A 140,670-nucleotide genomic window follows, 5' to 3' on the forward strand; every position below is an offset into this window, starting at 1 on the left:
GACGACTGCAACATGTTAAAGCTCTGGGTAAAATAATAAAACATCAGACACCATGTGGTGTAATCTGCAGCTGTATGTTTGCAAACAAGAGGTTTCAGCAAGTGCTGCTTATTAAAAGAAAAACATTTTTGCCTTTGTAATGTGTTAAAATTAATTTCGCATGATGATTGTGCTGTGTGTCTTTAAACCAGAATCAAACATAGAGTATTTATAGCACATTTATTATGATCAATGAAAGATTTTATTGATGTGTGTGGGTGAGTGAATGGCCTGTGAACGCCTCCAGTCCCTTCCCCCAAGGCTAGAGTATTATTCCAGTAATCCAGAGCAGATATTGATCCAGGCCTGGCAGCATCATCCTGGCAGGTAGCCACTCTGGGTCTGACTGACCTTTGACCCCGGGTCACTGCTTCTGGTCTTACTCCACTGGCTTTGAAAAGAGATGAAAACTATCAGTCACTCACTGAATCACTCACTGATGGACGTACATCAGAGGGAATGCATAAATCAATACACAGCAGACACTGTCTGGTTTTTCTCTAAGTGAGAAAAAAAAGGCGTATTTTGGTCGTTCTTAGGACTCTCAGTTGCATCAGAGAAGCCAACATGATCCTGGTCGGCATCAGTGAGGGCAGCATGGTCAGATAACTTCATCATAGTATTTGTGGTCTATAACTCTGCACATGTAGTGTATGATCAAAGAGTGAGGTGCCTGGGAAAACTTTGATGGGAGTTTTTTGAGAAATAAGACAGATCAAGCCTTCATCATCTTAATATATTTGTCGCCTTTTAAGCTATTAACTCAATCTTAACAGGCCTTACACACTATAGTGAGAATATCAAGCTGGACTCAGATGACTCGTATGTGGTTAAAGTCTCAATTGAGTGTTTCAGTTTTAAAAAGGCTAGTATGAGATACATGTTAGTGCACGCATATTTCACAATATCCACAAATAATGTACAGTAACTTACACCATGGCTTTGATGCAGATAAGCACAATGACTCACATGTCTTTTGTTTAGGCTGGGATGGGCAGGGTGGATGAGTAATAACAGATTCGATTTAGGCTAAACCAAGACCGAATGTGCAAGATGGTCCAATTACTTGATAAGGTGATTTGATTCTTTTCAGGTAAGCACACAGTCATTGTGAGAATTTGTTTACACTTTAGTACATATTGAGGTATCATACTTACAGGGTACATACAGGATTTAAGTCCAAGGAAAGTTGAGGAATAAGGGGGAAACAAATTTGTTTGTATCTGTTTTTAATTACCACTTTATACTAATTACAGGATACTTGAACATTGTACTTGATACAAAGTAAGACAAGAAAAATATGTTAAATGTGGTAATAGTGCTGATATTGCAATGAAATTAGGAATGGCTTTGCATATTTATATACATTTTGTCAAGACAAAATTATTGTCTAGACAAGCGCATAAGAAATACCATAAACAACAAGAAATAAGTGCAACAATCAACAAAGTGTCAAAGGTCAAAGGGACTCAAGTGTTGAGGTGTTCATGGAATAGTTATCAGGCATTTCTTGAATGCACCAACAGACCATACGGAGCTAGGTAACTCATTCCTCCATCATAGAACCACAAATGAGAAGAGTCTGGATAGTGGTTTTGTACCAGGGAGTAATAATATTATATATACCATATGTTCATTTTCTGACCAGAGCAGGCTTGAGGGGACATACGGGCTGATGACCTATTCCATCGGTTGCCTTGAAGGGAAGTAACAAAGCAAGCCACAGAGGTGCGATGAATACAAAGTGCTTAATGCTATTAAAATGGTGTACATTATTGTTGCTGGAGAATGAAACATTAGCTTTAAAATGTGTCTATGTTTTTATGTGCCATGCCAGCGGTGACTTTGATCCAGACGGAACTATCTCATTGCCATGAAATGTGGAACACACCTTTATGTTCACAGGATGAATTGGCATAACTTCTAAATATAGGGAGAAGACCAAACAAAGTCATGCACTTATATTTATTGCTAAATTGCACAATTGTGTCTGTTTTATTTATTTGTTTGTGTTCTTTATATCAGGAGGGGTTTTATGTTATGTATGTTTTTATTGTCTTCTTTTGCACTGTGTGGGCTGAGCACCCATAATTTCGTTGTAACCTGTACAATGACAATAAAGTCTATTCTATTCTATTCTATTCTATAAAAGTCCAAACAAAAATAATGAAATTGTATAATATTCTTTATTAAGATAAAGAACATAATGTTTTTGCAGCTAAATATAAACCAGGCCACTGTCAGACATTTTTAATAAAAACTTAAATTATATAAACAATTCAAAATCATACCATTGCACTAATTTGACCAACCGATGTGTTACTTTTGTGCTAACTGAAGTGGTCGATAGCAGCATTGCTAGTACGATAATTATTGTATTGTACAATAATTTCACCCTCTGTACGATGCACAATCAATAATGCCAAAACTCCCATAATGTATGATAATTTGATAGTTTTGTGACATTAGTAGTTAAAATCAGTCGAGGCTATGTCATTTTAATTAATTTCCCAATAGTAAAATATGGATGCTGCATCTGTTTTTATGCATCTCTTCTTCTCTTCTCACGTAATGTGTTTCCAGTCGATCGTGCTTGTTGTGATGATGAACATGACTCACAAGCACAGCTGTAGTTCTCATGTGAAAGTTTGCACAAGAGACTGCATCCGTCCACAGAACATTGAGGACAGGGTAGAGTGAGTAAGCATCACCAACAAACATACATGAATGTTCCCTAGTTTATTGAACAGCTATGTTTTTGTTTGGGACATTTTTAGTGTCCTGAAAGATTACATCCTTCCATGCTACGTCAGCTTTTTTATTTTTTTTAAACAGTGTGGCTACATTTGCAGGTAGTGTCAAAAAGTTGTTCCTCTTGATAAATATGTTTTCTGAAATTACACTTTTATGCCTATTTTTTCTCTTGGTTATGATTTGTGTATGATCTTTAAAAAATCAAAATATGATAATTTTAAGTCTCTGGTATGGCAACACTGGTCAAAAGTAAGAATGTGTCAAAGTCAGATCATACCTAAGTCATTACACATTTGTACAAAATAACACATGTGAGTTGCTGATGACAATGAAAACGTGTTCCTGTCTGTTACGTTATCTTTTAAAATAAGGTTTATCTGAAAAGTGTTACTTTTGTCCCAGTTGTCCCAAAACTCAACCAGTGAGCTTTTTGTCAGATGATGTGTCCATGAGGATACTCCCGCTGTGTGGCTCAGATGTTTACCCTGCTTTTTCACTGCTGTAGGACACCGGTTCACCAGCTCACACACATACCACCCTGGTTCAGTTCCTGCACTGAGGCAGAATTGTTTAACTTCCGCATGAGGGACGACAGCATGGCACCCCTTCATAAACCACAGCTCCTCTTTGATGTGTTGTTTTATTATTGCAGAGGAAAGCCGCATGGGTTAGGCCCTTCTCTGCCTTCACCTCCTTCTCCTCCTTCTCCTCCTTTAACCCAGCTGGCATCTGACTTTCAGCATACGTTGACCAAAAGTTGGGTGAGCTCACCAAGCTGGAACGACACTGATGTGTGCACAGTGTGTATGAGAACGTGACTGTACCTGCTAATCATTTACCAAGCGAGCAGAGGGTCATTTGAAGTAGAGCAAAGCCAAAGGGCAGCACTGTACACCGAGCAACACGTGACTCCGCTCTGCTCTGCATGGGAAACATGGAGGTTGCGAACATGTAATTAACTGTTACTATTTTCATTCTGCATCGCCCTGAAGCAGCACAGGGCTGTGTGTTGTACACCCTGTGCCAGGAAAGTTTGAGGCTGTCAGTATGGCTTTTGAATCTGACTTTTCAACTTAAGCTATTAACTTTGTGTATTCACTTGAAGGGAGACAGAGGGGCTGTCCTGACCAGAGGACTCCTCCCTGAAATGAATGAGCCTTCCCACAGTGGGGAAACTTACATTTTTGCAGAGTAAACAACTATTCTGAATGAAAAATAAGATTACCCAAGATCCTTTTCCTCAATTTTGAAGGGAGATATTAAACAGAAGTGGAGAAAAGTCATACCATGTTCCTAAAACAGATGTTGTTCTCATTTTTAGAGAGAGAAAAGTGGGCAGAGAGAGTTGAGATTATACGTTTTAGGAAGACTTTAGCCAGCTATTGTACATTAAGTGGAAAGCAGGACTGTCTTCCTGAGGGACCCCTCAGTGACTTTGACGTTAAAAGCTCATTTTACTTTCCTTTCATACCCTGCTGAACTGAATATCATCCAAACTGCAAGCTAATGCAAACTCCTGGCTTCACTTCAAAGCAGGACTGGTGTCTGCCTCACTTCCTCTGCCCCCTTTCCTCTGCTGCTTCGCTTCTCCCCATCTTGAGCGGAGAAGCAGTGGAGACGACAAAAGGCAGGAAAACTACACTCACATCTAACCTCAAACATTCAGTAGGTGATGACATGGGAATAAAACAAATACTCTATTTCATCAGATATACTGGGTGCCTTGAACTTCTCTTGAGCTGTACTGCTTCTGGTCTGGACTTTGGTCATGGTTTGCGCTGCTAAAAGTTACTGGCTTATAATTCTAAAACAATAACACATCTGACAGGAGAGGTGATGTTACTGAGGTGGATTGTGTAACATTAAACGGCAATAAACAAAATAATATACATGCAACTTTTTAATATATTATATCATAATATTAAATATATTATATTTTATTATAATATTCTGCATCATTGAGCAGATGGTGAATGTTGAGTTGAGCTTGAATAGTTTATTTTAAATGTTAAAGTACAGTACATGTTTTTGTATGAAATGCATGCAATGTCTTCTCAGTGAAAATTTTCTTCAGTAAGGTTGGTGATTTTTCTTTGCCAGCAAATCTCAGAGCCAACCCAAGAATGAATTCATCCTATTTACAAGTACTGTGTATGCATTCAAAGCTAGATCTTATTTCTCTGTGTAATAGACCGCCATTGTTGTCTATTAAAAACACATCAGTGAGCCACACCACTGCACTGAGTGATGTGATCCATTGCTTTGTAGTAGGGTCACATTAGTTTGTGTAGAAACCAGTCCAAAGACTAAATTGCAGTGATCAGGTTTTCAATATCTGGAGAGATTTACAGAGTTCCATATACAGACTTAATACTACATTGTAAATGTTGTAATATGTAAACAAGACAGTGTTCCCATGCACGTGCACTGGCATCTGCTGCATTAGGAACTTCTCTCCTGAGAGTTACTACCTTATCAACGTGATCTCATGGGATGGTGTATAAATGACATGCCACTTTAAAGGACATTTCATGTCAAGTTTATACATTTGTAATTTAACACTGGTTAGGTTTAGTCACAAAAAAACCATTGGTCAAGGTAAGGGAAAAATCATGGTTTGGGTTAAAATGATCAATAAAATGTCAACTTAAAATTTCCCAATATGACAGTAAAAAGTCTGGGTAGTGGTCTCAAACAGTGCTTTCTTGCTGCTTTTGCAACTTTTTGCCAACTATAGTGATGCCGCCAACCTGCCTCCTCCTGATAAGCCAAAAATCACCTTTTAAACGAAACGTCACATTTTATTGAAGTCATCTGAAATGCATCACTTCCCCTGTCACTCGAATGTAACTATGAACTATGAACTGAATTAATGGCCTAAATGGTGTGAAATGACACACGAAAAGCAAAAAATGTGTAGTCATAACATTCAAAATGAAATAAATTGGCGTGTTATTCACAATTTGGTGATACCAGGCTGATCGTATCGCTGCTTTTACTCTTTGGAGCTGTTTCTAACTGCAAGCTACGATAACGGCTTTCTTTGGGGACCCAGTGAGCAGGTGTGATTCACTGATGTAATTTCAATAGTGTTTGGACAACAACAGAGGTCTACGGGACACAGAGGAATAAGATATATCACACATAATACTCGTAAATCGGATGAACTAATTGTTGGTTTGGCTCGGCACATGAGATTTGTTGAGGAAAAACATAGAAACTTGCAACCCACATCCATTCAGAAAACCATTTATGTTCAGTTGATTAATATAATCAACAACTATTTCTGTAACAGCAAATTTCCTTCACTAAAGGGAAACTTTAGTGTCTCATAGTAACTGAAATCTTAAAGTGATTCTTTTTAATAAACTGCAAATGAGAAACACTTATAATATATGGTATTTTATTTTCAATTAAGAAATTGACAAGCACTCATCAATCAACATATTAAAACATTTGTGCCATCTGTGCAAACTCACATGACAGCTCCTTAAAATAAATACTTTTAAGAGGAAATAACACAGACAGAATATGTGAGGCTCAAACCACACGGACAAACAAATTATCCAAATGTCCAAGAGACGAAAGGGTCTGAAAATTCCCAAAGTCAACCCAGACTCTCCAACGAAAAGTGTTTGTATAAAACAGCTAAGCATTTTTAAAAATACAGAATCTTACAAAAAATCTTCTCACTTCTTTAAATCACTGTAAAATATCAGCTGGTATTATGACAAGAAATCAGGAATTTTTCCATGTATAATAATAAAAAGACAGAATGTGCTTCTGCATTTTTACATTAGTATTCACATACATCATTAGTGTACTGTAGAATCAAAGTTCTCCAACCCTCAGATGGTGCCGTCATGGACACAGGTATGTCGCACTAGGCTAATTTCCTTCACCCGCTCCTCGTCGAGACACCAACATATTTGCAGAGACCATTTCATTAACCGTCTTTTTCAAACACTCTCCGTGCACCATCCATGCCCAGGCTATATAAAACAATACAATTCACAGCCAAGTGTTCTGATGATTCATAACATTGTCTTTATAGGTTAGATTACCAACGGTGTTCACATTTTCTGTATAAAATAAAACTAAAAACTAAAAACAAAACAATTCTTTTTGACAATTTGCCAACTCTAAACTGTCCAAAGAAAGAGACAAAATAGCCATCAATGGGAGAGGATTTCAAGAAAACAGGTTACAGTACAAAAATATGGTCCAGGTGGTAGCACATGAAGCATGCATGTGTTAATGTTTACCTGCCCCCCCCCCCAAACCCCCAAAACCCTCATGCGAAGACATACTGTATAAAAAGGCCACATGGCTTTTCCTTCACTATTAAATGCACATGTTCTCCGACAAGTCTGACTGGCCTCTTTGTCTGTTCTGCTCATCTGAAGACCGATGAAAGGTGCTTTTTCTCTTCCTCCTTATTGATGGACTCCACAATAGACACAAAGCCTCATAGGGTCACTATGAAGTGTGTGTTTGGTACAACTGCGCGCTCTTGAAGCTATTTATGACCGGGACGAACTACCTACAAACACAAATCACAGACAGTTCCTGTGATGAGCGCAGTTCAACTAGAAGAAATGGAGCTGTGACTTCGCTGTTGTCGGGTGAAAATCTTGTCAACTTTAAAAAAAACCCCAAAAAAACAGCTTGACAGTTGCATTTCATTTCTTTCTTTGATGAGTTGTAGATGCCAAAGTCCAGAAGTTTCTTTTTTTTAAATGTAAAACATGAAAATCACCAAGGTTGAAGCTGCAAGTTTCTCACCTGAAAACATGGATGCATTTGTTCGTGTGTACACAAACCTCACAAGTAGTCTCTTAGCAAGGGCTCTGTGTTTGTTAAGGGATCCGTGGGAGTATACTGTACGAGCGTGTAAACAAAAGGCAGTTGGGCTTGAGCTTGAGTCTGCTGAGCTCCTTCTTCTTAAGATCACCCCAGATAAAACGGGACGTCTTTAACCAGCTTCTAACTTTCGTTCTATTCTAAGTGCAGAGGCTTAGTGAAGCCCTTCACCCCTATTTTATATCATTTCCATAATCTTTTACATCTGTACTGCGGAAATAACAACAAAAATATAACTTAAGATAAACTCTCTAGGCACTGTTTGATTTCCAAGGCTTTTTGTTGTAGACTGTGATAAAGATCAGCAAACAGATAAAAAATTAAAAATTAAAAAAAAAACACCAGAGAGTGATGGTTCTGCAGACCAAACACTTTCTCCTCTGTGATATATCAAGGTCCTCCGAGTCAGCTCACACAGCCAAACAGACTCACTTCAAGCTCTGTGGTGGAGAGGCTGTAAGGGCAGAAAGTATCTAAAGGGTAAGTATGTAGAAGTTTTCAAGGTTAAGTGTCAGTTCCAGTTTTTTAACCCATCTTTCTCCTTCATAAAAAGATGAAGATTGGATCTTAAGCCATTATCTTCTGGGGAATCTCTATAGAAGCCTTGACAAAGATGCAGTTGTCTCGGATGTAGTTCCTCTTCTTGATCTCTTCATGCGAGATGAACTTGGGGTAGCCGAAGCCCAGGGTGCTCTCGTCCAGCGAGTTGCGGCTGCTGCTGGGCTTCTGGAAGTTCTTCCAGTTGGGATCGGGGTTGAAGGTCTCAGTGATGTGCTGGGGTTTGGAAAGCGAAGGGTCGCTCTGGTCCATGATGGAGAAAGTCACCTTGTAGGAGAAGGGCCACTCCAGCAGGTTGTCGTATTCTCCGGGCAGCACGCGGATATATACAGAGAGGTGAGAGCCCTCGCCGCTGCCGTTCCCGTTCAGGAAAGCTGAGACTTGAAGCTTGTAACCGTAGCGGTGAGTGTAGAAGGGCGGACTGAAGAACTCGTGGTTGCTTCGGAGTTTGGCCTCCTGGAGTTTGCGGGAGTAGTCGTTGAGTTTCCAGATGAGAACGCCGTCGTGGCTGACGGACAGCTCTTCCATCTCCCTCCGCAGCTCCAGGATCTCCTGCCGCTGACGGCCCACCAGATTACACATCATAGTTAGGTGAGACTTTGTGGTGTCTTCCAGGTGACGACCGATAGCCAGTTTGGGGCACTGCCAGAGAGACAACACAGAGATTAATTATGCAGAAATTGCTGCACAGCGAGGAGATGTGTAATACATACAGATTCCACACACACACAGCTGAATACTGCATCTGTAGATCAACTTCTATTTATAATCCTGCCATACACTGAAGAGGATGAAGATGGGCACTTGGATTATTATATTTAATGGTCATTCCATTTTTTTCTTTCTGTCAGGCCATCTGTAAATATTCCACATCAAGCTTTCCAGATGTCTTGTCATTTCTAACATAGTGCAGAGCGAGTATGATGCTCATCTGACGCTCTTCCCCAAGCATGTCCATATTTTCTCAAATTGACGTCAGGTTCAAAAATAGACCGAAATGTGCTGTCAGAATATAGAAGTGTTGCTCTCATTAAAATAGAGCCTACAGGCACAGTGCTGTATGTTTGAAAAGGGAAAGAAATCATTGCTTTGGACTGGGTGAACATCGATATGAAGGAATATAAAGAAAGAATCACATGTTAACAACACAGTCAAACAGGCCTGAAGCTTTATTAGTATATCAACAATGGGACTAACAAGAAAAATCCTCCAAAGGCAGAAATAATCTTTTCAGGTTAAGTGATGTGGGTCAGTCTTACCCTGTGTTTGCAGCCAGCGTCTTTGAAAGGGCAGAGAACGAGCGCGCTGCCGCAGTTGTCCTTCACATGGTTAGCCAGATCTTCGCGGGCAATGTTGGGTGTGCCGCACTGATTTGGGCACTGGACAGGAAAGCGAGGGCAGTGGTACTGGTGGTTCTGTTGAGGGGTCAGGGACAACATTACTATGTGCAGTGCAGTCTGACACCATGAATGATGGGAACATGTACGGTCACAACTTAATGGTTGCCTAGGGGGAGCAAAAGTCCTTGAAAGTTTCAAAAAATACATATAGTATTAAAAATGAAGGCGGGGGGGGGGGGGATAGACTAGAATACACAGACAACAATTGATCATGCAGCTTGAGGACACAGAGCAAAATCATACCAGAGCAAAATGCCTCTTAATATGATGATGTAACTCTCCAACTCCTGAGTGTGACAATAAAATTGTTGAAGCACTTCAACGTCTGGGAAGCACAAGATGATCAACATATCATAAAACATTGTGCCTAGGACTGATATATTACATTTTTGAGGAGGGGAAAGTGACACTGACTGCTCAGCCTCAGGCCAGATGTGTGTAGAGGCAGGTGTTTTCAAATAAAGATCCAGACAACAAAACAGCAGCTCACATTAACAAGCAGCTGCCACAGGACAGCGACACCATGAATGGCAGCATCCTACAGCTACCATAGGCTCTGTGCCATCCTGCTCTACTGAACATGGAAACCCTCTACAAGTCACATAAAAGATGGATGATAGGTACAAAACGCTGGCAGGAGACTCACTTTTTGAGAGAGAATATTACTTGGCACTAAACTGGCTCAATCATGCCAAAAAAAAGACTAATAAGAGAGAATCTGAGTAGTCATTTTGGTTAAAAAAAATAGAAATTAAGACTCTAAACGCAGTGTTAAACTGACCTGGATGGTGTCAAAGACAAACTCTTTTCCGCAGTACTTGCAGGGCTGTGTCCGTTTGGGACACTCCGCCATGCTGTGTTGGGACAGCAGACGACGCATCATCCTCGCCCCGCACTTGTTCTCACAGTAAACACTCTCCTGAGGACACACACCCTGGTGGTTCTGTGATAGAAACGACACACATGATTACAATTTAGATTCAAATCACACAGGCAAGCCACAATAGAAATACTGTAAGTGTTGTGGTGTACCAAAACACAGTATGAACAGTATGTTGCAGCTTTCTTAACTCAAAAATTGCATTTTAATTAACACGTTGTTTTTTCCTGGAAAGCAATGAGGCTGTACGTTGAGTTTTGACTCATCTATGATGAAATATGATTAATATGTATTTTATGCTGCCTGGTCTCTTATTGGTAGTCTTATTGGTAGTTTTATTGACATAAATTGACTTCAATTAACAAATACATTTATTTATTCTAAAGGATAAATTGATTGAAACCCTTATAATTGAAGTGAGAATGTCTGCAACACTTAATTACTTTTAACCAGGTGTTCAACAAAGCAATACTATGCCTGTATTAGACAGAAATACCAGGAAATGTTTCATAGTTGGACAAACCTCGAAATCTTTAACTGGTCAATTCAGATGACATATAAAGACAGCACAGCACAACAAATGATAAATGTGATGATTTAATATGTTATAGCTTGTTTTCTAGTCATGTCACTCAGCCCTACTCTGCTGTACTGTATGCTTTGTAGGAATAACAACTTGAGAAGTTTGTCTTAGGGAAAAGATTTTGTGGAAAATATGTTTACGAAAAGTATTGCGGTGTTATTAGTACTGACATTCTGAAACTCTAGTATCAGCTGGGGACTGCTATTTAAACATTTTGAAATATACACTGCCCTGAATGCCAATAATTCCAATGTGAAAGCCAAAAGGTGGATTAATGCCCCTGTCGCTGTGTGCACAGGGGTGACCATGTGGGCCAGAGTAAACATGGGAGAGGCAGCCTGGTAGAAATGACAGAGTTGTTCGTGAGGAGACTCTGAGGCACTTTAGCCTCCTCACTGAGGAAAACACATTCAGTATGAAAGACCCAGTCAAAGTTTCTTTCCTTCTGCCAACACACGTGTTATTTCAAAACAGGCCAACACTCTCTGGAGGCAGTGAGACACGTGCATTAGTCTTTCCTGCTGCTTTTCACAAAGACATCTTTCATACAGGCATGGAAATGATGTGGAGTCACTCGAGTTGCTTACGTCTTGCTGAGTTGTACATAAATAAAAACAGGTTTGGTCTATGTTGTTTACCTCGTAGGCTTCACCGGTGAACTCGCTGCCACAAAACTCGCACTTGACCTTGCGCTTGGGGCAATCGTGCTGCAGGTGGTCGGGCAAGTCGCGGCGCGTCAGCTTGACGGAGCAGCGATTGGGGCAGGGTATCACATTGAAGGCGCAGGTGGAGAAGTGGCCCTGAGGGAGACACAACGACAGAGAGGGCATGTGTCATCAGAAGCACTCACACACACAGTTTTGGCGTTTGGCCAGGCCAGAAAACAACAAGAGATGAGGAGGGGAGGCATCAGGTATCAGAAAGAGATACACAAGTCAAAGTGTTTGATGAGGCAATAGAGATAAAATAAAGGGAATGGCAGGAGGGGAAATAGATGATGGGAAAGTGAGAGGGTATAAATATGCTCACCTGCAGCTGCTTCATCTGGCCGGTCCAGCGGCAGCCCTCCTCACTGTGGATGCAACGGATGGGAAGCGCCAAGATCTGCTGCTCCAGCTCTGGGTCCGGGTAGATCTGAAGAAGAAAAGCAGGATGAGGTCAGTACTGCAGCTGATCCAAGTACATCTGCATTTCATATAGCGGTGTGTCATGATGAGTCTACTGAATGTGTATGTGTCACTGGTTTATCTCTGGTTGTCAGCATTCACGGCAAATTCACCATTAACCCATAAAACTATAGACATAGCTTCTCAAATACATTAACTTTAAATAAAGTGAAGATTAAAGGATAAAGTTGCCAAAAATAGCATTTTTTCTGATTGGTGACAATTCCTATGAGAAGGTCAAAGCCAACAATAAATTGATCTGACTACCATGTATTGTCTGTGTATCCAAAGCCTGATATATGTTATTCTGTGCCGTAGAGCTTAATAGTTGTCAAACAACTATTAAAAACGAATCAATAAGCCACACTGTAGCACTGGTTGACATGTTCCTTCATCACTATAAATATGGGTATGTAGTTTATTTTGACTCAATCCCACATACATCATCCTGCTGCAGTAAATACTCAGTAGAGCACCAAATATGTATTAATCCGCTGCTGAAAATAGTTCCCAACACATTCAGTATTTACTGATGTTTGAGTGACATTTGCTAAAAACTACAGTGCCCAGCTTTTTTAGGAAATTTCTAAGCCTAAAAAAAAATCCTATATTTGAGCGCTAAAAATGTACTAGTAGATTGAGTTGGAACTGATGGTCTTGGAGCTGAGAGCCGTAGACAATAAGGAAGGAAAGAAAATTGTTTTTGGTCCTTTTCTGGGATTTGTTCACTATAACAAAAATATAGAATAACTCTAGCCTCATCTTTAAAGTTTTCTCTGCATGTTTTCATTCATAAACTTGCCCGCCATAAGCCCATGTTGTCACCGTTTCTCTCGGTCAGCCGTGTTTTTTGGAAATGTTTAAATATTTTTGCTTCATGGGAAAAAATGAGGATTTTATTTCCTTCAGCCACATACTGGGAATTGTTGAGATAGTATCAGAAAATTGCAGCACAGACAGTGGAGCTGGCCACTGCAGTGAGAATGAGTTAGTTTATGGGTCCATGGGACCTTTGAGAGAGACACAGACAGAGATAGGAAGAGAGAGCATAGGAAAAGATTTATTTTTCCCCAGTCACTGAGCGATGGGGATGAGTCAGTTTTCTGCCCAAACACCCCAAATCCTCCCCTACAGTTCGCTGTCCTGAGGATTTACAGCTCTGCTTGCATCTCCATCCCCCATGCTGTCACAAGAGCAGAACACTGGTCAAACAATAAAAAAGCCACTTCCTCAAAATGTCACAACAGCCCTCTAAACAAATAACAGCTCAGTAACAGCTCAACTACGTTCACGTGCCTCTGTGCCGAAACATGGGAGCCATCACTGTCAAATTAAAAGTTAATTTGAAAAATCATTGACAATAAAACACTTCCACTTATCTGTTTATAGCTGCTGTGTTATGAATGACAGATGCCTCTGCTCTGCCTGAACACATATGTGTATTAAAGTGTAATCTTAATCTGTTTAGATGAATATTTTAAACATGCTTGTAAAGCACAGTTGTATCTACCATTAAAACAGAAGCTTGCCTTAGTGTACTCCACAAATACAGCACAAGTTATTTCGCCGCCATAATCACATTCTTTGAGGATAGGCAAAGAGGCAAAAATCCTCCAAATCAAACTGAAACACTCTCTCATTGTTCCAGTCTGGGTATCTGCAGGGGGATGGCAATAACGACCTTTTAATAACTTAGTCCGAGGCAGATCGGGGGGGTTAAGCTCTTTGGAGCTCCAACTTTGGGGTTTATTCTGTCTGCTTTAGCCATTGTTGGTCACAATCCCACACTACTACTACTACAGCAGCAGCAGCAGGAGTAACAATCCTTTAATGACTGAAACACTCTGGTTGTTCTGTCAGAGTGGGCTTGTGTTTGTGCGCATTTTTTGGACAGTGTGCGGTGAGCATTACAATAACCTGACAGTAGACCACCAGCATGGGGTAATTTGCAGGCGACTGGGAGCCTGCGAGGGCCTTGCTAAATAACAATGTCTGGCAGGTGTGCCATAAGCACATCCTTCCCATGGGGACTCCCTGCCATTACAGGCGCCTTCATCACTCTCAGCACAGAAAACAGACCGGCACTGCTGCCCCGCTGGTCTTGCTGCAGCTCTGGGTTAATGGCTCTATGGCTAATTCAGGCTAAAACTAAGTGAATGGGAGAATTACACAGTGGCCTCTAATCAGTTGATGCCAAAAACTCCTGAGAGACAGGATGATAGTTTGTCCACTGGTCCTTTAAAAGTCTCTCATGGATGGTTCAGAATTAAGCCTTTATCCTTGTGTTGCACTCCCTCACTTTACAATGAAGATATCACGTGTGAGAGAGACATCCTCTGAATCTGAATACAGTAGTCACTATCTTTTTTGCCCTCATGCACAATCTGATTAAAGCTGGAGTGTGGGACTTGTTTCTCCGCCTTTTGGCAGGCAGAGACATTACAAAAACACTGCTGACACCTACTCTGTCACTACTCTTGCGCTGTAAAACAGTGGATAAATTGAGTGTCCCTTAATCCCTGTGAAAAGACTCATTTCCCTATTTTTGAATTTGATCCATGCAGTCCAATAACATTTGGTAAGCCTAAAAGAGCCCCACGATTAAATCCTTTAGTTAATTTCTTTAAGTTAACAGAGAGCTTACTGGAAGTTAGCTGGCTCAGGCAGCTATAGTCTCTACTGCGCATTCTCTGCCCGTAAAGCATGCGCAGTATGCATTCATTCATTCAACACGGGAATGTCAAACCCGACACCAGATTAAAAACTCTGGTATATAGAGAGATTTATCTGGTGGTGATAAGCTTAATCATCATGTGTGAACTCATTTGGCAAGGGCTTAAATGTAACCGACATTCATTTATATGTAAAGGTTTTGCACTATAGCTTCAACAGCCTCTAAAAAACACAAGGAGGAAAAAAAACTGTTCAGTTGAAATTTGGATACAGTTTTCTTTTTGTGGGCTGAGAGAGATTTAGGGGGAAAAACTCTGTGGCAATAATAAATTATCCCGTGCATATCTGATCCACTGAAACCATCTGCTTTCCCACAACGCAACCTCTAACTTTTGGTTAAGACAAGGATTATTGTTTCCCAGAGATTTAAATGTTCAGTTTTCTTTGTTGTAACAGTCACCATCCTGAAATTGTTTTTCTTTTTGAAGTCTGGCAATTTGCATCTCCCATCTCAACTATATTTAGATCTAATGTCACTATCTGAGCTGCCAGTCTCCTTTCTGATTTGCATTTTTTCCTGGTTGGACCGGTTATTTACTTTTTTTACATCACCTGTGTGTACTATATTTGTCATTTCTGCCTAATCTGTAACAGCTTTTAAATCACTTCTCCATACCCATCTTTACTTCTTCTTCATATAATCATATATAAAACCATAACTTTGGATTTGGGAAGCTGGAAGCAGGAAATATTTGACACTGTTGCTTAAAATAACTGCAAGAATATGATGATTATGAAACATGTTGTAAGAAAGGTGCTTTGTAAGTAAATTGTATGGCGTTTATTATATTCTGAATTGAGTGAATGACAGCATCCAGTGTCACAGTGTCAGTCATACCTTGGCATAGTCCAATGGCAGCTGGTCCTCTGGACACTTGAAGACACCCTCACTGCAAGAAGACAACAGAAAACTTTTGTTATTATTGAATTCACTCAGGATACAAGGAGACTGCAGAGAAACAGTGTTTACAAGCATCCCGACAAGGACAATGAGCCATTTTTAAATCACTTTGAGCGGTGTTACTAACACTGACCCTTACTGAGAACAACTCAAGCTAAAAGGCACTTCATTGACAGTCAGTGAGAGCAGTGCAGCATTGCCCTCAGTTTTATTCTGTCTCTTCAAATGCATTCTTAATCTGAGTAGTCCTCTGACTCATCACACTTTGTAACATACAGACAAACACTCACATATACACACACTGCACAACAAAGTCAGATCTTTGTGCCACTGGCTCTAATGACATTGGTTCTTTCATTTTGGCCCCCCCTCAGAGGATACGTCTGCACAGATTTTTATTACAACAGAGGACAAAATTACAAATTGGAGCCTGATATGTTTATCTACTACACAAAAAAGGGATGATTGAGGACTTCTTTTACTTCTTCTCTCACAGTTCAGATTGAGTGTTTAATTTCTGCACTTGTGCACATATGAACAGGATTGTGTTGGAGGGTAAAGAAACATAAACCACGCCTTCATGCCTGAGGCTTTTCGGTGGCTGATCTCTTGAGATGCCAGCGGTGTTGCGATCGAGCCCCCCTGCACTTCTGAATAAGAGACTGTCTTCATTTTCAGGTCTAGCTCAAAGACTAAAGGTTAAGTGTATTTTTAAAAGATTTGTTTGTTCACGTAAAATCTACAGAAGCTACAGAAACATGTTTTGTTCATGAGGCACGAGCCCTGAAGCTTGATCTGACCTCCTGTGCAAAGAAACCTCTCATGACTTCTACCATGCCTAAATTATGTTTAAACTAATTAAGGGACAACAACAGTGTGCAAACAGAAACTGTTTGCCTCTTGGTGCTTTAATTTGGTTGGCTGCAGTGTCACCTGACTGCAGCTCCCAGAGGCACAGGGACATGTGACAGGGCGGGAGTGCATGTGCGCTTCGTCTACCCAGCTGCTATAAAGCCAGGGAGTGTGCTGAAGGGGGGGATGGGAGCAGAGGTTAGGATGGAGAGGGCGGGAGATGAAGAGGGGTGGAGGAGGGAGGTTAATGCATGACGAGACAACAGTAATTCTCCTCCATTAGGGTCACTGTGTCAGCAGGGAGCTGGAGACCAATTAACAAGCCACAACGGGCTGTAAAAGAGGGTCAATCGATTAGAGGGTAGAAAAGCCCAGTCAGCATCTCATGTGCAGTGTGAAATCATTTACAGTGCTCATCACCATCGCCAAGAAATCATGTCATGCTGTGGCGGGAGAAGTCAGAGGATAGAGAGCGCTGACTGTCCCACAACCACACAGCAAGAGAAAATGGGAAGCGACAGGGTCTCAGCTCTGGACATGGGAGATGTAGGCGCAGGCAGGGTACAGCCAGAGGCCCCATCCAGCTTGGGCCCCATATCTGACACACAGAGAGGCAGACAGGCGAAAAGAGCCCAGTCACGGACTGTCAGTATAATTCCTCCCCTGGTCGCAGAGAAGGACCCGCAGCCACACATTCATGTGTTTGGGCCCACTGCTGATAATATATCGCTCGGCTCTGTCGCCTGCTTGTGAGTCAAACTCACTGCCGCTTTGTGACAGCGTATTAGCAGAGAAAGGTAGGGCCGATGTGTAACACAGCTCCAGTTCTACTCCATATATCCTCTCTGACTTACAATTTCTCTGGCTAGTTGAGGGCAACATGACAAAAAATCTGAGTATCACAAAACAAGCTATTTGAATACATCACCTTGGGCTCTGATGGGCATTTTTCACTATTTCGTGACATTTCATGGACTAAATTGATTGACAACTCGTAAAAAATATAGAAAAATTCATCAATAAAGCCATTAGTTTTTAGCTGCACCCCTGTTGCAGTTATTGAAGAATAAATATCACTGACACACAAAGCCCTTGTGAATGGGAACTAACACCTGGCCTCCTTTAAGACAAGGTTCACACAAATGTTTGTCTTCCACAGCTCTGTGACCACAGTTCACGCCCTAGTCAATGAACATCCAGGGTGAGAGACAGATAAACAAGTGTTCCAGCATTGTGTTTGGATGCCACAGGGGAGACGCTTATGACCAAACAGCTTTCAGTATAATACAATCACCTCATTAAAATTTCAGTGCCTACTTCTTGTCTGCTCATGCCGTGAGAGCAGGCGCGGCTCTGCAGCTGTTCTGTTCAGATCAACATGTTTAAATTATACCAAAATTCACTGAAAAAACTCTAACCCTCTGTAGGTGATATGCACCCACAAGTACACCCATCACTGCCTTGCACCCTAAATCCCTCTCTCCCCTAATTGCCCCCTCTCCTCCCTGACCTCAAATCTTCTTTTCAGGTGCAGATTAAATAACCATCCATTCATCCAGCTGATACCACAAGGACAGCCGTCACAACATGCTTCGTCACTGTGCGCATGGCCCCTGACAGGCAGACGGTGAGAGGTACAAATCCCTCAGGTTTGATCTCACCGGCGTAGAAGGGGGGGGGGGGGGGGGGGGGGGGGGTTTCAAACGACAGTGACCGGCCTGCAGGCCACACAGAGAGGACAAGTTAGTGACAGCCCGCCTCCTCACAAACTAGCTCTTCTGACTGCAGAGTAACCTTGAAAGCTTCTCTTTATTGACTAATAGAGGGACTCCTAAACAAACCTCCTTATGTTTGCCAGTGTAGCGGGCAGGGCTGTTGGGACACACTAAACAAACTAAATCAAAAGCATGAGGGCGTTGGAGAGTGCACGTCTGTGACACATTAACACTCTAAACAGACCTCTGTCACACAAGTTATTGTCTCATCTGCTCAGATAGCATCGGGAGCCTCGAATTATCTCCGGCTGGACTTCACTACAAGCTTTTATGTTCATCCTTGTGCTAAACCCTTTTCATCTTTTCAAGTCATAACTAGGATTAACTTTTATATATACAAACAAAACCTTAAATTCCTCTAGTGCCCTCTGCACAGCCTTTCGCTCTCACAGCGGAAACCAGATTCCCTGCGTCTCCTTGTAGGAAGTTGGGAGAAAACAGGAATTTTGTTTTATCTCAGATTCCTATAAGTTCCTATAATCCTGTAAATCCATCTGGTTTTGAATTTGTGTGTACAGGACTGTGTAGTCATGACTTCCTTCTTCCAGTCCCACTTTTCTGAGCTATAATAAAGTTAAGTCTATGTTTTATGAGCAGATTTTTTTCTAATGTCACACAAAACTGTAGCTTTTCTGGGAATATCTAATTTGATCATTTGCCTTCAAAAATATTAAAAAACACCACAAGACAAAAAAACAGCAAAACTGGCCATAGCTTAATTTAAGCAGTCTCTGCCATATTTTCATCAATTTTATCAAATGTATATGAGAAACTAGGCTTCATGATGCTCTTATGCTTGAATTATAATACTACACAGATCTAAATAATTATTCAATGCAAAGAGGATATATGAGATGCTCAAATGTACACATTTAAGAGTCAAAGTTGGCAAGAAAAAAATAATCTTTTCCCCACCATATTGTATAAATTCCTAATATGCATAGTATACTAAATGTAGAAGTCTATGAAGCACAAACTGGCAATTAGTACAGAAGACATTCATGTTGAAATGATACATGACATGTGCAGATGGACATCAATCAAACTGCGACTTTGGACAGCTACTGCCACTTTCTTTTTGGAAAGTTCACAAAGAGAAAGCTAAATGCTTTTCCGAGGATTTAATAGTTTATTTGTTATATTTTCCAAGACGTCTCTCAGGCTGTCTCACCACAATCCACAATTTGTTTTTAATTCTTCCAAATGAAAATAGAAGAGTCGCCTGTGAGTCGCTCCTCTATTTCCTTTGTGTCTTGCGTTGCGGCACAAGTTATTTAGTTGGACTATAGAAATTGCAGACGGTATGTGGCCTGCAGATGCTCTACCTCTCATCCTCACAACTAGCTGGATTAACGTCCTCATGTGAGCAGTCAGCACTGACTAAAGCGGCCCCTAAATGAGGTCGAGTGACAAGGCTGAAGCAGGGTGCTGTTTCCACCTGCGGAACCTGATACACCGTTAAGGCAGAGCTCCTTTCGCCCACGGCTGATTTGGCTTTCAGCCGAGCTCTCTGCAGCCCTCTCATTTGTCTGAAAAGGGAGGAGCAGCGCCTACTTTCACAATGTGATGATGACACGCCAGCCCACAGGTGGATCGACTGCTCCTTCACAGGAACAACCACACACAATGATGCTATGACAGCTCCTTGTGTGGGATTTTAATACCTACAGGATAAGCTTTCCAAACCTGTAGTTTGCTAGAGATTATATTGTGCTTAGGCCATCTGACATTTGTGTTGACAGTCTCATCCAGCACGTCTAAAAAGAAGGTAATGCTAATAAGTACAAACAAGCCAAGACATCTTATTGCACAATGATTCAAGATTTTGTTTGACATGGAGCTTGGCCATCTCTCTTTATGTCTGACGGTAAAACCAAGAATAGCTTGGTGTTTTTAAAATGTAACTTAGTCTAATATATGCCAATGCGTTACCACAGGGTATGTTAGGTGACCATACAGTAGGCAAATATAATTATCCAAAGTGTAAGGACTTAAATAATATAACTATTTTCAGCAATCCAAACTTGAAATTGGTTGTTATTGGTAACATCTGTTGGTTAAAAAATTCTAAATATAAATCTCAATCTTCATCCACCGATTTTGGGTAACTTCAACAACCAGCCCTCTAAAAAGAGATTATATACAAGTCCTGCTTGAGGAGAGACTAAAAGGTTTTGCTTATTTTATAGGACGAGTATTACGTACTGTTCTCCTGTAATTTTATTGAATTTACAGAGGTTGTCTGTGTGCTTAATCGTGTTCCAATCTGCTCTGTCCTAAACTCATAAAGTACAAATTCTGCCATTAATTACTGACCATATTACGCCAAACGTATAAGCCATCCAATGAATATTAGTCCAGTGGATTTACTGTTTCAGTAATTTGCGGCTAGCCATTTTTGGCAAAGGAGCCAATAGAAAGTCTATAAATTTGGGTGAAACACTTCATATGAATGCTTTAAAAAGCAGAAAAGACGAGAATACATTCTTAAATGACATTTTAATTTTAGTCCGGTGTGAATAGGACATATTCTCTCCATTAATCTATTTTTGCAGAGAGGTTTTTGATTGATTTCAGGAAGTTTGTGGAGTTTAGTAGTAACACGCCTGTCAAGAATATGACACCTGCACTGTAAAATCGCATCTGACTTCCTCTGCTGGTCACTAACAGCCACTGGCAGCTGTTACATACAAAGTAACAATGGCTGACAGTCTGCAGGTCATGGTCATCAACAAGACAGAAATAAATTACTTCTGACTCAGTGTCTGACAACCCTAAAAAGACAGGCGGAAAATCAAACCACTTCCAATGGTGATTATACACATTCAAATAAATCAAGCACAGCTAAACTTTTAGGTGTAGTTTAAAATCTATATTTTATGCTTTCTTATCCAGAAGAATACTATTTTTTTGTTTTGTTGCTTTGCCAAAGAGGGAAAAAAATGATGCAAGTGGAAGAAAGGCACTACTACGAGAGAGTGAGTGAGTGAATGTGTGTGTGGGGGTGGATGTCTGGCCTGTTTCCCTGGCTTCATCTCCAGCACCCCATGTAACACATTCACTGGGACCAAATGTGAACCAAGACAGAAAAATCATTAAAAAGGATGGTTTCACTACACACTACACTGAACTACCTACAAAATGAGAACAAAAGAAAGTAGGTCTTTATGCTACTGGGATATTGTTTCTGCTCTTCTGAAACGTTCCTACACAGAGATGATTTCAGGACCACACAAACACTGTAGATCCCAACTGTGAGGACACCTGAGGCCAGCCTTTCCTCATGCCGTCATCACTTATGTAATGATATTCATTTCTCCTTGCAGTTCACCTCACTGTGCTGGCATTTGTGAGCACAAGCCATCTGTGTATGTGAGTTCACATGGTTGTAGAAGTGTTCAAAGGTTAGCAGAATCTCAGTTTGTATTTCTTAAATGTCAGCTCTGCAGTCCCACAGCCAGCAGATAAAGAGTTATATTAGTACTGCCTGTTGTTTAAGGGCTCTGATTGAGCTTTTTTATATGTTAACACAACAAATTGTATTTAGAGCAGGTCTTTTCTATTTTCTATAATGATAAGGCAAATTACAAACCCTGGAAAGCTGTTGATAGAGTTACTAGAGGACCTTGCATCAACATCATTTGCGGTAACCAGGTGTGTAATCCTTGAATTTCCCCAATACTGATAAGGTTACCGTAACAAAGTAAGGATATGTAGCTTTTATTACATGAAAGAGAGTACAGTTATTGCACTTTTATATTTGTATTTCTTGTAAGCAGACCTACATTTCCTGAATGGAAATATTTACTTGCATGATTATAAAAGTGGCTCTGAGAAGCTTGAGAGGCAAAATCAGACAGTTGCTTTGAAATTGTGAGCAATTAGACAATGACTCATCGAATCGCCAGAGGTGCAGCTTAGACACACTGCTATGATAGCTGAGGACAAGCCGGCTGCCGAAACGGAGCGAGAGGAGGAGGAAGGAAGGAAGGATGGATGAAAAGATGTAAGGAGGGTCAGAGGGAGGAGGAGCAGCCATCTGCAAGCTGAACGCAAGCCTGTGAGATACCATAATCCATCCTTAAGTGTGTGAGGAGGGGACACAGCGTCTTACAAGTATTTATAATCCCTCGCACTGTCTCCTTCCATCAGAGTGATCAGGCTTTGACATGGAGTCTGTTTTGGAGAGGGGAGGGTTATAACCAATGAAATGCTAATCCCGCTCTTTTTACCGACAATTTGTTTCTGTTGACTTCATGAATTTACAGCCGTCATAAACTCAGGTTTTTAATGACTTCCTCTGAAGTCGCACCTGTGATACGATGAGTCCAGAGGAACAGTTTGAAATCTTGGGAAATACGGTAACTTGCATTCTTACTAGGAGTTAAATGAGAAGTGTGCATAGTACATATGAACTTACCACCAAAGGTTGGTTAGCTTAGCTTAGCATAAAGACTGAAAACAGGGGAAAATGAGCTAGCCTGGCTCTTTGCAAGGGTATCAAAATCTGCCTACAAAAACCTGTAAACCTCACTAATCAACATGTTATATCTCATTTGTTTCATCTGTACAAAATCCAGGGTTTCCCACAGCACTTTACAGCTTAGGCGGCCGCATAATGCCTGCTGCCTTAACTAACGTCTTCCAAAAAAAAATAAAAAATCAGGCGTAACATTTTATTGTCAAGGCTAGTTGCGTTTACACGTGGCTGTCTTATAGCCTACTTTTGACAAGAGCCCCCTCCCGGTCAGACGGAACCATCGCGCCCCCCCCCCCCCCCCCCCCCCCCCCCCAGGATGTGAGAGTGGTATGAATCTTCTTATCTAACGCTAAGTCTAAGTATACTTCCTAAATGTTAAACTATTCCTTTAACATCCTGTCACTGGTTGCTGGTTTAAGTGATATGGATTGCAGTCTCAGTTATGTATTTCCATACCTACACAGATTGTTTTCTACTGTGCTTGGCAGGCAATCAAATAAATAAAACAGCAAATGTAATAGAATGCTGTAGGATCTTTTATTTTCCTGGTCGATTTCATCCCCCAGATTATACGCTGTATGCAGGAGGTACGGGAAAATCAATCCACTTTCATTAACTGCTGCTGATCTGGGCACAGGGTTGGGGGGGGGGGGGGGAATCTGTCCCATCAATTGTACCAAGAGCTGAGCTCATGCATGCATGAGTGCAGTCACCCTCACCCACGCAGCGAGGCAGAGTACCCACATGCACGAGGGCCTGCATTGCGTACATGAAAGGAAAGGAGGGCTTGAAAGGGGATGCTTTACTTTTGATCTGGTTGAAGGGCGGTTCTGTGGAGGGGCAGGTTGGGTGGAGGACTGTGCCTGGAGATCAATGAAAGTCCTGAGCTTTAACATGTCGCACATGTGAAAAGGACCTACTGCTCAGTGAAAAAGTGCTAAAAGCTGCTGTCAAGGTTGCTGTGGGTGTGAAACGCCCCACTCTCTATTTTACTACCAACTGTCACTCATTTGCAAAGACTCACAAGCTGCTAAGAACAAGAGAGTGATCGACTGTTATCTCACAACTTAGCCCAAATGGAAGTAGTTACGTGCCATTTTTGTTCCTCCAGGCACGTGTGAATTTTAGCTGTTTTAATCACAGATGGCTGATCTATTTTTAGCTTGGCTTCATAGGGCAGATTTCTGCTCAAAAGGGTGCTTTGCAGCGACGGTGGCTGGCCTCGAGGAGCTGCGGTGCTGCCACACTAATCCTGTGGAATTTCTGCACTGGACGGAGGGATGCTGAGATTGCCAAGACATTGCCTGGTCTATTAAATGGAGAGCTGCCTGCCAACTGTATGCATATGGTCTTGGAAAAGCAGTAGTAGACACAGTCGCCTAATTTTTCCTTCAAATGGCATTAATGAATCAGCAATTTGAGTCACCATCATCAAGAAGCACAGCATGAAATTGCAGCACTAATACAGATTAAGTGTTTAAGCAGCAGTACACTTCAGGCTATTGTATGAGCTGTCTATCAAAACAGGAGAAAATGGATGTTATGTATGTTGAATCGCTGTGTGACTTCTACAATAATACAGGAAAGCATAAAGTTATGCAGGTGTTCCTTGCCACTGATTTTCATAACCATATTATTTTTATCTGAACGTGCTGTCATTTAAAAATTAAAGCAGGTTGGCTGCCCCCCCCCCCATCTCCAGTCTTTGTGCTAAGCTAAGCTAGTTGACTGCAGACTGTAACTTCATAGTTATAAAAGTGGTATCAATCTTCTCACCTAACTCACTGAAAGAAAGCAAATAAGTATATTTCTCAAAACTATTCCTTTAGGTTTCTTATTACAAAGTCATAACTGAGCTAATGTTTTTCTTCAGAATATCTGACAGATGGTTGATAAGGAGCTTCACATCCTGTAAATCCAGAGATAAGTATTTATCATATCATCATTGCATAAAGCATTTTCCTTTAAAATGCACTTTCTCTGATTAGTTAGGATATATAGCAGATGAATCAGTCTTTTACACAAATTCACTCAAGATCTGAATGGCAGTGAGTTCCTTTCAAAGATGCTATCTTGTAATATGAAGACAGTTTTTAGTGGAGTGTTTCTGCTCTCCTCCCTCACAGTAATAAAGAAAAAAAAATCAATCCTGACACAAAATCCCACAAGGTGCTTGGTATAAAAAGCCATTAAGATGTAAAAAAAAGAAAAGAAAAGGATTTTCCATCCAGAGGTTTGACGCTTCTTTAACCAATTAAGATGCCATGTATGAGGTCATCATATAGTAGGATAATTCACTATCCATTGCCTGTATCAAGCGGTGTGGATTTCAGAGTGAATTGAGTGTCAATTTCAACAGATGGTCTTAGCTCCCGTGGAAGAATGAAGAGGAATATGCCAGTGGCTTGTTAGCTGGCCTAACGGCACATTATTCCTGCGTAACAACTTTTTGCTCTCCGTGGGCTTTGTTTTACGAGATCCAAAACCGCCAAGATCTGTTTCACCTAGAAGCCAAGAGGGACAGTTTCTCTTTAAAGTGAATTTACTCCATACTTGGCCACCAGAGGCAAGACATCAATCAGAGGCCACTTATGAGGTAAAGTTTCATGATGTCGCTCACTCGGGGGGGTGCAGTACCTATAGACACATGAGCTCATGGCACCAGAAGAGGGAAGGACGTGCTACTGCTTTGGATGCTGGCATTATAAATCACATTTTATAGCAACTCCTAAGCAGAGTACTTCAATGCCAAGGACCATAGCAGACAAAGAAGACTGTTGTTTTTAATGCGCGCAAATCCAAACTCCCTGGGGATAGAGAAGCACAGCTCTCATCACCCTTCAATTAAAACTATTCTCTTATTGTCGTGTGACTGTCACTCCTTTGAAAATATAAAGAGCAAAAGCGAGCTGTAAACAAGCTGGTAGGGAAAACTACACAACATCTGCAGCATCCTGCAGCCACACTGAAACTTAACAATAACATGTCGGGTTTCGTAAGCAAACTGAGCAGATTATTTCACCATTTCTACATCTCTCTCCTTCTCTCTGAGCAGCAGAAGCAGATGGGCAGTGCAGATAATCCCTCCGACCAGTAACATCTTATGGCCAACAAATCCTTTAATTAACATGCACCTGTTAACCCTGAACACCGTAAAAGGGAATGAAACACCAAAATCTGCAAACGTGACATGCAGAATCATGCCTACAATTGACATAAAAATACATTTAATATGTATACATTCTTGCTTTAGGTTCTGGAAGCTTAGACTAAATAATCCAGTTTCATTCCCACAGAAAAGGTTGTGTTTGTGTCTGCTCTGTATGTAACTCTGGAGAAAAGGATCATCCGCCATTGTTCCTTCTTAGCAGGTCAGTGCTGTTATGATGTTGCTGCTCTGAATGGGCACTTTATCAAAGTGTTGGAAACACCATAAAAACAACTCTGCTTTCATTAACCAGCTGTCTTTCCTTTCCTGTCCTTCATAGATAAGTAGTCCACTCAAAACACACACCTCTCCAGCTGATGCTATGTGTGCATGAGATAGCAGGTGTGGGCAAACCATTATCAGCTTTGCTGTGTGAGGGAGTTATTTTAGTCTGATCCCACAAGAACACCTTTGAAAAAATGTGCAATGCCCTCAGTGACACATCCATTAATTAGCAAAAGATGGAGGAGAGCAATTCCAATCCTACAGAATCATTAAGAGTAAAACTGCAAAGTGGTTTCATGTGTTGACACAGTGACTCAACCTCACTTACTGTTATGTTATAAATACTGTTAAGCACAATAGGTGCTCAACTTGAACTTTGCCCCAGAGTGTCTGAGGTCACTGAAGATGGCCCAGATTAGAAGTAGGATAATGATTTGGATTTTCCCATGTCAAAGTCTGTGACCTGCATCGCCATGATTCACTGTTATCACATCTGACAGCAGGGAGCACAGCCACGAGTCTGATGTGTCATGAGTCACTTGTGTTCCTCTCAGGCAGAAAACCTGCAAAACTTCCCTCTCATCCTTGTGTTAACGTTTCTTCCTAGCTGCTGCTTACCTTCAAAAAGTACTGAAATTGACGTCTCACTTTCACCTAAGATCTCTCCTGAATCTGCTTCCGGCTCATTTGCATTTCCATTGAACTGCGATCGGAAAAGCTCCTTTTCCTGATTTGTCTGTAAGCTGATTCAGGTCTGTGAGGTGTGCACATCACTGGCAATGACAATTTTAGGTCCTGTGCTTTTGTGTCCATGGTAACTGGGAGGGAAGGTGAGGGCTTTTTAGGTGTGTGTGTGTGTGAGGGAGACAGCGGGAGCAGTTGGCAGACACAGAGCACACAGACATGCGCTAATTCACAAAAAATAAACAATCAATGCTCTCTGCTTCTATTATCTGCAGCTATAATCAGATCTTAGACATGCTGTGGCCCCTGTTTCTCTTGTTGGTCTGAATCTGTTAAGAGTACATTAAGAAGTCAAAATCAACAAAAGAAGAATCGCCCCCGGACTGTACAAGCCCTCCCATGACTGATTCTGAGCCAGCTCTGAGCTGCGCCTCCTGCAGTTGTCCACTTCTCTGCTTTGTGGATTCAATTTCTTTGTTCAGCAAGGCGAGATGCTGACGTCAAATTGCCTCCTTTGTTTCAAAACGCCTCAGCTGCATTGTTCATCTAGCATGAATTCGCCAACCTGCTCCTGTTGCTGGGAGCAACAATGAGATAAATGACAAGATTTTTCAATCAGTGCATAAAAGAGCAGAGGGAGGGGACAAAAAAGAGAGAAAGGATAGAGCAACAAATAGAGATGTCACCCATCTGCATTGCTGTTGCTGCAGTGTGAGTGAGTTGTTAATTTCTTCAATTACGTTCCGCAACAAGTTAGCTAAATAAACTGAGGGATTGTTTCTTAAGTAATCTGCAGCAATTTTAATATTTGATTGATTGTATACAAACAGAAATACATACATTTACTGGTTTCGGTTTCTCAATTGGGAAATATTTGATGGTTTTCTTTCGTTTTTTTGCTATTATCTAACATTTTATAGACCAAACGATTTATCAATTAATCAACCAATGAAAATGATCTGTGGTTGGAGTCACAGTTACATTTCATTTAAGTGTACCACCACCACAATCACGCTTCCTTGAAGCTGAGGAAGTCTAGAAAACAAGCGCTCCTTCATCCTGAATGAGTCAACTGAATGATGCATTTGGACATGCACCTGACAGAGCGACTTCCTTTCATGGGATCAATAGTTTGCCTGTTCAGAGGGAGGACGAAGGGGCTTCAGACTATTATGCTGTGTTGACATATCTGAAAATGAGCTGTGAGCGAGATCCTGAGACACAACACAAGGGAGTCAGTGTAGTTGACAGAGTCATTGAGCTGTTTGGTTAAAGGACCACCACAGTAAACAGACCAGCTGATGAGAGGAAGATGGAAGAGTTTTGGCAGGAAGGAAGCCCTCATCGCTGAAAAAAGGGCGGAAAGGCCGAGGGCAACTGGGCAATGACCTTAACATTGATGGGGCCCCTGTGGATAAATGACTATAATTCAGAGTGTGTATGCTGGAACTGAAGGGCTTAACTGCTCTGCCGACACCTGTTCTGCTCCACAGAGGAGCCTTTCACTGAAGACAGGTGCCTCGGCAGCTAGCCGCCCACTTCCCCGTGCTCTCTGCCGCGCTCCCAGCTGCTCTCCTTTTTAGACCTCAGACACAGAGGCCCTGTTCACACCTGGCATTAACATGCATCTTGGGTGATGCGATCACAAGTGGACAGCTCTAAGTACCCCAGTTCACACCCGGCATTAGAATGTGTTTCCACCTGCGTCTTGTGATCAGATCTCACAATATGCAAATAAACATGTCCATCATTTCCATTTGCAAGGACCAAATGTGTTGTAGCTTTTAACCAGTGGGAGGCAGCAATACAATTCCTGTGCCTAGTCTGCTGCAAATTAAAGGACCAGTGTGTAAGAATTAGTGGCATCTAGTAGAACAGACTTTGTACAAATACACTATAATATTCACAAGTATGTTTTAATGAGCATATAATCACCTGGAAATAGGAATCGCTGTGTTTTCATTGCCATAGAATGAGCTCTGTATATCTATATAGGGAGAGGGTCCACTTCCACAGAGCCTGACATGTTGTACTGCCATGTTTCTACAGTAGCCCAGAATGGACAAACCAAACACTGGCTCTGAACAGGGCCTTATGTGTTTTTTGTGAGTTTCCTGGCCACCATATTTTCTCCTACACACATGGAACGGAAGGGGTGAGGGGGGAGGGGTATTCAGTTGGTTGCAATCTGCAGCCTCGCCACTAAATCTAACACGCTGTTCCTTTAAAAGAAGAAGTTTTCAAAGACCTTGGCATACAGGCTAAATCAAAACACTTCAGCCCAAATGGAACTCAGACAGCGTGTATTGTGTGTACGACATCCATGACAATACATTTTTTCTGTTGTGGCTTCTTTTAATATGATGCCATTGGCACACAAATTAGCACGTACTTCCGCTTATGCAGAGGACATCAGTGGAGAAGATGGTCCTTCAATGTGGGCCAGGACATATTTGCATACAGACTGCTAAAAAAGGTGGCTGTTTATAGCCCAGACCACCTCCGAATATGGTCTGAGCAATGGGATTTTAATGCGTCCTCAATGCATTTTGGGCGCATTCACACCTGTACTTAGAGATGTCCACTTGGGATAAGATTACCCACGATGCATTTTAATGACAGGTGTGAGCAGGGCCAGATTCCTCACATGCCTGCCTGTCAGTTTAGAGCAGCCACTGCAGCAAAAGACAATAATACAAACAGCACCTCAAAGAAACCTCACACATTAAAGTGACATGGGCAATAATGTGGAAATACTGCAGTGTGTGTTTACTGATAAATTGGTATATGCTGCATATGTGTGCAAAGTTCCCCAGCGGAAACATTATGTGTAAAGTTCACTTCCTATATGAATAGATCATCCATTGAATCAAATTCTACTGTAATGACATAAAGAACTTCCTGCATCATCATTTCACAACTTTTCTATTTTAATTTCCTCATTTGGAAATTGCAAGTGTTTTAAAGCATTGTTTTTAATATAATTTCATTAATCTGTCAATTACATTACTGATAAACCAATTAATTGTTTGATCTGCACAATATCAGAAAATGGTGAAAAATACCTTTGTCACATAGTCAAATGTCTCGTTTTGTCTGACCAACAGTCCAAAAATTAAAAAATACCCAAATTGACTCACATAAGACAAAGAACACTTGTAAATCCTCACAAATGAGACACTGAAAATAGTAAATATTTAGTATTTTTACTTAAAAAAATAACTTTCTGTGGATAAAGTCATTTTTCAGCTCTAATTGTGAGGCGTATTCAGTTAGGCACAAAGTTTGACACCGACCATACAGTACAAATAAAACCATCATGCTGGAATAATGTCTGTGGGAGTTTGAGCATGTGTGTGTTGCTGTATGCATATGCACAATGAGTCTGTTGGCTTTCTCGCTGGTTCAGTGACCTGTGCACAAGACAAACAGATTGGAGGGGGATGGAGGGGGGTGGGTGGAGTCAATTAATACAATAGCAAGCAGAGCACAGATGTAGCCAGACAAGTGTGGAAATCCACAAACTGTAAACTGTGCTTCATATCTTCAAATATCTGCTGTTTAACCCTGAAATGGTCATTAGCTAACTAGAAGCATTCATTACAAGCTTCTGGAGGGGCTCACACGTTTTGTGTTACAGCAGGCAACAGGCAGAGAGCATGTGATAAATACACCTTTATCTTTCACATAGCATGCATACTCAGGCACGTGTAAGCACTAGCCATGCTTTTCCAATCTGGGCCAACTGGCTGAGATCCAGCAGCAGGGCTGGGTCTGGTGGCTTGGTCCCAGCATGCTCAGTGTGTAAGAGGCAAGGTGCTCCACTGCATAGCTGGAATGTTTTCCGTCTTTGTTTGACCCAAAAGGCTGGGAGATTCATTTTACAGGGACCTCTTATAGGGAAGGGCGAGTTGAGGCATGTCTATAACTGGCTCTTAAATGTGCTGTATCAACACTGCTGCTCCTGCTCAACTCTAATAATCTGAGCTGTCATTTTATGGTCATTTGATTTAAAATTCATAACAAGCAGAAGCAGTTTATCATCACAATGCATCCAAAACATAAACTTGAAGGAGAAGAACCTCACAAGATTAAGTCACCTGTATAAACTGAACACACTTAAAAGAAAACGTTCTGCTTTATTCCAGAAAAATCTTTGGCTTTTGATAACATTGTACTCTCCAAGAATTCACAAAGCTGATTGCTGGGAACGTGGTGAAATCACTGAAAAGATATTTGATGGGCCAAGAAACACAAGTGGTCAGATGATTGCACACGTGTTAAACAAATCCTCCACATAACTTACTATGAAGAGAATAAGAAGGCAAACGGTTAAATTATTACTCACACTGTCCGTTGTAAACAGGCAGACTCCCTTTTCAGTTTTGACATTGTGTACTTGATGTACCTGTTTGAGGAATTATTATCAAGATGTTTGCTTACTTTAGAGCTGCAACTAAAGACAACTACTTTATGTGCTGATCATTTTCATGATTAATTGATTAATCATCTGGTCATAAAACATCAGAGAATGGTGAAAAGCACCATATTGAATGCAAACATCCTGGATTCTAATCCAAAACCAAAATATCAATTTAACAGTGACGTAAAACCAAGAAAAGCAACAAATTCTAACATTTGTGAGTTTTAATCCAGGAAATGTTTGGCTAATAGGTAATTCGATCATCAACTCATCAACTAATTATTGCAGCTCCAGCTTACTTTGTTTTTGCCTCCAAAGTGGTTTAGATAATCTGGCTAATCTGTTGGCTTGTTAGCAAACTGTCTGATAATCTGATCACTTGTTTCTTGCTACACTTATTTACTACTTACTACACTTATTTTTAATGATGTAGATGGGGGAAAATGGAACAATGGTCAATATTTGTGTTCCCAGATCTCAACTATTAATGTACAATGGCATCCTAACTGACAGAAATAGTGACAAAAACTATGAAAAGAAGAACTAAATTACTGGAAATTTCAGTAAAATGCCCCCCCCCCCTCTCAACAGCAGCCAAACCACTTGTGATGATGAATCTTCATGTAACATGAAGTCAAATAGTGACTGCAGTAATTTGACATTGTTCACTGCAAGTAATTCAGGTGTGTGGAAGCTGAGTCACAGCTTCATGACTTTCTCTAAACCACAAATTGCTTGAACCATCTAAACTTTCACATCGCTCTGAACCACATAATTAGGGTCAGCAGTGAAAAGACACAACGTGTGGTCACAGACAGATTTGGACCAGCAGTCATGGTTCATGTGGAAGTCAATTAGAGGCTTACAGTTCTTTTTATGCACTCAGAAATGAACAAGTCGGATCATTTAGGATGTATTGTTGTCTAAAGCTGCAGCTATCTGAACTCTCAAGGCTGCTGAGCTTGTGAATCGAATAAAATCCGTAACTTTGAGGAGTCTTTCAAAAGCAATGAATTATGCCTTAGCTGACTGTCAGTTATAAACTCTCTCGCAGCAGACAGATGATGTGACTGAAAAGTGACACGTTGAGAGCTGCCCCGTCACAACGTAGCGCTTCAAGAGGCTAAACATTTCAAAGAGAAACTCCACTTAAGAATTTAAAGGACTCTCCATCCTCTGAAAAGAAGTGCGAGCTTTACCCCCGACACAAGTGTCCGCTCTTGTTTCTTTACATTCACGTAACCAGCTGTCATAATATGAGTCTCGTAATAATATCTTTGGTTGTCTGTATTGGGGGACGTCTGCAGCTGTGTGAAATGGTCAGGGCACTTTCTCCCAGCGATGTCATCATCACAGCTGCATCATTAAAGCCTCTCAGCTTCCTCCCTGGAGATTTGCCACAATTACCTTATCCTGAAACAGGCCGGCTAACATCTATCTCTCAGTCTCAGGGGTGTACGGAGCTCTGTGGAAACGCTTAGAGAACAAACATTTTAGAGCAAATTCACAAATGACAATAATAGAGGTTTTAAGTTCAGCATGTTTCCGCTACATGGTTCCACTTTTTGTCCATCAAAACCACAACCAGTTCTTTGATTCCAAAAAATAAGCATCACTTATTCTGCTTCATTTACAGTTTGTTTTCTTTAGTGCAAACCACAGTGGGAAAATGTAATTTTCGTTTATAGGAGAACCAGTGCTTGTAAACAAAAGTCACATAGCGTAATTTGCAGTGGCGTTGGTTGGAAAAACATTAGATTCCAGTCCCATTGATTTTAATGGACTTGACTCTGTAATAGTTCCACCTTCTCTGGTGGTCATGCCAAGTGAGAATATTCACATTTTAGATACAGGTTGTGGGTCAAAACTGCAATTTCTTTACGCCAGCATTTCCAAACACGGGTAATTACTGGCTATCGGATGTCAACATTCATTTCCTTATACCTCTAAATCACTGTGATTTGGGGTCGTTTCCTGTTGTTGGTTTAAATTACATTCTTAGACTCTGCATTTTCAGCTTGGTCCACTTACTTTAATGTGCATCTAAGTTCAAATGTCATTGTTCATAATGGAGTTGAAATTTAGCAACTGTTTAGATAATCAATTCAGTACTTGTTTAAGCAAAAAAAAAGTAAAACATTCACTGATTCTAACTTTCCTTTATTTTATGTCTTTGTTAACTGAATACCTTTAAGTTTCAGAAAGCTGTCAGATAAGGCAAGTGAATCTAGGACTCTGGGACATTACTGCAATGAGCATTATTCACTATTTTCTTATCTATTGGACAAAAACATGAATCACGGAAATGATCAGCAGATAAATCAATAATGAGAATGAGTTCCAGTTTGTTCAAAATGCCGGAGCTGCACCAAACTAAATGAGTCCATATTTTGAATAAGTCACTACATAGACGCTTGTTATGAAAATGATATGCAGGAGTCCTATTTCTAACTCAATGTTTGAAACAGCTGGAGGTAAAAATCCATGTTCAACTTTAAACATCAACAACTTCTTATATAATCATTAGTTTCAAAGTCCATGAGTGTGATGATGTGTAAAGTTCAGCAACGTTCAGTAACCAACTGTAGTCACTGCAGTTGAAATGAAAGGAGTGGGCGGCACAAGTTGACTTGACTTTACAGGTACAGCACATCATGGAAGTGTACATTTAAAGTAAAAATAGTTAGAGTTAGAGTATATAGAGTTAATATTACTGACTGTTCTCTTCCCAGACAAATGCTGCTGGATCTTGCGGCATTTTGCTTTCTGTGCATGTGTTGTTCTTCTCTGTGTGAGTGGCTCTTTCTATGCATTGATGTGTTAAAATTTACTGGGCTGTTTCCAGCTCTGTCCCCCCAACTCAGCTGACAGCAGCTTCAGTGCTCTAAGAGGCCTTCACAGACCTCAAAGTGCAGAGCAGAGGCCTGAGGGCTTTCACTCAGCTGAACAGAACATCTCTCTGTGCCGCTCACTGACCAACGTTGTCGTCAGAGAAGGATGGGACAGCAGAGTCGCCCCCATGCTCTCCGGATCTGCACCCCGGATGCCTGTGCAGCCTTTGGACACCTGCGGGGGACTGTGAATGTCTCTGTGATGGGACTGAGGGACGAGGATGGTAATGAACACACAGTCATTCATCAGTCATCCATGGCATTGGTCCCATTCAGATACAGATACCCACTGAGACACAAAGCCCCAGCTGCCTCAAGTGCCAGACTTACACACAACAGTGGGCACCAATGCAGCACAGCTCCATTTAGTGCTTTAAGAAACGCCCTCTCACGTCAGTCAAAGTGTCTCTTTATACAACCTAACACACCGCTGCACACTCAATGGGCAGAAGCGGATTCATCATGTGTCGAAAGGCGAGAAATCTTACTAACCTAGATCACCATATGTTGACGAGCTGAATGCATCTAAGAGCACATCTGTTATTCTATCTGTTCTATCCAACTCAAGTCATTATGAAGGGGATTTAATAATGATAATTTAAAAACACTTTAGAGGTCAGTTATAAACCGTTAATTAGATCAACTATCGGGTTACCAGATTTGAAAACTTCTTCTGGCTAGTGTTTATCCTTCAGTAGGTCACCTGTTCTTTCAGTCGTTTAATATCTTGATATTTTAGGAAAATATGTCTATACTCTTTTTTTGCTGAGATTGAGATGAGAAGATCAATACCACAATCATGCTTCGGTCTTTGTAAACAAATGAGATGTTGGTATGTGGACTTTGTTCCTTTTAGACAGAGCCACTGTTATGAGTCTTCATGCTAAGCTAAGCTAACCAGCTTGGCAGTTGCTCCATGTATAACTGCAGATGGCATAGTGTTCATTAATGGATTATTGGCATTTATAAAGGAATAATTTCCAAATAGGAAAAATATAAACCAGTCAGAGGGATTTGTTTTCACAACCTCGCAACCAAGAATGTTTTTTTTTAATCAATAGTTTATAACTGATTTTTAAAGCCTACTTATGAACCTTAATAAAAACTAACTTATCAGGAAGTGATACCAGTTTTTCGACCATTAAACTCTACCCACACACTTAATAAGACAGACGCTTGTGGAAGAACAATAAAAGGAGGTAAGAGGTGGTATAATGTAGTACTGATTATGCGAGTGATTGCGCATCCGTGCATTCAGACCATAAACGTGTGGGAGAGAACAGCAGAAAAAATGAGTATCACCTACATCAATGAGAGGGAAAAAAACTGTACTACACACAGACGATGTGTCAAAGATGAAATGAATCACAGCCAACCTGAAGAAACCCTCCCTTTGCTTTCGGACAGTGAATAATCGAGCCATGAAAAATTCTCATATTAGCCCACTCTGGAGTTCCTCGTGACTTGGGTAAGTCAGCAGTTGCACTGTGATGACGTGGGGGCCTGTAGGAAGAAGCTCCATAGCCGAACAAACCAATTACACCCCTGTCAAGGCTGTGGCACAGCGCTGCATCATCCCCACAGAGACACCACTGCTGTCACATTGCAAGGAAGTACTGTGGCTCAGTAGACCATCCACTGATGAGCCATGAGACCTGGCATGTGTGGCACGGCCATAAGCTCTACTTAGTCCTCACACAGTGAAGTAAATTGCGTTACATACCATTAAGTATTTATTCTCTTCTATTAAAGACACAGCGTTCTTACTGTTGCTAAAACAAAGGCCTGCCCTAATCAGCATGCACTGAATTGTTGAAGCATGTGACTCATATTTGATTGCAGTGAGAGTTAAAGCTTCAGGGCTGGGCTGCTTTTACCCCATGACTCTCCCTCAGAGCTGGGGGAGCCTCCAGGACTGCTGTTGTGTTGTATTTACTCATTCCTCCCGGGGCGGAAACACAGCCCATTAGCATCACATGCTAACATGCCCGTGGACACAGAGGCGCACACACCAGCTCTTTTCAGTGCCAAGACATGGTAATGCAAGAATAATTCATGCGTTTCCTCGAGCGTCTCTCAGGGAAGTTCTACTTTTTTTCCCCATATCCTTTGAAGTGAAAATACAGGATTAACCTTTTTAAAAATGACTCAGTGTGACTGAAAAATGAATATTTTAATTCAGTGATGACTATTTCTCCAGAGTGAATGATTAGCACTGAAGCATTGCCATGCAGGAGCATTCTTGGGTGGCTTGTTGCAACAGAGCAGTGGGCTGTGTAGACAGTGACAGAGCTGTCAGTGAGAAAGTTGGCAGACTTGGCTGGCAAGCCTGGACTGGATGTCACACTGCCTTCAATAATTACAGCAAAGGATCAACCTAGTTGCACAATGGGCCAAGCATTAGTTCAATACTGTCTGTCAGCCTCAATAAACTTGAACTCTCCTCACAAAAAGATCTGTGCTATCCGAAAGAGCTGAATTGACCTCAACTGGCGCACACTGTTCATTAAAGAGGTGACAATGCATCCAGTCACCTCGTCTCTGTCTTTGTTTCTGTGCAGGGTCACTGAGTGCTGCTGAAACATTATCTGCTGCTGATATTGTTTATTTAGCCTTTCTTCCATCTGGGAAGTTGACCAGAAATTTAAATTTAAAGCAACAGCTGACATGAGTATTCAATGGAAGACCATGTGATCTTTAACGTTGGGATTAAAGCTGCAACCAATGATAACTTTCATTACTTCCTTATCTGCACGTTCAAGGTGATGTCTTCAAATATGTTGTTTTGCCCGAACAACAGTCCAAAACCCCCAAATATTCAGTTTACTATCACAGGAGACAAAGAAAGACAGCAAATGCTCACATTGGAGAGTGTGGCACTTTCAAGCTTGCAGATTCAACAGACTTACCGATTAATTGTTCCAGCTCTAATGATGCAACAATATTCTGATTACCTGAACAATTGATATGATTTAAACAAGTAAAATCTGTAAAAACATGCAACATCTGATTTAGACTTTTAATAGGTACCCCTACAAATGGTCAATAATCACTTACTAATGCTTCATAGATCAGTTAAAAGTTATTAATAAGAACAAATGGGTTGTCAGGTTGTGAAAAATCCAATTGGCTAATGTTAATCCTTTCTATTTGGTAATAATACGGTTACAAATATTAACCATTAATAAAGTGGTTGGATAAAACTTGTAAGTTCTATGTGAAGGGTGCTTTATTAGATATTGGTAGTAATAGGAAGAATCAACTTATTATATTAACTCAAGGTGTTCAGTGCATACAGTATTTAGTTCATGCAGGACAGACAGGGAGGAAATCATATTCATACCTGCACTGACATCCTGACCAATCGAAAGCTCAACAAAACAAAACTTTGGGAAAAACTTTAGTTAAATTGAGTCAATGTGTAGGAGTATTAATACAGAGCATAAACTGGAGGACGAGCACGGAGGCGGGTAGGATGAGGCAGACAAAGCGTTGGGCCAAACTCATTGATCAGCAGTGAACACTGTTCCTCCCTCGCCCTCTTTGTTCATCTGAATGTCTGCTTTTTAACCAGATGCAGTTTGCTGCTGTTTAGTAAGCTGGAGGAGGTTTCCTGATGACTCAGGGCGCGGACTAAGAACTCAAGACAAAGTGGTTAATGTATTCACAGCATTAATTCAAATCTCCTGTCGATCAGCGCAAAATGTTTCTGCCATAAGGTTTCACAAATAATTATTAGGGAAGATGTTCCTCTTTCCTGATAGCAAGTGTCACATCCAAGAAACTTTTGTGTTTGCTTGTGAGTTTCCCCCAAGGTTGTCCTCAACTTTCAAGGAAAACTTAAGACATTTTAAAGATCTTTTTCAGTGACTGAAATAAAACTGAAAACTGCAAACAACTGCAGACCAGTTTGACTGAGATGATTTCTCACAAGAAATACAGCCCAGCAAGAAACCAAAACATTTTTATAGCCTGTAAAAGTGAATTTAACAATTAAAATGCTATATTTAACTCTATTTGAAAGCTGTAAGGCTTTGAGGTCAAGTAATATGATTCAAGACATTTTTTTAGAAACTGCAGGCAGCTATAACTTTCCACAATAGGTTTGTAAACAAAAATGAGTAAACGGCAAGTTTGGCTTTTGTTTGGATGTAAAACTAGCTTTCCATACACTTCACTGAGGCTCAGATTACATTGACACTACATGCAAACATTTGTGATGTCTACAGCACAGGGACTGCTCTTCTACATCATCTAGATAATGATTAGATGGCTTTAAAACGCATCAGTATAGTTGCTGTGTGAGAATACACACACACACACACAACACAGTTGTTTACTCATTCTAGTGGAAGTCTATTTCATGTCAAGGTGATGTTTACAGTATATCACCCTGGTCAAGAGGTTTATGATGAAGTGATGATGACCCTCTGCATGAGTTAGAGTGTCATTGTTGCTGTTAAAACTGTGCATCTGTGCATCACATGATTTCAGGTTTCTAGCTGTGCTGTATGGAACTTAATTGCCGTGCAACTGCAGATAAGACAAAGACTTTCTTTCTGCAAGTCTTAACACAGACTTCAATGTTGAGCAGATTAGGAGGTGAGGAGGGGGGGTGTCTGTAAGACACTGACCTCAGAGTGAAAGGTCCCTCAGTACCCATCCGGTGCCCTGACTGACACCGATGAAGGGATCTGTCTAATCCTGGGCTCGAGGCAAACTCCACTGCGCTGCCTCGGTCTGACCCCCCCCTCAATTACCCAACACACACACACACACACACACACACACACACACACACACACACACACACACACTCATCTTCTATCCCATCACCCATGACCCGCAACCCCTTGCAGACCACCTCAGGGCAAAAACACAGACAGCATGGGAAGTCATGGGCCCTCTGCAGGACACTTGCACATAATTAAAGATATTAAAAGGCAAAATCACTTTACCTCTGAGTATTAAAATAGTAAAAAAAAAAAAAACCACAAAAAAAAGAGAGAAAGATAATATCTGCATTTTAACTGGTGGGTGTTGTGTCCACAACAACAATACAAGAATAATCACCTCCTTTCAGCTTTGTCTGTCTGGTTAGTTACCAGACAGAACAATGACAACATCTACCTGCCCTGTCAAAAACACAAAAGACTCAAAAGATTTCTCCCTCATGTTTTCATGTTGACACGGTGACTCATAAAACGCAATGCATCCTTTCATACTGTACGTGGAGGAGATATTGGGAAGAAAACACACCTGGATCTAAAAATGAGGAGGGGGGGTTCAATCCAGGCGCTGTTTACCATGCAGGCCTAATATTGTGTTACTGTGCAGCAGATGCATTAAAAGCCTGGAAATTACTGCAAAAAAAACAAACCTGCTGTGAAGGTGAGGAAGACACACCTACAGTCTTTATTTACTGTTGCTCGACCGAAACTAGACAAGGATATAGTGTCGTCCGCCAGTATCGCCTGCAGAGAGGTGGATCTTGACAGTGTACACAAACACAAACACGCATGCATACACACACGCTCACGCACAGAAACATACACACGCATACCTTAGAAATTCTTGCAGACAGGTGTCACAGAACCGGTGTCCACAGGTAGACACTTGGACCGGCTCCCGCATCGCCTTGCTGCAGAGCGGACACTGGAAGCGTCTCTTTGGCTTTTCCAGAAACTTGTAATCAAACCCGGGCATCGCTGCAGGTTCACTCGCTCTTTTTTCGGCCTTGATCTGCAGGTTACAGGTATAAATGTCCTCTAGATCCTCCGCTAGCCCCCCCACCCCCCCCTGCAAAACGGGGCTATTTAGCTGCACTGCCGTTTAAGCCGATGAGAGGTTCATATCACGTCCCTTCCGCCACAGACAGATCGGGCTTTCAGGAGGCGAGTCCTCTCTTTCTTTCTCTCTCCCAGCTTCTCCTCCTTGCAGCCGGGTCGACTGATGGCAATAAAAAGGCTCCACAGTGCAGGGAACGGATCACAGATTGGTCCCGATTCGACCTGTGTGCAGGTTTACGGCTCTATGTTGCTGTTGTGAGGCTCTCTGACCCCCCTGTGGATGCAGTAGTGACAGACTGAGCACAATGCATCACCCCTCTGTCTGTTTAGGTGCACTGAGTCCCGCCTCCTCCTCCATGCAGGAGGAGTCAAGGAGATGCTCCAACACTGTTCACACCATTTTATCCCTCTGATCTCCTTTATAGATCTTTAATTAGGCTTTTGTCTGACTCGGCCCTTAATAATGACAGAAATAGTTTTTCTGTGCCTACATCTAATATTTGTTTTATAAGGTAAAAATCTACATCCTTATGAGCACACTTACACTGGGAATGGTATGACAATGATTATACAAATATGTGTCTAATGAGTACATTCAGAGGTGACACGTGTTTGTTGTTTATAATAAGGTCAACATTATATTATAAAAAAAAGTCTGATTTAATACAGAAGCATTGACTACTGTGAGAGGTGACAGATGCCCTCTGGTGGTGGAGCACACATTTTTTTGAAAAAAGAAATCAAGGCATCTACTATTTTCCCCTGTTTTTTTATATTGAAATATTTCTTATTTGTTTTCTAACAAATACAACCTCACCTACATTGTTACACAGATAAAGAAAACAACGACAGCTAAGTGGACATCCTTTTTTTTTTGTGGACAGTAGTTATAATGGGCACACCCACCCATATTCAGATCAGTTTTCACCTGATGTATTGCCACTGGATTACATCATCATTACATCATCACACAAGAAAACAATGGTAACTGATCTAAATCCACAGAATATGTATCAACACATCTAAAATGATGGATCATTACTGTAAAGTGTGTGTGTGTGTGTATATATATTCGGACTGTACATAGAGAGAGAGAGAGAGAGAATAAGTGAGCACTTATTTGCATCTTTATTAATGCATTAATTATCAAAACTGCATATTAATCTATAATAACTGGGTAAGTAATAGTAGTTATAGTGATCACACTAACTGCTAAATACTCAAATGAAATAACAAAGGAAACAACACAGTGAATCAGCTGATTAATGTGAGAAACAAGTGTAATTTTTACGTTTTAGCTCCTAGTTTTATGATGCTGATCTGTAAGTATTGTATTTTAAAGTCAACCTTCCCATTGCCATTAAATCATGATCAGTCATTATTTCCATGTATCCACTAGCAGCCACCAGAGTGATTACCTTCTCTGATAAATTCACCATAAATATTCATTTCAGTAGCACATAGGATTCATATGAAGGCAGAGAAAAGCGGGTTATGAAGAGATAAAAGCAGATTCTCGCTCTCTGAAGAACTGCGCCTCTCTAATTTCACGTCTATCCACAATGCAACCATCTTCTCAAATAATGTAAGACTAAAAGAGTTATCATGTTAAAATGTTTTATTTCAGATGACCAGCAATCAAACTGCATCAAGTGTTTTTTTATGACAAACACAGTGAGTGAATTTCCATTCTTGGCACATAGGTCACCCTATAAATACAGTTTTCACAACATATATACACCATCTTAAAATATAATGCACATTTCAATGAGTTACAATACTGAATCTTCCAAAAATACACAGGATGTGTCTGATCTCACTCCCTACTTAAAATATAGTGCACTATATATACTGTCCACCATTTTCACTTAGTGTCCAACTGTGAAATGTATGCACAATTTAGTGTCCTCAAAGGTTCATATAATGTAACACAAAAAGTAGTGAGCGTGGCACACACACTACTTTCTACAACAAGCCCACAATACAACCACATTTAATAGCTGCAAAGATAACAGCTGCGCTGTGATGAAGCAAAATGATGATCCATTAAATGTCTGAAATCTTGATTTACTAAACACTACAGAGTAAACTACTGAGTGTTTATTATAATAGTGACTGAGAGAATGAGTGAATGAGGGAGTGATTTCGGACACAGTCACAGTCTCTTTAACACTATAAAGTCTCGTTGTTTAAGTGTTGGTTTAAGTCTAGCACTAAACAACATGTCGTTATCTGATTTGAACACTGCTGCTGATTCACAAATGTAGCGGAGGGCTAATCCAATAAAGCACAATGTGACCGCCGACGATGTGATTGAGATTAATCTGTTTGGTTCATTTGACTGATGAGTTACTTAACACTGACATGACATTCATTATTTTGGTTTCTATGCCTTGTATCATCTCATTCAGCACTGGCTTAAGAGAGCTCAAACCAGTTTGACTTTTACTGGCCTTTCATGGTTTATCATGCACACCCTGCATGTGAGAGAGGACAATAGCTCACCACATGAAAGCTGCCTAATGACTTCCTGCAATCCAGCTTCAGCAAGTGTTACAACACTCCCTCAACTACCCTCACGGTGAGATACACCTGCTGAACCAGTCAGGTTTTGGCTTTTTTTTGTGTTTTGCTCCATCATATAAAAAATGAAACAAACACAGTTTCATTCCCAAGGGAGAAAAAAAACAACTAAATAGATGAGAGGATGATCAAGTGAAATTCTGTGGTCGCAGCTGCAGTATGAAAGAGAATCTTTCTACTGCAGCACAGATGGGCCCTTGGGAGGAGTTATTCAGAGGAAGCTGTCCTTCACCTCAAGCCACCGCCAGGCTTCATGATGATGATCGCTGAGTGGGTACAGGTCACTGTTTAGGAAAACATCATCTCGGGGAGGGTTCGTCAAGCAAAGCTGAAACAAACGCAAAGGACAAAAGAAAAACATCAGTGCAACACCTATTCTGCTGTACAAATTATGGTCTACTGATGAGTCAATTTGCCAATAATGAGGCCGATAATGGCTAAAGGTTAATTAAATACCGATACAAGCTTTTCATGTTCCACTACCAATATGACCAGTTAAATGACAGCGAAGTTACATCTGCAACACCTGTAAATGTTTGTATGATTTTTAGTAGTTTTAGTTCATTTCTTGTTCATTATGTATCTTTGAATAGGTGTGGTGAACAGTTTTCATATTTTTGATATATTTTTGAAGAGTCATCTTAGATACTTTTGCTCATTGGAACCTGGTTGGTAGAGTTGTGCCGTCAGGGATATTCAGCTCACCTGCGGTCAACTGGCGGTCGGCCACTTTTTCTCTCTCACATGGCTTCCACACTGTGGAAGCCATGTGAGAAATAAAAAGCGCAGCTGTAAAAATAAACCTATTTTAGTTACTACTCGTGTGGTCTTTGCCTTGAACCAGGGTGTTACTGCATTCTTATTCTTATGTAGCATGAAAGTAGTCAGATTTAGTGATTTTCAATTTGTGCAAGAAAACATACCGGCACTTTGACACCTGAATGTCTGCTGCTGGAAAAATACCTCTCATCAATACATAACTATAATTTTAAAAAATGACTGATGGCTACAGACAACGTACAATGGCAGAAGCTCCAAAGGAAACAGAACAGTTTTTGGTTTCTTTATCTTCAGTGTTATTTTTTTTCTTTTTCAGACAACACGCCCTTTACTCTTCGTCCATTCTCATACAATATCCACTGAATTCTATAATAAAATCCCGGTGTTTGTCTTAAGGTTATATATAAACACAACGTCCTCTTGTCCTCTCACAGAGGCCTGTATCATCTCCATGAGTGCACACACAGTGGCAGTCCATCTTGGTCTCCATGTCCTTGTCACATGGTGCGGGTCAAAGGAACATTTAAACAGCATTCCTGCAGGCCGTAGCAAGGATTACCAACATCTCTGTTACTTATTAAATTGTGATGCAGTTTAATCTTCTTTAAATCTGCATCTATTTTCAATTTGTATGCAGTGGGAAGATTTAATCCCACCTTCACTGTTTTTCAGTATCCATCAGAATCTCTGGCTCTTACACTGCCACTGTTGGGAGAAGGAGGAACAAATCGCAGCCTGTGTCTTCTATTCCTCATAGAAAGACGTCTGTGGCAACGTCATTCAGTTCTCTCTAAAATTAAAAGCCACATTGCAGGGTTGGACTAAATTATCACTTGGATTGTATCGTGTCAAAGAGGAATTACTGTTACTATGTGACAGGCAATAAAGTTTCTTGAATCTTGACAGATGGAGAGATTTTTGCCACATTTTCAGAGGATGGCTGAAAGAAACCATTCTGTTAATATAAACAGACATAAAGAAGTTATGTAGCTCTGTGACTGGGAAAAGTATGGCTGGGGGAATATAATGAGGTTAAGACGATGTGAAACAAAGCCATGTCTTTAGTGGGTGAGCTTTCAAAGTTACAAATGAGTCCTTTCAGGTTCACAGTTCTACACAGAAAAACATGCATCTCTGTCGACGTTATCAAGGGAAGCTTGTCTCAAGTTCAGCCCGTCTTTCATCTGAGGATTAGTACCCTCAGTTAGATTTCACCACATCCTAACATCTCACAGTGTTTGTTAACAAAGGGTAATAAGCGAAATATTACGTTTCACTGCCAGCAGAGTGTTGCCATGACAACAAGCCACTGATGTCACCGTGAACGGGTGACTCTCGTCGAGCTGCACCGCCTTTGGTATCCCAGAATCCTCCTCTTTCCTTCCGAGGCGTCCACGGGCCCCCTTTCCCCAGGTGTACACCTCCCCGTCTGCGGAAGGAAGAAGAAGAAGAAGCCGGTCACCATTTCTCCAAATTCACAGCGCACCCCCAGGATGCATTAATCCACACAAATCTTTAACTGACAGCTCTGTCTCTCCTGCGGTGGCCGCATAATGGCTCTATCTGTTGAACAAAGCCTTCCCCTGACAAAGAAAACCTACAGGCATGGCTGGCACTGCTGACTTTCACCCCGGGGGAGCCAATCATTGGAACAATGTAACATTTTTACCATTTTAGCCTCCACTATAAGAACAAAATACACACACACACATCTGTAACCTATCTGTTAACCCACATGTTTAAAGGACCATACCAATGGTTAAGTATGTGCCCATTAGCTAAATAAAAACCCTCTATAGTTTACATTACTGCCAACCATTTTTCAAAGCCGTGTGTCACCACTGCTGGTTTTAAACTCTCAATTCATTTTAGAATAACATGAAAAAAAACTTGAAACTTGTTCAAGTAACAAAATCCATCACAGTGAACATTTAATCTATTTTGTTTTTGAGGTTAACTTATATTACTGTTGTGTGGTCTCAATGGAGACTTGTTTTCTTCCAAATAAGCTAAACAGCAGATATTTCAGAGCTTAGATGATCACTGTTGTGTTTACTTAAGCAACTCCAACTCATACAAATGTCTAAAAACATTTTGGAGCAAGGCATTAACAACAAGGGAGTGTACGGCATCTGTCCTTTTTGAAAATGCTTCTTTTGTGCACAAGTGTTTCCAAGTTAATTTTGGAAAGTTCATTTATTTCAAGCCAGCTGCCAAACAGCAACCTATTTATCCCAAACAACATGGCTTGTGAATAGTATGCTGTTCAATTTCTCACTTTGAGAACAATGTCAGCAAAGGTCTTACGCACGATCAAAGTCTTAGTGACAGGAAAGTAGCATCAAAAACTCCTGACTTGGGAAGGAAACAAACAACAGAATCCTACTGTCACTTGGACTCATTTCATTAACGATGTTTCAGACCGTCATCAGTCATCAATTTTGCTTGATGTCATTACCAAAATGTCATTAATAAAGTGAGTACAACATGCGTGCAAATACATTACAATGATGTGACATAAAACTCACCACTTTTAAACAGAAAAGATAAAAACATCACATTCACACCCTTCCACTCACCGGATCCGATCGCTAGAGTGAAAGCATCTCCACAGGCAGCCATAGTGATATTCTGCAGGCCGGGCACCGGGTAAGGCACACGGCTGCTACGACGGGAACTACAGCCCATCTGTCCATGCTGGTTGCTGCCAAAAGTAAAACACTGACCGCTCTCTGGAGACGGAAAGTGTGGATGACACCGAGCATTATACAAGTGGCTGTTTAACGGTGTTAAGTGTTGCTTTAAAAAAAAAAATTTAACACAATTACTGAGAACATGTTAGATTTTCAAACTACCTGGTGCTGCAAGAATCATTAAAGCTTTACTTTAACCAACGCTAAATGGCCTAAATGGCATTCACACGGAGATGCGTCACTACAAACAACTCCATATCACAACCTAGATGTCATAATAATGAGAATATTTCACCTGTAACAGCAACAGAATGGGCTGTTCCTATGTCAATATAAACAATCTTCTCACTGTTCAGTGGGGTTGATTGGACAGGAGTGTAAGAATTGACTTCTTCCACCTGATTTGAAGGATTTGGTTCCTCTCCAGCTGTTATTTTATCCAACCCAAGCTTGTTAAACCTGACCACAACAAAACAACAAAAGTATTTATAACAGAGACAAGTGTGTATTGAAAGACAATAACTGTATTTATTCAGTTACTTAAATCACTCCCTAAATATACATAAATGTATGTTTATCACAAGGCAGTTTTCATATTTTTATGCATTTTTCCTTGTCTGTAAGACAGCTGCTGAGTCGCAGGTATCTGAACAATGCTGCCTCCACTCAGACCCAAAATGAAACCGGCTGTGTTGACTCCTGCGACTCCTACTCATACACAGCTCTACATCCTGTTAAAAACCTCTCTGATAGAGGGATTAACAGTGAAGGAAAAGAAAGTGCTGTATCACTGGTTGCGCACCAACAAACTATCTCTCTGCACCATTTAATTTATCACCACCCCATGCACATGAACAGGTTTAGAACATTAGCCTATGGGAAGTGTAATTTTGTGTTAAAAATAAAGATCGCTTTTACAAAATATATTCTTTATGACAAACGTACAGTGGTGATGTCTTCTCATTAACTGTGAAATGAGGCATGTTTCACTGCGATTCATTAGCTCCCGTCAGTCAGTTTACCAAGACTAATGGTCATGTTTTTAGGCGGCAAAAATCTACAATAATTACCTGTTGCTTCCACATGCCACAATGCTGTGCTGGGTGCTGACAATCATGGAGCAGTCAACTCCACACATCACCCTCTGGGCCTCAAACTCCACAGGTAAACACACCTGCTGTGGACAGTTGTGGGTGTCTTGGGTGCCTAACCCGAGGCGACCTTACAAGAAGGAACATAAACCCAACAATCAGTCTGTGTGCTGAAATGCTGCTGTCATAAATCAGTGACATGCTTTACAAACAAACACCAGAGGGGGAATACTAAGGTAGACTGACTCTGATAACAACCAGTTAATTTACTATACCATTGTCTCCTCTTCCCCAGGAAAATACTTCTCTTTCATTGGTTACAGCGAGAACATGGGAAGCACCACACGACACCTGAACCAGCTCATAGCCGAGGAGCGCCTCTACTATCTTGGGCTAAGCACAAAAACAGAGAAAGACAGTACATTATAATTGTAATAACAAAATTAAATATTTCAATAAAAATACTATTGGGTGATTAGTGATTTTCACAATTTTCAGAAATTTTTGCCATAATGTAAATATTCTACTCACATATTTTGACAGGAAATGTACAAAATAGGACATCAAATAATTAGGAGCTGTGAGAATAGAACAGCTTTGTAGCCACATTCATTATAAGTACACTATTTAAAAGTCTCAAAAAACTTTGGAAGACACAAAGAATTGTAAGCAGTGATTTAAAAGTGTAGATCTGTTTACATAGTAGAGAAATACTACAAAACTGTGGCAACTGTGTGTATGTGTGATATCAGTGCAACATTCAAATATTTTCCTTTGAAGGGTGAACGCGTACCTGTGTTACATCATTAAAGTTCCCATGTCCTAGACAACCGTTGCTCCCACTTCCGAAAGTCATGATAATGCCCCTGTCTGCAAATTGAAAATAAAAAGAAGGGATTAGAGCTACTATTTGTTGATGGGCGTAGGTGTATCCTTGTGCGGATCAACAGAGTGCTTCTAATACCTATCTACAGTAGGAAATGCTAATCTGTGTCACTACAGTGAAAAGTGATGAAAGAGAGGTACGTGTTAGGAGGAAGGGTCTTTAATCCTGTGTTATCTACTTTGCAATGCCGGACGGTCTGACGACAACCTCCTGACGTGCACTGACTGACGGAGTATCACAATTTAAGTTGTAGGTAAGAACAGAAGACTTTATTTTACAAGTGAAACCACGCTATCTGATCAAGTACAATAAAAAAGCTGACTACATCCACACTTAAGCACGTTCAAATTCTGTGTCAGTGTTTCATATCTATGTGTTGCAGTGTGTGAGTGCAGAAAGCAGAGAATAAACATTGATTTCTCATAGCAGAGTTCCCTGTGAGGCTGACGATACATGGATACAATCTCTCTGATGACAATCCAAAGGGGGACGGCCCACCAACCTGTCATGCAGGTGGTAAAAAGATCGCCACAGGACACAGATTTGATGGTGACTCCAGACTGACCCTCTAGGAAGCGTGAAATGAACTGAGGTTGCATCTGCTCCGCCACACCAGGCAGACTGGCCTCACCAGACCCCACTGATGGAGCCTATGATGATAAATGGTTATTATTAGTCTTTTTTGAGAGCATAGAAGAAGTATTTATTGCGGCAGAGTGAGAATATTACTCTTTTCTGGTAAACACAAGTAACTAGAAAAATTCACCCCTGGATACACCATTAGATACCATCAAACTGTGATGTTTGGTGCCTTCCAGCTGTTATTTTATTATTAAGTGTTTTTAATGTGCCCATTTTCAGCATCTCGCCTCATTTAATTCTGCCTCAGTTGGTGATTTTCTACATTTCCTACTATTTCCTAGAATTCAGACAGATAGGCAACATAGCTGGTGGTTGTATTGCACTTTGGACTGCTAAAGCTACTGCTGGCATAGAATTTGCAGTCTCTTGCCCTTTTGCGCTGGAGTTTCCTCTGGGATGTTTGTCAGTAAAACATAATGAGTCAACAAATAGGTTCTGTGTTGAACTGACACCAAAACCGTTTACCAATTACCACTGATATTTTTAAAAGCTGAAATAAGATGTACTGAATCATAGCTGTGTCAGAAATATATCAGTGTAACAACCACTAAACTCCATTTGGCTCAATATTTGTGAGAATAAGAACAAATCCAGTGTTTAAAAAGTTTGAGGTTGCATTTTTCCTTTATGATGTTGTACTTCAGGCAATGATAAAAACAGTGAAAAGAATAAAAACACAGACCTCCCAGGTGATCAGTCGACCTGACTTGGTCACCCCCATCTTCTGAGTGCGGCCCAGAGACACCTGAAGCACCTCAGTGTTGAGCATAGGCAGGCGGAGAGGAGCTGAGATGCCACTGCCCCACGTGTACACAGAGGACAGAGGGAGGGAGTGCAACTTCCCTGTTGCTAAACCAACTGATCCATCTGTTTCAGCCCAAAAGACAACAATCAAATTTGGAATTAAAGTTGTACAAGTAATCTCTTCAAGTTTATTCTGTTGTCAAATAATGTTAAGATGTGCCTGACCTCTGGACCTGTTCGTAGGTACTCTCCCTCCTTGTCTGCCTTGTGGGCCAGTCTGCACAGTAGAGAGTGGTTTCTCAATCCTGGAAAAAAACAGAAAAAAATGATTTCTTAATTTACACAAAATACAGGAACTTTTATTCACAATTCAGTGTCTATTAAAACTTAAAATCATGCATTAAGGCTTCACCTGCGCATCTTGACATTGCCTATGTCTGTGTAGAGATTAAGCAGGGGCCTGATGCATATGGGAAGAGCCATTATTTCATTGAGTTGAGGACGTTTGGATGGATCCAGATTGAGCATGTTGAGGATGAGCTGTCGGAGTTCTGGGCTGTACCGGTCTGAAATCGGAGCGAAGGTACCGCTCATGATCTTCAGAACGAGGGCGGGTAGATTCTGAAAGCCAAAATATAAAAGTAAAATTATAAGACACATAAGAGCTAGATAGAAAAATCCCCAATCCCTACCAAAAGGAAACATAAATAAGACATTATTACATCGCTGTGGATTTGGCAATGGAGACAGATACTACTGTGAAAAAGGATTTGAGTGAATTATTGATCTGTGTTAAAAAATCAAAAACTGCAGCAATCTGCCTCAGACTGAAACATGAGACCACCTGGGGTCCATATATTAAATATTATTTTAAGAGGAGTGTAGTGTAGTAAGAGTTATTGTAAGAATGTATCTCCCTTGATGTTCATAGTGTAGCTCTGACGGTTGTTAGGATGAATCTGTTGCCTTTGTATCCTTCACTCAGAAATCTTTCATGTAACATACATTGAATACAAGAAATAATACTTCAAAAGCAAACAGAAAAGTAATATTATTTTAGTCACCACAAGACAGGGATTATTGTAAAGAAAATATGTTTAGTACAGCGGCCTCGAAGGCTCTCTTGAGGCTGGCTAGTTCATAGAGCACACAGCCCAGAGCCCAGATGTCACTCTTCTGGTTATACGGCTTTCCCTCACACAGCTCTGGGGAGATATAGCAGGGCGTTCCAACCACCTATTGAGGAAAAAAGAGGCTTTCATTTGTGATAAAACATGTTAGAATTCAACAAATCAGAATATGCATGTTGCTAAAGTAATCACAGTATATTTTTAAATCACATCAAAGGAATCAGAGCTCACCGTGTAAGCTTTGCTTTTGCTGACAAGGATTTTAGAGATGCCGAAGTCCCCGATTTTGACGATCATCTGATGCTTGTCAAGGAGAATATTCTGTGTCTTCAAGTCTCTGTGCAGGATGAGTTTGTTGTGCACATGGTACAAAGCGAGCAGGATCTGTACAAAGAAGTGAAGGATGGTGTCCTCATCCAGCAGGGAGTTACAGCGTTTCTGTATGTAGTCAGCCAATGTTCCACCTGCATACAGAAACCATTCATTAAATACAGTCAAAATAAAGACGTTCTCACTTCAGTTAAACAATAAAACATTTATTTAGAATAACTTCATTTACAAGTTACCTGGTTGAGTGATGAGTCATAACCAGTAAGTATTGGATTCAACAGGCTTTAAGTACAAAGCAGGTGCTCTGGTTGCGTAAGTAAATAATGTCAACATACTATAATTTACTTGTCCGTTACTTTCCACCACAATGAAGCACTGTGCCTAAAATTTTCCCAAGCAACAAACTAATCCCTACTTCAAAGTCAGAACTGAAACTTAATCTAAACCTAACACCCTTGTTCCTTTCCCAGTGACTTGCCTGAATATCAGGAAACAGGACATTGCCATGAAATCATTTTTAGCAAAGCTAGTCTGTAACATGAATTTACCTTTTTTTCTTACATCTAGCTATTTTCCTGCTAAACTTAGTTTAGTTTAGGTTAGTTAAAAGAAAGAGGATATTAAATCACACATCACCAAAAAATCACTACAACAATGTCGGGATACAAAATGGCATGATGATAAGTAATTAATGATAGAATGAGAAGAGAAAGAGTTTATTTTAAAAAAGCACAAAATAATGTTCAGTTTAGGATATATTTGTATATTCATTTTCAAACAAATATCAATTTATCATTCTTAGTCAAGTTCCACCTGCAAATAAACAACCCAACAGACCACAATGGTGAAAAAATCTTATTTAAAAGATTGTCTGGAGCTCCAGGATCCCTGACTGCGATGGGTTGATGTTTAAACTGAGCGCAGTGTTCAGCTGAAAGAGGCTCATCTGATGATATCAGGCTCTGAGTCTTGCTACAGAGTTTCAAATCCTTTAAATCATAGTGACTCATTTTGGGTGCTCTCGTTTGGCCTTCCCAGGCTTACCAGGCTAGGCAGTTTTTTGAAAGAGCCCCCCTTTTCCAACAGTTCCTATGGATGACTTCTCAGATGGTTCTGTGTAACAAACCACGACTCGGCAGGTTATTCCCATGCCTGATATGGGAAAGAAAAAAAGTAAGGAGGCCTAAAGCACTAAACCATGGGAAAATATAACTTTAACACAATGAACAAAAGGGGGCTCATGTAATAAGATATTACCTGGTGCATATTCCATAGCTATCATGAGGGCCTTGTCTTCCAGGAAGTTCTCATAGTACTCTATGATATTTGGGTGGTTGAGCAGTTTCAGCACTTGACACTCGTTCTGAGCTGCCAGGCGTTCGTCTCGTGACATCTGCTCCACCGGTATCTCCTTCAGGATGACAAAAGCCCCGTCACTGCGCCTGCGGCACAGGTGAACAATCCTGACAGAGGGAAGAAAATGAAGAAAAAATAGATATAAAAGCGCTTATTGGGGGAAAAAAATGTTACATTAATGTTGCTGTAAGCTATAAGAACTTCTGTATTGTATTTTCATTTTGTAAATCAATATAATTATTGCATGCACTGCTGGTTTTGTAGAGCAGTAAAAATAATAGGCGAAATACAGTGAAGGAGTTGGTGTTTGCTTTTGTTCATTAAGTGTAAGGAAGGTAAGTGCATGATACAAATTCAAAGCATTCACTACAGATGGAGCAAAGATCAAAGTCAAAAGCCATATTGAAATCACATATTTGTCCTTAAAATGTGAGACGTGGGCACTATTTAGTGAAAGTGATGACTAATAAGTAACTTAGCTACACTAAAGCAGCCACAATGTCTACTTAAAACTTAGAAGGGAACTTTTAGGAAAACCCCAATGCCACTCATATTTCTAGCGTCACGTGTTTGTTTGTTTAAAGTTAATCACTCTCAATGTCCTCGTCTTATTTTTCTAGAAAAGCCCAACATCTGCACATCTTGACTCTCTGAAGCATCCCGTTAGGATTTTCTTTGGAGGGGGAAAAAAAGGCCTGGCTCTCTTACTTAATGTCTGTCAGCGTGGTATTTATGAGTACATAGCGGCATCAAAGGTTTCTGTAACACAAAACAGCTAGGAAGTATTAAAGTTTTACCCAAATGCTCCTCTTCCAACAACTTTGATCTTTTCATACTTCTCCATCGCTGTTGCTGCTGCACCCAAACGCTTCCGACGTCTCCAGGCAACCCCACCCCGGTACTACAGGAAGCGACGAGGGGAAAAAGAGAAGAAAAAAACCCAAAAGAAAAGACAACAAACCGTTTTTTCCTGTCAAAATGGGGGGGGGGGATTCACAGAAGTAAAGTAATGACTATTTTTAGTGACTCTCACAGCTTTAATAAATGTTTTCAGTCATACAGGAAGAGATTTAGAGGCAGAGAATAAGGGAAAACACACTACTTTTTTGTGTGTGTGTTTCTTTCTGTTTCTGTGCTTTGCCAACTTTAAACTATGGTGTAGCTAAATATCATGCTGAAGTAGAAGGGACTTACTATTGCTGTAATAATATACTGATAATGTAAGCTTGATTACAAATGAAAGTGCTTAAATGTATTTAAAGAAAACAATTACAACTTGTAGTTTTGCTGGTAACCTAAACGTCACTTGCTAGAAATGTGAAATCACTGGTTGGACGTGACATTTAACCACAAACACTGACAGAAAAAAAAACCCTGATTGCTCTTATTAGAGAGATAGCTTTGTTAAGTGTTAACTATGGCTCCACATAGCTAACATTTTCACATCTAGCTTACTCCAAAATATTAACTTTAGATATTTTCCAAGCTAAACAAAAAGTTCAATTACAGTAACTGGAGCAAATATTTTATATTGAGGTGTCCCAGTAAGCCACTACAGTGTGACAGAGACAGTGAATCAGTTTTTATCAGCCAAGTATAACAGAAACTTTAATTTGTGTTATTATTTACACCTGTGCTTTTCCTACTGTGACATGCCAAAATTACTTTTATGAAATAGACCAATACTTTATTTATCTACACTGTTATCTAGCATTCATGCCATAAAACTAATTACCTGATTGAAGTGAGAAGTGAAATGGAGACAGTGATGTAGCTAGTGAAACAGTGAGACAGATATGATTAGTGCAGCGTCTTGAGCTTGGACTCCAGATACTGTAGTCTCACATCCAGACGCCTGGTGATTATAAAGCGCCTTCCCCTTGTCTGAGATAAGCAGGAAGAGGGCTGCATGAGCACTGTTTCCCCTCTCCACCAAGATGGGGATAATAAATGCTTTGTGCTGTGACAAAGCCTGCTCTGTGTTGTACTGAAGTACATACCTCCACTATTATCATCAATCTGAAATAATGATATATCACCACAAACTGTGATCTGCATGTAATTGAACCTTTTCTCTACAATTTGCAGTTTTTTTTAATGAATCTAGGTGGAGGAAAGAAAGGTGAGTAGGTGGTTCAACAAACAATAGTTTGCTCTTTCTCAGGGATATATTATCTCAACAAAGAAGCATCTAAAGGAAGCTTTTGACCATATATGCCACTCCTCAGACCAGCTTAGTGACATATTTGGCCTGGTGCTGCTGTCCTCTTTCAGCAGTGGATCTTTCTCCAGACGTGACAGTCACTATCCAGGAATGCACTGTGTAGGATAGTGAAACTGATGCTAAACCCTAGGTATGAACCCACGCCTGAGGAGCATTAATCTTAAAAGATTTCTGAAGACACAGCTCATCTTGACAGGAAATCATGGCTTAGGCAGTTTCACCACAGAGATGCTTTCACCTCTTTTTCAAGTCTTTGTCAGATTGATTGACTATGCTGACATCCACAGGTATCCGTCAGTGCAGCTGCCAGTTATTTATGAAGGTTACATGGGTTTTTTTCTTGGTTTCTGATTCACCTTGAACATACTATTTCAGCAGGGGGGGAAATGTCATGTCATACGTAAATGAATATAATTAATTAAACACTATAAATCCACTCTCCCCCCCCCCCCCCCCCCCCCCCCCCAGAACCTGCAACAGCATTTCATCACAAAACTGACTCTTCCTGACCAAGACAGACCTATTTTTGTTTGGCTATTTACAATGCACTTGCTGAAAATCAATTAACCCCTAGATTTTCTCTCGTCTGGCTGCTCGCAGAGACTCCACAGTAGCCGTTTCTCAACAGCCCTCAGGGGAAAGAAAAATCACCCCGAGATCAATATTGTTCAGTGCTGAGCCAGGCACAAAGATTCTCGTCTCAAACACATCACGATATTGGGAAGCCTTTTTGTGAGTTCAACAAGAGTAGCTGATTGTACTCTTGCAATGACGAGAGTCGCAGCAGCTTCTACTGTTTGAAAACTTTTGTATTTCCCTTTTGCATCTGCTGTCAGAAACCTCCAGATGTTTCTGTGGAAACCTGATGCTGCAAGGAATGAGAGGTTTCTGGGATTAAAGCAGTGAGGGAAAAAAATCTAATTCTCTCACACTACAACAAAATAACCATGCCAAGGCAACCAGGGAACACAAACTATGGTATTATGTTACATTTCTCTGTCTAACCGCAGGGTGTTTGATTACAGAGAGCTCAGCACTCAGTGGATATAAGTAGATTAATTATGTGGTTCATCTTTCATGGTTCAAGTTTCAGACTTTCGCAAATTATAAAAGGGCAATACACCTATTGACTAGTCCTAGAACAATGTGCTGAATCATTAGAGTTACAACACGTGTCAGTGATAACACACATTCACTTCTTTATTTTTATTTTTTCTATGTCTGACACATAAACACACGAGTAACTCACTTCACTCAGAACAATTACTGGGGAGTGGCATACTTCAATGCTTCAAGCACTGCAGCCGTATTCATCACAGGGAAATTTCTAGCACATCTCAGCAATCACAACAGTAAAGAAGAGAGCCTTCCTGGAGGTTTTTGGAGAGAGGTGCCACCAAGTGGTTTGATGAAGAATTGTGTGCCACTGAGCTGAAAAAACAAAAATAGCTGTTGTTCTTCATATGAGATTTTGCTGCCATCCAGTGGGATGTTTTTATACTGTACCCTGTTTCATGGTAGATGTTTACTGCTGGGGCCCATCATATCTACACTACACCAAAGCTTCTGACAGCACTATGCCATTTTGACCCAAAAAGATGTATTCAAACTGTGATTCATATTTCCAAACATATATTGCCATAATCTGTGCCAAAAATAAGAATGTAAACAAGAAATGCATTTAATTGGGCACAGCAAGTTAAAACAGAAACATCAAACATCAAAAAGATGAATTTCATTAATCTGATTTGACACAATGTGGTGATACAGCTTTATGTAACTCCAGAACATATTGCCTATTGTGACTTTTTGAATTATGAATTGAAACAGTTTTTTGTTTGCATTTTTTATAGTTTGCAAATGGAAATAATAAAGGAAATGTGGAATATGTGAGAATAACATCTTTGCAGACGTTTTATTTCAAAGAAAAGCATTTCAACAAATATGCATAAATTATGAAGAGGCACAGAGAAAAACCCCCCACAAAGAATGAACTTGAAAACAATCAGCAGGAAAAGAAAAGCAAACTTTTCTTGTGTGTATGGGATCACATTTCACACAGACAGCTGTGGTGCAGGTGGTAATGTTCATAACTGTGCAGGGTCTTAGCTGTTGCTGGTGAGATTTACTCCCAGTTCACTTCCTTTTCCCCTTTCCCCAGCGGACTGCCAAGAGGCCAGCTGTGGGGAATGGGAGCTACGCTGTGTTTATGGAAAGAGTTATGGCCATGGGAGGAGGGCGATTCTGGCTGCCTGCTTAACATATTGTTACTCTCCAAACATAACAAAGATGTGTATAGTTAGGTTATCAATCACATCTACAGTAAAATCCTTTGCCAGTATTGAAGCCAATCTCTTTGAACTTCTTACCATTAGACCTGAATAAAGGTTATTGTCAAATTTAAGGTCAGCCAATTCATCAATTCATTTACCACTTTCCCAAGAAACAAGTGCTGCCCAATATTGAAAATCAGATTAAATAATCTCATCCTCATAACCACACAAAAAACCATTATAATCACTGACTGCCTAATGAAAAACACCAGCACTATTACTTGTTCTGTAATACTGTAATCACATTTAAGTAACACTACTAGCTGCAGCTCTTGAATGAGCTCTAGTATTGTCATGGATGGAAAGTGGAGCACATGGACCCAATTGCAAGAGACCACAAACAGGGGCTGCAGAAACATGTCTTTATTATGATGTAACTAAACAAAACTGATGAGAATAGACAAAACCACACAATAACTGATGAAGACTGACAAGGCTTAACAAGCACTAGAGAAGACTCAACAGAACAGATATAAATCAAACAGAGGATGCAACAGAGACTGAACAGAAAACCAAGACTTAAATACACAAGGGATGATTGCAAACAGGACACAGGTGAGTAGAACAATACAGGGGTCAAGCACATGAGGAAATCAACTAAGGCGGGAAAACACAGGAAGTAAAAATAACAGAAACACAAGGAGAACACTTTTCAAAATAAAACAGGAACTAAAACACAAACAGAAAGCTCAGGCAGGATGTGATAAGTATGTCATCAAACCTGTATCACAGGATGTCTTCTTGTTCAGGCCAGTAGAAACTTTTGTTCTGACACAGTGCGTACACTTTACTTGGACACATGTTTTATTTCTATTTACTTTATCTATTTAATTAAAACCTAAAACAACAGCCATATAACCGTAATACTTTAATTTCTGTTATAGCCAGTGGTGCAAAAAGTGGGTATGCACTATATGCGGCGCATAGGGGCGCCACAATTGAGGGGGCGCCAAAGCGATGGGGGGGAAATTATTTCGAGTCGGCATTTTCTGTATTTAACAGCGTTTGTGCATGTGTAGTAAATGATATGATCAATAACAGAGGCACGTCACTGATTAGGCGCGCCTCCCTCCCCCGCCCCTCCGCTAATCGCCTCCCCTCCATTCACCTCTTCCGCCCCCCCTCTCCACACTATAGGCGCTCCGGTGCGCGCCCCGTCGAGCACGCGCATGGAGAGGCAGAAAATAAAGCTCATGGGGGCACAAAACAGAAAACGGAAGAGGGAGAAAGAGAACGATTTCGCAGGGATGAAAAAAAGCTTTTCAAAGTGGTTGAAAGACAGTAGTTAAGTTATGTCAGTGTATCAAGAGGAGGCTTGTAAATATTCAGGTTAGCTAAAGCTACTAGTAAAATCACAGGTTACTGTTGTCTTGCAACTGTGTACTGATCAGTATTTACAATATAACAGATCATGACAAGGAAAATAAAGGAACTTGTTTGTGGTTACTTTGTTGTTCAGACAGTTATCTTTTTTTTAACTACATGGTGAATCATAAACGAATAGATTATAGAACTTGGGAGTGATACACTTGTGTTTAATGTCTTCACTCGGATATAACACTACAGTGCTGTTGCGATGTATCTGCATACCCCTCAGAAAGTAGGTAGTTGCGCCCCTGGTTATAGCCATCACTGTGTTAATTAGTTATCTTTATTATTATCAATCTTTCCTTGAAAACCTTGACTGCTGTTCTCTGTGGGTATGGATATGGACTCTGAGGAGGAATGAAAAAGCCTTTTAAAGGATCAGTGTGTAGGATTTAGTGGCATCGACTGGTTGGGTTGCAGATTGCAACCAACTGAATACCTCTCCTCCCCCTCCCCTTCCAAATGAGTAGGAGAATCTAAGTGGTAGTGTAATTGGTGAAAAACACGAAAGTCCCTCTCTAGAGTCAGTGTTTGGTTTGTCCATTCTGTGCTACTGTAGAAACATAGCGGTGCAACATGATGGGCCCCACTGGAAGAGGACCCACTCCCTATATAAAGGGATCATTTCAAGGAAAGAAAACACAACAATTCATATTTTCAGGTGATAATACACTAATTAAAATGTACTTATGAATATTATATTCCATTTCTGCCAATAGATCCCCCTAAATCTTACACAATGGTCCTTTTAGGTCTCTTTTGCTCCTTCCACTTTTTGCGTAGCTGGCATCTTGCTCGTTCACTTACATCATCTATCTTCTTCTTAGTCCCTCGCTCTACTATCTCTCTTCTAGATCTCTGTCGCTCAATCTGTAAATATTTCTGCTCCCTTTCAGGGTCAGTATCACAACATGTACAACATCGCCTCTGTCTCTCAGCTGGACTTAGTGAAGCTATATTTCAACATTGTGCTATTAACACAAAGAAAGCCTCTGACTAATTTGATGCAGGGAGGGGAGGGTGGAACTGATGGACATGTGAATGCGTAGTCAGCTAATACGAGAAACAGTACCACCCATCACACTGTTTCAACCCTGTCACTGGGTGGATATGTTATGCTTGACAGAAAAGGTTTTGAAAGAAAAATGTGTCAAAAAATGTTCTTAAAAAAATATCAAAACTTACCATCATTTGAATTTGTCTTCTTCAAACTCTTTAATTATGTGACTTCCTCTTAGTGATGATACTTAAGGGAACAGTAGCCAGTATTTTGGTGCAGAAAGACATCGGTGTAACAAGGTGTAACATGAACTTGCGGACACATAAATCGTCCTATTTAAATTAAAATATATTTATTAAATTCATTTGAAACTTTTCCCATGAAGAAAGAAGCATTTATGCTCTTAAAAACAAAAAAATCCCAGGATAATTTTACCTCTCATGATTGTGAGAAATGGTAAGAACAGACATGACTAAATGAATATAGTTTAACAGAAAACAGTTAAAATCCTAAAAATTGTAAAATTACTATTTCATTTAATTTTACTTCATGCTAATACACGTGTGTACACTTGAATTAGTTTCTTCAGCCACTGAAAACAATATTGGCCATGTAATTACAACTTTTATGTCCATCACATGACGCTATTGGACCCCAAAAGCCTTTCACCCACAGAAAGAGATTCATACCCATAAGTCAAACTTTTTCTTGCTTCATGTGCTTTCATAGGAATGAACGACCGCCTCAGATGCTCTACCCTTTTCTCTTTATGCATTCCCTTTAAAGGGCCAGTGTGTAGGATTTAGTGGCATCTAGCAGTGAGATTGCGGATTATAATGATACCTCTTTGTAAATTATAATTACCATGGCTAGAGTAGTACCAAAAAGGGGGGAAGAAATGCACTTTTTTTCTCTCTCCCATTGTGGAGGCCCGCTCTTTGCTCAAGGGCCCCTGAGCACACCCAGATTGCCCATATGGTATCCGGCCATGATAATTACTGAATGTCTTGGACCACTGTTGATCTAAGACATCCTTAATTTTGTACAGCTATTCCTAATCTTGTTCAGTATATTTTCCTTGTATTGACAAAAAAAAGTGAGTTTGCAGCCTGTAGGACAACCTACGGTGGCCGCTAAAAAAAGGCGAAAGGCCCTCCGTAAAGCCAGTCTTTGGTTTGTCTGTTCTGGGTTACATGGCTGTCTCTATGGAGGAGTACCAGCTCCCTGTGTTGATATAAAGGACTCATTTTAAGGTAAAGAAAACAACAGGTGATTAAACACTGATGAAAGAAACTTAAGAGTATTATATCCCATTTCTGTTTAGTCTTTGTTACTAGATGTTACTAAACTCTACACATTGGACAAGTAACAGTGTTCATATAATGCTGCAGCTTACTTATAAAGTTTTAACTTTAACTTTACTGCGACATGTTTAACCCTACATCTGGTTTCGGCAGCTCTGTGCTCTGTGGTTTTGTTTTTCTTGCGTAACATGAGCTCGGTCTGTGCCCCTCCTTGTCGGTGTGGTTATAACAGCGAGCAGCAGCAGCAGCAGCGGCACCACCCTCTCCACCACTCCACCCTCCTCCTCCTGTCTGCACTCTGCACACTCTGGCGGGCTGAAAGCGGCAGCTCATAACGATACAAGGCGCAGCGAGGAGTCAACTACCGACACACGGGAATGAGTTATCCCGGGAAACCCCCACAAGCCTCAGCTTCTTTAGGCTGAACATGTGAGAGGGACAAAACAAAGACTGCAGAATCAATCGGACGTAGACGACAAATTAGACAAACAAAAAAACAACAACAAGAGGATCAACTTCTGGATCTGCAGTGTCTCCCCCTCTCTACCTCTCTCCAGAGAAGACTCCTATCACGTACCGTGCATATCCGTCCATCACCGGGTGTAGGAGACGCTGACAAAGGGGACGTGTAGAGACACAGCTAAGTTCCCATAGAGGGAGAGAGAAAGAGAGAGAGAGAGAGCAGGGGTGAAGGGGAGGAGAGGATGGAGGCCCTATTTCCTGTGCTGAAGAGTCACCCGGCCCAGTCAGTGCTGGTGTGCTCTGTACTTTTCAGGGTGGTCCACAGGTTGCTGCAGAGGCTGCCAGTGCCCAAAGTGGTGAGGCAGGATGAGTATCGCGCCTGGAAGTGGAGGAACCTCTCTGTGTCCATGGTGCACTCACTGCTGACTGGGACATGGGCCTTGACCTGGTAAGTCTTTATCCATCCATCAATCCATCCACACTGGGACACCATTGTCTATTCACAGTGCACAGTGTGTGTGTGTGTGTGTGTGTGTGTGTGTGTGTGTGTGTGTGTGTGTGTGTGTGTGTGTGTGTGTGTGTGTGTGTGTGTGTGTGTGTGTGTGTGGAGCAGTGACAGCCTGTGGCAGCCAGGCCAAGCAAGAGGAAGAGAAGGGCATGTTCAAATAGGGATAGGGACGGGGGAGACAATGGCATTTGGAAGTAGGGAGAGAAATGCCACTGTACAGTATGAGCAGCTCCTCTCTTTTTTCACTACTAGCTCGTACTGTTGAGGTTTTTGTGCAACTGTTTTCAATCGAACATTCAGCCAGTTTTCTATGTTGCTCAAGCAAGGAGTCTCTATCTATATCAACTGGAAAAACCTGCTGGCGTTTCTTGTTAAACAACTATGTTTTGGGGCGGGGACCAGGGCTTGTGACTCATCTTTTTTGTAACAGTAAGAATGGGAGGCAAATTTTTTTTTTTTTATGTCTGTGCTTTCACTTAACTACAGCTGCATTTAATTTGTGAAAGTATGAGCTACGGGGAAGTACGTTTTAAGATTGAAAAGAAGCTTGTTTTTCTTCAAAATGTACAAAGGGAAGACTGGAAATAGTGCCAAGAAAACATGTGAAAAGGTTCACTGCTTTAAATGTCATCAGCAGATTATATATTAACTATACTTCTTTGCCTTGGTGTATTTATTAAAGGAGGAGACGCAAAGGGAGACATTTCTTTTTGAGGTGTGTCCCATTTGTCAAACAGCAATAAGAAGTGACAAATAAAAATGTAACATTAGTGAGTCTATTTTAGAATAAAATAGTAGTAAAATTGCAGAAATAGTTATTTATTTTAAAGATACATATATATGGAAACTAGATAGTGAAGAGTTTTGGATATTAATGGCACTATCTATTAGTCAGGGGGGTTAAAAAATCTATCACACCTGATATTAATATACCTGCTTAGTCAGGCTTTTCTCTCCAGGAGTGAGCCCTTGTATATCTGAGTGAGGCGAATACAGACCCATCTATCCATAACATGTATCCCTCTCCAGTGTGGTGGTTTGGCCGGAGACGCTGAGAAACATCCACTCTTACCACACCCCGCTATCCTACCTGCTCGTCTGCGTTTCAACAGGTCAGTGAAAAAATGGACACACAAAGATATCAGTAAATAAACAGAAGTTAGGCTTTGGTATTTAAATGAAGATTTATTTGTAATGTTTCAGTTTTGCTGCAGTACACACACGTTATCAGCATTATTGTTGTTGGATTTTACACATGTTGATCAACCCGCAGTTGGCAGAGAAACAGCCTTGGTTGTAGTTTTTAAAGCACAAGAATTTACTTGTCCTGGGGCATAATTACAACCGCCACCTTTTCCAGTTGCTGCTTTTCAGAGAAACAACAAAAAGATCCGCCCCTCTTACCTGTAGCTCAAAAACAGGCAAGAGGGCGGCGCCTCTGAATCACTATGGACACCAAAACTAATCCCCTGAGTAATAAGGGGTCTGCTCTGGGCTGGATTATGTGATCGGGTTTTAAGTGCATCTTTGTGTAACCATGACGACGCAAATCTGTGGAGATCCACCCTAACAACCACAAGCAGCTATCAGTTTAACCGAGGCGATCAGATACTGGGGTTATGTTCTTTAACATGTGACTGGTTGTGTGTCTCACTATCTGCAGCATGCCAGTCATTCCCAGGCACAAAGGGACTCTTAGTCACTTGAATTCCTCCAGCCAAATGAGGCCAACGCAGTTTGATAACCATGGATATGTTGTGATTTTTTTTTAGATGGCATCTTCTAAAAATAAAAGACTTTACCTCTGTTGTTGGATTATTTCCATAAACAAGGACTCTTGATTAACCTCTGATTAGTGACACAAGGGAAATCTGCACACTGTAAGATGTGTATCTTCAGCTACATGCTTTAAATCGTAGTTTATTTAAACAAGTAGCATTAACAAACCAAACAATGGCACTTAGTTTGAATAGTAAACTGGTGAATTCCTGGTGTGCACATGAGTTTATGAATTTCATGTCAGCCTTGAGTGGTGTCTTGAAACTGCAATTTCAATAATAATAATGATAATGATAATGATAATGCATTTTATTGAAAGGCAAAACACTCAAGGACACATTACAAGACACACATCAACACACAAATGAAAAACAACAGTTCATCAAACATAATAAATCAGCAAACATTAATGTGGAAGTTAGCATCATTTTACAGCAATAAATAGATACAAAATAAATATATATAAATATTATATATGAATGTGACTACATAGTCAGTGTGAGACAGAGTATGCCACTCGGAATAAGTGCAGAGAGCTAGATGGCAGAAGAGGAATACGTTTATCTTTATTATATCCATCAGTACGCTGCAGTGTGGTGAACAAATAAAACAACATATTTACTCTGGTTGGAAACCACAGATATGTCAGGTTTGTCAAGTAACACCTGTAACGACTCTACGACTGCTCTGCAACAACAGACACTTTATAATGTGTGCTTTTTGGTTTCATGTGATGTTTGAATGTAAACAGCAGTGTAGAGTGCAGCTTTATTGTGAAATTATGGATTTAGAAGTAAAATTAACTATCAAGTGTAAAGGAAGATGAAAATATGAAAGCGTCATGAAGAAAAAAGCTACTTTTATGTTTTCAAAGTATAAACATAAACATATTAGAATCTAAAATACACATACAAGTTTTGAGTATGTATAGATGTCCTTATCAACCACTGTATCAAATTCTCTACAATTTAGACTTTAATCATAGTTTGGTTTCAACTCTGGAGTATTAAAATATTTATTTTGACCATATTTTCCTTTGAGCTGATTAACTCTACAGATTCATGCCAATAACACAGATCATGCTCTTCTTTCTTTCCTCTCAGGATACTTTGTGCAAGATGCAGGTGATATTATCCTGACGGGACATGCAAGAGGATCGTGGGAATTCTTACTCCATCATGCACTGGTAAGCTTGTAAGCCTGTGGCAACTTTTTCTTTTCAACTCTGGCAAAGGTTGCGTGTCTGGTTCAGAAAATATATTGCTTCCAGTTTGTTTTGCTCAGAAACTTAACTGCACAGGTAGCCTGTTTTATATGTGTATGAAAGTCAGAGGGAGAAGAAGAGAAAGTGGTGTGTTATGTTGAGAATTTGTTTAGATTTCACAAAATATGAGATTAAATAAAAACTTCATCATGAAATGTTGCAAATGTGGTTGTGTGATCAGATGTATTGCCCATCTTTTGTTATACATGAAGACTTATAGACTTGTTGTTTATGCTGAATAACATTAAACAATTCATCAAGTATCCACTGAACAAACCAAATCCAGAGAGAGGGGAGTAATTACAGTGAAATAACACAGACTGTTTGCACAGCTCTGAGCTGAGCTGAATGCAGTCGTGCCACCGAGCGGAAATCATTGCAATCATGAGATCAACTGGCAGACTTGCATCATCTTATTTGTATCATTGAATCATGTAGAGTATCTTTTTATTCAGTGTTTCCTGTGACTTCCAGTTTAATTTCCCCATCAAGTAATTTTAAGGTTAAAAACATCAATCATGTGTAAAACTAAGTGAAACATTTAAAGACTTCATGTTTTATGTATTATATTCTAGATGTTCATTTTAAACACATTTTCACAAACTTTTACCTGAAACATTTGATATCTGGAAACTTCGGCACCTCAACTAGACTTCAAAATGAAGTTCTGTGCGCTTAAACCGTGTTGAGCTGAACAACACACGTTTGTAGCAACTGCAGTGAGTGTAGGAGTGTAATTGAGTTTGACTATCGTAAAAATATCTACGTAATAAAAAGCATACCTTAGATACCTCATTCTAATCTTGACTATTTTACATGCTCAACAGATTTTTTTTTTGCTCTTAGAAAGCACTTTTCCTACCTAGAAGGCAGCCATTGGCTATTCTATATTTACACAAAGGGCAATAGTCAGACTTGCAGAGACATGAAACTTCCACCATCATAATGAAAATCATAAACTACTTATTGTTTGTCAGAGTTGCATTGTTGTTGCATACTAATGAAGATCAGGCCAAACTTCACATTTTTGCCCCTCTATAGGGATTTAACACAAGCAAATCTCTCTTTATTGTTCATTTATTGTTGTTTTGTTTTCTGGTGTGTAATGAGCCTTACACTTTCAGACCCACCAACATGACTGTCAACTTCAAATTGTACTAAAGTGTATTTTCTTATTTCTAATGATATGTAGCCATGAAGATACTTTTGGTTTTATTTTATTATAAATAACCAGAAATCTACCGCTACCCCAACTACGGAAGTTAGTTTGAAAATGAAAAATTTCACAACAAAAGTCCATAAATCGTCTATAGCGAACTATTATTTTAAATATCTTTTCTTAATTATGTGCGCACCAAAAATAAAATTCCTTTTACTCCTCATCAGAGAAGGACATTACAAAATCTGGATTAATTAAATCAAAACTATCTGCATGATTAGACACATCTAACACTGGAAAAAGTTATTTAATGAGTGTGTTTTTGTAACTTTGGTGAACCAACAGTTGACAAATTTACACAGAAAAGCAAACAAATGCAAATAAGTGCAAACACTAAGATCTTTTAGCTGTGTAAACACCTCTGTCTCTTTCTGTCTCGCCTTCAGGTGATCTGGAGTTTCATGTACGCTCTCTACACTCAGCTGTATGTAGCCGGCGCTGTAATCGCTCTCTTTGTAGAGGTCAACAGCGTCACCCTGCACCTGAGGCTGATGCTGAAGCTGTCGGGAGATCAGTTCTCCCCCATGTACCACATCAACAAACTCGCCAACCTCTTCACCTACATCACTTTCCGTCTGTGCACCCAGTTCTACCTCACCTGGTACATGGTCAACAATTACTCCTGGATGGACCACGGCGGATACTTTCTCACCACCATGATCATGATGAATATTATGATCCTGATTTATTTCTACCGCTTGCTCCGCGCAGACTTCTTCCCTCACAGTAAGAGCTATGTGGGACAGAACGGGACCCATAATAACAACTCTAAGAAGTTTCTTAGTGAGTGACTGGAGGCGGTTTACAGGACTGCAAGAGAGCATTACACAATTTGGTTTTCTATTAAGGGTGGGAGCACATTTTGTCTTTCTCAATCCATAACTGACAGCATTCCTCATGATGACAGGCTCCCTTGTTGTATCGCGTCTTACTGCCAAAGAAAAAATAAACCCAAACACCTTTCTGTGGAACGGGCTGCTGCCGTGTTAATGTGATGTGTTCCAGAGCTGTTGGAAAGTCCGAAATTTGGCTTTTCACAGGGAAAAAATACAATGCATTAGCGCTTTAAATCAAGCGAAAATTTCTAGGTTTGCATGATTTCTCAACCCCTTAACATCGTGTTCCTATTTTTAGCATATTAAAGATTCATTTTCAGCGCCAAGAGTAGTTTGACATTTTGGGAAATAGGCTTATTCATTTTCTTGCAGAGAGTTAGATGAGAGAAGATCAATACCACTCATTGTTGTGAGAGTGACATCAATCTTCTCATTAAACTCTTGGCAAGAAAGTGAATTTAAGTAACTTTACTTCTCCATAACCAGACTTTAATCCATCAAACAACCTGCATGAAACACACTCATTTGAAATGTGAAAAAGCATTTTTGCCATCACTAACATTGTTTGCTGACAACCTAGCTACTGTATATGCTATCAAGATATGTTGTATCTTTAACGTGTTTATTATGAGGAGAAATGACAAGTAATCCAGTTTTTTTCTCCCTGAGTGTTGGATTAACCAGCCATCGGACTTAGTTTTAACAGCAACAGACTCACATTTTAATAATTTATTTGTACATACAGTACGTTCTCTCCTTGCATCTCTATGATGTCATTTGTGGCTGAAGAGATACTGGGCTGTATCTAAACTGGTAGTCAAGAACCATTCAACTGGAAACACACAACAATGCAGGACAATTGGACTCTTATTACATTCTTGGATCTGGAGCTGGATCTTCTTGCCATATAACAGTCAGATTGAGCTCTTTAGGAAGTGGGAACCCCGAGAAACCCTTCATAATGAGCGGCCACAGCACAATCACTACAATATCGTCAGTAAATGTGGAGTAAAAAAAGAGTAGAAGATAAAGTGTGAACCTTATTTGATGTTTGCCAAGTAACAGTGCTTTTACAGAATAGAGAATCCCCCCCCCCTTATTTCAAAAGCTATCGAGTGACAACCTTTAGGTGAAGATGTGTTTCTCCTTTTTGTCTAAAATTGATATATATAGTTTGGTAAATAATTACCTCGAATGTGCATTCCTCTTTGAAATATTTCAAACAGTAATACAAGTGGACCAAATAGTGGACTTTAAATGACAATTTCCTGATCATATGACCATAAGTCAGAAGTGCTGACAGTGTCATTTAAAAACTTAATGATCAGTAAACTTCATTTTCTATTTCAGCCAAGAACACCCAAACAGACATGTTGTGTCCGAGCTGTGCTGCAGTGCCTTTACCACACAGTGCCTTGTAAAATGTTTTCAAATGATTTATAAATAAGAAAGTAAAGATATAGCACAGAAAATGTATGCTTTTGTAAAAGCTGTTGTTGCCAAGCAGAGAGATTTTTGAGACAAACATGTAGATTCATTTGACCACAATATTGTGTAACGTATCTTGTATTGAATTGTGATAAGTTTTTTAGGAGCTCTGTATTTTTGCTGAGTGATACAATGAATAAAAAAAAAAGTGTTTCAAATTACAGTGTTTCTGATTGTTTTTGTAACATATCATCTGCTGTTTGTTTCATGTAGTCTAAAGACAAAGTGATTAGTCAATATATTGATTAGTCGATAAGTAGAAAGTTAATATGCAACTATTGTGAGATACAATCAATAATTTTAGTCATATTACCAAGCAAAAATAAATATTTGCTCATTCCAGCATCTCAATAATGAAGATTTGATGCTTTCCTGAACATCTTTTGGTCAGATGTAATTAATAGTTGGAAATTATAATACTTTTTAAAAGCTATTTTCCAACATTTTATATTCAAAACAGTTCATTCATTATTAATTGATTGAAAAATAGATTAAAAGTATGGCTATATACAGTAGATTCACACCCACTATAGATGCCTGGTAATTATTAATAATTGAGTAGCAGTAATAATAGTGTAACTGTATTTGTATATTATATTGTTAATACATTAGTTTATTGTCTATCATATAATAGGTATTGTAGAATGAACAGGCTTATGGCGCCCTCTGCTGTCAACATATTTAACTGAAGGACAGGAAACACGTTTATTCTTTTTTTTGGTCATTTTCAGGATTTTAGTGATATTTTTCCAGGCATCAACTCATTTTTAAAGCCTTAGTCATGTTTTTACACTTACTTTAAAAACAAAGCCAACATAAACACACAACGCCCATTAAGTAGAATATAAAAACATACATAAGAATTAAAAAAAAAAAAAAATCAATGAATGGTCCTTAACATTGATTTGATTTTTGCATATTCAGAAATATTTTTTGTTCTCCATATGTAAGTATGATGAGGGTTCATAGTTTCTTTCCTCAGTGTTTTCTTTCCTTCCTCATTTCCTCCAGCAGGGAGAGCAGAGAGACCAGAGAGGAGCAGCTTCAGCCTCCACTCTGACGCTTCTCCGCCTCAACTTCCGTGGCTCGACTTCAGCTCTGCTCAGCACAAACTCAACACTTTAAAGGTTAACAATGACTTTCCTTTAGTTTACATCTCACCAACAGGACATTGCCTTTGGGAAGAAAAAGGAGCCTAAAACCCCAGGAGAGAGCGAGAAGAAGTGAGAGGACCATCCTGCCTCGGTAAAAAGGTATCCTGTTACATCTCCACAGATTTCTGCTTCAACACGCTGTTTTCTTTCAAAAAAAAAAGTTGAATGTTGTCTTACATGTTTAACTCACTGTGGTCCTTCTCAGCATACAACTTTAGCGACTCAAGAAAATACTTAAAGTGCAGTTGCAGGGTGTTAAAATTGAGTTTGAACGCCGCTTGGCTTCAGTTTTCTGGTGGACAAACCCGAATCTAGTAAATGAGACTTCTTCTTTACTGGCAGCTTTGATGAACAATAGGATTAAAACAGATCTACAGTAAGTGGATCAACTGATTACATTTGTCTGGTCTGGCTCTGCATGAGGCTCTGTTGCTACACAATGGATGACAAAGTATTTTTCTATCATTGAATTGATTTTAGTTTTGTGTGGCTCGTTTTTTTTCTTGCTCTGTTTTTTTTCCAGGGAGCTGCATTCAGTGACAGACAGGAGAAAGGAGTGTATTATGGTTACCAAGGAAAATAAAACTCTAGCTGAACTTAAAGTTAAACCTCTGCCATATATGCTCCTGGTTTCATTCTTAAAAATATTCATTGGGTTACATCATTGAAACTCATTTTTCCATTAGCCTGTGTCACTTTAAAGTGTCCCAAACCAGGAGGGACAATCACTTCACAAGTCCTCACAAGTCTAAAGGGACTCTTGTTTTATTTAACAGTCCAAAAAGCTCAAATCATATTTAGTTTACTATCATAGAGAAGTAAGAACAACTGCAAATAATCTCATTTGAGCAGTAAGAACCCAGCAATTATCAACACTAAAATGTTGATTTACTATGAAAACAGTTGCAGATTAATTGTCTTCCAATACACAATTAATCAACTTATTGTTACAGGCATTTTAAATATAATTTAGTGATCTATCTGTTTATTTTGGTAATTCAACAATAATATACTGTACATATAAGATGTATTTGAATTCAGTAGAGTGGCAAAAAAAATGTCATTTTCATGATTGATTGGTCTCCCAATTATTAGTTTTATTTTAATTGGTCAACTGTTCAGTTTAAAAAATGCTGATAACATTATTTTAGCACACATGGTGAAACACATGAATGTTTTGTTTTGTCTGACCAATGGTCCCAAACCTCAAAATATTCAATTTACAGAGATAAAAAATAGCAAAAGTCCTCACATTTGAGAGGCTGGGGCCAGAGGATTTTGGCATTTCTGCTTAATTAAATGAAATTATTAGTCAGTTATCAAAATAGTTTAGTATCCAGTACTGCAGGATCTCAACCAGATCTTTGACTGTAACAAGAAACTCTGTTCATTTTATGTCTCTTGTATTGGATGCAGATTCATTGCAAGGTTCATCTTGTAAGCTGTATTCCCTGTAAAGAGGAAACATTACGAGGCTTAATGATTCAGTCTAAAAAAAACCTGCACCACACTCAATATAATGAAGTTAATATAGTTCTCTCTCTGCTTAGAGCACCACATGTCCCTCTGATAAACATTTACCTGGAGGCTTGATGTCAGTCCGAATTTCAGCCATGAGTGTTCTTCCTCCTGTTCGAAGGGACCGAATCATCGCACAGCTCCCTCAGGTAAAACACTGACTATGAAAACCCTGCAGTCTGTAAAAAACTGCACCACCTCACACAGTCTTCCTTCCTCTCTTGTAGTATTTCAGGAAAGAGGCAGCTCTCCACACTAAGGAGGATTTCAACAATAAAGTGAAGACCGCCTGTCAGGAGCAGCGGACCGGCACAGTGGGGTGAGCTGAGGACAAATGAGAATGACTGTATGTGTATGTTTTGTAGCGTTAATTTACTTGTTGATTCTTCTTTTATTCTTCTCAGCAGATTTAAAATCTCTAAGGTCATTGTGGTGGGTGACCTGGCTGTGGGGAAAACCTGTCTCATTAATAGGTAAACTCAAAGACTGTTAATTAATATATGAAACTGGATAACTTACACTTCTGGGAAATGGATAACTTAAAATAGAAGACACTCAGAGAATACAGACTTCCTTTAAAGCAGCATGATAACCTTTTAATGTTTACACTTTTGCATCAGATAGTGATAAGCAGTAAAAGGTTACATGTGCCAGGTTTCTTTCATTCAGATAAGCTAATAAACTGAAATTTTTCAAAAGTTCCTTTGAAATTTTACAATGATAAGAATTCCCTTAAAGAGCCTGTCCAAATTACAAATATACACTTTGTTGGTGTTTAGCCATGCAGAAAGATTTTCATATGAGACATCACTCTGACATTTATGCCTCCATTTCAGTACACTGTTATTATTGATAATAATAATTATAACTTTATTTATATAGTACCTTTCATGCAAGGAAAACAAGATCAAAAACAAAGTTAGTTTAAAAATGTTTAATTTGGGTGAACTGACACACAATTTCACATTTCACACCGATGGCCTTATGTTTTGCTAAAATGTTGAGATTTTTTGAGATATCCTAATAACAAACAAATGGTATTAGGTTTATTAGTGGCTGCTGTGGTATAAATTGTCCTTTTTGTTTTCAGATTTTGCAAGGATGCTTTTGACAAGAACTACAAAGCAACAATCGGTGTGGACTTTGAGATGGAGCGGTTTGAGGTGCTGGGCGTTCCTTTCAGCCTGCAGTTGTGAGTCTCATACTTTCTTTATTGTAACATCAGAGTCAGTAAATTGAACTTGATGCACTGTTACTCAGTAGTCAGTCTCACGTGTGTTACAGGTGGGACACTGCAGGTCAAGAGAGGTTCAAGTGCATCGCTTCTACATACTACAGAGGAGCACAGGGTAAGGTGTTTTAGATGTAATGTACACCATCATCTCTCCTTCCATACACACATTGTTTAACAAAGTGCCACAGAAGGGAAAACACCTTTAAAACAAGTTATTAATTCACTGATGTAAAGTTTTCTTTTTCTTCTAGTGGTGATTATCGTCTTTGATGTAAATGATGTTGCCTCTTTGGGACATACGAGGTAAGCTTATTTATCATGAGAGTATTATTTGCACTCCTTTTTTTGTGCCAGTTTAAAGATTTAAAGTTTTCTTTGTCCCCTTGCAGGCAGTGGTTGGAAGACGCCTTAAAAGAGAATGACCCCACCGCTGTTCAGCTGTTCCTCGTGGGCACAAAGAAAGACCTGAGTGTACGTCTTTAAGTGTTTGAGGTGGACATGCCTGTGCCTTTACTGCAGCCAAAGTCAAATGTGACTTGTTTGGTTTGATGCCCGCAGAACAAAGAGTTTGTGTCAAACCTCAGGAATGTAGTTTCTCCTCACTCATTAAACCCCAAAGCCTTTGTGGTGCGGGGGTGAAGACCTCACAAACTGTAATGTAGCAGCGGTAGAGAGCAAGAAGCTGACTTTTTCATTGTCGTTGCTTGAGTTACTTTTGTAGTTCAAGAAGGTCGTTTTTTCTAACGATTCTCTTTTACTACATTGCCATTTTTTTTAGAGATCATAATAAGTACTCTAAGATCTAGTGGTATGTTTTTGTCTTACTGTGGCTCTTGTAAACAGGACAACAAATTGTTTACCAAGATAATTTGAAGATAAGTGGCATGTTAATATTTAAGAGAATATTATGATATGAAACAGACTGACAGTTTTCACTACAGAGTTTCATACTATTGGAGTATTTCCAAAATGCTGCTGTAGTTAAGTAGTTAGTAAAATATTCCAGTATGATTCTTTTTTTTTTGATAACTTTCTTTATTGGAAGCAATTCCACAGGTAGCAACACATCAGTACAACGTGACATAGAGGACTTCCATTCCAACATTTTTCCCCATTTTTTACCCCTCCCACAATCCCGACCCACTCAAAGGTGAACAGTTCTATGAGTCCAATAATATGTAAACAGTACAGAGTACATACAACAAATACATGAATAAGGAAAATGATAAGGCAGGCAAGTAAATGAAATTAAAATGTTAAAAACAAGAAGAAAAGACAAAACAAAAAACCCCAACAAAAATAGAATAAAATAAATGAAATTAAAATAAATAAATAGGGGGGGCTCAGTCGTCACAATCAGGCAGAGATGTCAAAGATTCAATATGATTTAAGAGAGGTTTCCAAGTCTTTTCAAAATGACCTAAGGAACCATTGAGGGAAAATCTAAGCTTTTCAAGTTTAATGGACAGTAGCACTTCTTTCACCCACCTACTATGAGATGGAGGTTGAGCGTGTTTCCAATTAAGAAGTATGAGTCGTCTAGCCAACAGGGTGGCAAAGGGAAGAACAGTACGGAAAACTTTAGAGGCAAGAGGCTGCAGGGGGGAACCAAATAGGCCCAAGAGAGGATCAGGAGATATAGTAGTGTTATAAGCTGTGCTAAGAGTATTAAAGATTTCAGACCAAAAAGTGGCAAGCTTGGGACAGAACCAAAACATATGGGAATGGTCAGCTGGAGATTGTTTGCACCTATTGCATGAATCAGTTACATTGGGATAAATCCGAGATAGCCTCAAATTGGTGTAATGAGCTCTGTGCACAACTTTACACTGTAGGAGGCCGTGTCTTGCACAGATTGAAGAGGAGTGAACCAACCGTAAAACTTGTTGCCAATAATCATCGGGCAAAGTGGTCCCAAGCTCTTGCTCCCATGACTCTTTGGGACCGGAAGCCGGGGTGTCAATAGCAGAATTAATGAGACCGTAAATATTAGAAATTAGTCGCTTTTGTTTAGGATCAAGAGCCAGTAATGAGTCAACCAAAGTTTCAGGGGGACGACTAGGAAATTTGGGGTTCTGGTTCCGAATAAAATGCCTTGCCTGGAAAAAACGAAAAAGGTGGGATTTAGGCAGGTCAAATTTTGTTGAGAGCTCAGAAAAGGACATAAAGGTCCCTTGGTTGTAAAGGTCCCTAAATTTAGTTATCCCTTTGTCAAACCAAGTCCTAAAAGCCAAGTCGGTGCAGGAGGGCAGAAATAGGTGATTGTTTACAATGGGGGAGAGGTCTGAGGCTCTATGGAGGCCTAGGCTTTTCCTAAATTGAATCCAGATTCTAAAGGAGTTACTTACTACTGGGTTTGAGGTAAAATTGGAGGCAGTCAAGGGGAGTTGGGAGCAAGCCAGGGAATGAAGGGAAAGTTTAGAGGATGCTAGTTCCATATCTACCCAAGCAGGGCGCTCTTCATCTGCTGTGTTGTTAATCCAGTATAAAAGTTTATTAACATTACAGGACCAGTAATAGTGTAAGAAATTGGGCAACGCTAAGCCACCTAGAGCCTTTGGGAGCTGCAGGACTGATCTTCTAATGCGAGGGTTTTTATTGCCCCAGAGGAAGGAGCTTATTAATTGATCAAGCAAACTAAAAAAGGACTTTTTAATAAGGACAGGGATATGTGAAAATAGGTATAAAAATTTGGGTAAAACAACCATTTTAACTAAACTAGCACGACCTATTAAGGATAGAGGGAGACCAGACCATCTGTCAAAGTCTTGTTTACACCTCTCAAGGAGAGGAGCAAAATTTTTGGAGAAAAGATGATTGATTGAATTAGTAACATGCACCCCCAAGTATTTAAATCCATCAGTAGCATATTTGAAAGGGAAAAAATCGGGGGGTATATTTCTGGCCAGAAGATTGATGGGGAGAAGTTCACTCTTGTGGAGGTTAAGCTTATAACCTGAATACAACCCAAATCTGTCTAAGATATTTAGAACCACAGGGAGAGAGGCAGCTGGATTAGACATGTACAAAAGGAGGTCATCGGCATACAAAGATAATTTATGGACTGTACCAGCTCTGGTGATGCCCTCAAACCCACCCTCCTGACGTAGCCAGATGGCTAGAGGTTCAATAGCCATGGCAAATAGGAGGGGGGAAAGAGGGCAGCCCTGTCTGGTTCCACGATAGAGTGGAAATGGGGCGGACTGGAGTCCATTTGTGTGGACGGAGGCGATTGGGTTGGCATAAAGCAATTTGATCCAAGAAATAAATTCTGGGGGGAAGCCAAATTTCTGCAAAACAAAAAAAAGGAAGCTCCACTCCACCCTGTCGAAAGCCTTTTCTGCATCCAGTGAGACAATCACTTCCGGGATAGTCGAACTGGGAGCACTAATGATATTTAAGAGCCTCCTTGTGTTATGAAATGAGTGCCTTCCAAGCATGAAACCTGTTTGGTCAGTAGATATTATATTTGATAGGACTTGTTGTAGGCGTTGGGCTAGGATTTTTGACAGGATCTTTAGGTCAACATTTAAGAGAGAAATGGGCCTGTAACTACCGCACAAAAGAGGATCTTTATCGCACTTAAGCAACAGAGAAATAGAGGCCTCCGACAGGGTGGAAGGTAGGCGACCCCCAGCAAAGGATTCATTATACATTCTCTGGAGGGCTGGAGCAATGGTAGCAGAAAATAGTTTAAAAAACTCAACAGTGAACCCGTCAGGGCCTGGGGTTTTACCATTCTGGAGTGACATAATCGCCTCCTGTACTTCCCTGGCCGAAATTGGATTTCCCAACTCCCTACACAAATCCTCATTTATTTTAGGAAAAACAATCCTATCCAGAGGGTTGTCTCCATCCCAAACATCTGAAGGGCATTGTGAAGAGTAAAGGTTAGAATAGAAAGAACAAAATATCTTATTAATCTTGATAGGATCTGAGGTAACTTCACCTGTCGTGGATTTGATCTTGGGGATCAGTCTGGACAGTGCGGCTGCGCGTTCCAGTATGATTCTTTTCATCATTGGTTTATCTATTGGTTATTTTTTTATAGTCTATAAAATGTCACAAAAGTTGTGAAAAATGTCTTTTTGCAAATTATGAAAGTCCAAGGCTTTTAAATTAATATGAGGCCCCGAAAAGTAGCAAATCTTCACATTTTAGATGCTGGAACCAGAGAATATTTCCTTTTTTTGTTTGTTAATTAAACAACTAACAATTTATTTTCTGTTTTAAAGATTAATCAACTAAATGTTTCAGCTCTAAAATAAAGTCAAACATTATGTTGCATCAAGAGGCTTACATTTCTTCAGTTGGGGTTTGATTTGGGACAACGTTGTCATTTTGGTCTCCTCTGTCTCTTCTTACAGTCTCCTGCTCAGTACGCTCAGATCGAACAAGATGCCCTCAAAATAGCGAAGGAGATCAGTGCAGAGTATTGGGCAGTGTCTTCACTGACAGGTAACTGTTCGGATTTAAACACATACAAACAGATCAATGCCACTAACCCCACTGTTAACTTATGGATCTGTATCTCTGTGGTGCTGCAGGAGAAAACGTGAGAGAGTTTTTCTTCCGAGTTGCATCGTTGGCATTTGAGACCAATGTTCTTGCCGAGTTGGAGAAAAGTGGAACGAGGCAAATTGGAGACGTAGTCCGTGAGTATCCAACCAATTTCTCGGTAATCATGAAAACCATCACATGTGGTGTCAGAGTTTGATGCCCAGCTGCTGTGTTTCAGGAATTAACAGCAACTCAAGCAACGTACACACTACATCAAAGAAGAAGCAGCCGAACTGCTGTCAGTAAGGACAAGAGCCAGAGTTTAAAAAGTCAACGGTACGGACTGAAAATAAGAATTTTTTTCTCTGTGGATAATGACTGTGGCTGCCCTCCAGCACATGGGAGGGATTCTGTGGTTGAAGCAGGAGGAGGAGGAGGAGGAAGAGGGGGGGACAAACTTCCTGATTGAATTCAGTTTTTCCAGCCCTAGAAACATTTTTCCTCCCTGGGATGTGGATTCTTGCGGTGTTGCTCAGTATAACTTCACTGGAGTTACAGAGTGACACAGCAATTACACAAAAATTACCTTTCTGGTACTGACTGCCGCCCTGCATGCCAAAGAATGACTGTGGATGATTTCAACATGATATATGTAGGGAATGTGTGGATGCTTATTTTACTTAGTGCTTGAATTAAATATTCAGTTTAGCTGCTTCAGTTTGTTTTACAATCAAGATTTTAAACCCTAGTTGACATTAATGGGACTGTTTTTATTGGTACATGGCCTCTTTTACATGATCTTTTTGGCTTGTGACATCTTAAAAACATTCACATTAGCTGTGAATGAATAAAAAAGTAAAGAATAGAAGAAAGTATGAAAATCTTAACATAATTTTATGTAGCAGAAATATGTTTTTTCTGCTTTCCAATCTTGTTAATCATCTTGTGACTACTTGTAGGGGTCCCGACCCCCAGGTTGAGAACCATTGTTGTAATGTAAATGCAGCCTTGGACATTTTAATCTACAGTGTATGCTTCAAAGGTACTTTATGCTTTTAGTTTCCAATCATATCAGTAACTGACTCTGGATCATTCTTAAACAGTGTGCATTCATATTTTATTATTTCTTCTTGTTTTTACATGTAATACAAAATGTCATCCATCTGTTATGGAAATAAAGTTTACATTTAAAGGAAGGTTTAAGAGCAGTTCAATTAAAATCACACCAATGCGTATTTTATTTAAAAAAAGAAACTTATTAAACAGATATCATTGTTAATGTTAAATACAATATGTTTATACAGGTAAACGTATGTCTTCATCATCTCAGTCTTACAAAATATCAACTTTTAAGAAGCAATGTTCCCTCGTTCAGATGTTGAAGCTTTTGAAGGAATCGAGATGCTTCCTATCGATTTGGCTCTGGAGCTCTTCGGGGATGCAGTGAGAGAATTTGTATTTTTCCTTAATCCACTTCCCCCCTTCAGTGTTTTCAATGGCCACAGCTGCTACACCTGCAGGAGACCATGTTTACTTTAAAATGTGGAGTTTCACAGATTTATGACATTTCAATTCACCAAAAGTTTGACTCACCTACAACAGTGCCGCCAAACCTCTCCACCAGCTGGATGGCGGCCTTCATTGTGCCTCCAGTCTCTATCCATTGGTCCACTAACAGCACCCTCACACCTGCAGTATGGGGAGTCATGTGATTACTTATATCTACTGGATGTTAAATCATTTATATTAAAAGTGTTCATATGGAAAACAAAGTCAAGTATTTTAAGAAAATGGTACACTTCAAATATTACATAACTCTGTCATGAATAAAAAAACACACCATTCATCTCTGAAGGTATCTAAGATTGATTTGAGTTTTTGTTTAGATATTCAATCAACGATTACTATGGTTACGTTCAAACATTTCAATGTGATTATTCTGTAGGCAACTTATTCTCTCTGCTTAAAATGAACTAAGCAGACCTGAACATCCTACATACTTTTTTATTCTTCCCCTAATTGTTCCAAACAATTTTTGGAAGAAATAAGACAGATGACAAAAGTCATTAGTGAACTGATTGTTGCTGTAATTTGCTTCAAACAACACCAGGGAGTGCTGTGTCACCAGGAATGAATATGAATTTAAGGCGGTTTAAATCAGAGGTCTTGAAAGGGGGAGGTGGGCCTTCCCAAGGGGCCTCTAAACAGTTTCAGGGGAGGCATTAAATTGTGTGTATTATTTTAATTTTTCTGTACACATGGTGCATATTTGCATTGCAGGTTTTCCTAAGCTCACCAAGCTAAATATTGTTTCAGTATGAGCTGCAGATTAGAGCTTTGGTGCCAGAAGATGATCTTCTTCTGGCTTTCCCTCCAAGACAGAGTCTCAGAGAATAACGTAACCTAACCTTACATTGTGCATGGAAAATATTCAACATAAAGACTGGATATTTACAAAACAAATTCAGATAACACCAGTCTAAACGTTGGCAGGACAGCTTTCCCTCAGCTGGGTAAACAATAATTTTCTCATGAGAAATATTTAACATGATTAAAGGGTAAAAAGTAAATATTAACCTGGTTTTAGCACATCCAGTCTTACTTCCATAGTCTTTTCTCTGCCTGTGTAGTCTGTGTAGCTTTGGTTTTGGGTTGCGACACACAGGTGTCCTGCTTTGCGGATAGCCAGAAAACCTTTTCCAAGGGTGGTGGCAACAGACGCACCTGAAAAAAAGATTGAGAACATTCATTTATGCAGATAGAATGATAACAAAGAAATAGCAAATTTCCAGTTTAAACTGGACAAGAATATTTAGACACATTGTGCCACGAGGCAGTGTCTGTTTAAAGCAGTGAGACACAAATATCTAAATTTAGTATCTGTGGCAGTGGGTTAGGTTTCCTGACATATTAGTAGGGTAACTGGCTGGTAATATAAAATTAGCGTGACACACCATGTGTCCAACAAAGATGACTCTTTAGCTACTAATCAGTTTCCCTCTAAATCCTTAGAATATGTAAATAACCCATTACTGTATGCCATCTCACTTATTTTATTATTATTGGATTTTTTTCACTGTGTTGTTGAGAAAGGCAGATCATGCAATTATGCAAAGATACATGTAAACATTTAAGCAACATAAGGAAGGGTGCAATGTGTATCGGCCCTGAAGAGGAGCCGATACACACACCTCCCAAATCTCAACAGCCTGAGTGCCAAGCAACCTGATATATTGATCCAGAGACAAAATAAATCATACATTGAATCAAAGTTTTATAACGTACAAGTGTAAAAGAAGCAGCCAATGTCTCAGAACGACACCTGTTTCTATTTCAGCCTTCAGCCTTATGTCAAGTCTATTTATTACATTGTGAAGATTGTGAGAAATCACATTTTTTAACCAGCCAACACAATTAAATCTGTCATGTAAGCATGTGGATCACATTGACCGACATCATTATTGTATACGAAACTGGTAAAGTTCAGGGAATTAAAGAAAAGGTAAACAGTATTCAGATAGAAGCAAAACATGGAAGCAGAAATTGGTCAAATTTACTGAGAAACAATGAGGGTTAAACTTATTTGGTTTGTTTGTTTGTTTGTTTTTTTACCTAAAATGAATCCCATTGCATCTATTCCAGCAACGAGGTCAATAGTGTCATTGTGGAATGGACTGAGCAGGTCTTTGACACAGTCTGCAAGAGCCTGAATGAAGAGCAAAGACAGTGAATGTGCAAATTACAAAGTGTGCATGTGAATGAACACACAGCGTGTATACTTTTGCACTTATAAATGAGTGACATACTGTGTTTAGTCAAACACCAGAAACGGTATCAACACTTAAACAGCCTGTGATGCACAGTAGCAGTGTCGTTCTACAAACTGTACCTGGGAGTTACAGTAGAGTCTTGACGGGTCCAGCCAGGCAAATGTCGGTCCCTTAGTGTTGGGTGCCATTAAAGAAAGATACCATCCTTTATGCCTGTCTGCAGGAACGGCCAATGCGTCCATTTGAAATACGCCTCTTCTCTGAGTGGTTCGAGGGAGAAACTGGGGTGAATGAACTGGACTGTGAATGAGCAAGTGTCCCATATCAGGTTCCAGTGGGGTGAATGGTGGGTGGGAAGGGGCGGTTAATAACACTGCACTTTGTCACTCATTCACCCTGAAGTTGCTGCAGGCTTTTAATTCAAAATCTAGTCAAATAATCATTTGATGATGGTAACTCATCTGACTGCTGACCATTTTCTAAGGCATGCAACAGTGTTTAAATTCATAAATAAATAAATGCATAAAAAAAGAACTGACAAAAGTTATGGAAGGTATCAATACACATATGTGTCCTTTATTATTAAATGATATTCTGGCATTTTATGTCATATTGCAGCTTTGAGTGCAGACTGAATGGGGAAAAAATAAAAAGTTACTTGAAGGTATATGTTTCTGTGCATTTGGGGATTTCAACAACCCAAGTGGTGTTTAATCTTCAATTACAGACAAATTAGACATGATGTTTTTCTTTTCAGGTTTATTCTGATATCCTTTAAAGTCTGTATCTTCAAGTGTGTCTGTTTCTAAGCCAAATAATTAATTAGATTAAAATAAAAGGAAGGGGTTAGTTATTTCTCCACCAGAATCACATTCCTGGTAGTGTGGAGAATTCTTCTTTGCACAGTTACTGTGGCAGATATCCACAGCTCATTTAGTTTCTCAACTGACTCTGTTTTCCTGTTGAGTTGCAGTGGGAGGATCATTGTAAAAAGAAGGAATTTGGCACTAAAAAGACATTGAAAGATTTGACTTTATCTGACTAATGTGGACAGTGGAAGATTTAAATTAGTTTTAGATAAACTTTTAAATACACTTTAGTATGGCAGAAGGACTGAGGACTTTGTGATTACAGCAGAAACATGTGTCCGTGTTCATTTGGGCACCAGACTGTTGTTTTAGTACAGACTTGAGCAATTGTGAACCTGCCCTTTAAATGACAGCCACCAATGTTGCATACTCTGTATAGGTATATTTAGGTAGAGTGTCACATTTAGACACAGCTTTCATTTATAACATGACCTGGTTCTGGCATTGAACAAGCAGATGTCAGGAGTCATCACAAAGCAATCTGTTGTCTTTAAACATCGTACACATCGCTTATAAAACAGCAGATGGTCGCTCTGTCTAATGTTGAATACTTTCAGGTAATAAATGTTCAAGAATGTGTCACTTGCTTTTGCAGGTCACACAGCTGCACTTGCAGGTTGCGCAACAAAAGCAAATCTGAAATCCTAATAAACTTTAACTTTAGTGAGACTGTACATTTTAGTTTTATGTAATAATAGTTATTAACACTGGACTGAATGTAGAGAAACAAGTTTTTTTTCCCTCGTTCTGCTCAGAGCTGCTGTTTTCAAGCTTTTACCTTCAGGTGTTTAGAATCACTGGGGGATCACTGTCTAAATAAGATCATGTTGCCATCATGTTCGCTGCTGGAGCAACAAAATCCATGATGTCAACATGGAGCTGACTGTATTCACAGTATATTTCTCACCCGACAGACGTATTAAACAAACTGATATCTGAAATTTCATCCCGGTTTTGTGCATAATTCAAGCTGAGCTCAAGACTCAGTGCCAACAGTAACAGTGCTTTCCCACAGTTTTTGTTTTATTGTCACAAACCTTATGAACTTAAATGTTACGTCAGAATGTTCTCTTACTTTCTTACTTTACACATTTACAAAGTTTATAAGATAATAATTCTTAGCACATGTTAACATCAATTTTAAAATTCTCTAACTTTTCCATGCAGGTGTTTTATGTATGTAATGAAATACTGAGATATATTGAAGATTTAAGATGGTTCTGCTCAAAGCATTAAAGCAAGACTTGCTAGCAGACCTGATTTAACTTAAATGAAGTGAAACAGTAGTAGAGAGGAATCTTAAAGTCAGCAAACTAAGACACAAGGTGTTGTTTTAATTCTGATGCCTTTTCTTTTCTTTGTAAAAAGATTGTGTTACACTTTCACTTTCAAGCATGACATTTGAATAACAGTGGGTTTTTTTCACATGTTACATAGCTTTGAGGTCCACAAATTAAAAACAAATTCATTTTCATTTTATTGAAGTGGCAGCAAAAATGTCTAACGCAGATATCTGAAAACCTGGACAAATAAGACCAAAATGATCTGCATAACTAAATACCACCAGGCATAAAGATTTTTACATTTTTAGTTTCTATGATTTAGATAACATGTAATGCCCTCCTAGGACCCACATTTTACATTTAATACTCCATTTAGGTATAATTCTGGTGTATTTCAATCACAGAGGAAATCTGAAGTGCTTTACATATGGTGAAGGAATGCATTAGAATAACACAATAAAAAGGGAAACAAAATCAATTAAAATAGATTAAAAAATAATAAATGACATAAAACAAAATATAAATAATCTAAAATACAAATAGACCAGACCAAAAATACAGTTATAATGCAGCTAAAGTGCAGAAAATGTTATATTTGTATGGAATGTCTATTAAAAGAAATGGAATGTTTAGAAAAAAAATCAACTAGATTATTAAGTAACATTGTGCAGTTATTTTATATTATATTTCACAATGACTTTGTGCATGGATGTGTGATTACTGCTGCAGTTATCTTCTAAATCTCAACCTGCAGATGATAAGAGTCGAGTATTACACCCTTTTCGACATGCAGGAAACTTCATACAGCAGCCATAGTGATGAAGCAACTGGCATCACATTAACTTTTTTTCATTCATGAAGGCCAAGATGCTGCAGTGAGTCACACAGAGACTGACTGACTCCTCGCCTCCTGCAGGGGGCGCTGTTCTGCTGCTCATGTGTCTTGTGGAGCACAGCAATAAAATGAGCCTTACCCAGCAGGAAACAATACAACACATATTTCATGTGTGTCACCTTTCATTTTCACTGTGTGGTCTTATTTGACTCCACATGGGCTCCAAAACTCTCCTGTTCAACAGCAGGATTATTTCCCTCATTTTGCCCCAAATTCAATCCCTGTTTCCCCCCCCTCCCTCAAGATTTGGTCGAATGTTGCCTCTGGTGATTTTACATCATTTCTCTCCGCCTTCCAACAATCCGATTTCAGTGCCTTGAGTGGGCTGGATCCCGCCTCTAGAGCTCTGTAAAACCAGCCATGTGACAAAACACTGGGCTGATTAGAAACCCAACCTGACAAGAGGGTATTCTTTGGGAACAGTCATTTGTTCAGAGACGTAGAATACTCTGCAGTGCATCATTCTCTTAATTATATGATTTCTGTAATACTATGTCCAAAAATGTCACAGGTAAGCCCACCTACTATAATTATGATATATTATGGTTATATGATAATATTTTTCATAATTAAATATTTAGATCTGCTAGTCCAAACAAAATGTATTAATCCCTGACAAAACATGTGCCGTAAAATACTGAAGAAATTCAACTAAATAACTATATTGCCTTCTTCTTCAAGCTTTTGAGATAAAGTTGGCACAATTCAACACATCAAGATAGAACAACTGCTCAATTCTTGATCTGTGTACCTGAATATTTCAGGATTTGGCTCCGCTAAGTCATGTAACTTTCTTAGATACTATTAAATAATCATAAAATACAGAAGGACATGGGACTAACTTCACTTCACTTGTATTTTACCCTAAATAGTTTTTAATCTTGCAACCTCAGAAAGCCAAATGGGAAGAATATCAATTCATGTCATACCTATCTTAAACATGCATTCTGTAAATGCTTAATTTACATTCCCCCTTTGATAGGGAAACAAATCCTAAATGGTGCTTTTTGACTGGGACATTATTTGATAAATGTGATAGAGAGGAGTTAACACGATGAAAACAAATCCAATTCAAACATTTTCATTATACAACCAGGCCGGGATTATGGCAACATCACCTAAAAGCAACTTGAAGCTCTAAGTAAACCAACTGGTTTAACTCATGCCAACGGCTCAGCATACCTGCGTCCCACACAGCCAACCCGCCCTCCTTTTATTCCAGTGAGTTTTATCTGATCAATTCAGATTGTGACTTTATGCTGCTTAGCTCCTTCACTCTGGGTGCTTGCGTGCCACGGCGCCTACTTTTCTCCACATTCCACAATGAGAGAGTTTTGTCCCTACGATGTGATTTAGGTCATCACCAATTCAGTGCATGTTTTGTGGCATTTGAAAGATGTCCAATCTTCTGGGTTGGCACAATCACCCCATGCTTGTTACCATGGAAAGCAGGGCAAGCTAGAACCTCCTCTATGCGTGTTCCCAAAGTAAATCTCCACTTTCTGGGGGGTTGAGCCGAAGGGGCTGGGAGGTAACTTGCGGTCAACTCTCCCAACAGTGAAAGGTGCTGGCGGTTTACACACCGACATATTAACCCTCTGCTCGAGTCCTGCGGGTTTTTATTCAGAGGTAATTTACTCAGCGCTCGGCAGCCGTGCAATAGATAAGGAGCAAGGAGCAAGGATCAAGGAACAAGGATATCTGTATGATCTCCAAGGGGAAATGTACTACTGTGCAGCAAGCAGTAAGCAAACAACAATAAATAGAACAATGGATGAATAAGATGAACAATGAACAAACATACTATGTCACTACATCAGACATAAACATTGAACAATAATTATGGCAAAATCACAGTTATTTAAAAGGCCAATAGCAGCAGGGGCAAATGTATTTTTAAGTCTACTGGTCCCGCATCTTGGCAGACTATGCGGAGAAAGACGGAAGCAAAATTATCTCGTGGGATAGGGTGTGGCTAGGATCGGTTAAGATTAAGCTTTTTTTTTAAGGTTTTGATTTTGAAAAGTCAGGTTGGACAGGTTGTTCAGGGATATGCCCTCGAACTTCCTGCACACTTTTACCAGTGCCTAGCACACGACGAGAAAGTGAGCACGGATTCAATAAAACAGGAATAAATCAAATAGGCAATTCTCAAACCAGACTGGAAATAAAGAAACCTAAAGAGGTTAATTCGGCTGACTCCTCCCAGTGTTGCAATTTATCTTATTAATAATCGCAAGACCTCAGCTTCGCCTTAAAAGTGGGTGGGCTACTCGAGAGGGCTGGAAAACCGAGAGGAACTGTCTCCGTTACGCATGGTGCTGAAAGTGCCGCATCATGTGGTCGGTCTTTTTTGTCTTTCTGTCGTACCTGGACAGAAACTTCGTCAAGGGCGACTTCCTCAGCCGAGCTTTGGAAGCAGAAAAGGAGAGCAAAGAGATGTTCTCCATGATTAACGGCACCTTTTGCGCAAAAATGTCAGCGGTAGGAGAGAATTTCCTCTACCAGGTGTCAGATGGAGCCGAGGTGGTGCGCTCCATGGTCAGTCCCGCCGGGAAGCTGGTGAACTGCTCTGTGATAGTGAACCAGATGCAGGTGAAATCGTTCATGCACGAGTGCAGGTTGGGACTGAAAGAGCAAAGAGCCGGTGAGCACCTGGAGACGCGTTTTGAGCGCATGAATGAAGCCAAGCTGATGTGCCGGGAGTTTAAAAAGAAGTCGGAGCGCGCCGGCACGGTGGAAAGAAATGATGACCCTGACCTGCAGGACAACGTTTTAAAAAGATCCAAGAGAGGCTTTACGTATCCTGGGACCCTTTGGTGTGGAGCGGGCAACATGGCTGATAATTATGACCAGCTAGGTATGTAACAGTATGATTAACAAAATGAAATTCAGAGAGCATGTTGCAAATATTAAACTGTTCATCCATTCTCACATCATTTTCACAGGGGAATTTGCAGATACTGACAGCTGCTGCCGGACGCATGACCACTGCCCCCATGTCATTCATGCCTTCTCTACAAAGTATGGTCACACTAATTTCAAGTGGCACTCCATCTGTCATTGCGACTGTGATAAAAAGTGAGTAAAATGATTCATATCCTAATGTATTACTGCGTAGGTCTCAATTTTATATGTGAGGTCGAAAATGGTTGTTATTGCATTTAGGCACAGTTTACTGTAAATGTGTTAATTTTTAATTAGTGTTGACCTACTTAAAAAATAGATTTTGATTTTGAGATGGAAAGGCAACTGCACAGCATTGTGTTGGTGTAATGTTGTGGAGCCAGGATTGTGACAGCAAGACTGCTGGAAACCTAATGATCCATTTACAGTTTGAAAAGTTAATCCCTCCCTCACTGTAAAAATGTATGTTTTCTTCGCTCATAAAAAGCTGAGTAAAATTTCGCAGCAGCATATTTAAGAATTAGCCTGAAGGAGTTTAAGACCATATAAACATAATCTTAAAGACCCACAAAAGAATCAGTTACACAATCAGTGTACATGAATTCAGTCAATTTGAAATAGTTGAGTTATTTTGACAAATGTACCAGCTAAAATGTTCTCTCCTCAGTTGTTTTCAAGGACTTCTCCATTATAAATGAATGATTATTCTTTTAATGGTCTGTTAAAACTTAATGTGAGTGAAATATCAGGAGGACCAACTGAGCTAACAAATTGTTTACAAAGAAGCAACATCTTAGATGTGTCACTCTGAGTTAGAAGGACAAAACTAAAGTGAGTTTGAATGATGAGACCATTATTCCAATGATGATCTGACAATCTCAAATTGAGTTTAGGGATTCATGCAATAATTTGGATAACCACAACTACATTTTGGAAACTAATGAAAGCGTAATACTTTGCAAATGAGTTATAATTCCAGATAAACAAATTAAAAATCTTTACAGTTGCACAGTATCATCAAAGCAGGGAGCATCTGCAGGGGAGGAGTCGTAGCACCAAGTCAAACTCAGCAAATGCTTTTGTCCTTTTCTGCAGTGACTCTACTTTCTATTAATCAAACTGTGTTGCCATTTCCTTTCGCATTTAAATGATACCAAATAGTGAATTTTTGTTCTCACATTTTGCAGGTTGAGAGGCTGTCTGAGGAAAGTCAATGACACATCTTCCAGGATTGTTGGTCAGGCATTCTTCAATGTTATTGGTGTGCCTTGTTTTGAGTTAGCTTATGAAGAACAGTGTGCAGAGCGGCACTGGTATGGAGTGTAAGTATATTTGCCTGTAAGAAGCTTACTTAGTTGTATTACTTTCAGCAGTCATACCAACATGCACCCTATTTCTGCTGAATGACTGAAGCTAAGCAGGTGTGCAACAGGAAAACTGTAGTGCTGGTGGGCCAGTGGGGGTCAGTCATATATATATATATATATACACACACACAAGGAAAGATAAATTAAATGTGATTTATTATTTTTATTTCTGAAACACCATACAAATCCTCCCTTTTCCTCCGCTCTCCCATAGGTGTAAAAGATATGAAAAGCTCCCTATTGCTGTGCTCCAAGATGCCGTCCCGTATGACTTTGGAGGTATCGATGTCATTGATGAGTTGCCAATTGTCCCTCCTGAGAAGAAAGATTCCCAGAAAATTGACAAAGAAGAAAAAACAGAGAGTACAACACAGTCTACAATGTCAGGGCCTGAAGAACCTTCACTCAGAAACGTGGTCACCGCTGCAGAGGACTTCATCAAGGTGCTCGCTACCGTCTCAACCTCTCAAAGCTCCAACACTGACTCTGACAAAGACGAGACGCAAAGCTCTGAGAAGAAGAAAAGGAAGAACACAGGCAAAAAGAAAAAAAACAAAAAGCGAAAAGGAAAAGGAAAAGGAAAGGGGAGGAAGCAAAAGCAGAAAGCAGGGGCAGTTGTTAAAATAGAGGAAGGAGCAACAGTTTCACCCTCTGGCAGCAAGGCAGAAGAAATCATCTCTCTGAGTAACTTCATCAGTGAGTCACACAAACACGACCAGTCAAGTAAAATCATGAACAGAGTCAGTGACGATGAATATGCACTCAGTAGAAAAGAGGAGCCCTCCAATGAAGTCATGAAAGACGAACCAGCGATGGATAAGGAGATTGTTTCCATTACATCACCTATGACAGTTCAGAAGAAGCCAGTCAAGACTGACAAGGATGCGCCGACCGTGTCCACTGAAGTTGTTATTCCACAGAAAGCAGAAAGCAGATGGTTAAGAAAGGGGAAAAGAAAGAAGAGCAAGAAAATCCCTTTTGCTCCCTCTGAAGAAGTTGTATTGAACATTGATCAGTCTGTAATGACCACAAAAGACAACTTAAGTACCGTATTTGTGCCCGCCATCATTACCATAACCCCAATGACACAGGCCGAACAACAAAAGTTTGGGAGTGATACTGAAAATCAACCTGTTGTAGGCACAGCTGGTAACCCTGTTGTAATCACTGATGTCAAAAGAAACAGGTCAAAGGAGAGAGGAGTAAGGGACAGAAGGAAAAAAAGGAGGAAAGTCAGCTCGGCTTCTCCTATTGTGGCCCCTGAAAATTCTTCTGCTGACAATCTGAAAGTGATGACTCTCTCTGGGGCTCTGACCGTGCCATCAGTGCCCGCTATGGAGCACCTGGTCTCTCACAGGCCAGAAATTTATGGAGAAAGGATGACTGTCACCGTTACAGCTCTGAACCCTTCATTTAATGTTTTGAGAACGCAAAGGTCAAAGCAGCGAGGACTGAGAAATAGAAAGAGAAAAACAGCTTTGCCTCTTTCGAGTGAAAATCCACTTTTTCCCAACAGCGTTGAAGATGTGCTTCATGTCCTTCCAACTCTGCACACAACAGGAGCATTGAAAAGTCCTATAACTACTGCAAGTAGCAGGCCTACAGAAGGAATAGGAACTCACAGTGAATGGAGGCTTTTTACAACAGCCATCCCTTTTATTATTACCAAAAGACATGGGCAGACAATCAGGCAGCAAAGAAAACCAAGAAAGAAAGCCACACCTCCTGTTCTCCATGACAAAGTTTCTGTGCCTAAACAAACTGCACATACAACAATGACATTTACAACTATGCCATCCAAAGTTACCATACCTAAAGAGCTCAATTTTCAGAGATCTGAAAACTCAAAGCCCTTCATGACCACCTGGGCTACTCCCTTGAGTCCAATTCAACTATCTATCGAGAGAGCGAGAGAGCAGTACTCCAGAAAGAAGAGAAGAAAAGCAGCGCAGTCTGTCAGACAACAATGATCCCTGTGGTGCAAACATAGCAGGATATAGGCTGAAAAAAGGCAACTTAGCTGACTAGGCTAGCTCCCGATGATCAGATAAGTTTGCTTCATGATTAGTTAAACACTAGCCAACATGAAATTCTTACAGTATAATCTTTTCAGGTCCAGCATTTAAATTGCAGAAATCATATTTGATTGTAAAGTGAGAATCATGTTTTGTAATACTGCATTCTGCATGTCTACAATAAAATGTGTGAATGATTGTGAAAGTATGAGTGCTTTAATTTATATGTTGTCATAAATTACATAAAGGAACAATTTACTCTGAGGTATGTAAATAAAAAGGTGAAGCTACAGCCATCAGTCGGTTAGCTTAGCTTAGCATTAATAGTGACAACAAAATACACCAAATAGCAGCTCTAAAGCTCACTAATTAACACATTTTATCAAGTTTCTTTAATCTGTACAACAACCAAAGTCTAAAAAGTAGGACTATATCTTGGCTAGATGCATTAACTTTCCTCATTTAAATTGTTTGAGCAAAGCTAAACTGACCCGCTGCTGGTGGTAGCTTTATATTTATTGCACAGACATGAGAGTGGTATCAATTTAAGAAGGTCAAAGCTATTATTCCTTTAAACATCTTTGTAGATTTCTGAAATGGCACATACTCAGGTTAAATATGACTATGTTGAACATGTCAATAGAAAGACAGATAGATAGGTAGATAGATAGATAGATAGATAGATAGATAGATAGATAGATAGATAGATAGATAGATAGATAGATAGATAGATAGATAGATAGATAGATAGATAGATAGATAGATAGATAGATAGATAGAATGATTGATTGGTCACATTTCTTATCTTATCTGGAAACATTTTATCAAAAAGGGAACATTTTAAACGGGGGTGCTTAACTCTAACCTGCTTAGCTTGAATTTTCCACGTATAGCATGTGAAGGAACCAAGCCAAGAAATGCTGCAAAATCTATTCACTGTGCTCTTTTGTTCAAGGTGACCAAGGACTTTAGCCTCATAGTTTACACCCCCATCGTGGTTTAAGGCAGGGTCATTCTCCACGCAGATTAAGTTCCTGACTTTGCACATTACTCACCGCTATGAATTGTAACACCAAGCACATAGGCTGAAATCCACCAGGTCAGCTGATCCTCACATGCTTGCATTAGAAGAATTTATCTAAATTAGTTTTGAAAGGGTGAGACATCTAAATGAGATGTCCACCACATCTGACATGTATGCAATCTCTATTGAGGGAAGATTTTCAGATATACTGCATAGTTTCCGATTATCTCATGTAAATCCTTGGCAAAGGAGCTTGGCATTCACTCACAATCATAAGCTGAAATGGCAGCGCAAGTAACACAGTTGGATCTGTGATAAAGCCTTTTTTTTCACAGCGAGGCAAAGAAAGTGGCAGGAATTTTCCATTTCATCTAGTATGACCTCTCAGAATATATTCTGGGTTCATGTCTATGCACATATAAACATGCAAAATCTGCATACAGGTTGAAATTATAGGGTGGGGTTTTAAAACACAAATGTTGACTGTAACAAAATACCAAGAATGTCCACTAATTGAAGATAATGTATACCTGAGAATTTACAGATATGCAACTTTGACCCACAAGAGTGCTTTATTAGGTTTATTCATATGTGTAATTTATGCTTGTAACTCAATTTTTGTCCAAATAAAATGAACATGGGGATAGAAAATAATTAACACTCTTGCAGATGCCAACACACACTGCATGCACTGTCTATTATTTGGAAACTGGAACTAGAAACATAAGAATATTCGCAGCAAATTCTTGTCAGCACGTTTCATTAAATTTGTCACTGAATTTATGTGCAAGTTAAGTTTTACAAATATATTCGTCTTGTATCTGCAAGATTAATTTTTACTTTTATTGCAGCTGCATTTTGTAAAACAATGAAGAGAAATGAACAACAAATCTGAGTTCCTTTATGTTGCCTTTTACTTTGACTTGTCTGCACAGAGCCCAACTGCAATGCCATCCAATTGCAAGCCTGTATCTACCACCCAACATCAGTGGGTGAGCTCTTGTAACCTAATGGGAACAAATTCCTGCTTTTCCGCTTTCTTCCACATTCTTCCTAGAAGGGTGGAGGTTGGTATGGCTGCAGATGTTCATGGTGTCCTCATACTTTTGGCTATGTAGTGGAAACAGCTGACATTATGGGGGAGGCCACTATCTAGGGTCACAACAGCAAAAGCAAAATTCACTTTTATGCAACAGTTTCAGCCTAGATGACCTTAGAGATCCAAAGGAGACTTGAAATGTCAAAGATCTGAGATGAGATGGAAAAGGCCAGTGTATTTAGTGCCTTATCAACACTCATTATAGGCTAAATTTACAATTTAACACCATAAGATTTTACATGTTTGTTTATATTCACTTTAAAACTTGTACACTCAATTTTCTTTTTACTCCTAATTTGTATTTTTGTATATGATCTGTTCATGTGGTTTGCATTTCTATCCTGTGTTGCACTTCTGCACTGCTAGTTGCCCTTTAGGAACAAATAAAGTCATTGATCGTCTGGTTTCCGGTGCATCGTCTTTGAAGCACTGAAAACCAGTGGGAAGCCAGCACACAGATGGTGTGGACTTATTGTGTCACTAATAAGCCTTGAAACAGTGTTATAGATCAATTGCAGAAAGGACAAAGAAGACTGGCTCAAAGACAGCAAGAAATGAAGGTGTGAATTACTTCTCAGATCACAGAGTTGGATGGACTTGATTTTTACATTAAAAGGAAAGATTGGCAGGTGACATGTGGTTATATAATAATCACCACAAGATCTCCTGAATGTATGTGATACATGTATTTGACAGCCGCTGCCCAGTTTATTGGCTGGATGCCAACTGTGCAGGGGTCGTGTTAGGGTTTTGACCCTGGTCCGCTATGGCGCAGATGGCTTTGAACATTTAGGATGTTATGTTAGGACTGCTGAACACTCTGGTCAGGCAGAAAAACACACAAAGGGAAGCACAGTCCATGGTAGGGGCGATAATGAGTGGACATCACGCTCTGTAGCATCGCATTAGGAGAAGAATCCAATAATCAATTATATTCACACGCACAGAATAGAATTTATTGATTGAGGAAAACTAACCCGTAGTGTGTTAATTGGCTGTTGTGGCACTGATGGATGAGGGAGTGCATGTTCTGCTTCTGCTTTACGCCAGCCTTGTTTCTACAATTTTTACAAACAATCCTGGATTTCCCATTCACCTCTTTACAAAAAGTAATGATGAACTATATGGGAAAAGTTAAATTATACAACACAATAACATGTACGTCCTTTTCTGCTTCTATATGAACCCAGTAATTATCTTTTACTCCTGTCATGGCAGGTGACAAACACAAAAGTCTTTTCCCCCTATTCCTCTGACACAGATTTTCTGTTTGGGTGCGAGGAGCTGCAGCCAGGCACAAGAGGAGATACTTTACACTGTCCGACATGCAAGCACTTTGCCAACACTTGTGTATACATATACAAATGTGGTCTCTGTGTAAGAGAGTGTTCATTAGCATCAGAAAGACGGTGGGGGGTGGTTGGCAGTCGCCAGCTAAGATTGGCTTTTCTCCGGGCTGAAAACTGAGCAGGATCTTCTTTAGTAGCTTTCAACAGGCAGAGGCACGGTCAGAGATGAAAGTAGGTTGAGGACCATCTCTTACTTAAGCTGAATGTAAGGAAACTATATGTAAGGTCTGAGCATATCACTTCCAGGTTTCACACTCACTAGTGGTAGATAATATTTTACATATTACCTATAGTATTTTTGTCCTTATAATACTGCAAAGACTCCATTATAGGACACCCTGTCTTTCACCAGAGTTGCTTTATTTATTTATTTATTTATTTAATTAAATATTTGTGACGACAACATGAAATATGAAGGAAAACCAAGAATATATTCACATTATCTGTCTTTCATCATCTGTGTCAATCAAGTTTGAGAGAAAATATGAAAGTAGCTCTCTACTTTGTCACTACTCACTATTCCTTATTGTGGAGTTTACTAAATGTGCTTGCAATATGACTGAATTGTCTGTTTTTGTATCAGCTGAAGAGGCTTTGCGGCTTCAACCTGATAAGAAAAGTTTATTGGAATATGTTTATATGAAAAATAAGATAACCAAACATACTTATCATTTCACCTCCCTTAACCTTGCATGTACTTCAATCCTTTAAATACACAGGACAGCTTTTACTTTCCTACTTTGCACATATCACCACCATGTTTTCTCCCTCAAAAGCTGATGTCCACGGAATTTCATAATATCATGTAATGCTGTGTTTGTGACCTCTAGTGGGCAAAATCTGACAAAATCCAAATCTCATGTATGTCTATGAAAAATACATTGTTCGGTTTAATGCACTTCCTGTAATTGTACTGTTCTGTTATAGAAGACCAAACTGTGGTTTTAAGATAAACTGCACATTATGGCATTGTTTCTCATTATTTCATAATATTGTTTTCACTACTAACAAACACCACTGCAAAGACTATTTTCTTATTTTCTCATTGTGGTAATTTGTTGCTTAAACGCTCAAATGACCCAAACTAATAGACACCTGAGAGTTGTAGAATAAAACACTCTAAACTTGCATTAACATTAAATATCACTTTGTCAGCACACACATTTAAGGATGCTTACCTTCTCATTGTCTCTGTGTCTCTCCAGCTGTTCCACAAAGCCATCCAGTTCCAGGTGTTTGTGTTGCTCCAAGTTTATCCAAGTTGACATCTTCTGCCGACTTTCAAACCATCCACAACTTGTGCACCCACTCACAGATCAGTGGGTTAGCCTACAGACCATCCAGAGCCTCTCAGAGCTGCAGATAAATGGTGAGAGAGATCATTTCAAACAATGACAACACACTGACAGTGATGTAAATAATTTGGATTTGGCTGTATATATATATATAAAGGTAAACTTTATCAGTGTGTCATATGTCAGGAGTTGTAGCCTGTTTTCCCCTGTAGGCTGTATCACACATTACAGCTGTGTGACAATGATGTGCAGCACCATAAGAATTATTTATAAATCAGCAAATGAATTAGATTATGAGGCTGATACACATATTTAAATTTCATGCTGAAATGTATCAGAAGTCGTTTCTTTAGTGACATCTAGTGGACATTAAAGGAACAGGTTTCTCTTATATGGGACAGTTTTGAGTGCCTGAAAACTGATTTTCTCTTGTTAATTTCCAAATTTATTGTAACTCCAGGCATAAAACATCCCCACAAAGTGTCAATATTTCTATTAAATGCAACATTTTAATGCAAGTTAAAGATGTGGGATATTTATTTTTAAGTAAAAAGTGGTAATGGAGCATCTTAAATACTCCTGGAACCACGGGGTCAGTAAGAAACCAAAACGTTTTTGATGGCTCACCTTGTGCTTCTTACACTTGTCCCTCCAGAACTCTTCCACATCATCGTAGACCACAATGTCAACATCTCCTGGACATCCTGGAAACATCTGTGGAGGAGGATTAGATGTATCTCCTTGGCATATTTGTACATTAGAAGGCTGACAGTTTTCATATGAACTGATTTTTAACTTACAATCAGCTTTATCTATTTTCTTGGTAACTTCTTTCCTCATTTGGTTTTATACAATTGTTGACCCCCACCTTACTTCAAAGGATCTGTATCAATCCACGTTACTCAAATCTCAGACAATATGTAGCCTCACATGAAGGTGTCAAGGTAAATCATTCAATTTAGTTCAATACAAACTGCACTTTTTAATGCATATTACTGTGCAAAATAAGTATTTTGGGTTTAATATTTTTTTCAGTTCAATGGAGCAGTATACTTTACACTTTAAAATCTGTGCAATGTAAATATCACACTCAGGTATATTACCATTACATCAATATTCCTCTCAACATACTATTAATATTTTTATTTGTATTTCCTACTGTTCATATTGCCTGTTTTATTACTTATTATTTATTGTTATTATCTTTTATAGATGCTCTTCTGTTTTTACTGTCCACTTTGCTTCTGTAAATTTCCCTACCATAAGACTAATAAAGGATTATCTTATCTTAATCTACCACCAATGCACATTTATCAACATTTTATCCTGCACTTGGCACCAAACTATTGCTAAATACATTTTCAGAACACTATACAAACATAAGCAAGTTCAAGTGTATCTGATTTGAACCACAAATAAATTACAGCTGAATTAAATAGTGTTTCTCTATGTACCAGGGTTTTTTTTTTTTTAAACTACAAAACACCAAGAAAAAACATAAAACACTTCAAGTGTACAGACTGACCTCTAATTACTGGGCATTTCAAATATATCTTCCTAAAACACCTCTGCTTCATTTTTGTATAAACAGCTGTAACACAGTATTTATGCACTTAATACATTTGAATTACTTTAGGTTAGATATTGCATTATTGGTTTATGAAGCATTATCTAATATTAAGATTAGGACTATTGTGACAGTTGTACCCATGCTGTAAAAACTCTGCAGGTCATTACAGGTCAAAATTCTGCTGTGTAGTATTTGATTGTTAATGAAATCCCTGCCCCCCACACACACCTCCTGTACTATTACTACATGTAATCTATGCAAACATTGGAACAGGCAAAGTCTTATACAAACACCTTTTCATCAAGACAGGCAGTGGTAGTGAAATAATCAGCACATTTTATTGATAGTGATATTAAAACGCCTACCACATATCTTTATGCCTACAAGTTACTCAAGGGAATCTTATCTACATGAGAGATAATCCAATGACCCCAGACCGTATCTGCTTGTTTGCTTTGATATATGCCCGTGACAAGTGTTTGAAGACAGAGAATGAATGCAGACATGAACCTAACAAACATCTATGGAGTTGCACAAGCATGACAGCATCAGAGGTGCTGCTGTGAATTTCCTTTTGTGCATTTTTTTTATTGCTGCTTCACTTGAATGTTTGACCATGAACTGAGTTTGACACTAGTGTGACATGTAAACCTAAAACCAAGACACATACATTTTAAATGGAGTTTTCAGTGAAGCAAGAGATATCAAGTCTGTCCTAAAACAATGGTCAGAGACCCAAATGAACATTGGCATATATTTTTCTTTCTGTAAACATTCTTCCTTTAAGGGGCCATTAAGAGATCCCTTCATAATGCACTTACGATGTAAGTGATTATGGGAAAAATCTACAGTCCTCCTTCCATGCAAACATTTATTTTTACAGGTTATTTGAAACTTATATGAAGCTGCATACCAATTAGTCAAATCAAGTCAATATTTCTCAGGTAGTCTTTTTATAGCCAGATTTCCTCTTTGTGCTATGATCCTTCCACTGCAGCTGAACAGGGAAACACTGTCCATTGAGTCACAGCGACTGTAACTGTGTAAGAGATCCACTTTATTTGACTAACTCAGATGGCTGAAAGATGAACTTTTAAATGCACTTTTGCTCAAAAGGACCGTGACTTTTGGTCCCTGTCACTTACATTGTAAGCATATTGAAAGGAGATCTTCTAATGTTCAGTATTCAGGAGGAATGATTACAGCAAGAAAAATGTGTCAATGTTCATTTTGGCAACTGGCTGTTGTCTAAAGACAGGCTTAAAAAACACTGGATCTATCCTTCAAGAATCAAACCAGGAAAGTTTAATGAAAAACATATAGCCCAACAAGGAAAACCAGAAACATTGTAGGCAATGTTTTTTTCTTTTTCTTTTCTTTTTCTTTTCTTTTATGTGGTGAAAAGATTAAATTATTAGTAAACTGCTTTAAAAATATAATATCACACAAACTGTAATTATTGTGCCTTGTTTTGACATGAAAGCTTTCCTGCAGACATGTCAGTAAATCCCTGCCAGCTGCAGTGACTGTGCTTAAGATGCTCTTGACCGTTGACCTCTGACATGGGAACAAGCCTATTACCAGATCCCAATGCGCAACTTAAAAAAAAAAAGATAATAAAATGCAACTTTTGTGAAATCAAATAAGCCGAGAGAAATGTTTTGATATTTTTATAGTCTTTATATTCTTAATATTTATATATGTTGGTGACTGTATGTTGTTGTAATTGTCATCACTACAGTATTTGTTTACTGCCTGGCTGGAAATCAAAATTCTGTTAAACAAATCATCTCCAAATCAAGATATTTATTCTTTAAGTACCAGATTGCAAACTTCATAGCAAAAGTTTGAACATGATCAGATAAAGTAGTGTTTCACACTAATTGTAGTCAACTAGTCAGATGATGAATGCATCAGTACACAAATTAATTTGTCACATGGTGCCTTGGTTACAACACCTGCTCCACAGGTCGCATCTGAATGTCTCCAATCTGAAAGAAAGGATGCAGAGGTTATCCCATTTGGGTAAAACCGCCAATATTTTGACAGTGACAGACCAAAGGTGATAAGTCTGTGTGATAAGTCACTAAAATATGGACATAAGAAAGGAAATCACAAACCTGCACATGTGGAGGGGCGCCAAGAACGTATGTAACAGCATTTGCTACATCTATAGCTTCCAAAGGCTGTAAGGGAAGTGAGACATTTCATCATTTAGAGCAGCTAAAATATTTGAGAAACTTTTGATATTCTAGTAATTATATCAGCAATACTCTAAGTATCTTGAGATTATATTTTTACCTTAAATTTTGTGTAAGCACCAGCAGCTTTATCAGTGTTCTGGCTGTAGAGCCGCGGAGCAAATTCTGTCTTCACTACACCAGGAGATATACACTGCAGAAAGAAGACCTATAGATCTGAGTGGACTGAATGTGAAAATATTTATCTAAAGTGAGAACAGAGAGGGATGAAGTCTCACTGTGGCTCTTATGTGAGTGTTGGCCTCACGCAGCTCCTGCCTCACGCCCTCTGTCAGGGCAGTCACAGCGAACTTGGTGGCGCTGTAGAAATGCACATCAGTGCTATGAACCACACGGTGCCCGCTCATGCTGCGACAAGAAAACATGAATTGTGAGTTGTAGAAAAGGTTAACCAGGTCAGCACCAGTATTTGGACAGCGTCATAAATCATTAGGTATTGTAACTGTACCTGTTTATGTTTATGATGTGTCCGTCATCAACATTTCTTTCTTTCATTGACTGATATGCTTCACGTGTGCATATAGACAATGCAAGGACATTCACCTGCAAGAATGTAAGAAATCATAGAAACATACCAGCATTATAAACCTATAGATATTGTCCTCTAGTCTATCAATGACCCAATATGGAGGTGTAGAAGACATCTTTGCATTTTTTAAAAAGATACTTGACCTAGTTTTATATGCTAATAGTTGAATAGTTAATTCCTTGAATAAAGAAACTTAGCTCTTACATCCAGCATGTTCTTCCAGCCACTGGTTTTGCCACCTAACAGTGATTCAGGATGAGCCAAGCCAGCGTTGTTGATGCACACATCCACGCCCTTGTGCTGGGCTTTGATGGCAGAGAACATGAATAGAATCTCCTCCTCACTGTTCAAGTCGCACTTGAAAGGCACCAAAACACCACTGTGGCCTTCACTTTGACACTCAGCTGCCAGTTTCTGAAATCAATATGGGAAAAAAGTCAGAATATCGGCTTCAGAGACAACTCAGTGAATCAGTTTTCCATTTTCCAAGTAACATAAAACTCGTATGGAAAGTTTCAGTTTTTTCAAGTCTGTCTTAAATCAATAGTCAGGTACCCAAATGAACATTAAAACAGGTTTTTCTTGCCATAATCACTCCTCTTGTTCATACTGAACATTAGAAAATCCCTTCATAATGCACTTACAATGTAAGTGATGGGGTACAAAATCAACAAGCCTCTTTCTGTGCAAAAATGTATTTAAATGTTTATCTGAAGCTAATATGAAGCCTTGTATTGATCCACCGAAGCACAAGGAAACACAGGGAAACAAAAAGAAGGAAATGGATGAGAAAAAGACTGTAAACATGACATCCACTTGATATGACTAAGACTGCTAAAGCCTCATAACAGCTTCAGAAAAACAGACATTGTGAGCATGTCCTTTAAGTGCATTAAGACTAATGAATGAATATCAGCAAGGTTTGACATGGTTAGTGTTTAAATTGACTTTTCCAAGAGGCAGGAGGTGCTCACTCTTTTGTTTTGGTTACATTTGATTATGGCAGGAGAAACATTAACTAACAAACTGACTTACATAACACTGACACAACTAAAAGTGTTCAGTACTGTTACTTTCATGCAATATATTGTGTGTGTGTGTGTGTGTGTGTGTGTGTGTGTGTGTGTGTGTGTGTGTGTGTGTGTGTGTGTGTGTGTGTGTGTGTGTGTGTGTGTGGGTGTGTGTGTTTGTGTTTGTGTTTGTGTTTGTGTTTGAGTCGTGAGTTTAGCAGTCTAACATTAACTGTTACAAAAATAAATAAGTAACAATGAAACTTAAAGATTAACGTGCTTTCACTGGGTTAAAGCTGGTGTTAGTTACGTATAAAGTGCATTTGCATTGATCAACAACCAATACTTCCTGCACAGCTGTTCAGTCACCTGACCTCTAGTTTTAAACTAGTTTTCCTTTTAAAGTTTTTAAGCTCTAGCTTCTCATCATCACACTGGTTTCTACTGTTTGTCTATGGTGGGTTGTCACTATCTGAATCCCACCCGGTGCAGATTTTAAGTTTTACATTTCGAGCGTACCTGCATTTTCTCCAGGTCCCTAGCGCAGCCCACTACCTTCATCCCGTACCGGACTAACTCTTTAACGATGGCTGCCCCGATCCCGACCGAGGCTCCGGTCACTAGAGCCACTCTGCCCTTCCAGCGGTCCATCACACCAACACACGCTGACCAACTGTACTGTCAACACAAAATACAAAGTTAGCTGCTAAAGTTGCGAGCAAGGTCCGAGCTCCTACAGTCAAGCATCCATGAATGCAGCACGCAGGAAGGCGCGCAGTTCCTCACATGTTCAATACGTCATTTTGATGCATTCAAGGCAACTGAGAAGTGTAGAATTTCGCAGAGAAATGCATTTTCTAGGGCTAGGTTAATCACCTCAAGGTTGTTGAATGATGGACTAACCAATCTCTAATTAGGCCAAAGATTAAAATGCTACGATTGAACATAAATGCTGACTAGAGTGCCCTTATTTAAGAAACCCCTCCAGACCTGTATTAAGATAGGCTATATGAAAGTACTGCTGTGCTTAATGAGTTGTGCCTGATCTGTTTTTTCCATGAAAAAGTTCAATTAAATGGTTATAAATTGCAAGATATGCAAGTTTTGGCACGTGCACAATACACTTATTTCGATTCATATTTTGTAGGGTGGTTTCAATGTTTTATTCATCAATCTTACTGTTACAATTTACCACAGCTTGTGTTACAACCTATGGCACCCCTTGCATTTGACATCAAATATTGAATTCGGTTCAGAGAAGTTGAAAACATTGCCTTTTATAGTATACAAATGAGGGTAGTTTGTGTTGAAATTTGAGTGCTCTTTATATTAATTTCTATGTGCACGTATGAATGCACCTGTATGTACCTGTATCCATGTTTTTTAAATCTCTATCTTGTGCGCATGAAATACTTTCATATCTTTCCAGCTCCCAAAACAAAATATTTAATAAAAGCTTGGTTGAAAAAAGAATGTGTATGAAGTGAATCTAAGACCAGTTGCTGAAGTTGCAATAGGGAGCAATTATTAGGCCTATTATTATCATAGACTCATAGAAGTGCAAAAGACTTACTGTCATATTCTAATAAGTCTGCCTTCCAGAAATGATTAAGAAAACCATTTCTAAATGTGTTTTTGTTCTTAAATAATGTTTAAATATCTGATCAGGTGGTTATTTTCTGATAAACAAAGCTAAACTGTCTCATTCCAGCTGTGAGTATTTTTTTAGGCCTGACCATTTGGACTCATCATTCATTATCAACAATATTCAGTTATCAGTGTACCAACGCCTGCAGAAATTGGACAAATGGTCACAAAGATAACATGGTCATAAAAGCATTCAGGGTGGTGGTGGCAGGATAATAGGTGGGTGTACCTGTATTATAAATTGCTGACTGAACTCTGTTACTGGACTCATCTTCAGAAACGTTCAATACAGGCAGACTGGAACGGATACAGTACCTTTACAATGCTGCTAACATCTGTTTTATTTTTGTTTGCATCTGCCGTGAAGATTGTGTCAGGGGCAGGTAAGTCCATTCAAGAAAATAATCTGAATTTATGTAAAAACAAAACAATTGGAAACATTTTATTAAATATATTCTGTTGTAGTAATGGTTTGGTTATAAATAAGTGGCCTGATATCTGATGTTCTTTTCAATCATGTTATGGAACCACAATAGTTACTGTATGACTCCTACAGCAGCAGAATAGGCTTCAATTAATGGCAGAAGTATATGTGCCTGTAACAGAAATATATTTTATTTCTCATAACTTTTGTTTTGGTTTTTGATTGCATATTGAATGACTTACTTTAAACCATTTGTTCCAGATTGGTGCTACCAGTCCCAAGTTACATGCAGCAATCTCACCTGCTCAGGTAAAACTCAAGACAAACCACTTGCCATACTAATTAAAAATACCAGAAAAGTTGAAAGCACATAGTTATTAATCTTCCTGCTTTACAGGTCCGGATTTGTGGGGTGGGATTTCACCGCCCTGTGATGGCAGATCCCAGTCCCCAGTTAACATTGTTACCAGGAGATTGCTAATAGATGAACGTCTCTCTCCTTTCCAGTTCACTGGCTACCAAGAAACTTTTCACGGTCGCCTTCTAAACAGCGGTCACTCCTGTATGTCTTTGAAACCCCTTTAACCTGCATTAGTGAAATATAATGATTTCAGTTTTGATTGAAAATTTTAAAAAAGAACGTAGGTCTCTGCTTCTGAGTGCAAGCAATCAGTTTGACTGGTTGTAAAATATCAGTTGTAAACTTCTGAGATAACGGTCATAAGAGAGGCAAAATAAACAATGAAAGAGAGATACAAAAAAACAACAACAAGAAAAACACTGTAGCTAAATCCATGTTTCATTTTCTATCTGAATTTTTCATTTATTTCTTTTTTTTTCTAGTACAACTGGATTTGCCCTCAAGTATTCAGATCAACGGTGGAAATCTGGCCACAACATACAAGGCAGTTCAACTTCACATACACTGGGGCAAAGATGGAAGCCCAGGATCTGAACACACGGTTGATGGAGAGCAGTTTCCAATGGAGGTAAAAAAAATTTAAAAAAGTGATCACTGTTTGTTAAAATTAGCACTGCATGTGACAAAATCCATTTGAATAACCTTTGTATACCTTCAACAGATGCATATTGTCCACATAAAAGAAGAATATGACTCTTTATCCCAGGCTGTCAGAGACCCTTCAGGAGTGGCTGTTCTTGGATTTTTATTTGAGGTGATTTTATTTGTTTTTCTCTTATCAAAAACAGTAGAGGGGAGCTAAAGATGTATGTTTCCATATAAAAATACATGTAGAAGAACAGAAGAACCAGATTTTTTACTATAATAAAGGTGGGATGGAGGGATTACATCAATATAATTAACATAATACAACATTTAAAGAGAGCTACTGAGTTCTCAGATGCACCTTTGATGAATGGGAGTAATGGACAACTAATTGAATTGGTCTAGGAACCAAGCCTTGAGGTATACAGAAAAAAACAGTGAAACAGAAGAAACATTGTATGACAAAGCATTTGAGAGTTGATTGGATGAGGTATCTGTCTATCACCGTCAGTCACTGTTTTACCTTGCGAAGCAGCTGGATTCGCAATGCTGATTGGCCCAAATCACCATTTGAATGTACCATGTTCATAACTTGAAGCCTGATAATATGGATTCTCTCATGATCTTGTGATGCTGCAATCTTGGGAATCCAGCTGCCTTGCAAGGGAATTTAAGCACCTACTTGATCCAATTCATCTGCATGCTGCATCAGCTTTCACTAAAATGAGATGAAATGTGATTTCAGGCACTTTAACATCATGTTCTTTCATTTCAGGAATCAAGTTCTGCAAACAAGAAATTTGATCCCCTCATAAATGCTCTGAAAAGTATCACTCAACCCAGTAAGTCATATTTTGTGACATGCAAAAACAGCATGATTGCGCTTCATTAGCTTCCAGACACATTATCTGCATTGTCCTGAATGTACTGCCAATTGTTAGAACATAAGGCTAAAGTGCAATTGTCATGACATAACACAACATCATAAATTGATTAAATTACAGAAGCGGTCACTTTGAACCCATTTATTATCTATTATGAGATTAGTATGTTAATGCCCTGTCAATATTTCATAAAACCAGCCAACATCACAACACTGGAAGGTGTGTTCCTGGATATGTTGATTCCTGCTCAGAAGAATTTGACCAAGTATTTTCGCTATGACGGCTCCCTCACCACACCTGACTGTGCTGAAGCTGTCGTCTGGAGCCTGTTTACAAGCACTGTGCAACTCAGCAGAGAACAGGTAATTTTATGACAATATTTTATCATCTTCTCAAAGGACGAAATCATTTGATTTACTGAAGTTCTTCCTTTAGCAACATTACTGAAGTGCTGGTACTTCACTTAAGTAGTTAAATTATTGTAGACTTCATGGCAAAGAGGATAAGGTCTATCATTTTTGGCAACACAGGCTCAATGTATTCTTGAATTTTATATTTTCATATGATTTGATTGACAATAAGAAAAATATAAAACATCACCAGCCTTGTTCAGCCATATTATTACCCTGTAGAGTAAATGCTCATCTGTTTGCTGTGTTGTTTCATCTATGTTACAGATTGCTGCATTCAATGAGCTTCAGTTTTCTGATGGAAAGCCAATGGCAAAAACCTACAGACCAGTGCAGCCCTTGAATGGAAGGCAAATGTATTACTCTGCAGGCCATGCTGCTGTGGTTAGCACTGTGTTGCTCATCAGTTCAGTGCTAGTATCCACTGTTGGTGCACTCTCCTGAAACACTGCAGGATTAATGCCAAAGTTTTCTTCTGATGGCCAAAAGGACCATTTTCATTTTCTTTGGTAAAATGCATACATATAGTTCACTGTATTTTTGTAAGTATATTATGCATGTGTAAATCTACTGTACAGTGTGCAATGTGTGTAATTTTGTCTCTAACTAAATACTGCAAAAGTGTCATCAGCATTTTTTTTCTTCCTTTGCTATATATAGGAAATATGTGAGCTGTATCTTTAATAGTTTAACATCTTATAATTCTTGGTTTGACTTTAATTTCTTGTAAAAAAAAAAAAAACTGTGATGAAGCTTACTTATAATATTAATAAATCATTGTTTTTACTTTTGCAACACAAAGTTAGACTGCAGTATGACCCACACTGCTTACAGACTAATAGTTGTATAGTTGCTGATATTTGAGTGATGACACATGTTCATGTCAGTAAAACTGCTAAAACTGTGAAACACTTCCTTGCGCAGTGTATGAATGAATAAAGTTGGATTTCTGCTTTGTAATATTTTTTTCCTTTTAAGTGGAGTGTTGTTCTGTTCAATTACAGAAATATTGTGATGTACAGTAGATTACATTGCATATTAAATCCATCCATCTCTGTGGTCAGATAATACTCTACTGTTATTATATCATGAGTTACCCTGTGATACCTGAAGTGACAGACAAAGGGGATACATGAAAGCAAACATACAGCAACATACGAAACAGGAAGAATAATGAAAACATCCGTATTACCGGGTACAGACATGAATTCAATCAAGCCTTTTTTTTCTTTTACAGGCAAGGCACATTTATCTGTTATAACCTTTTGACAACAATGCAATTTAAATTACCTTACATAAAACATAAAAGGCATAGAGACAAAATGTAAAATAAATATGAGACATTATAAAGAGACACATTTAATTAGAATTTGAAAGAGTTAAATGTGAAACAAAAATAAGCTAAAATAAGACTAAAAATTACAGTGCAGTGCAACATATGAATAAAAAGCCTCAAATATGATTCAATAAAAGCCATCGGCAAACAGAAAAGATATGATATTTTAACATGTATACACATATGTAATTCTGAAATGTTATCATTTCTCTAAAGATATAGAACTGTACGCAAGCAAAAATACATCACATGCCATAGTCAGCTCACTTATTAGCCACCGGTGTCACTGATGAGAGGAAATATCTGAAATTTACATATAGAACCGTAAATGCTCAATTCAGATTTTTTTAGATAGATTATTTTGTGTTGATAGTTTCCACTAATCTTTGCAAGTGCCATGTATCTAACTCTGTTGTGAACATAGCTGAGGTCCTAAACTGCAACAAAGAACAAAAAACAATTAAAAAAAAACAACTGTTTGGTCACGATAAGTTGCTTTCACTTTGGCTTGTCCAACAAATTTGAAACTTCCTCGTCTCTCTATTGACCCTGGTGCTGATTTTACTCTCCTCTATGTTTATTTTTATGTTGAGAAGTGAGCAGTTCTGATCTGACCGTTCTAACAGCGGTCACATAGCTAGAGATCGGATATGAATAATATCTGAGTCACTTAGAGACAACCCCTCCCCCACCCCCCCTTTACTTCAACATGTAAAGTGAATGTAGCCTATGACTTCTCTATAAACCTCAGTAGCTGGACATTATCAGTTCCGCTAACATCCACAGAGTGGCAGCACTGAATAACTCTGAATGACTGGGCTCTGCTTCCTGTGTTTGCAGTGAACTCTCAGTAGCAGTTAGATACTGTACTTACAGTTCTAATATAGTGTGTATATCATGGATATCCTCAAATGTTTCTTTTTATATCTTTAGGAGTCTTGGGGAAGTTTAATCTCTCAATTTATAAGCCATGAACCCAAGCACAGCATGATGATGTAATGAGAAAGTTAGACTCTGAAACAGGAATGATGCCTTTTTTGTGGTGTGTGTAAATGCCACACACTTTGCAGCTGAGGAGTCCAGTAACAGGCTACCTATTTCAACATGGTTGATTTTTACGCTCTTGAATAAACACTAAAGAATAAAACTTTAAATGTATTTCTCAAAGGAAAGAAACATCCTCAGCTTCTGTGTCTCAGCTGCACAGACACAGAGAAGAGGATTGTGTGTCAGTTTGAGATCAATCATTATAGGTAAAACATAATTCAATCAGTCCTAAGCAGTGCCCTTAGAGGATAATACCCACTGGTGTCATTAGATGATGCGCTTGTTTTTGGAGTCCTGGCACTATCTATATCACCGTAAGTAGTCGAGGAGATCACTTTGGATATAATCCTATGTTGCACAGGAATAGCTGTCTGATGCAAGCACAGTCTCTAGCGTAACAGTGCTGAGATAATCTGCAGGATGCAAAGTCATGCTTGCCTGCTGCAGTGGTGCTTTCCTTGTTCTCTTGAACAGGACACATACAGACTCAATATAATAACCTTTACATGTGAGCATGTGTTGTTTGAATAGAAAAAATAAGTAAATTGTGTGATTCCCTGCAACAAATAAAACCCTTTAATATGCTATCTGATTCATTTCATATTGTACATTACTGCCTACTTATCTTTTCTTCTTCTTCTTTTTTTTCTCACAAGGACATCTTTTTTCTCGGTTTGTGCACACCGCCCTTCCCCCACTTCCTCTTATTTCACTTGGTGTGACTCTGAGGTTTGGGTTGTCAAGACAACGGAGGACACAGGCCTGTCTATCGTCTATTTTGCGAAGTTTCTGTTGTTGCAAGCATATTGCACATTTGCTGCTGGGATAGGGAAGAGGCCTTGCACCATCCCCCACCCACACCTTGTCACAAACACACAGGCATGAGTGAGTTCTCAGAAATATAAACGAGATATGAAGTCTTAGCTCTTCCTGTAATCTATACAGAAGATTTTAGAGTTACACGGCTGTAAAATATGACATATTTGAGACCAGCAATCAGGCCCACTTTTGTTAACACAACCATTTAACAGCATCGCTAAAATCATCTTTAAGTGTGCTGTAATGTTTCATCTAAGGGTCTCAGTTTGATCTTTCATCATTATGTTGCAACAGAAAACATTGTTTAGTCCTGAAATAACATGTACACACCCACATAAATTATTAATGGGATCAATATCTATCTGCTTTACGATCTTACTTCTTAAAAAAAAAAAAGAAAGAAAAAGAAACCTAAATAGGTGTCACCTTGTAACTGCATGTCCATAAAAGGGATGAGCTCATGCATGTTAGCAGTGGTGCAGTCTGCTAGGCTTCATGGGCGTAGGCTTTGAATTTGCATGTGTGTGTAGAAGTGGAAAGTAACTAAGTACACTTCCTAAAATGTAAGTACAATTTTTAGAAACTGGCCACTTTTGATTGAAGTTGTGAATTTTTTTCACTCCATTACATTTACTTGATAACTACAGGTATTTTAAAGACTAAAATTGTACGTAAAAATATATGATACACTATATGATTTATGATATTCTCAATATAATGTATTGAGTAGTCAGAATCACCCAAATCTCATAAAAAAGTATGTAAAGTAGTTGGATCTAAATCGAGATGGAGAGGCTATGGGTTTGAATGTATACTAAACTTTATCAATTCTCAAAACATGAAAACATTTGATATATTTTACTGTGAATATCTTTTGGTGTGAATACTGATGTTCAGGATTTGAATGCTTTTGCCGCCAATATGTGTGTGCGCGTTTGTATGTGTGAACATAACAGCATAAGCATGTGCACATCTGCATACACTTCCCTGCAAGTATAGTTAGCTGTGTGTGTGCGTGTGTGCGTGTGTGTGTGTGTGTGTGTGTGTGTGTGTGTGTGTGTGTGTGTGTGTGTGTGTGTGTGTGTGTGTGTGTGTGTGTGTGTGTGTGTGTGTGTGTGTGTGTGACTGTTAGGGCTTTTCCTGTGTGAACCACGTGGCTTAGACACGGTTAATAAAAGATCACGTTCACTTCTGGGTTTTCTTTCTCCTGGGAAGACCGTTGGTAAGACCATGACAGCAAATGACTTTGCTCAAATCTGATGATTTCTGTTTTCTTTCTTTATTTTACTTTTGTATTATCTTTAGAATGAAAATGTATATATTTATATTTTATATATACTGAATTTGTATTCAGTGAGTTTGATTTTACTGCCTAAATACACTATCAGAATCTTTTTACGGAAACTTTATTGTCAAAATGCTATGTAAGGTAAATATGAAACTTATAGTAAATTCAACTGTATCTATATCTCAGTTTGATGTTGGAGAACAAAATTGTGTCACATTTAATGTGTAAAAACTTGCCTTTAGTCAACCCTTCAAATCTTCAGTGTTTGCGGTGGAGCGACCAGAAGCGACTGATGTACAGTGTTGTCACCCATAAAGTAGAAAGCACTACTAAACTTCACTACACAGTGTAGTGTTTCCTACTTTATGGATGAGTATACTGTTGGCTGCAGAGGAATCTAACAGAAAAAAGAAACCAACGGACTTCAGGTTTAGGGTTGAAAACTTTTAGGCCCGTAATGAAAACCTGCAGAATTTCTCTGTTTTTTGTTTGTTTTTGGAAATTGTTTATTTATTACAAAGTGATGTGATGAAAGTAAATGCAAAATTCAACAATATTTGTTTGACGTAATGTAGTGAAATTGCTCTACAGTTAAAAGATAGCAGGAAAGCAGTGTACAAATTCAAGAGTTTATTTTTGTTTTTTGCTGGTGATACATTAATCGTTTCCTTTTTTTGTTTTATAACATTTTTACAAGGTTTCTGTTGTTTGTTTCACATGAAAAATGCAGCAAAACCTTTAAAAAGAAAAAAAAATCCCCTATATGAAAAGACTATGAGCCTATTATATAAAATATACATACAGGGTATAAGGCAAATATGGACATGCTATAACGATACACTCTGGTCTTCAAAAAACTGAGACTATAGGTGTATTCTTAAGGCTAAAAGAATCTATAATTTGCCATCGGGTATCACTGAGGCTCCATTTAATCTTATATTTAAAATTTTAATTTGGGATATATAACCGTTAGCATGAATCAGGCTTTTTGGGAAAGTGCATAAAGTAAAAGTAAAATGAATTCATCAGATAAATAATAAGCAAACTGAAACTCTTCCATTGAATAGTTACACAATACAACAATAACTTAGGTTTGGGTGTTTTTTAAAAATATTATTTGAAATTGTCTGTATTTCTTACCAAAAAATGTATAATTACTGTTATAATTCTTCAATAAATGATTTATGTGAACAGTGTATTATGAGAGCTCTTTTCACATAGCATTCTGATTAAGCTGATTAATTTAGATAGACCTTCAGTTATGCAATCTAAAGCAGGTGCTGTGCTTTACTACAATATAAAAATATAAAAATCTTTTTGACACTTAAAATGTCCATGTAGCTATTTAAAAAAAAACATTATATAGTGCACGTATCTTGCTATGTCTGACACTTGGCATTGGTACCAAACATCATAATGTGACATTTTATTCTAATCCCACGGTAGCGGCTGCAGAAAGTTTGATGGGACCAATCCCCGTCGTCCTTTTAGATCTCCCTACAATTTAAATTTAAAAAAAAGAGAAAAAGTCAGCAAGTAAAGAGGTTAAAAACTAGGCGACAGTAATTGTAAAAATGTAGAGATGACACTCACATAGTAGAATCCGTCTTGATCTATTTCACCTAAAACATATATGATGTCCCCTGCACGAAAGCCAAGTTCGTCCTGTTAAAGAAAAGAACATGTTTAAGTTTGAAACATCATAAACTACTTTGCTGAATTTATAGCAACAGAATATATATCAGATTATTATGTATCATTATAGTGCTTACTTCACTGTCCATGTTGGGGGAACTTTCCCACGGATCATAGTCAAATAAGGCCACCATTCTGCGAACAATCGCATCATCAGGAATACTGCCTATGTCGCTTGGATCTGGTGTTACAGACATACCTGTGGACCAAGATTCAAAATCTTATTTGAAATTGTACAATTATTAAATGGAAAATCAGTTTTCATACTGGCCAGTTAGAGCATTAAACCTCAAAAACTGCTGAAAAAGATTTTACATACTTGAATAATCACCTTTGAGCCAGTTACCTGATTTAACTTATATAAATCATTAGTGCCATTTTTCACTTACATTTTTAAATAGTTCATTTTGTAATATACACTCATGAACTGTTTTTTTTACTTTCATTTTATAACTTCCTACAGTTACACACACATTCACACTCAATGTAAGCAGCCTCCTACAGATGGAGACCCCTGTGCCGTGCTAAAAGTTAACAACACATTTATTGTTCAAAGTAAAGGAGAGGTGATTTTCATGCTTCCAGGTTAAAGTATATTAGTATATTGCTCCGAAGTTACTGCCAATGTCCTGCAGAGACAGATGACTGATACCTGTATTGTCCACTGGGAGGAATCCTTGCTGCATAAGTAGATGCTTCAGATATTCGTCATCCACTGGGATTTCAGTCACCATGTTGCTTGGCACATAACCGTAGAGGCCACCAGACTCACCATGATAGAAACCATCACAGTCTTTATCTCCAAACACCTAACAGATGCAGAAACATGTAGTTATATTATATTGTAGATTTGGTTGGAAATAAATACATGCATGTGTACATTTGCACTTGTCAATGGCAATAACAGACAGGTTTCAGAGAAACAGTGGCAAATCTCATCAATCAGTTGTAAACGGTGACAGGATATAATGAAAGGAAGTGCTCATCTTTGTTCACACTCAACTGGTTTGGTCTGGCACACACAGGAAACAACATCATGTTCTTTCAAAGAAGCTTTTCAACCGATCAAGTGAGGAAATGCAAGTGCACCTAAAAAACCATCACAGAGATCTGTACACGATTAAAACAGTAACACTTTTACAGTATACAGTAAGTTGCAACAGAAAAAGAAACATAACACACCATACCTTGATTATCTGGCCTGGTACAAAAGGCAGCTCCTCTGCAGCCGTGTCATAGTTTGGAGACATTGCAGCAGGGTTGTACGGGTAAAGTGCCACAAAGAGCCGGACGGTGGGTTCAGACACCTGGCTCGCAGTCTCAAGTTCCCATTCTATGAGTTCCTCCGGAGTAGCAATCCTCACTTCATCTGGGTATATCAAAACATCCAACTCCAGACTTGTCTCCATTTACAGCAGCGGGAGTTCTCGACTGTCTACTTGGCAGACAGATGGCTACTGTGGACAGCAGATCTCTCCTTACCCTTATCCTGATTTGAGGTAACTAAGCTAAGCAGAAGGTACAGTAATCCTCTTTGAAGCAAGTGGATACATTCAGTGCTTCAGCACTGCCTGTTGCACTGTAAGACTGGACAATGCAAAGGGGAAGGGATTTCAATTTGCTAAAAAAAACAAACAAACAACTGATACATTATATAGGTTTGTTTAGGCTGCATCTATCCAACATTTGGCAGCTAAAGATCTTCTAGTGTTTATAAGTATTACTGAAAGGTGCATGATAAATACACCCTTGAATAAAATGCTTATAGATAAAAAAAAAAAAAAAAATCAATTTTGTTAGACTGTAGTAATACACAACAGTTATAAACTTTTCATTTTCTCAAAAACTGCTTTTGCTTTACCGAGAGAAAAACAGGACATTTTTTAAACTAGTTAGTTAACTGAGAGAAGTGAAAATTAGAAAATTGAAAAGATATTTCCTAAAAATGTTGCCTCTAGTTGTGCAAATGCTAGTTAAGAGATAAAATGGGGAAAACACATTTTAAACCACATTTAAAAAAAATCCACCTGTCCAATATCAATTCAATTCAATATCAGTATCAACTTTCTTTAAAACATCAAGTCAGGTTCACTGTGGGGAGGCAACATTTAGGCCTTTTGTTTGTATCACTTAGGCTGACGTCTCATCCTATCATGACTTGACCCAGTTTACATGTCACTGAAAGCTAACACTTCTTCTTTTGACCTCAGGCCAGGTCAGCAGGTGATAATCTCCTCCTGTAGAAGAAGGGAAAGGTTTAACAATTCTCTGCGTGTTTGTTTATGTTTGAGTAAGCGATAAAGTAAGAGCCAAAAAGAGGGAAGCATGAGGAGTAGACATACCTGCCAGCATTTACTTATGCTTGGGGTTTTTTGGGTTGTGTTTTTGATTTTTGATTCATTTCTAAACTTGTTAGAGAAACCAACAGGAAACAATCAACATGATGCCACATGAACAAATATGCACACTCAGTCCCATTGTTGAGAATACAGCTGGCCAACAAGGAACATTATATGTGAGATATTGTTTATATGGTTGGTTAAACTTAAATCTACCTACTTTTAGTATTAGTTTCAATACATTTCATTTAAAGCAGTAATATGTGTTTGTATTGTCAACCTGAAAACAGTTTAATTATTCCAGGTTTCAAACTGTGGTTTCTACAAACAAAACAAATTCTTTTACTTTTGTGAAGACTCAATGTAAAACATCTCATCCTCAGATATTCCCATTTTTATCCACAAGGGGGAGCCGTAAGCCATTAAATATTTAGCTTTAAGTAGCATGTATTGCTCAGCTGTATTGGTTCAGATTCAACACATAAACCACACTACAATAATTCACACTCACTGTAATATACTCTCCTGGCTGCCAGTGTGTGGTGCTGAATTTAAAGATAATGATAGGAGCATTTTCTACCCTCAGTTTGCTCGCCACCAATAGTGAAATATGACTGCACACGTCTGACCTCAACAGCAGAATTTGCCCTTTGCATCGCTATCTAGCATGTGGCCTCGAGGACAGGAAATGCTGTGATCTCAGATTACAGTTCAGGGACGCCCTGAAAGCTGCCCTCCAAAAAATGATTAGGTCATGATTAAAAATATATGGAAAATGTAAAAGTCAAAGTGCTAGACTCAGTGATGTGGTTCTATCCAGGATGTGATATTTAACATATCGGAATCTGTGCGGCAGTAGGGTTACAGTAAACAATCATTTAGTCTTTTAGAACACTATAAGTGCAACACAGACTTAAGAACAAACTTTGCTTTACCTTAAAACTGATTCTGGGGGGAAAAGTATCCTAGTAGAAATGTGACGCTACCCCAGTCTGAAGACCATTGTGTCTGCTGAACTTTAAAGTTGACTGTGATACTTTAAAGTTGGACAGGTTCACAGTTTTCCATGTGTGTCCTAAAACAACAGTCAGATGCCCAAATGAACAGTGAAAGAGTTTTTTCTGGTTGTAATCACTCCTCCTATACTGTCATTAGAAGATCCCTTTATAATGCACTTATGTAAGTGATTGGGAACAAAATCCAAAAGCCTCCTTCTGTGCAAAAATATATTTATAAGTTTATCTGAAGCTAATATGATGCGTCAGACGTCCAAATTAGTTAAATCAAGTCTATAACTTTCAAAGACTTTATTTTTATTAATAACCTTTTGCTGCAGGTGAACAAGAAAACACTGTCCATCCAGACTATATATAAATATGAACCTAGTAAGGTAACATTAAACATTGATTTACATTGGAGCCAGTTTAAAACCCAGAGTTGCAGCTTATGGTTGATGCCATGATTCTTTATGTTTGAAGCTGTGACCTTTCTAATGTTAGCTACTTCAGCTAAATTGTGCTAAAAGGACAGGTATTGTTATCAAGTAACGTTAAACTTAGAGAGCAGCAGATGAGCCAATTGTCAGTCACAGCTGTCGATCAACGCCCACACAGCAGACATCGAAGCTACTATAAGTCTTTAAATCTCATTAATGGGAGAAATAATTTCCAAAATGACAGCTGGAGCTTCAGACAAGCTTTTTAATACATTTTTTGCTCAAAATGAGGACTAAATGTTTCCCTCCATCTTACATGTAAGTGCATGAGGAGGGGATCTTCTAATCAGTATGATCAGGAAGAATGAGATAAACCTGTTTCGATGTTCCTTTGGGCACCTGACAGCTGTTTTAGGACCAGTTTGAGCCGATCCTTTCACCTGATGCCCCATCAGCAGCCTCCACATTCAGATGCTGTGTCACACCTGGGCCCCTTCATGTTAACTGAGCCTGGACACGCCCCTGGCTCCAGCAAGGGACTCCGTTTCCCAAAAGGCCGTTATCCCAGCGCTTCTCACATCCCTTGTATGCCTAGCTTTCTGGTTCCCATGTATGGAGTGTTACATCATTGGCATAGACACCCACCTTTCTGAGTGATGACGCAGCCGGGGGAGAGTGTGTGAGGAGGGGGGCAGAGAGGAGAGGGTGTCCCGTCTGCACGGAGCACAGACAGACAGCAGGGAACAGCTGCAGTATTAGGTTCGCGTAGGATTTCACTGCATTGCGATTTAAAATATCATTTCATCCCCAAAAACCCAAGTAGAGCAGCTCGACTAAAGCAACCACATATCATTTAAAAATGGTTGATCGCGAGCAGCTGGTGCAGAAAGCCAGGCTGGCTGAACAGGCTGAGAGATATGATGATATGGCAGCTGCTATGAAATCGGTAAGTCCATTCAAAAACCTTATAATAATGACTTAGATGTGTGTGAATGATGTTTATATCACAGTTCAATGTGCGTAAAAGTGCAATCTCGTCTTTTTAGATTCAGACTGTTGTCTGTAAATCTGGAGATACACTGGCGTGCTATTTCTGCACTACAATTATGCATCATAGACAAATAATATTTCATGTGTTTATTGTCTTGTCGCCAATTAATCGACTGCTCATTGCCCTTTTTTCCCTTAGTCGTCTGCTCCTTGGGCGGTGCCTTTCTGTCAGCCGTTCCGTTCAATGAAGGGATATTACAATGAAAATGCACACAGGCCTGAGCTTCATCTCTCTTTAATAAGAGGCTCATGTCATATAATGGCCCTGCTCTATTGCATTTGCCGTTTTTTCCCCTTTACTACCCCACCTCCCCTTCCTCCTTTATGCCAAATTTCTAAAAGCTACTGCTGATGGGAGCCATGTGAGGTTGCTCGGAAAAAGCCCATCCACTGCTGCTGCTGCCCCCTCCTCCTCCTCCTTCTCCCCCTCCTCTTCCTCCTCTCTTTGTCACATTAATTAAATTAATATAAATTATGAGAAGCAGATCATTTTTCATTCTGGCAGAGAGGCGTTATTTTTTTTTTCTTCCAATGGTCAACAAAGATCCCAGTAACTGCTCTTTACTCTAAACAAACGTAGGAGGCAGTATAATCTCTCTAGAATATTCTTTGTCATATTGCAGTGAGTCAATATGATCAGATTTGTACAGTAGGCTTTGTTTTCTCCTCTCTTGTCCACTTTATACCTGTGCCTCAGTCAGTGTAGTGCTGTTTCTGTGTCAGGGCATGATATCAATCCAGCAGCAATTTGAAGTTATTTTTGGTTAATGACCCTGACTAAGTAGTGTAATATTTGCTGTAGACACTGATTGAGAGAGGATGACATGGGTGGCCTGCCCCATGGGACCCTTCTCAGCTCTCATTGGTCAGGGATGAGTATTGAGCCTCCGTCCGCTTTTCTTTTCTTTTCTTTTTTTTGTGGCCCCTTAAGACATTCACTAGTGGGTTGAAAAAAATGCTGTGTCACACCAACTCTTAGTGGAACTAATAGCATCTTGGTAGTCCAGTATAAGCTTACTCACATATACATTTAACATATTATTATTATTATTATTACCATATGTGCTTAACAAAAGGAACATTTTGTCTTATGTTGCTCAGAGGCGAGGAGAAGTGAGCCCCCGTGGATCATTTGTCATCGAAGGTTTTGGTTGCAGGAGGTGGGATGATGTGTGTGCAGGGAGGGATTCCTTCCCCTTTAAACAATCTGCCATGTCAGTGCGGTCTAAACTAGGCCCTTTTGCAGGGGTGTGTACTCTCACTCTCTAATCTAAGGGAATCCCTTGCCATTGCAGCCTGAAATGACTACTGTTCACCTTTGTCTTCTTCATTAAAAGAAAAAAAGAATGATTTTCATCGTAACAGGCTTCTGGCAGCTTTTCAGGTAGCTTTTTCGACGGATATGCTTGTTATATTTCAGTTTTAAAGGATGGCATAGATAGTTGTCATGTCAGTGCAGATTTGCCAAAGAATCCCATAAAATATATGATGTGATGCATTTCTGCTCATTTTTATGAGTGTAATCCAGTTGGCATGGTAATAGGCTTCCCAAACATCAGTGTATTATATTTAAAGTGGTGACCTAATTGTTTCCATTAAAAATACAACACATAAGTCATTTGATCAATAGAAATATGCTTCGTTTGACTGTACATCCCACACAATTGTAATTTGCATTTGAATTGGATCAGTAAGTGTTTTTATGACAGGCAAAATGAAGGCTCTTCATCTCTATACGTTGAGCCCTCCTCTCCATCCATAAAGTGTGTGTGTGTGCGTGTGTGCGTGTGTGTGTGTGTGTGACGTCGGCAATCCTGCGCCATCTTTGTGCTCCTCTGCCTGAGCTTAGAATGCTGAAACAGCTCATGAGAAAAGAGAAATATTAGCACATCAAGGAGAAGTGTTTCACATACAAGACAATTATAAACTCTATTTTTGTTAAACCTAAATCACTTATTCTTTATATGTATACACACACACACACACACATACATACATACATACATACATACATACATACATACATACATACATACATACATACATATATACATACATATATACATACATACATACATACATACATACATACATACATACATACATACATACATACATACATACATACATACGTATGTACATATATATATATATATATATATATATATATATATATATATATATATATATATATATATATATATATATGTATATTTCAACTATTCCAACACAAGGTTGCTTTTACAAATGTCCTTTTTATTGCAACATGGTGTCTTTGATCACCACTCAACCATCACCCTGATCCATCAAAATCTAAATTTAACAATCTAACTCAGAGTGATGTCACGGCATGGCGTTTTAGATAAGGTTAAAAGGTCAGCTTCAGCCAGAGAGAAGGTCACTGGGACACGTGAACCGCCTGTGCAGTGATGGTTTTCACTTACAGTGCAGCTGCCCCACAGTGCTCGTGGGAACATTTTAGCCATCTCCAGCCCTCCTTTCGCCTTCCCATTTCCCAACCCCCACTGCCGTTGACTATTTTGAATATCGCTTCCTCACTAACTAGCATTAGCTGTCCACGTGGTAGCTGGAGCTGCTGGTGCACTAAGTGAATGGATTGCCATGGAAACTGGAAATTGCACATGACACATGAAATATTGTTCATCTCCTGTGCTATGAGCTGTGCTGCCAGTTACGATTCTTTCATGTAAAAAGGCTTGAGCTAGATTTGCTCTGAAGATGTGTGAATTGTATCTACAGTTGTGTTGGTGATTAAATGGTCCCTCCTCTTCCTCTTCCAGGTAACAGAACTGAACGAGGCCCTGTCCAACGAGGAGAGGAACCTCTTGTCTGTGGCCTACAAGAATGTGGTGGGCGCCCGTCGCTCCTCCTGGAGGGTCATCTCCAGTATTGAGCAGAAGACCTCGGCTGACGGAAATGAGAAGAAGATTGAGATGGTCCGGGCCTACCGGGAGAAAATTGAGAAGGAGCTGGAGGCCGTGTGTCAGGATGTGCTCAACCTCCTGGACAACTTCCTGATCAAAAACTGCAATGAAACGCAGCACGAGAGCAAAGTGTTCTACCTGAAGATGAAGGGCGACTACTACCGGTACCTGGCCGAGGTGGCCACAGGGGAGAAGAGGGCCACAGTGGTGGAGTCGTCGGAGAAGGCCTACAATGAGGCCCACGAGATCAGCAAAGAGCACATGCAGCCCACCCACCCCATCCGCCTGGGATTAGCGCTCAACTACTCTGTGTTTTACTACGAGATCCAGAATGCCCCAGAGCAGGCCTGTCATCTGGCCAAGACCGCCTTCGACGACGCCATCGCCGAGCTCGACACCCTCAACGAGGACTCCTACAAAGACTCCACTCTCATCATGCAGCTGCTCCGAGACAACTTGACACTGTGGACAAGTGACCAGCAGGATGACGAGGGAGGGGAGGGCAACAATTAAAGAGAAACCACACTTCGAAAAAATATGAAGGGCCGGTGGACTTTGGCAGCCGCTTTTGCCGATGATACTACCGCAGCAGCAGTTCTTTATTTTTCCATGTGTTAAAAGAAAAGAATCAAAAGAGAGGTGAGAGTGGAGGTTAAATCTTAGTTTAAATATATATAGAAATATATATACAGTTGAAAGGGCCTCCGTCTTCTTGGTTTTCTCTTTGACATTTGCCAAAACCACTGATATGTCAGTCAATCAGCCTGAAGTGGTTGTTGTTGGATTGAAATGGCAGCCTCACACTGGCATAGGAACTGGTCTTGTTCTGTCAAGATAAGCTGCTTAGTTAGGTTTTTGCGTGATAGAGATGCATTTGAGTCACTTGAGAGAGAAAATGCTTGAATGAGAATGCCTCACAAAACTAGTTTGCATTGGTTCCAGTTGTAGTCTATATATGAGAAAGGGCCCTGAAAGCCATTGATGATAATCTCAATCTACGGCAGAGTATAGTTTTAAAAACCTGAATAATTCTCAAAAATGTTAAAAGATAAATTACGTGGGTGTGAAAATGAGAACTGGATAAAAGAAAAATTCAACCCCCCCCCCCCTTTAGTCTAAAGTGTATTTGGGATCCCACAGAATAGTCTACTCTAACTATGTCACTGGAACCATAGTTTCTTTTGAAGGTGAAGGTTACTAAAAGGCAGAGACTTAACAATATAAAATGAAAAAAATGACACAAAAAAATAAAGTAAAAGCAGCTTCAGAGTTTGTGGTTTACTTATGTGTTTGTTTTATTAAATGCACTTGCCTACTATACTGTTTCTTCAGTGTAAGATGATGACAACAATAATATCGATTATTCAATATTGTGCATGCTGGTGATGTATTTATATACAGTAGCTTGACTTTATTAACTTATACTGTGGGTGTTAAGTATTCATATGATTGAGAAAAACAGGCTTTGTCTGATGTTGATTTCTAATTCTAATTTATTTCGTTTTGTTATGGTTTTTGATTTGCTATACCAAAATGGTGATTGTAAAAATTGACCTGTAATGGGCATTGCTATAGTGACATGCAATATGTGTATTTAATTTGTTAATGAAAGAAAAAAAAAAGGAAGATAAAAACCCACCAGTGATCACTTAATCTTACTAGCTGGTGTTTGTCACATTGAAGTATGATTATGCTATATTTTGTTCTTTGAACAGTATTTAAGTACATTTTTCTGTCATGCTATCCAGTTTTAACAATGGTGACGTTTTCAGGCTCAATGTTTCTGTTATGAATTCACAACATGGACCATATTTTATTTCTGACAGTATACATATTTTTGTTTGTTTTTATACCTTTTAGCTGTTCCTGAGTGACAAAATATCTTGAATGTGAGTCATTATGTAGCAGTTGCACAAGAACCGAAATAATAGCTATGATAATAAAAAAGAATATGACTAAATTATAAATGCACCATTTCCGTGGTGGTCTAGTGTATTGTTGTACCGTCACCCATAAGTAAATTTGTTTTTAAGGAAAAAACATTTCATACAGAAATGTTTTAACACTTTGTTTTGTGCACTGAGTATGGTATGTGCTTTCTTTTTGTGCCTGTATCATTATTTAATATGCCTCATTTGCAAGTTAACCTTTTTAAGTTCCTGCAAGCATGTGTGCAAGATGTAATATTTTACCGACAAATGGTTCCTCACTTTTATGTGTGTGTCAGATGGTACTGCTCTCTGTACAGCACATAAATATGAATATTCAACACCAATGCACAAAAAGAGTCACAGGGAAAGCATAGACAAAACAATAGAATTGGTTATTGATTAGCGGTTGTGAAAACTTTAGACTAGACATTAGGAAGCTGCCTAACAGCACTCAAAGCTGCTGAACTGATTCATTATGCTGCTAGTTCTATAGATTATTACATAAATATATTAACACAGATGGCAGTTTCTATGAATTTAGGTTTTATTTTCAGATGTGATGGCTTATGAGAGAAACCTAAAAGCCTTAAGGTCAGTCACACAACTTCGTTCACATATGCCAATTATGTCAACATGATGAGTCAGCCTCCATGAGCTTGGGCTATATGCCACAGCTGCTTTGATTTATTTTTAATGTAGTATAAAGTTGATGGTCTTGAAGGCTTGCCAGACAAATAGCATGAAATCCTAATGCCATTCTGTGTGACTGCTCACACAGCTTATAAATATTCGAATGGAGTCGAGTCCTACACTTCAATTTTTAAGTTATGTGTGTTAAAAATGAGCGGAGGCTGAAATGTTTTTTTTGTTTTGATATATTTTGCAAAAAAAACCCATGTCAGGAGACTTTCACTCATTGCCAAGAATACATGCATTGTGTTTTTGTCTCTCTCTCTCTCGCTTGTGGTTTGTATTTTTATTTTTAAGTTTCTTTATTTTGGATGTTGATCCTTGTTTCTGTGACATGAAAACATACATATACAAGCTCTGAGGAGAAAAGAATTTAATCACATATTAGATTAAAGAAGAGCTGACCTGGTAATTAGGAAAAAGGGGGAGGGAGGGCGATAGCAGAAAATGGGATACAAACTGTATGCTCTGAGGAATTTTTGGTTGCCATCTGTTGCCCATTAAAGTTATTTGTTTATCGGTATTATTCTATATTTTCATTTCTCTCTGTAACATAGCCATTTACAGTCATACCAGACACACCACAGCTCATTTCTTTTCATTCTGTAACTTCATTACTAAGACGATTTTACAGTAAAGAGCGCCTGCCTGCCTACACATAGATACAGGAAGTCAATATGACCTAATGTAACCCTTTGTGGGTCACATACACATACTGTGTGTGTGTGTGTGTGTGTGTGTGTGTGTGTGTGTGTGTGTGTGTGTGTGTATGTGTGTGTGTGTAGGTGTGTGTGTGTGTGTGTGTGTGTGTGTGTATGTATTGTACATGCTTGCACCATTGCATGTGTTGAGTGTCTGTGGGTGAACGTATATGAGATGGAGTCTGTTTCAGCTGCAGTGCAGAGACACGGCCAGCTCTCAGAGAACTGTCTTAAATGAGGTTCTTTTTAAGACCACTTTGCTAATCATTAACTAAATTAGGGCATAGATAAAAGAATATTGCTTTATGATCACTGCAGCAGGGGCGCTGCAATAAAATGAAATAAAATCCTGCATCTCATGATGGACAATGGATGGAGAATCTGCACGCTCAGGCTTTTAAACTCACATGCAGGTTGTATTTTTACACCCAAAGGTTGAGCTTATTTTAGCAATTCTGCATATCTTTGCATTTCAAGCTGGCTGTCGAGCCCCTACACTGATTGATAAGCTGAAGTGGCAAGCTGTTGGATCGCCCACCCTCAGACTGCAGCCTCTTGCTGCAGCTTGCTGCACTGAACCTTTCATGAGATGAAATTCTGTGCTTTGAACGGTCGTCTTCGCCAGCCAATAGCTGATAGGCTCACTCTCCACAGCCACCAATCCCATTCCTGTTGCTAGGGCTATAAGTATCCCACTATAGCCTGGCTCCTTGCTGCACTGCTCAGACACCTATTGCATCTTGTAAAAAAAATGAAAGCTCAAAGCACACAGGAGGCATTGGGATTCAGCACCAATCTTTCTGCCAGCCCGTGTTTTAATGCACTGCTACACTTTCAGGCACACTGGTGTCATCTTTATTGGACATTAAACTTCCCAAAACACAGTAGGGCCCACTGATGGACAAGTAATTGAATCTCCAGCAGCTACAAAAATATTGTGTAATTCAAGCTGTTTACATTAAACATGCATATCTAATCAATCCAATTTATTTAACTGATGCAATCATCCCAGAGAAGATAATGTTTTAAAGGTCATATCTACAAGATATGTAGCTACAAAATGGGAAATTGTTCACATACACTTATACAATAACTGCTCTGATCACTTTTATCACACGAAGCATTATTTTCCATAGGGGGACGCATGTAGTCCAGACAATGCACAAGTGATCATCAAGCCATAACTATTTCACCCATTAGCGAATGCCCTCTCAACCACTGGTTCAAATTCCTCTTTAGCATCAGTGGATGAACACTGTGATGCCACTCTTCATTGGCATCTTGTTGAAAAGGTCCTGATCATCTAACATAACATACATCTTTAATGATAGATAATGATAGGTGTACTGTATCTCAAAGATGATACAAGTTGGTTATTTTTGTTGAGGCACCTCTCTGATTTTATGAGCACTATCAAGTTTGTAGAACAATAGTTGTGTGCACATCCTGTCCTCTATTTAGCAAGAGCAGGATACCGGATTTAACGCATGAGGTGGTCTACAGCTACGCTAGTGTCTCTGAGAGGCTGCAGGCACACAGCGTGGCTTTCACCTAAAATGCTAATGTCAACTTGCTAACATGCTCACAAGGACAGAGGCAACATGCTGATGTTTAGCAGGTAAAATGTTTGTCTCATCTAGAACATGCTGAAATGTAATAATTAGCACTAACCACAAAGCACAGCTGAGGCTGATGGGAAAGTCGTCACTTTTGTAAGGAAGCTGTCTGGACACAGTATTGGACAAACTGATATTTGGACCTTTGATGGTGCTTGATGAGAATGAGAATGAGAAATATAGTTAGTTAAAATGTATCCTCTGTGGACTATGAATGTCTAAACCAAATTTCATGGTGATCCAATTGTTGTAAACTTTTTTTTTTTTGAACAAAATGAATGTGTTTGAACAGGAGAATTACAGTGAGGAAGACCGTACTCTTGTTTTAAGACACACTTGAACAATTGTGAAACTGTCCTCTACGCTCCCAAGATCTTATTAGACTGAAGGCAACAGTTCAACATTGTTCTTTACCAAAAGTCATCACAAGGTCTGAGCTTTGTTGCAACTCATTTTAATTTCTTAACTCCACAATGAAGCATTTGGTTACTGCCTACAAATTTCTGTATTAAAAGGCATTTACCCTCTGTGGTGTACGCTTTGGAGACATTCATCATCAACTAAACCGCAAGTCAAGTGGCTTGTTTTAGGTGCTGTGGGGCAAAAGTGGCAGCTCTATGGACTGGACACTGGATGGCATCAGCAGGAGAACAGACAGCTTTAAACTTAAGATGTTTACTTAAAGTATTTAAAAACTTGGGGGATACAATTTGATAACTTTTTGTGATTTGTAAGACCTGCAGGTCTAACATGGCAGCTCATGACCAATCAGATATTAGAAATAAAACCTCAGATTAAAGCTTCACTATTCTTCATGAGATGATGAGATGATATTTCTGCGCAGCAAACCGATAAAACAGAGACACATCGGATTTTGAAAAGTTTATGATCTGACTCAACGTGATCTGCACCTCAAAGATGCAAAGAAGATAATAGCTGTGCAGCTCCAGAAATATCAACCCATTAGAGGGAGGGAAGGGGAAAGAAACAAGAGATGGAGGGAAAGAGGGGACCGATGTAGAAGCAGAGAACAGAGACAGATCTATAAATAGGACTCCCTGCAGCCTGTGAGTAGACAGTGAGTAGACCAGAGACATCAATGTGACAGCCTCTCCAATATAGAGACTGTGTGTGGATGGTGAGAGTTTATGTCTTCAGTTAAGAGAGTCTGATTCATCACTTTCACCTCTAGCTGAGCAAACACATGACATGACATTAAATTACACACATGATACAGTACGAACAATTGAGTCAGATGTCTGCTGTTTTTCTTAAAGTTTACTCAGCCATAGTTATGTTCAGCATTAAGTTATGTTAAGACAAAGAGTGGTGCTAAGTATTTCAGGCACAAAGACAGCTGTATGCATGGCTGCTGCAAAATAAATTATTCAAGCTAACATTTAGATTCTCTATTATTTATCAAAAAGTGCCACAACGTTCAGCTGAAGGTTTTAAGAGACTATTTTAGGGAGCACTTGTCCCAAAACATTCCAGGATACATGATAGGCAGTGGGAAAGTGTCATCACATGATTTTTTGGGAGAGCTTCAATCCCCCAAATGCTCTCCATCTGGCCTGAAACACAACATACAACACTGCTGTCATTTGAATAGTTACGTAATTTGCTTTTTTGCCGTTGCTGACGATCAAACTTATTCCACAGAATAATACAGGAGGTGATTATTCATAACTACAGAGGCTTGTGTGATGAACAGAAGTTTGTAAAAAAGGTGATTCTAAAATTAAGTATTCCTCCCATCCCTCCCCTCTTTCTCACAGTTACGTCACTCTGCATGTTCTTTCAAGGCCTCCCATTGCAGGAGAATCACAGTCACACCACGTTCCATGATAAAATAACATCAAACACAAGTATGCTCAAACTAAAAAAAAAATGATACTTGACATGTTTTCTTAGTATTCATGAAGATATTTACTTTATTCCTCTTTTCTCAAATAGGCACCAAACATGTCTAAAAAATATCATTTATCAGTGCAGAAATACTGTTTTTGGAGGATCTTTTGCCCCCTTGTACCATATTTTAAAATGAACAACAACCAGACAATCTGATAAGTTAAGACAAGACACAGCAGATAACTTGATGTTTTTAAGAAATAACAAAAAACAGTCTGTTTTTTGTAATTTTTTTAAGTCTAGAATTGGGCTAGATGTTTGATATAAGATTTAAGATTGGCATAAGCTGTTAAAGTCCCACACCAAGATTACTGATGACATTATCAGGGTTTTTTCTCAGACTTTAAACATCTCCTTCTAGAGCCAGAAATGGCATTATATGTCTGTTTTTAAGATGAATGTTACTCCACATGGCGAGCAAACTCTTTAAGTCACTAAATTACATTTTCCCTTTACACCCCAATAATAATAGTTATAATTATTATATTTGTATAGCACCTTTCAAGAGCAGACATCACAAAGTCATGCAGCTAAAAAGACAAATCAAAAAAAGAAATAAACTAAACAAACTAAACAAATCAATTCTGACCAAATGGGTCCTGAGCTGCTTTTTAAAGGTGCCCTCAGATCTTAAGTCCAACAGGAGAGACGTCCAAAGTTTAAGAGTCTTGAGCCTGGAGTGAGCAACAACCAACAAACTCTGATCCGAGTACTTCAGGATTTTAGTAATCGTTCTGTTCTCCACGACAGTTCTGTTTTATTATTATTTTATTTGGACTGCATGATTTATGTGTTTAAATACGTCTTTTTGTGGTACTTACATTTTCAAGTATTTCCTGTCATTTTCCCTTTCGGCCATGAAGAACAATATACAGGCCCAGATATGAACAACAGATGATCAACTTATTTCTTCACATGGCATCATTCAACACTATTAAACATCTTAAATAGTTGATGACTTTTTGACTGTTCTTGTGTTGTTTTAATATTAATTTTGGTGGCGGGTAAGTTACTTTTTTTGCTGCGTCTGACAGTAAGCTCACTGTCAGAGGAGGTCCCCTTTCTGTGTGACCCCCCTTTGACTGACAGTAAGCTAACCAGCTGAGGGGGGCGTCTGCAGCACGGAGACCACACACAGTGAAAAGTAGTTAATACCTCATGTTAGGCTAGAGTGATTTCTTATTTCAACTTACATGTTATCCTAAGTGCTTAGTTCAGAGTCATGGATGCAAATTATATGTAATCTATTTTGGAAGTCTTAACTCAGCAGACAGGCTCACAATGTGATAATTAACTGGTAATGACTTAAATGTGCTATGAAGACTTTGAGTATTGTTGATCACCTGTTAACGCTGGATTTGATAGAAGATTCATACATTTTAAGTTGTTTTTCTTGCATTTTGTGGTCTGTATTTCAAGCTTTTTCTGGCAGGCTGACTCTTGAACCAGAAATGTTTATGCTGCTCTTCATCACTGCAAAGTGTCTGCGTAATCTCTTACCTAAACACAATGTCTAATTAGTTATACTTTGTTTTACAATTAGCTCCTCGGGTGCCAACTGGTTGACAGATTAGGCTATACCCTTCATGATGTCTGAGCTGATGACTCATTATGAATGTGGGCACAGGGGATTCCCAACAGTGCAGGGTAGGAGTAGGAAAAAAAAGGAAAAAGAAAAGCATTTCTGCACTTTGCAGCCTGAAGGGATGTACAGTTGAGTTGACAGCAGGCCAGTGGGGTCAGTCATGGTGGATCATAGGCACAGAGAAAGAGAGTGAGAGTGAGATAGAGAGAGAGAGAGAGAGAGAGAGAGAGAGAGAGAGAGAGAGAGAGAGAGAGAGAGAGAGAGAGAGAGACGGACAGACAGACAGAGAGAGAGAGAGAGAGAGAGAGAGAGAGAGAGAGAGAGAGAGAGAGAGAGAGAGAGAGAGAGAGAGAGAGAGAGAGAGAGAGAGAGAGAGAGAGAGAGGCCGGTGACGTGGAGTCGGCTGAATAGACAGGAATAGAGGGTTAACAGTGAGAGCCAAGGGTCAGTGTTTAGCTGAGTATCTGAGGCTGAACTACAGCTGGCTCTGAGTGTGGAAACTGAGCGGAGTTTGGGTGTGGAACCAGACGCAAAGTTTCCTCTGCCCATCAATGAAACAATGACACCACAGTTACAGCCCAGAAATAAAGACCTCACTATGTATTTAGACATACAGTAGCATAAAATAGAGTAGAAAGAAACAGAATAGAAGAGAGCATTGCATTACTCATGCAGGCAGGGAGCTGAGGAAAAAGAGCAGTCATACAGTGAAGTTACTACTCTGTATGAACGCAGTATTGTGCTGTTGCATGGCAACAGTTTCCACAGAAATCTTTGCTCAGAAACACTCCTCTTTGGTCTTCACATAACTGCAGCGACAGAAAAATGGGATGACTGCAGGAATACAAATGGTATCATGAAGGCTTACAGGGGGCTAAAGAGTTGTTTTTATCTGCATTTTAACATATTTATGGAGCAACTGGCAAAGATAATGTCACATGAGGTGTATTTCAAAATCTAAATCATTTTTTTGGACTGTATTTTATTGGAGGCTATAGGCAAAGATACAGGATGTGTGATAAACATGACTTCATCTGATCAAACAGTAATAATGAATGAATGTCACTGTGCACATACCAAACTTTACATAAAGCTGTGATCAGTTAAGGATGATGTGTAAAGTTCTTCTTATCAGTTTGATGAGAAACTTGAGTTAACAAATTATACAAATTGAAGGATATGTTCATAATTTTTCAAATCTGTCTTTAAACAACAGTCGGATGCTCACACTGTAATCGTTCCTTCTGTTCATACTGACCATTAGCAGATCCCCTATGGACAAAATCCACAGTTTATCTGACAGTTGAGAGTTTATCTGAAGATATTATGAGGCTTCAGCAGTCTGAGTTAGCCAAATAAATTGGATATCTTCCACAGTTACAGTCCTTTGTGTCTCAGCAGTGTATCCCTGTTCAGCTGCAGTGGAAGGATCATAACAAACAGAGATAATCTGGCAATAAAATGACTGTAACTTTGAAAGATATTGACTTGATTTGACCAATTTGTACAAAGTTTCATATAAGTTTTAAATAAACTTTTTAAAACATTTTGCACAGGAGGACTGTGGACTTTGGCCCTCGTCACTTACACTGTTAGTGCATTATGAAGCGTCAGTATGACTATGAACGGGAGGAATGATTACAGCAAGAAAAATGTGTCAATGTTCATTTGGGCATCTGAATGGGCAGACTTGAAAAACTATGAACCTGTGCTTTAACTAGCAATTTAGAGAGATTTAATACATAACAATGATGTACCACTGATATGGTGTTGATATGATGCATGTAACTCTATAAGTTTGCATTGGCTTTTTACCTAGTAACATTCATGGACCCCAAAGGATGCAAACCACACATTTCAATGATCCCCTGACTTTTACTCTAGCACTACCTGCAGGTTACAGTGTCAATTTGTCCAGTAATACCTTCAAACTAATGACATACCCATCAGCCTCTGCTGCATTTTACGTGTAACCGGTGAGTGTTAGCAAGCTAACATGCTAAACTAAGATGGTGAACACAGTAAACATTATACCTGCATTTTTGACAATAGATGTCGGCCTTCTTCAACAAATCCTAGACACATGATATAAAAATCCACATCCATCAATAGCTAAAAGGTTCTAAGGTAATTGATCTTTAATGCGAACATTGTATGTTATGCATAGTATCTTTGTGATGATCTATTCCAGTTTACATTTTGCACCTCAGTATTAGTGAACCTCTACTACTTTCAGGTGGATGTGGTGACCATGGAGTAAAATTTAGTAAAGTATCCTTTACTGCTCGCTCTGTTTCTCTTCACCACCTGTCTCACAGCTAAATACTCAAATAAATTTAAAATAAATTAAAAAACCATACCCCAGCTTTTCTATATTTTTTTCCGTTGTTTTTATCCCACACTGTTCTGTCTCACCCCATCACAGATATTGTTCCACCTACTACACACCTCCAGAGAAACCTGCAGGCCCACTCTGCCTCAATAAATCCACTGGTGTGTCCACAGCTCACTCTGATAAACCTGAAATTTGCTCTGATCAGGACTGTTCAGGGACAGTAATGCTGAGATGGAGAGTGGCAGTGGCACTCCTACTCAGGGATTTTACATTTTGCAGCATCATGCCTCCTCCTTATATCATTGGAACAGAGCGGTCTATTTTTGCAGCACAATCAAAGAGAGCAGTGTTGGGATACAGTACGCATTTGCTAAGATATGCACAAAAGGTGCTTTATACAGATGGAGTTTTCAATAGAATACAAAAGATTTAAAGATATTAAAAAAGTAAAATACAAGATTACGTGTATTTCTGAGTCCAAACTTTTTTTCCAAATCATATGCCAAAGCTAAAATTACACCAAAAATAACAAAGATTCTGTTGTTCCTGCAGAAGAACAGGATTCATATTTTCCTTACATTGTCCGTGAAATATATCAGAAATCTTTAGGTAGGAAAAATACTGCAAATAAATTATTTCTAACACAGTTATCGACTTCACCTATGGGAGCTGTAGCCTACTGTGTTTTTGTAAATTACCTTCTACAATAAATATAACTGGACAAGAACATAGAAATTCCCTAATAGTAGTCTTTCTGTTTTATTAATATGATAAAGTACTGTCACCTCATATTTACTGAACCAGTTATGCAAGTGTAGGCTGCACAATTATACTCATATGTGCCTATCCAGTATAAAAAATCTCATTTAACTGTGTGAAATGATTTAATATTTTCTACACTTCTGATGCCTGAAGGAGAAATCTGCAGGGTCCTTGCAGTTTGCTCAGTGGCACTTCAGCAGGGTGGACTATACTGTCACATGGGCTCAAACATGGGTCTGCTGGTTTGAAGGCGATCTCCTTACTGACAAAACAATGCTGCCCTCTACTGGTGTGGAGAATGAAGTGCCTTGATACTGAAACTTGACAACAGACTTGAAAATGGGAATTTAGACTACAGTAGCTGGCTGCAGGGCGTTTTTGAATATATGACTTGAGTACATAGTGATGTTGGCGTGTGTATTTGTACATTTTAAATGCTGTTACTTTGGAAAAAATCAGACTGTTTCTAAATATGTAACTGAGGCTGCCATCTATTGTTTCACATTCAACACAACTGTCATGTAATATCTATAATTACACACACACAAAAACCCTCCACAGTTTTTTCTACAATCAATTAAAGTCAATGTTTCAGTGCTGTCTTTTATTATTTTCAACATCTGTAGGAAAATGTAAAAATATCTTCATTATAGAGCATTTACATTTTTAACACAATCCAGTTAATTACATTGCATTCAAGAATCATTCATCAATTGTGCCTTCCTGGATTTACATATGCATACAGCAGCAGAAAAGCAGATTGAACAAACAAATCTAATCTGAAGTGTAATCATTTCATTTATTTCATGCATACGTGCATTTCTAGCCATCTTTTCAATATTTAGCATATCACAAAATTACTGTATCACAGTCTTCTGCACTAAAGTGAGAAAACATGCAAGCACGTAAGCATAGCAAGTGCAAAGCAAAAGCAACAAATTAGGAAAGAGACGGATGTAAAGAAAGGTACAAAAATGAACGCTCTCTTCTTCTTTTAATCTGTGTGCACAATATATCTATTTAATCTGTGCAATCTATAAATGTGTCATCTTCGTACAAGTCCTCCAACTCTCCGTCTCTGCTCCCCTCGTTGCTGACTTTCCTGTGGGCGACAAACGCTCGATCATGTTGTCGAAGGTACTAAGTGAGATTGCAGATGAGGAGGAGGAGGAGGAGCGGGGTGAGGGAAACACTAGACTAAAAATGTCATAGAGTACATGTCCTCCACAGCAAAGCTCATCACTTTTCATACACATCAACCTCAAGAGGACACATGAGAGACAGGAACACAAAGCACTCAGCTGTGTGCGTCCATTTATTTTGGGTAGAGCTCGTTGTTGAGAGCTTTGTGTTGTCTTGTCCCTCTTAAATCCTCTTAAGGTTTAACAAACAACTGTTGAGTTGAGCTGAGTATGAAACATAGAAGCTTAGCCTAAATGCTCCTGAAATATTTACCTCAAGGAAGGATGAAGATGAGGTGAAGACCCTATTAAGCCCCAAGAACCACTGAAAGAAAGAGGACATTGTGTATAACAGGCCAGCCTGTATATGCTGTCTGCTAACACCATTAATGATAAACAATAACAATGTTGGGCTCGATGGTGACAGTTTCACTATGCTCCAAATTACATTTGATTATAGCAGGACTGGGGCGGTTTAAAAGAATAGGCTGACATTTTGGGAAATACGCTCCTTTTGCGTTTTTGCTGAAAGTTAGATGAGAAGACTGGTGCCACTCTAATGTCTGTCAAATATGAAGCTGGAGCCAGATGTTGGTTAGCTTAGCTTAGCATAGAGACTGAAAAAAGAGGAAAACAGCTAGCCGGGTTCTATCCAAGTGTAACAAAATCCTAAGGCTGCCACCAAACAAAGAATTTCATAGTTGACTAGTAGTTGTTAGTTCAAGCCAGTTGTTGAATGTTTATATTATATTTTATATCAATTGAATGATTTAAATGTATATTTAGTTGGGCATCAGAAAATGGTTAGAGTTAATTTCGGGGGCGGAGAATGGCAAGTAATACCGTAAACACTGTGCTGCATTACAGAGAAATACAAAACTGTAATAATGAGCCTTTAAAATATTAATTTTACAAGCGCATGCACAAAACCTGTTAACAACCACGCTAACACAAAAGCGGTAATGATTCTGAACGTGTCAGAACAACTAGCAAAGATACTACATTTATTTCAACACAGTATAACATCAAACAACTTATGAACTCTTCACAGACTTGGCTGAAAAATGGGATCAGTGCTGTTCAAAGCAAAGGTAGCCATTCAGAAATTTGGTACCAAAGATTAGAGAGATTTAATCAAACTGCATGTTTTCTGTGATGCTAGTGAAAGACACAGCACTGTTGCCTATCTGCAAGGATGGAGAAATTGTGACAAGTTTGGAGGGAGCTGCAGCAGCTTCCTGTGACTAAACGACCAATGAAAATTTGGTTGACTAAGACTCTTCTCGTTGATGGTTTGGTCCACATTGGGAGGCAACCCTGCAAAATCAGTCTACAGAACCGCTAAAGCTCACTGAATAACACAGTTATGTTTACATAAACAACAATTTGTGATTTTAGCAGGTGTTGTAAACCGCAATTTGCTCTGTATGCTAAACTGGCTGTAGCTTCACATATAACAGACAAAGTTAAGTTGTATCCATCTTCTCGATCTTCTCATCCCTCGATAACAAAGCATTTATGAAAATGTCAAACTATTCCTCAGAGCTTCAAAGTTTTTATTATTTTAGATTACATTTTAAACTGCTGTAATCTGTGAATATCATTATAGTGCCCCCATCAGGCCAATTCATTTATTGTGCTCAAACTCCGAACATATAGGGACCCAAGTGTTAAATATGAAATTGAATAAATACATTTGAAATTGATGAATAAATACAGAACAAATGTGTGAAATAAACATGAAATTTTGAAATATTCCAATAAATTTCTTAAAGCTCAGCTAATTATTGTAGCTGCATTATTTCATCCCACTTCTTTTCACGATAAAACAGTTTTTATTCTAAAATGACATTTTTGTTGCAAAGTCATTGTCAAACAAGACAATTAGGACTGAAACAATTATGTGATTGGCTGCAGAAAAAAACAATTGCATAACTATCTGTAAAAAAGACATTTTGAAGTATGTTGTTTTGAAAAAAACATATTGTGAAAAGAAGTCTGATGTAATAATGATTTGTCATAATGGGTTTTATTTATTTACTGGATTACTGAACAAACAACCACAACACATCATCCCTCCAAGAAGATCAAATGTAATATTTTGATCTTCTTATTCAAGTCAACTGAAGGGCTAAACTACTTCTACTACTTCTACCTCAAATTGTAAAATGTTCACCTTTAATTACAGCGTCCTCTAGCAGCCACCTTCAAGAAACATTTATCACCTCAATCTTACCAGCAGCCTTGACGTGATTTCACCATTTACACATCACATGTGTCAGATAGACAGACAGACAGCCTGAACCAAACTCTCTCCACAGATTGTACTGTGTGGGAGACTGCAGCGCTGTACGCTGTACTGGTGGTGACTGGGTTAGTGTGGAGGAGGATGTAGCTGCAGCACCACATCTCTTCCCATGGAGGTGTAATTAGCTGTGCCAGCTTGTTAATGGAAAACAAAAGCAGCGCAGCCATTACTGCTGCCACAGGGGCTTCCATTTAGCTTATCAGGAGAGGAGAAATACTTTCATCCGCCTGCATTTGCTGCTAATTTATGGACTAAAACAAAACAAATACACACCAAAGGAGCTGCAGTCAGTATTCAAAGATTAGTGGTCCAGGTATGATAGTAGATTAGACTAATTTTATATTGTCTATCATAGTTAATATGAGGGAGACACTCTCCACTCATATATGTAAGCGACTGAATCTATTTTTATCCAAGCATCTGCTTGCTGCTTTGTTTTGTTAGAGGCCTAATCGCAGAGCTGGCAGTTTGGCTGAGCGGAGCGGGCAGGATTTGCAGAGTAGGCTACTTACGTAAGAAGACCTCCAGGGGCAGACATGGACCTCTCTGCCCGTCTGGCCTGATACTCAAAGGGATTACTGAAAGACCGCTTCCTCAGCATGGACTTCACCAGAATCTGCAGTGGATATCAGAGAGAATCACAATGAAAACAAACAAAAACAGCATCATATCGTTAGCTAGTTGTCCACAACAAAGCGTACACTTAAAAATACAAAATCAGATTTTTCCTAAAAAAATGAAATCCATTTTTTAAAATCCCATTTTTTAAATTTCTGGAAAACTTTTTTTTGTTTGTTTCTTCATAACAGGTAATTAATGTTTTTTGTCATGTAACTATTGCAATTTCACAGCTTTCAAGGTAACATGATCAGAAAATTTGCATTTTTGTGTCATCTGTGAAGTGTCTATAATAATAATTATGTAACCTTTCTTTTTTAAAGGACCAGTGTGTATGATTTACTGGCATCTAGTGGTGAAGTTGCAGATTGCAAACAAATAAACACCCCTCCCCTTCCAAGCATGTAGGAGAATCTATGGTGGCTGCAAAAAACACAAAAGGCCCTCTCTAAGGTCAGTGTCAGAGTCAGTTTGTGTAAGTAGGAAATCCACTAACCCTTATAGGATCACAGAGGGAAATAGACTTTAAGAGAAGGCCTAAAGTTAATCATCTGAAAGATGTAAAAGTAAATGTTTCTACTGATAATTACATGTATCAGTGGGAGGCATTGTGGCCCCTATAGAGTTAAATAATGGGGACACACAGAGCAGTCACTGCGACTCACCACAGCAGAGAGGCTGGGGATGAGTTTGACGCTGTTCTGCACCTCCTCCTCTGTGACCTCTACCGCTGTGCAGTGTTCCTCCTCCAGAGGGAGAGGATCTGAGCCATTCTCTGTCACCCACAGATGGAGCTGTGACAACGTGACATAAAACAACACTTACATTTTAAAAGAGTCATGGACATGTAATCTGTTGTTTCTATGATTTCATTCTTTACCAGTCACCTTAATTTCAGGGATGGTGATTCTTGTTTCAGGGTTTTTATCCAACATCCTTTCAACAAGCTCCTTCAGTTCTGCACTTATCGATGGCCTGCGAGACATAAAAAAACACACAATAACAGTTTGTATAAAATATTGTTTTATGGTGGCATGGAGAGATGTAATTAGTCATCATGAGTATAAAAAAGTAGACTCAAAGGAACACAAAATCAGTGAAGAGACTAAAAACGCACACCCCAATATTAACGTCCTCCCACTAATAAACAAATGAGCACCTGTTGTTTATAAGCCTTTCAGCTTTAATTCATCATTTTTTTCTCTCAAATCAAGAAAAATATCTGTTAAACTGGTCACTTGCTGCCAAAATGTTCTAGTCTGGAGAAAAACTTACAGCAACACTACAGTAAATAATCTTACACTGTATGAAGTAACCATGTCTAAATGTTTTCTTACGTTTCTGGAAACTCCACAGGTTTGTTCTTGATCTTGTTGTGCAGAGAAACGATATATTCATCATAAAAAGGGCACTGCAATAGGACAATCACAAGGAAATGATTTCAGTGTTAAAATGTTGTGTTTGACTGGCTTTTTATCTTTTTATTCAGTGTGAATTGTGCTGAGAACTTGCTTACCATCCCAAAGACAAAACAGTAGAGTGTGACTCCAATCGCCCACACGTCTAATGCCTGGTAAACAAACACAGTAATTATCAGGACTGTGTCATTACTGAGAAGCTCACAGTAGGCATTTGGACATAATTTCTTGCAATTGTCTTGCAATTAAACACAGTCTGATATAATGAGTCATATTCAGTGATTAACACAGTCTTTTTTCCCGCTGTCCAACATCCCACCTTTCCACTGAAGCTCTGCTCGCATTCAGTCATCATCTCAGGGGCCATGAAGGCCGGCGTCCCCGCTGTGCTCGACAGGAGGGCGTCTGACCCCTCAAACTCGTTGCTCACTCCAAAGTCTGCGATCTTGACATGACCGTCGTCCCCCAGCAGCAGGTTGGAAGGTTTAATGTCTCTGTGGATGATCTTGTGGTAGTGCACTGGACAAGACAGAAATGCAGAGATACTATCATAGCAAGGGTTTGCTGAGCAGCTAACATAAACATATTATAACAGATATAAGGGTGCACTTTGGTATAATTGTACGAATATTATGAAAACAATTTTTACATACTAATGATACTGAAATAATCCTTTTTACTTGTCTTTAACAGTGCAATATGTCTTGAATAGTACCTAAATAAAGCCTTCATTGTGCAAATAGCCACCAGAAAGAGCTCTAAATCTTCAGTTTAATTGCAGCTTTGAAATTAAATCAAACAACTTATCTCAACTTTTAAAAACCAGTATGTGTAAAGAGACAACACTTTCTGCTTGTTCAGGTCATCAAAGTTAGAGATGTTCCAATTCTATTGATTTGAGTGTAATCACAAGCTTCATGACTTAAAAAAGAAAGGTTATGAGTACATTACATGTTTTGACTCTATAAAATGTAGAGATATTATCTGTAAAACTTACAATACTCTATTCCCAGGATGACGTCTCGGAAGTAAAAGCGAGCCTGCTCCTCTGTGAAAGGGTTGTCTGTAGGCACCTCCATCACTGGTCTGATCAACAGAAGTAGATATATAAACTTCATAGAACTAGTAACTTCTTTTTTTTTGTCCATCCTGTCTCCATTGGGAAATCTGACAGAAGACATTAATGTGTAATAACGTACCCTTTCGGCATCAATTCGAAAGCTTGAGGGCAAATAATCAGAATTTAATGACACTGACTTTGTTTTACATTAGGAGATATATTCAATTAGTGTGAAAAGAATAAATGAGACCTTACCCATGTGAAGTCCATCTTCATCAGGATCATCAAGCACCTGCAGGACATAAGAAATCTCATATATATATACAATGCATTTATTTATTTATTGTACTGTAGATGTAATTGTAATATGAAATGCTTTTGTGGCTTTTATAGCTACTGCTCAACTATGGTACACTCACACAGGTGTTATCAATTATTTTGGATGATTTTCTTGGGACTGTGTAGGTGTGTTCTGACTGACGTCTTCACTCTCCTGTTATTTTGTGAGACACCTTTATCATACATACATTTAGTGCTCCACCTACTGATCAGAGGTCTAATCATCCACAATAAGTAAGAAAACCTTTGGGTGTGTGCAGGACCTTTAACTAATTAATGTTCTTTCCATGTGTCTTTGGTTAAATTTTGATTGTCTGCTTTGATCTACTAATAAATATATTTTTTGCACATGAATATATCAAAACAGTCCTTTTTTTTCTTTGTGTAGTTTATTTAATCCCAAAGTCTCATGTCATACACACTACAGAGGAAATCTTGCATCTAAAAGTCTTTTCATGAGACCCTCAAACTGCAGTGTTTTAGTTCAACTCCTCTGTTGTCACCAGTAATCAGTATTATTATCACTGCAATCACTGAAATAAACCAGTGTGTAGTAATGCAGGGCATCTCTGACCTCCACTAGTTTCACTACATGAGGATGGTGCAGTTTCTTAAGGATGGCGATCTCCTTGTACACTCTCTCCAGGGGCATCATGGCTTTAGGGAATGCATCCTTCCCCTGAGGAGGCAGGCGGCCTGAAATTACACAAACACACACAAATGCAGACACACAAGAAATCAGAAAACACATCAGCACCAACACCACAGGAATGGACAGAGATCATTTGAATCATGGACATTTCACTCACGCAAAAATCCCCACTGTCTCATCAGCCTCTTCTTTGAAACAACTTTCATTGCCTGAATAAATGAGAAAAAGGGAACAATCATGAGGACAAACTAACATGCTACTTTGATCTTGAATGCACAAAGTTTCAACTCACATAATACTGTTCAGAATCTTCATTATAAGCTAGTTTCACCACACCGTATGAACCCTGGGGTATAAAAAGAAGAAAACATGATTTTTTAATTCTTGTCGTCCTCTTTGTGTCCCCTCAATTACTGGATGATGCTTATTAATCACCTTTCCAATCTCATTCTTCAACTTATACTGGTTGAGCTGGACACAGTCCTGCAAACATTACAGGGGAAGTTCAATCAGTAAAGCATCTCATCAGTAACAAATGATGTAAAAAATCCAACTCTGTCAGTGTAAGATTCCTCACTTCAGCGTCTGTGATAGACACACGTTTGGTCTCAATGGTTGGCTGCCGAGAAATGCGGCTCCCTCGCTCCTGCAGCGACATCTTCCTGTCAGAGAGGCGAGCTCTGTGAGAGCTGGTGGCCCTTGGTGCACCTGACCTGCAGCCATTAGGCGGGGTCATACGGTTGGCAGACACGTTCATGGCAGCTACCATGTCATCCAGCTCGCGTTCCGAGCCCTCCGAGTCCGCTTCTGCCCTGCAGAAAGTGTTGGCACTCATGGTGGTTTGTTCTAGTCCACTCACAGCTGAACGTCCCAGAGCACCAGAGGATGCATCACTGCACTGAGAGATGTGGAAACAGGGATGTGAGACTCAGTTAATTAGGCAGACTTTCTTTTTGTCAAATGTTTATTTTTATCTCGTACTGGTCATCTGTATCGTTGTTGTTAAGGTGCTTCAAAATCCAGACTCTTAACCCTGAGAGTCACCTACCAAACAGCAACCTTTTTCATTCAAGACACAAAATTCAAATATGCTTATTGTTCGATTTTCTGACACCAAAGCTTGCAGATACAGAGCTTCTTCGCAGCTGACTCACATATCTTGGATGTCAAGTTGATTTGAGACAAAGCAGGTTTCAACTCTTGCATGCAGATCTTTATATCAAAATACATGAATGAATATTAATGGATGGCTGGAAGAAAGAAAGTCAATCTAAAAATGTATGGTACAGAAAAGTATTAACAATCTGTAGTCAATGGGCCAAAACATATAGTAGTAGTAAACGTGTGGTCCTTTAATATAGGATTCAAGATTCAAGAAACTTAATATTCTATCACATAATAATATAAATTCCTCTCTGACACAGAATTACAAGATTCTGTTCTGTTACTACACCAATTTGAAACACAAAGACTGTCTTAGTAAGTACTACTGCATAAAAAGTAGTATGAAGTCTTTTGTGGCTCCGGAAAGAGCACAAGTGATGTCACTGAAGTCAGTGTAAGTCGAGGCTGAAGAAAAAATAAATAAATTAGGGTGTGTGGACTTAGAAAGTCACAGGACCAGCAATACCAGAATAACAAACCTGAATCTACAATGTTGGGAGAATATAGTTGAGTTGCATTGTGGGTAATGTAGGCAAGAAGAAGAAGAAGAAGAATGCATTAAATAAAAAAGATGATAATATCTGATTGTGCTGTCAATTGTGACCCTTTTTAAATACCTATTTTTGGATTAGCCTACTTGTTCACATTCTAGTAACAGCTTTAACATTCAATCCATTGTCTATTTTTCTACTTTAAATTCAATTGATTAATACATTTGTTTTATTTACCAGTAGCACTCATATAAAGAACACTGACTTAATTTTGCAAAAGCATTAGAAGTCACTTGTGTGAACTGCAAACTGCCCTCAAACTTGAGTCTTATATTCCCTTTGGAGATTTTAAAGCTTTATTATCTTATGTTTTTGTATTACTTGTACTGTTTTTATCAATTCCTTGTTTATTGTGCAGTTGTGTTGTTTCTTGTCTTGTGAATGTTTCTTGTTCTTATGTCTATCTTGGAAAAGAGAGCTTAATCTCAATGAGACTTCCTGATTACATAAAGATTAAACAAAATAAAAAAATATGTCTATCATAATAACAATCTGTTTCTTTACTTGTGTGTTTGAGTCTCTTGGCTCCCAAACTACTGTTGTCTTGTCCTGAGTTTCCTTTAACAGATGGCACACGGCTCAGATAAGAATTGTGGGTAACATAACTAAAAACAAACACACAGGAAATGAGCAATGTCCCCCTCTTGACACCAGGATAACAGTCTCACTGTTTCCTAAAATACAACATGGAGAACTGAAATCTTCTTATGTAACTCAGTAGAAAGCTTGAACATTCAGAGCAGATTCACACCACTATTTATTGTGTATGTTATATGTGTTTTAAGACTGTTAGAATGTGTGCAAAATGAGAAAAAAGCAAAATGCAAAGCTATGAAACATGCTTCTTTAAATGGATAAACATTAATGAGATTAGATATCCTAATAAATAGAAAAAGCCTGACACTCATTTGAATTCTTCCAATACAAATACAACTCTGTGTAAGCTGAACTATGAGTTAAATTATTTGCATTACTTACAAAGTGGTGGTGTCCTGTGTTGATGGCTGGTGCGGTTAATCTGCATGTTGTCCTGCCGCTCTAAAGAGGGGAAACTCGTTTGTGTCTCAGTGCAGGACTTTCACTGATGAGAACAGGGAGGGACCGTCTTAAGGATTAACTGAGGCCACATATAGCCGAGGCAGAGAGTTATTTTGAGGGAGGCTGGCAGTGCTCACCTGGATAGTAGCCCTGGTGTGGACAGGACATACTGTACACACACACACACACACACACACACACACACACACACACACACACACACACACACACACACACACACACACGACATTATCAGTCTGGAGACACTTATCAGTCACAGTCTGTCAAGGAGGAGGAAACACCACAGTGGTAGTAGCAGGGTGTCACCAACATACATTCATTAGCTTGGATGAAACAAAACTATATAGGGTAATGTTGTGTAAATACAGTATGTATACAGTATACTGTATTTACACAACCTAAAAATGTTTTGTAATGTAATGTTTTAATGGCTACATATAACATATTCTGATATGCACTGTATACAGAAAATAGCTGGTTGTACTTTTATCAATGGTAGAGTGGCATTAATCCTGCAATATGTATGTTACATACACATTATTTAATATTCCACACTGCATTGCAGACATTTTCTTATGTATTTTCATAGGT

At 39.1% G+C, this 140,670-nt stretch overlaps 10 protein-coding genes across 10 annotated transcripts; 4 read left to right on the plus strand and 6 right to left on the minus strand.

The window, feature by feature from the left end:
* Positions 1 to 6,185: 6,185 nt before the first annotated feature.
* traf4a (tnf receptor-associated factor 4a) lies at positions 6,186 to 40,475 on the minus strand. Its single transcript, XM_062419099.1, has 7 exons — positions 39,979 to 40,475; positions 15,815 to 15,866; positions 12,107 to 12,211; positions 11,716 to 11,877; positions 10,396 to 10,557; positions 9,474 to 9,629; positions 6,186 to 8,856 (listed from the first exon to the last, which is right to left on the minus strand). Exons 1-7 carry the CDS (start codon positions 40,119 to 40,121, stop codon positions 8,224 to 8,226), a joined length of 1,413 nt encoding a protein of 470 aa, XP_062275083.1. The 5' UTR covers positions 40,122 to 40,475; the 3' UTR covers positions 6,186 to 8,223.
* Positions 40,476 to 41,847: 1,372 nt separating this feature from the next.
* Positions 41,848 to 53,317, minus strand: nek8 (NIMA-related kinase 8). The gene is made up of 15 exons (XM_062419100.1): positions 53,237 to 53,317; positions 52,341 to 52,546; positions 50,985 to 51,217; positions 50,728 to 50,859; positions 50,036 to 50,244; positions 49,849 to 49,928; positions 49,562 to 49,746; positions 48,740 to 48,887; positions 48,145 to 48,221; positions 47,627 to 47,744; positions 47,331 to 47,481; positions 46,556 to 46,719; positions 46,147 to 46,299; positions 44,838 to 44,996; positions 41,848 to 43,115 (listed from the first exon to the last, which is right to left on the minus strand). The coding sequence occupies exons 1-15, from the start codon at positions 53,281 to 53,283 to the stop codon at positions 43,087 to 43,089; spliced, it is 2,091 nt and encodes a 696-aa protein (XP_062275084.1). The 5' UTR covers positions 53,284 to 53,317; the 3' UTR covers positions 41,848 to 43,086.
* Positions 53,318 to 60,989: 7,672 nt separating this feature from the next.
* tlcd1 (TLC domain containing 1) lies at positions 60,990 to 68,336 on the plus strand. Its single transcript, XM_062419288.1, has 4 exons — positions 60,990 to 61,578; positions 62,668 to 62,750; positions 64,521 to 64,603; positions 66,287 to 68,336. The coding sequence occupies exons 1-4, from the start codon at positions 61,373 to 61,375 to the stop codon at positions 66,689 to 66,691; spliced, it is 777 nt and encodes a 258-aa protein (XP_062275272.1). The 5' UTR covers positions 60,990 to 61,372; the 3' UTR covers positions 66,692 to 68,336.
* Positions 68,337 to 70,933: 2,597 nt separating this feature from the next.
* On the plus strand, positions 70,934 to 76,936 carry rab34a (RAB34, member RAS oncogene family a). Its single transcript, XM_062419142.1, has 10 exons — positions 70,934 to 71,045; positions 71,124 to 71,215; positions 71,304 to 71,369; positions 71,987 to 72,088; positions 72,181 to 72,245; positions 72,382 to 72,433; positions 72,520 to 72,601; positions 76,498 to 76,588; positions 76,678 to 76,785; positions 76,869 to 76,936. Exons 1-10 carry the CDS (start codon positions 70,971 to 70,973, stop codon positions 76,934 to 76,936), a joined length of 801 nt encoding a protein of 266 aa, XP_062275126.1. The 5' UTR covers positions 70,934 to 70,970.
* A 797-nt stretch (positions 76,937 to 77,733) lies between these two features.
* On the minus strand, positions 77,734 to 80,679 carry zgc:174895 (uncharacterized protein LOC100126024 homolog). Its single transcript, XM_062419419.1, has 5 exons — positions 80,520 to 80,679; positions 80,243 to 80,336; positions 79,208 to 79,354; positions 78,224 to 78,319; positions 77,734 to 78,144 (listed from the first exon to the last, which is right to left on the minus strand). The coding sequence occupies exons 1-5, from the start codon at positions 80,640 to 80,642 to the stop codon at positions 78,002 to 78,004; spliced, it is 603 nt and encodes a 200-aa protein (XP_062275403.1). The 5' UTR covers positions 80,643 to 80,679; the 3' UTR covers positions 77,734 to 78,001.
* A 17,048-nt stretch (positions 80,680 to 97,727) lies between these two features.
* On the minus strand, positions 97,728 to 100,616 carry LOC133980458 (dehydrogenase/reductase SDR family member 11-like). Its single transcript, XM_062419189.1, has 7 exons — positions 100,393 to 100,616; positions 99,068 to 99,277; positions 98,783 to 98,877; positions 98,553 to 98,682; positions 98,375 to 98,467; positions 98,194 to 98,259; positions 97,728 to 98,064 (listed from the first exon to the last, which is right to left on the minus strand). Exons 1-7 carry the CDS (start codon positions 100,522 to 100,524, stop codon positions 98,023 to 98,025), a joined length of 768 nt encoding a protein of 255 aa, XP_062275173.1. The 5' UTR covers positions 100,525 to 100,616; the 3' UTR covers positions 97,728 to 98,022.
* Positions 100,617 to 101,842: 1,226 nt separating this feature from the next.
* On the plus strand, positions 101,843 to 104,688 carry ca4b (carbonic anhydrase IV b). Its single transcript, XM_062419871.1, has 8 exons — positions 101,843 to 101,903; positions 102,206 to 102,253; positions 102,342 to 102,506; positions 102,788 to 102,933; positions 103,027 to 103,119; positions 103,726 to 103,792; positions 104,033 to 104,196; positions 104,512 to 104,688. The coding sequence occupies exons 1-8, from the start codon at positions 101,843 to 101,845 to the stop codon at positions 104,686 to 104,688; spliced, it is 921 nt and encodes a 306-aa protein (XP_062275855.1).
* Positions 104,689 to 110,165: 5,477 nt separating this feature from the next.
* On the minus strand, positions 110,166 to 111,679 carry si:ch211-105f12.2 (RIMS-binding protein 2-like). The gene is made up of 5 exons (XM_062419872.1): positions 111,617 to 111,679; positions 111,082 to 111,238; positions 110,507 to 110,628; positions 110,328 to 110,399; positions 110,166 to 110,231 (listed from the first exon to the last, which is right to left on the minus strand). Exons 1-5 carry the CDS (start codon positions 111,677 to 111,679, stop codon positions 110,166 to 110,168), a joined length of 480 nt encoding a protein of 159 aa, XP_062275856.1.
* A 3,383-nt stretch (positions 111,680 to 115,062) lies between these two features.
* On the plus strand, positions 115,063 to 118,711 carry ywhag2 (3-monooxygenase/tryptophan 5-monooxygenase activation protein, gamma polypeptide 2). Its single transcript, XM_062419279.1, has 2 exons — positions 115,063 to 115,149; positions 118,055 to 118,711. Exons 1-2 carry the CDS (start codon positions 115,063 to 115,065, stop codon positions 118,709 to 118,711), a joined length of 744 nt encoding a protein of 247 aa, XP_062275263.1.
* Positions 118,712 to 130,749: 12,038 nt separating this feature from the next.
* On the minus strand, positions 130,750 to 138,140 carry camkk1b (calcium/calmodulin-dependent protein kinase kinase 1, alpha b). Its single transcript, XM_062419109.1, has 16 exons — positions 137,883 to 138,140; positions 137,741 to 137,788; positions 137,598 to 137,651; positions 137,463 to 137,514; positions 137,228 to 137,349; positions 136,570 to 136,606; positions 136,454 to 136,475; positions 136,252 to 136,340; positions 135,574 to 135,773; positions 135,353 to 135,406; positions 135,174 to 135,247; positions 134,724 to 134,811; positions 134,502 to 134,630; positions 133,731 to 133,834; positions 131,185 to 131,235; positions 130,750 to 130,831 (listed from the first exon to the last, which is right to left on the minus strand). The coding sequence occupies exons 1-16, from the start codon at positions 138,138 to 138,140 to the stop codon at positions 130,750 to 130,752; spliced, it is 1,464 nt and encodes a 487-aa protein (XP_062275093.1).
* Positions 138,141 to 140,670: the final 2,530 nt, after the last annotated feature.

Source organism: Scomber scombrus, chromosome 5, assembly GCF_963691925.1.
Source record: "Scomber scombrus chromosome 5, fScoSco1.1, whole genome shotgun sequence".
Classification (NCBI taxonomy): Eukaryota; Metazoa; Chordata; class Actinopteri; order Scombriformes; family Scombridae; genus Scomber; species Scomber scombrus.

Bases quoted from the DNA above. Each gene is read 5' to 3' on its own strand.
- rab34a (XM_062419142.1), top strand. From the start codon at position 70,971: ATGTCAGTCCGAATTTCAGCCATGAGTGTTCTTCCTCCTGTTCGAAGG. The intron at 71,370-71,986 runs GTAAACTCAAAG...TTTTGTTTTCAG, and splicing joins AAAACCTGTCTCATTAATAG to ATTTTGCAAGGATGCTTTTG. The intron at 72,434-72,519 runs GTAAGCTTATTT...GTCCCCTTGCAG, and splicing joins GCCTCTTTGGGACATACGAG to GCAGTGGTTGGAAGACGCCT.
- traf4a (XM_062419099.1), bottom strand. From the start codon at position 40,121: ATGCCCGGGTTTGATTACAAGTTTCTGGAAAAGCCAAAGAGACGCTTC. The intron at 12,212-15,814 runs GTATGACTGACA...TTTCTTCTTCAG, and splicing joins TGCCATTGGACTATGCCAAG to ATCTACCCGGACCCAGAGCT. The intron at 8,857-9,473 runs GTAAGACTGACC...TCTCTCTGGCAG, and splicing joins ACGCTGGCTGCAAACACAGG to TGCCCCAAACTGGCTATCGG.
- ca4b (XM_062419871.1), top strand. From the start codon at position 101,843: ATGCTGCTAACATCTGTTTTATTTTTGTTTGCATCTGCCGTGAAGATT. The intron at 102,934-103,026 runs GTAAAAAAAATT...TACCTTCAACAG, and splicing joins GAGAGCAGTTTCCAATGGAG to ATGCATATTGTCCACATAAA. The intron at 104,197-104,511 runs GTAATTTTATGA...TCTATGTTACAG, and splicing joins TGCAACTCAGCAGAGAACAG to ATTGCTGCATTCAATGAGCT.
- nek8 (XM_062419100.1), bottom strand. From the start codon at position 53,283: ATGGAGAAGTATGAAAAGATCAAAGTTGTTGGAAGAGGAGCATTTGG. The intron at 51,218-52,340 runs GTAATATCTTAT...TTCTGTATGCAG, and splicing joins AGCTATGGAATATGCACCAG to GTGGAACATTGGCTGACTAC. The intron at 50,860-50,984 runs GTGAGCTCTGAT...TTTCCTCAATAG, and splicing joins GCAAAAGCAAAGCTTACACG to GTGGTTGGAACGCCCTGCTA.
- ywhag2 (XM_062419279.1), top strand. From the start codon at position 115,063: ATGGTTGATCGCGAGCAGCTGGTGCAGAAAGCCAGGCTGGCTGAACAG. The intron at 115,150-118,054 runs GTAAGTCCATTC...TTCCTCTTCCAG, and splicing joins TGGCAGCTGCTATGAAATCG to GTAACAGAACTGAACGAGGC.
- LOC133980458 (XM_062419189.1), bottom strand. From the start codon at position 100,524: ATGGACCGCTGGAAGGGCAGAGTGGCTCTAGTGACCGGAGCCTCGGTC. The intron at 98,260-98,374 runs GTAAAAATATAA...CTTCCCTTACAG, and splicing joins GTGCTTACACAAAATTTAAG to CCTTTGGAAGCTATAGATGT. The intron at 98,065-98,193 runs GTTTGTGATTTC...CCTTTCTTTCAG, and splicing joins GCGCCCCTCCACATGTGCAG to ATTGGAGACATTCAGATGCG.
- tlcd1 (XM_062419288.1), top strand. From the start codon at position 61,373: ATGGAGGCCCTATTTCCTGTGCTGAAGAGTCACCCGGCCCAGTCAGTG. The intron at 61,579-62,667 runs GTAAGTCTTTAT...ATCCCTCTCCAG, and splicing joins GGGACATGGGCCTTGACCTG to TGTGGTGGTTTGGCCGGAGA. The intron at 62,751-64,520 runs GTCAGTGAAAAA...CTTTCCTCTCAG, and splicing joins GCTCGTCTGCGTTTCAACAG to GATACTTTGTGCAAGATGCA.
- si:ch211-105f12.2 (XM_062419872.1), bottom strand. From the start codon at position 111,679: ATGTCTCCAAACTATGACACGGCTGCAGAGGAGCTGCCTTTTGTACCA. The intron at 111,239-111,616 runs GTATGGTGTGTT...TGCATCTGTTAG, and splicing joins TACCAGGCCAGATAATCAAG to GTGTTTGGAGATAAAGACTG. The intron at 110,232-110,327 runs GTGAGTGTCATC...TTTAAATTGTAG, and splicing joins ATCAAGACGGATTCTACTAT to GGAGATCTAAAAGGACGACG.
- camkk1b (XM_062419109.1), bottom strand. From the start codon at position 138,140: ATGAGTGCCAACACTTTCTGCAGGGCAGAAGCGGACTCGGAGGGCTCG. The intron at 137,652-137,740 runs GTGATTAATAAG...TTTATACCCCAG, and splicing joins TGAAGAATGAGATTGGAAAG to GGTTCATACGGTGTGGTGAA. The intron at 134,631-134,723 runs GTGACTGGTAAA...ACGTTGTCACAG, and splicing joins TCACCATCCCTGAAATTAAG to CTCCATCTGTGGGTGACAGA.
- zgc:174895 (XM_062419419.1), bottom strand. From the start codon at position 80,642: ATGGACGCATTGGCCGTTCCTGCAGACAGGCATAAAGGATGGTATCTT. The intron at 79,355-80,242 runs GTAAAAAAACAA...TCTTTTTTTCAG, and splicing joins TGCAATGGGATTCATTTTAG to GTGCGTCTGTTGCCACCACC. The intron at 78,145-78,223 runs GTGAGTCAAACT...GGTCTCCTGCAG, and splicing joins GTTTGGCGGCACTGTTGTAG to GTGTAGCAGCTGTGGCCATT.